This window comes from Aythya fuligula, chromosome 3, assembly GCF_009819795.1.
Source record: "Aythya fuligula isolate bAytFul2 chromosome 3, bAytFul2.pri, whole genome shotgun sequence".
Lineage (NCBI taxonomy): Eukaryota > Metazoa > Chordata > Aves > Anseriformes > Anatidae > Aythya > Aythya fuligula.
The window spans coordinates 118,659,573-118,768,313 of NC_045561.1; the positions used below are offsets into that span (position 1 = coordinate 118,659,573).

Below are 108,741 nucleotides of genomic sequence, written 5' to 3' on the forward strand. Positions count from 1 at the left end.
ACCCTTGTGCAGGTGGCATATGGGCTGTAATATACCCAAAGCATATCCCAGAGCTCTGAGGAGCCTCTCTTGAAGGGGTTTGTGGACATGCCTGGGGCCAGGGCCACTGGAAGGATGGAGGACTTTGTCTCCCCACCACCTTCAATCTGCAGTTCTTGGTGATTCATTCTGTGAAATTCCAGAAAATACAAATCACATACCAAGTGTCAACCCAAGTCCAGAAGCAGCACATGGTTTGAAGCAACGTGGTCCACATAACGTTACATCAGCTTTAATGAGCTTTGCTGAAAACCGTTGAGGAGCGTGGGGAGATTTTTGAGCTGATTCTGCAAAAAGCCTGCCCGGATCCCCCTGGGTAATGCTTTGCCTAACCAGGAAAGTCCTAGCGGACCTGAGCTGGTTCTGTACAACCACAGCTCAGGCATTTGCATTCCTGGCAACACAGCCATCCTGCCGATGGATAACAAGAGTCAAGAAGACAAAACACCACTCTTGTGAAGTGTCCAGGTCATCTTTCTGGTGTTCATTCAAGGTTGCAGTCACTGCTTTGCACAAAGATTTGGGTTCCTGGTTTTTGTATCACTTTCAGAACTTAAAATAACCATTGCAAAGCCCTAGCCACATAACCATCCCCCACGACAAAAAGCCATCTGCTGGGTGTTTTCACTGAGCAGCCTGACATTTGCATGTTCTTTTTCCTGGCTGGAAGGATCTACCTGCAATCAGCTCACTGCCTGCTTTGAATCCGAGTTTAGAAATAGTATTTAAACTGTCTCATCAATTCCGCTTTAATATTAATTCCTGTTTAATACGTACAAATTATTTAAGCTTAAAGCTAAATGATTGCAATAACCTTGTTCCTGATTTTTACGACGTGGGATAGTGCTGGGTCCATGCAGCACCAGGATGGACTTACAATGAACTGTGCCTCACTTCCTCATGTACAGCTTCGAGAGATAAAATTAGACCCGAGGAGAATGACCTCTGAGAGCAGCTGGCCAACCAAGCTACTTGCTCGGAAGCGTCTCTAATAAGCTGTAATTTGTGCTTCAGCTGTGACACGTTCTGCCACACTGAGATAAATAATCAATTAAAAGAAGACAGAGGAATATATATTTTTTTAAAAAACACCAACAGCTCAGTTCTGTGCCTTGTGCAGCTGCTTTTGAAGGACAGACGTGCCGAGAGCACGGGTCCTTGGAGAAGCACCCAGTGCAGTGCAGCTCCTGCTTGGCTTCCAGGGCTTTGCTGCTTTTCCTGACACACCAGGACCACAGAAGAGTCCTTGCCTTGTCAGAGAAGCTTCTTGGGTGGGGGATTCGGCCCTCTGCCATGCAGGGACTTCTCGCTGCAGGGCTCTGCCTGTGCGGGAAGGAAAATACAGGCAGTAACATTGGGAACAGCACAAAAAAACCTGCTTGTCCCTGGTAAGGACCTCGGTGGGTGTCCCAGAGGCTCTCAGCTATGCCTGCTGTGTGCAGAGTTGTGGTGCGGAGCTGACAAAAGTGTTGCCCTGAGCTCCCGACACTGCCCACGAGGCTGCAATGAGCTTGGGTCCAACTCCTGCTGACCAGGAGAACGGGGCTGCAGGACGGGGCTGTCCTTTGCAGGGCATCTTTATTGCCAAACTGATTTTGATTTATTTATTTATTTTTTTCTGCATAGGAAAATAAGCAAAAATCTTCAAGAATATATAGTCTTCTGAACTTTGAGATCACCACCTTGAAATTGCTCAGCAGGCATAATCATGGCAGGGAGAGCAGGGCAGTGTATGTGCCAATCAGGGGCTCTATATGCTCTCTGCTAAGCAGGCTGAAGCAAGGAAAAATTGTGGGTTTTTTTTTGTTTGTTTTGTTTTGTTTTGTTTTGTTTTTTTAAATATATATATTTATTTCTACTGTCCAGTTTTACTAACAGTTGAGAAAAAGAGACTTTACAAAATTAATGTTAACTTGCTAGTCTCACAACTTGATTTTGTCTTAAAACATTCAGCTGTACCTTTAAAGCCCATGGTGATGAAGAATAAAACTGGATAAGAATTTGAGCTTCAATATTTTAATTTTGCACATGTAAATAAGTTCTATATAAAATAACCCCAGAGATCAAGGTTGAAAAATGCCCAAAGTGTGTCCTAAAACTCCACAAAGAATGAACTAGCCACGTTTCATTTTTTGCTGATTTTTTGTTTGGTTCTTTATCTGTAGCTGTTGTTTTTTGTGTGTTTGTTTGTTTTTGCAGATAACCCTGCTGGTAAAACCTTTGTCTCTAAATAGGCAAACCCCTGCGCTGGCGGCATTTTGCACTTAGCTGGGCACAAGTGCAAATCCAGGACAAGTCAAGCTTTCAGCTGAGAGCATCGTGCACAGATACTGATGAACACTGTCAGAAGGCAGGTAGAACTGAAGGCACCACCAAAAAAAACCCAGGATCACTTATACTGGTTCTCTGAAGTGCAGCATCAGGTGAGGCCTCCTGCCAGGCTATAGATGCATGCCTAATGCCACAGTGAGCTGTCAGGGAAATGAGATTCTGATCTTCGGGTAGAAACAAAGAAAAACAAAATTATTTGGAACAGGATTTGTCAAGCTGGCAGATCTGGGGTGTCTGAGCATGTTTTGGGTCAGCACAGAGCACAGGCAGCGTCCAGCTCCAGCTGCAGCTGGGAGGCAGCAGCCCCATCCGAGATACTTCGGGGGGACAGAATTTATCTAATAGGTCCCAAGATGGATCAATGCATCATTTCTTCTGGCTAGTTGTTTTTTCTATAAATCCTTGTCTTAATTTCTCCTGTTTGGGAAAGCGAGAGGGAAGTCTTGCCTGTTAACAAAGCACATGGAGCGCATGATTTTCACAGAATCACAGAATTCTAGAATGGTTTGGGTTGGAAAGGACCTCAGAGATCATCTAATTCCAACCCCCCTGCGATGGGCAGGGACACCTCCCACTTGATCAGGTTGCCCAAAGCCCCAGCCAGCCTGACCTTGAACATTTCCAGGGATGGGGCATCCACAACCTCTCTGGGCAACCTGTGCCAGTGCCTCACCACCCTCTGAGTAAAGAATTTCTTCCTTTCATCTAACTCTACTCTCTTTTAGTTTAAAGTCATTACTCCTGGTCCTATCACTAGGACAAGGGTTTCGCCAGGTTTTGCAGGCAAGGCACAGGTAGTTCAGTGGAAACATTTGCAGAGGCTGGAGATGAGTTTTGCTGCCGTCAGGGCTTGGTGCCAGCCACAAAGCAGTGGCTCTGCTGCGACAGTGGCACCGCCGCTCCCTGGGCAGCAGCTCTCACTGTGGCTGCTGATAACCAGGAGATTTTTATTTATTTTTATTTTTAATTTTTATTTTTATTTTTAAAAGTTTATCTATTGGCTGCAGTTCTAAAATTAGCTTTATGCGCCTTGTCTCTGTGTGCTTTCCATGGTCATCCGGACGAGGAAACCATGCTACAGTAATAATAAGAACAAAATACATGCCGTGGTGACTCACGCCTGTTTATGTTTGTTTTTCCTCTGGAAGATGGGCTTTCAGGCTCCAGAGTGCAAACCAGACCGTGGCTACTGACTTGTACAGGGGCTTCTCCTCCCAGAGGTGCCAAAACCGAGTTTGCTAAAAGCAAGCCAGGTGTAAGGCTGAAGAAACACATCCCGGCCCAGCTTTGCTTCATTTCATATGCATCGCTGGGTGCCAGTGCAGGGGGGATGGTACAGAGAGCAGTATACAAACCTATCTTTGATTTTAGACTTAGAATAGTGTGGGAATGTGGTAGACAACAGCTGTAGGAATCGTGCTTTGGTGACATGAGCAGAAAGAGTCTTCTGAAAGGAATTTTGATGCCTCCTCAGATCAATCCTGGTGTTCCATCCATTTGTTCCATCCCAGAAATTGGCTGGGACGAAGGAAGGACATGAGAATGGCACGGACTTGGGCTGGAGCTGGGAGTGCAGCTGGCTGACTGCAGGGAGATGAATGCCCTGGATATGGCCACTGAGAAACATAACTAAGGGCTGCCTTCCTAACAGCCAGTGTCAAATAACAAGAACTTTCTACTTGTATGGCAGAATTCAAATCTCTTAGCAAAAGAGCAAAATTGCCCTGTGACCTCGGAGATACAGCACATTTGGGGAGCAATTATTATCAAAGCACAAAAGAAGAGACAACAGATAAGTATGGGTGACAAAGGTAACATTTTAAGCCCTAGAAATAAGTTAATGTGAAAAATCAATCAAATGGACAGTGGAGGCTGATCAGTGGAGGCTGATTGTACTGGTTGAGTGCATTTGGGGATATATTTGCTTGTTAGATGATAAGTGTGATAGGATGTGAAAGCTGCTGAAAATGAAGAGTGGGATCTCTTTTTTACATAAGTGCCTATGAGGAGCTACACGGGGAAGATCAATTTTGGATTAGAAAGTGATGGAAAGAGAACGGATGGATATAATCAGGGCATGACTGCATCGTTCACGGCTGCAGAGAGAGATTTTGCAGTACCTGAGGTTGGGTATGTGACAGCCTGGGTGAGATTTATGTTTGACTGAGAGGAAAGCTGCTACATTGGGTATTTCACACAGTCAAAATCTACAGGCTTTAGATGTAGCCTTGCTGTGCAGACCCAAGTAAACAGCCTGATTGAAGACTTCCCTGAATTTATGGTCAAGACACCGGTGATATCCATGGTGACCAAAACAGACGGCGGGAGAGAGGGCCTGAGGGTGGGTTTCAGTTGCATTGGGCCTGGTTGTTGACTTCTTACCCATGAGGAGATGCAAGACCTGGAGCGAGGCCTGAGTTAGGACCAGATTTACATCAGTGTCTGCACGTCTGTGATGCCTAAGGAGCTCGACTTCAGCAAAAGGCAGTCAGCACAGAAATCCAGCCATGGAGAGCAAACTGCCACTGCCACACCGGCAGGCAGCACAGCCACACACCCCACCATCCTCCCCGAGGAAGGTGATAAATTCCTGAAATCTGCTGATCTAAGGTCTCTGCATCAGCAGGTCCTTACATCAAAGGCACAAATTAAACTCTGCTCTAGCAGAAGTCATTTTTGACCTTCTGCATGGTCACCTTTATTTTCTTTTCCCTGAGGAAGTTCAAATGAGGAGAGGGGAACTCAGGCCAAGGCTCCATGCTCCAGTGTGCATATAGATTCATCCCACACAGAGGCTGGCTGTACTGGCTGATGCAACCTATGTGAACAATTTGATAGTGTGGGGGTGTCAGCTCCAGGAAATAGGGAATTCAGTGACACAGTAAGTTCCAAAGGACATCTTGTTGCTAGACTTCTCGTCATCTAGCACCCCCAGGCCCTTCTCCTCAGGGCTGGAAGATCTTTATGACAGCAGGCTGACTTGTAGCAGACGTTGGACCAGACTGCCCTACACTTAAAGATGTTGTCAAAGATGAGGCAATGTGGCAGTGAGACTGGCGCTAACTTATTCTTTAATCTGTTCACTGAATCTGACCTCTTTGTCAGGGTAGAGAAAGCCCTAAGTGGGCCTGTGATTTAGCTCTCAGTTTTTGGGAGACATTTGGTACCTGAACCTCGCTCGTATCTTTAATTGCTGGATGCTTTGCAGTTGCTGTGTGCATGACAAGGGTACCTCTGCTTCTTGCTGGCAGCTCCCAGCTACTGGACTGTGCAAAGAGTATAATGGTCATGGGGTAAAATCTCTTAGATAAAGATTTTTTAATTAAGTTTACATATCTGGGGATAAGTGCTCAACCATCCTCTTAAAAACTTCAGGTTTTGTGTAAATTTTTGCAGAAAACATTTTTGCTGCTGCTCTGTCCTTTCCTGCACGCAGGTGCTGTTAGGGCTGCTTGCTGCCGCTGCTGTCGTTTGTCAGTCAAAAGAGACAGTGATTAATAACTTCTGGGTTGCCTGACTTCCAGTTTGGAAATGAAAAGTCCTTCATCCAGTAAGTTAAGATTCAGAACTCCAGGCTTTATATAAATGCTGAGCAAAATAACATGATGGATCACATCCTAAATTGAAACAATTGATGGATGGTTACGGTACCGCACAAAGACATATGTCCTTAGCTCACTGGATGAACGACCTATTTTTATTTTACCCAAAATTTAAGCTTTTCCTTCTTTAAGACCCTGGAAGCTGTTATTAAATAAGAGAGAGTGAAGAACAGACAGCAGCATGCAGAAAGGTGCTGCATTAGCACGGTCCACCTCCTAACTGCCTCTGGGCCATTGCACAGTTACAGATAACACTGAGCCATGAGAGATGACAAAGGCAGCTCACATAGTTCATGGGGACACGAGGAGCCCAGATAAAAAGGGCAGACGGTTGGGTATGAGCTGACACTGCGATCTCGTTACCGATCAGACAAGTGGCATGCTGCCCATAGTAGGAGAAGCACCACCAGCAGACAGGGAAACGACTGATCTCCCTACGCGTGGCACTGTTGGGACATCATGTGGAATAAAGTTTTAATTTGGTGTCCCCCCAGTTCAAGAGGAATGTGGAGAAACTGGAGAGAGCCATCATGGAGCTACTGAGATGTTGCAGGCCCTGGGGCAGATGGCCTACGAGGAGAGGCTGGGGCAGCAGGGCTGGTTTGGCTGGGGAAAAGGGGCACATGGCAGCAGCCTACACATTCATATGAAATAGAGTATCAATTCAAGAATTCATAGAATATCAATAGTTCATAGAATATCAAGTTCAAGTATCAGGAATATCAAGTTCAAATTCACACGAACATAGTTCATAGAATATCCCGACTTGGAAGGGACCCACAAGGATCATCAAGTCCAAGCCCTGGGTCCCCAGAGGTCAACCAAAAATCAGACCATGTGTCTGAGAGTGTTGTCCAAACACTTCTTGAAGGGGTGTAAAGGGACGGGGTGAAGCTGTTTGTGGTCTTGGGAGGTGTGGAACTGGGCAGTGGCTGGACTGTTTGGAGGTTCAGGCTGGACATCAGGAAAAACTCTTCCAGAAAGTGCAGCTCAGGGAATTTGTAACTCACTGCATAAATCCTGAGGGCCACTATAACGTCACAAGTTGGTACAGAAACCATATTACATTTCAGAAAAATAAATGAGCTGTAATTGTGCAGTCAGCTTTAGATTCTCTTTAGAGGTGGAAAGGCCTGGTTTGGCTCGGCCCTCTCACAGCCTCTGTAAGAGATTTTCTTCAACCAGTTCATAATGTAAACTCGCTCATTTCACTCGAGGCTGGTTGTAGGACCACTGGTGCCTTCACATTTGTGCCCATTGCTGTGTTTTGGCTTCCTTACACAACTGCTGCCTACAAGCTTGTGGCTCACTGAGCGTGAAGGTGTGCGGGCACCATCAGGGGTGCGGGCCTTGACTTTCATGTCTGGCAGTGTTCACTATCACGGTGTCTTTCCCACACGGACACACACCATGGCTTCCCACCTTCCCTCCCCACAGAGACAGGGACACACGGTGCTGCCCGCTGGGCAAAGCCGCTCATTTTCCTGTGAAGCCATGGAGCTGGCCGGGCAGCCATTTTGAGGTGCTGCGCAGATGCGTGTCCTGCGCAGGTGTGTGACAAGGGCTGGCTTTCAAACAGCGTAATTATATAGTTATATAAAGATTTATATAAAGATTTTCCATCCATGTTGCTGAGATTCACATTAAGGTGGAAATAAATGTGGAAGACTGCGTGTGTTGGGAATGCCACGTGGGGTTTCCAAGGGCAGAAATGCTTCGTGTGGGTTGAGAGAAGATGGTGGCCGGCTGCTGCGCTGGAGGAAGGGGTGGGATGGGGGCACTGCGGGCACATGGAGCACGAAGGGAATGGACAAGGGCCATGAGAGACTGCAGGAGGGTGTAGGTGATGGTGGCGGTGAGGGCAGGATGGCTGGGAGGCACCAGCAGAGATCTGGGGAGCCTGGGATGGTGGCGGCCACCCTGGGCAGAGGGAGGTGGGCTGCAGAGACGGGGGCAGCTCTGAGGGCACTGCTGGTGCCAGGGGGAGAACCTGGGTGGTGGGGACGTGGTGGCTGAGGGCCTTGGACACGGGGACATGGGGCTGTGGTGGCCGCTAGAGGCTGGGGAAGGTTGGTGCTCGGTGGGCTTGGGGGGCAGCAGGGGCTGCGTGGGGAAGTTGGCATGGTGAGGGGACACGGGCAGTGGTGGCTGTGGGGACATGGTGGTGGTGGTGGGGACATGGTGGTGCCAGTGGCTGTAGGGACATGGTGGTGGTGGGGGGGACATGGTGGTGGTGGTGGGTACATGGTGGTGCCATTGGCTCTAGGGACATGGTGGTGGCGGTGGCTGTGGGGACATGGTGGTGGCGGTGGGGATGTGGTGGTGGTGGTGGTGGTGGGGACATGGTGGTGCCAGTGGCTGTAGGGACATGGTGGTGGCGGTGGCTGTAGGGAAATGGTGGTGGTGGTGACTGTAGGGACATGGTGGTGGCTGTGGTGACATGGTGGTGCCAGTGGGGACATGGTGGTGGTGGTGGGGACATGGGAGTGGCACTGGGGACATGGTGGTGGCAATGGGGACGTGGTGGTGGTGGTGGTGGGGACATGGTGGTGGCAATGGGGACATGGTGGTGGCCACCAGAAGTGGGGAGCTGGTGGCCAAGGGGGGGATGGGCTGATTGTGGTGGTGGGGGAGGGGAGGTGGTGGCACTTGGTGGCAGTGGGGGAGGGGACCTGGAGGGGGGGGTCAGTGGTGTGGGGGGAGGGGACTTGATGGCACTTTGCAGTGGGGGAGGGGAGCTGGGGGGGGTCAATGGTGGTGGGGGAGGGGAGGTGGTGGCACTGGGTGACAATGGGGGAGGGGAACGGGGGGGTCAATGGTGGGGGGGGAGGGGAGCTGGGGGGGTCAGTGGTGGCGGTGGGGGAGGGGAGCTGATGACAGTTGGTGGCCGGGGGGGGGGGAGGGGAGCCGGAAGCCGTTGGTGGCGGTGGGGGAGGGGACCCGGGGGGGGGCTGTGGGTGGCAGTGGGGGAGGGGCGGGGGGGGCGGGGGGGGCGGTTGGGGCCGCGGCCCTTGGCTGGAGGCGGGGAGGGGCGGGGCGGGGCGGGGCGGGCAGCGCGCATGCGCAGGGCGAGGCCCCGCCCCTCCGCAAGCCCCACCCCTACCCACGGAAGCCACGCCTCCAGGGTGAACACACCCCAGAAGAAGCCACGCCCATCCACGCAGAAGCTCCACCCCTACTTAAAATGTCACCAGAAGCCACGCCCCTTTACCTGTAAGCCACGCCCCCTCACAAAAGCGCCAACCAGCCTTTCTCGGAAGCCACGCCCCCAAAGAAACCCCCGCCCCCTCCACACCCCGCCCCTCCCAGCCCCGCCTCGCCCTCCCCCTCCCTAAGCCCCGCCCCTCTTTAAGCCCCACCCACCTCTCTTAGACCCCGCCCCCCGCCGCGCGGCGGCGCAGAAGGGGGCGGAGCCCCGCGGCGGGCGGGTCACATGACCGCGGCCCCTGGGAGCCGGGCCCAACATGGCAGCGGCGGCGGGCGCAGGGGCCGGCAGCGCTCAGCCCTAGGGCGGCCTCCGCGCCCCGCCGGCCGCCCCCGGCACCGCTCCCGGCACCCGCAGCCCCAGCCACCCCCCGCAGCCCGCCCGCAGCCCGCCGCCGCGTCAGACATGAGGGAGAAGGGCCGCCGCAAGAAGGGCAGGACCTGGGCCGAGGCCGCCCGCACGGTACGGGGGGGGTGGGGGGGGCGTTGGGGCCTGGGTGAGGCGCGGGGACGGGGCCTGGGGGGGGGTTGGGGTTAAATCAGGGGGGTTTGGGGGTGTGTGGGGGGTTGGGGTTAAACCAGGCGCGTCCCCGAGGAGGGGGGGGTTAAAGCTGGGCCTGGGGAGGTGCAGGGGGACGGGCACCTGCGGGTGCGGCCTGCGTGCACAAAATCTGCATAAATAGGGATTTATTTGGCCGTGCAGGGTGCAGGGCACCGAGCTGGGGGCTCTCTGAGCAGGAGGTGCCGTGCAGGGAACGATTTTAGGAGTGTGAGGTGTGGCCCGCAGGTGGGCACCAGCTCCTCTGCACGTTTCTGTTTATATTTACATATATACCCATTAATATGTCTTTACTGTAATATATCTATTTTCCTTTTTTTTCATAAAGAATGGCAGAATCGCCAATGCACACAGCAAATGCAAATGTGGAACTTTTTTCTGTTCTTTTCTACAACTTTTTGGTTGTAACCGAATCTCTTTCCACCACTGTGGCTTGCTGCTCACACTCCATCCACTGCTCTGTTCCGAAAAGCCAATCAAAGGCTAACTTACATACTTTAAAAAGCTGCTCTGAAAGTTATCAGTCTGGAGGTGATGTGTTACCATGGGTCGTGTATCTGGTTTCATGGCAGAGAGTGCTGAAACGAGGAAAAGTTGAGCAAATGCTTGCCCAAGCCTCCCTTTTGGCAAATATTTCTCCTTGTGTCTTCGGCAGGAATGTTAAAATATTCTGGTCCAGCTCCAATTTCAGCCTTTGAAAAGTTTCCCCGTGTCTCCAGCTTGAAATAACACCTTTTGGGTCTTTCTTGTAGTGGTTTGTGCCTCTGTGCTTGTTCAAGGAGCGAAGTTCCTCGCAGCTCCACTCGTGGGGGGTGGAAGGAGCGTGGCAGCTGCCGGGGGAGGGCTGGGGGCTGTGGGGTTTGGTGGCAGCTGTCCTGGCGAGCTGTGTCACCCCGCTCGGGGGTTTGCTGAGCGCTGATGCTCCTCTGGGGCCAGCCCTGCTCTCTCTTGCATCACCGTGGGTTGCTCGGGGAGCTAAACCAGGCGGAAACCACCGCTGCCGTGCTGCTGGAGGGGCCTGCTGCCAGCCTGGGCTCCCCAGGAGCTACCTGGAGACAGGAGCCCCCCCCCGGGCAGGGCGCAGGGGATGGCAGCGTGCTGGGGGGTGCCAAATCTCCTCAATCTGCCCTGATATTTCAGGGTTTGCTTGAAAAATGGTGCTAGGTGACAGACGAGTGGCCTTTCTGTGTGATGGGCGGGCAGTGGGTACGCGTGCGGATAGGATTGGTTCTGTGGGGCTTAATCTCTGCCCATTTTTCTGTCTACATCCATGAATTGGAGCAGGACTGCAGCGGGAGGTAAGGGAAGCGTGCCCCACGAGGGCAGTGCGCTCAGGGAGGAAGTCACTGTTGATAAACAACCTCCTCCTTATTTCCTGGCTCATTCAGCAGACGTGCAGCTGCAGTTGACTGTTCGCTTGCCACTTTTCTTGGGACAGCGGCTGCGTGGCCCTGCACTTAAAGCAGAAAGCTTCGTGGAGGGAAGCAACGGGTGCTGTGAGGTGTCTGAGTTTAAGATAACTGCAGCGGGTGTCTCCGAGCTGGAGCAAACCCTGCAGGTACAGGCAAACGGAGCTGCAGGGACACACCAGTGGCACAGAGCTGATTTACCAAAAATCAGGTGTTTCCTGCGGTGTGCTGCTGGAAGGTGTTAGTACACCAAATGGTTTTAGGGCTGCCCCTCAGAACTGGTGTGTGTCTGTAGGGTTACACCTCAGCCCTTCAGAGCTGGGTGACCATTTGGGGTGTTCTTAAACTGCCCTGGATGTCAGTGCCTGGGCTCAATTTGTCCCTCAGACGGATCTGAGGCAGGAACCCTGCTCCTCACCTCGTGGTGCCTGGGGATGGCTGAGCTCAAACGGGCGGCTGCAGCTGTGGGGCTCAGACAGCCGTAACGGGGGCTGGCTGAGCAGGTGCAGACATCAGAGCAAATCTGCAGCAGCTTTGCTTTGGGCTCGTTTGGATGCATGTTTTTGTGCTGGGGTCGAAGGGGCTGACTGCAGGAGTCACGGCGTTAATGTGGGCAGCTCAGTGCCGCGCTGCCCCATGCCACAAGTCGCTGTTCCTCAGGGCTGGGCTCTGCATGGCTCCTGTGCCACAACTTGCCAGGAGAGCCGAGGAGCTGAGAGCCACGGGGAGCTCCCTGCGTGCTGCATGCATCCTCCTGGGGCTGCTGCTGCTGCTGCTGTGGAGGCGATGGTGTGCGGTCAGCGAGGGCGCGGTGGCGTGCCGGGGGCCCGGCCAAACCCGGGCGAGCGATCCTGCAGCTGGCCGGGAGCCACGAGCGGGCCCTCTCCGCGCTTTGTTTGCGCAGGGGAAGGCGTCACGTGCCAGGCGTGAAGAAATCGGGTGTTTGTTTTTCGTGGGAAGTCCCCGTCGTGGTGGGAGCGGACGGAATGAACGGCTCTGCCGCGCGGAGCTGGGGGCAGCAGGAGCGCCGTGCCCAACGCTGTCTCCTGTAAAAGCTCCCACCCCACTCATCATCTGCCCGTCTAGGAGTGCAAAACGCCACGTTTCGTGCTACCTGTTGGGAGCTTGAGCTGCTGTAACTGTGTTTTTTTGTTGCGTGCTGGCTTCCTGTGCAGCCAGACTGCCTTCTGTTGGCTTCGGAGGGTGAGAACCTGGTGAGAGAAGGCGCTTGGTGAGGCAGGAGGAGCAGAGCCGTGCTGTGGAGGATGCTTCAGGCACAGCCGTGAGCTCTGTCGTGGTGCTGGTGGTTGTGCTGCTGCTCACAGCAGCTCCTGCAGCGTCTGGAGATCCACTCAAAAAGGCAGCAGGGCAAAATCAAGCGGGAAGCTGGGGGGACAAATGGGGGGCTTCAGGGAGACTGGGCCCGTGAGGGTGTGATGCTCCGGGGAGAGGAATTAGGAGGCTCTGAGCACAGGAGCTGGCTGCAAGTCCGTTTGCTCCCTCGTATACAGAAACTTGAAAGTCCACAAAGGTTCAAAGACTGCTGCAGAAATATGCAGCAGTTCAGAGCGGTCTGTGAAACATTAATTGGAGACGGCCTGGAAGGAGCTGGCGGCCTCGCAGACAGCACTGAGGTTTTTTGGGTACAGCTCATGTCAGGGGCCTGCCCCTGCTCCACCTGGGAACAAAATGCAGGTGGTGGCTGAGTGCTCAGGCCCCTGGAGGACTGGTGAAATGAATTAATTAGGGAAGGAAAGCGAGGAGGAGGGCTGGCAGCCCAGCAGGCCCTTCCCGTGGAATCACAGAGCCGGATTCGGAGAGGTGGTGGCTCTGCGGAGAGCTCAATGATTAATCAGAGCCCGTGAGGTGAGCTGATAGCCACGGCTGGCGAGGTTTGCCCTGGTTATTTTGGGTGGAGCTCCCCGTGGCACGGCGGGTGGGCTTTTAATCCCCCAGGTAATGTCACTGCTTGTCTGCCAGCCCTCGACCAATGTCCAGGGGTGAGACCAGCCTCACCAGGGACGAGAAGCCGTGGCTTCGGCTGCTCTGTCCCACAAAAACCCTCTCCTACGGACCATGGCACTCGGATGTGTTCTTCCTGCATCTTGACGGGTTTTTTTAAGACCTTCCCGTGAAGTCAGCTGTTGCCCTGTGGATCAGAGCCGGGTTTTGGCCCAGTTTACCTGTGAAATATCTTCCTGGGGAGGGTGCCGGAGCACTGGGACAGGCTGCCCAGGGAGGTTGTGGGGTCTCCTCTAGAGATATTTAAGGCCCGTCTGGACGCCTCCCTGGGCAGCCTGCTCTGGGGAACTGCTTTGGTAGAGGGGCTGGACCTGGTGGTCTCTGGGGGTCCCATCTTTGTCCCCAAAGCACTGTAATGCCATGAGACCCCGGGGTCCCCCCGGCTGGCAGTGGGGACACGGCTTGTGGTGTGAAAACCCTGGGGAAATCCCCGCTGGTCACAGCTGGGTAGACGCCTGCCTGCTCGGCCTTCTCGTGTCCTCTGCACCAAATGGGTTCAGGCAGTGCTGTGGGAGGACCTCAAACCTTGTCCGGGGAGAAATCAACAGGATTGAAGCTGGCGTAAACTTCTGTGTGCTTGCTTTGTGCCAGCACAAGTCTTTCTGCTGGCTTTGAGAAGAAAAGTGCTTTCTGGGCTCATTGCTGGTGAGGCTTTCTGAGCCTTTTGGGGTATAACTGCATCCAGTTAGCTGTCTTTGCTAACAGAAAAAGGTATCTTCTGAATGGTCCTCAGGTAAAGGACCGTTCAGGGTAATGGTCCTTCAGGTAAATGGCCCTAAGGTAAAGAACCAAGGGATGCTTCAGGGTCTCAAACACGTTTTCTTTGTGTTCTTATTTAAAGCCATAAACGCAGCTGAGATACTGATTTCAACGTGCAGCCTGGATGTACTTTGCTTGGTCTCTCTCCTCTAACTTCATCCAGGCTTACAGCTCTGCAGGCTTCCTTCAGGGAGCTCGTATCTGAGGCTGCCAGAGCACCAGGACCTCTGCAACACCTGGGGGTCTCCAACCAGCTGGGGGTAGGTGTGAGAGCCCGTCCTGTGCACCTCGAGTGTGAGGCTTCTCCACGGGGGTGTTTGGGAACAGAAGGCAGTTTGGTTTCCAGATGTGAGCTGCTGCTCCTGCAGGAGGACAGACCTCCCCCTTGGGTAGCACCCAGCTCGGTGTGGATGTGGTTTCTTTGGAGGAATAAATGCACAGAGCCAGCACACGTGGTCCTATTTTCCTTCTCTCCCTTAAACACCGCTGTTGTGGGATCTTCGCGGAGCCTGATCCGAATTCATCTCCCAAATGGGGCAGCTTGAGTGGGGCGTACTGGAAACGCTGCCCTGGTTATTGGGGCGTGCTGGAAACGCCGTCCTGGTTATTGATAGTCTTCGAATGAAATGTGAGGAGTGAGATAAGGAGCTGTGCCTGCTGCTTCCCTTCTGCTGCTCCTCCAAGGGCGCCGCGCTGCATGGGAGTAGTGAGGTGTGACTGCTGCTCTGGGTGGAGCCCGGTGGAGAAGAAAACTTGGAGGACAACCACGTGAGCTGATGGCTCGACAGCTGTGGCAGTGAGATTACCTGAATTCCTCTAGAGGAGGAGGAAAAAGAGGCTGAGGGGAACCCTCCTGTTCCAGGGCAGGAGTCCAGGGGCGTCAGATGCCACCCACCAGCTCCTCGTTCGGGGCGCGGGAGGAGATGTGAGCTGTGGGACTTGCCTTTGCAGGGAGCTGTGGATGCTGAAGGCGTGCACGGGCTTGTGGAACTCGCAGGGTGATAAATCCCTGGAAATCCCCTCCTGCTCTGGAGGTCCCGAGCTGTGTGTGGAGCAGGGGAGCTGCCTCTGGGTGCTGGGGTGCTGGAGCAGAAGGTGGGCTGTTGCTGAGAAGTGTGACGGGGTGGCTGTCTCTGGGGAAGGCTGGGGCACTGGGTGTTCCTCACCTCGCCTGTAACGAGGATTTTGGTGTGATTTCTCCACATCCCCCCATGGTGTGGTGAAACCAAGCTGGTGAGACGCAGGCAGGCAACAAAGTCGGTGCAAAACTGACTGGAGAGCCAGGCACAAGGGTCTGGGATGGAATTGGGGGCTCAGGCTGCTCTTCTCGTGCAGAAGTCCTGGGGTCCGATGTGGTCAGGTGCTCGTACTGAGTGCCCTCCAGGAGATGTGTAGGAGCTCGGTGTGTTGATGCTGCAATCAATGGGGTGTTTGGCTCTTCCTAAGACAGATATGGTGTGATGATGATAAATGTGCACAATAAAGCTCCTCATTAAAGCTCCTTATCCTTCTCAGATCCGTGTGAAGCTTTTCTTTCTCTGCTCAGAACTGGCTGTATGCCTGTCAACGCTGCAGCTTCAGAAAGCGTGGATGGAGCTATTCCTCCAGCTGGGTTACGTGCCTACCTGGCTTTTGTTGTGTTTAAAACCCAAAGACTTCTGTTTTTTATGTCAAAGTGTAGTTGGAAGGAGATTACGATCTCAGTGCCAGCTCTCAGGTAGGTTCAGCCTGCTTTTATCTTCAGATAAGCTCGACTGGAAGAACCTGGGTGTGAGAGCTGTACCCGCCTCCTGCTTGTGGTGCTCTGAAGCCAGCCCAAACTCTGCCGTGCGTGTGGACAATCCTTGGATATCGTGTGGCTCCGTAGCAGGCCCATGTGCAAACATCCGAGCAGCCCTTGCTCGGTGCCCTCTGGTTTTAGGAGCTGCTGCTTCCAGGCAGGAAGTCCTGTGGACGTCACCTCACTGATGCAGCTCCTGTGGGGTGGGAGCTGAACTTCCAGATCGAAACTTCATTGTCTGGAGCACGAAATAATTCATCGTCACTGCTCTGCTGCAGCTCCTTTCAGTGCCTTTGTACATTAAACGCTGTTTTCCTTCCACACAACTGCGCTGGCCCTGCTAGGGTCTGAGTGCACCGACCTGTTGGATTCTGGATAGAAGTTTGGTAAGATTCACGGGGTTGTGGGGAACCCCTGGAGATCGAGTCCTACCCCTCTGGTAAAAGCAGGTTCCCTACAGCAGGTTGAGTCTGGTGGGTCTCAGCTACCTCCAGAGAAGGAGACCTGCAGAGAAGGAGCCTCCCTGACCCCTGGGCAGCCTGTCCCAGCTCTGTGACCCTCACTGTGAAGAAATTCTTACCCATGTGTCTGTGTGGGACTTGCCGTGCTCCAGTTTTTGGCCGTTGCCCCTTGTGCCGTCGCTGCACAGCACTGAAAAGAGCCTGGCCCTGTCCGTTTGCCTCCAGCACTTCAGATATTTACAAACATTTATCAGATCATCTGTCTTCTCTTCCCCGGGCTGAACAGAGCCAGGTCACCCAGCCTGACCTCCTGTGGGAGATGCTCCAGGCCCTTAATCATCTCTGAGGCCCTTCCCTGGACTCTGTAAAGTCTTTTTTGACCATCTTCTCTGAACTGGGGAGCCTGGGACTGGGCACACTATTCCAGATGCTGCCTCAGCGGGGCAGGATCACCTCCTGGCCATGTTTTTTCCAATGCACCCCAGGATCCTCTTCTCAGGGGTGTTGTGGGAGGCAGGGTCGAAGCCATCACCTTTGTAGGGATGGAGGTGAGGCTGGCCTGCTGATCACCACCCTGCTGCTCAAAAATCACCCTGCTCTTTATCAGACAAGTGATGCAACCCAAGTTCTGCTAGGGCAAATTCTTCTCTCTCCCTTTCCATGTGGGGAAATCCGAACTGGCTCTTAAACCTCTTAGAGGCAGCAATAAACATTCCCTCTTATGGCTTACGGTTTTGCTGTTCAGAACCTTTTTTCTGAGCCCCATCCGTTCCCTGCCCCAATATGTCATCCCCTGAGATCACCAGAGCCCACTTACTCCTTTTTTCCCCTCTTTCCTTCTGGCACGTGACGTACGAACTGAGCACTTTGAGGGATTTGTGGCTGCTGGGGAGCTGCAGCAGGCTGGTGTTCCTGCCACTTGTGGCTTCTGCAATGTGAACAGACCTCAGCAAGTAACTGGAAAGCCATGCTCGCATCTCACTGCCTCTTTTCCATGTTCCTGCTCCCACATGACAGGCAGTGGGCTCCTCAGCAGCCTGCTGAACGATGGCAGTCGCTTCGTTGAGCTCTGCTTCTCCATCTGCGGCTGTAACAAGAAGGGTTGGAGCTGGGGGGTGCCACAGATCTCTCAACACCTCGTGCTTTGGGTGACTTCTGCAGAATTAGCTTGCAGAGCAGGGTGAGGGGCTGGAGGTGGCCTGTCGCTGTCGTGTCAGGAGCCCACAGCAGGTAGGGTGCAGGAAAAGCCCAGCTTTTGGTGCAGGCTGTGGCTGACTGTCCCTGAACAGCCAGGTTTGAAGGTTTCAGCCGAGATTGAAGTCTCACAAGCTGCTTATCTTGGTTTTGAGGTGTTGGTGTGAAGCATCACTTCAAAGCCTCTTTCTCTTCCACGTAAGATCTTGAGAATCCTGGGGAGGTTTGGGTTTGAAGGACCTTAAGGTTCACCTGGTCTACAGCCCGCTGAGTCCCCCTGCTCACCTCCCTGCGGTTGTCTCCAGCTCAGCCTGCAAACCTCTGTTCTTAAAGCTGCTCAACAAAATTCTTATGTCAGAAGTGCAGTTGGAATGGCAGTAACGAGTTTATCCTTAATCAGGAAGACTTCATTCTTGCCCGAACTCAGGTTTCCTTTCACTAAATAAACAAGCATGTCTTAGAAAGCCTCCTGATTGAGCACCTGAACCTCTACTTTTGGGCCTCCTTGCTTGCTTCAGGATGTGTAGGTAACTAACCTGAAAGGCAGGGGCAAGGCACCCACACAACCCCAGTTTATCAGTGTCTCCAGTCCTTGAGTACCCCCTGAAACAGGCTCACAAAATGCCTTTTCCATTCTTTTCCTTAGCTGGGTAGTACCTGACCGTGTGCCTGCTGGAGGGGGCTCTCGGCTCTCTGCTGACAAAGGTTTGGAGCTGTGGGTGAGCTCTTAACCCCATTAATTAATTGGATTGATTTACCTGGTTCTCTGTGCATATTTCCCGTTCCTTAACCAAGCAGCTGATCTTCCTCAGATGCCTTCCATTGGATGTTCCAGGCTGCTGAGGCTTCCTGTCTCCTTGAGCTAACGTCTGCTCTCGAGCTGTGCGCTGCTGAATGTTTTCCAGTCTTAGAAGGAAAGAATGAGTGTTCGGGTTTCCCCTTCGCTGTAGGGGAAGAAATGTGGAAAAACAATATCCTGCAGGAGAGCTGCCTTGGTTCGGGTCACTTACCTGTGTCTTCCCTGGTTATTTGAATGTTGGAAATCCCTGTGCACGGGCTCTCAGGGTCACGTCTCCGTCCTTGCATCTCGTGGGTACCTCAGCAGCTGCAGAGACCTTCCTGTCTTCTGCTGGATCTGTGCAGAGGTGAGAGGGGAGGTGTCCTGTGCACTTTCTGCCCTCCTGAGGGGTTTCTGTGGTCTTAGAGAGAAATCTTGTGAGATGTTGGTGTCCTGCGTGAAGCCTGGTTGTCCTTTCTCTGCAAAAGTCAGATGCTTTCTCTGCATCTGACTCTTTTTGGTCATTTCTTTCCTGCGTAGCTGAAGGGGTATCACAGGGCCCTATAGCCCAAATAATGCCTTGTGAAGCCTTGGTTGCTGTGTTTAAAGCAAAACACACACTGGAACTCAGAAACCTCCAGCTGGAAGGCGCACAGCCATGGTTTGGGGTAGGACGGGCGGGTCTGAGCACTGCGAGCAGCTCGGGGGGTGCTGGCAGGCAGCAGGAGCACGGTGCCAGCACCCAGCCACAGGAGGCTTCTGCAGCCTGAGGTCTGTCCAGCTGGGTTTGAATGGGGCTGTGAGGAGCTGTTGGAGTTTGTTCTGGGATGTTTCTGTTTGGGGTAGCCAGGCACATAGCCTCATGGTCAGCTCTTCACATTCACATGGAGGCTTTTGGTGCTTGCTTGCCTCTCAGGGCAGTGGCACTGAATTTCCCGAGGTCTCTTCTGCAGCTCTCTGACTGGTGGGGAAGAGAACACTCATTTTCCAGCAAGGATAAAAGAACACAAAGACCGTAACTCTACTACAGGAAGATGGTTGGTAATCCTACCCTGGTTCTGGTTACTTGAGGACAAATTTTAGGAGTTAAGCAGTGCTGAGGTTCTTCTGGTTGCTAACAGTTTTAGCTAGGGCAAGGTGGAGTTCTGACATGGTGCTTGAAAAAAGAAGACTTTTTCTCATTGCTGGCAATAAATATTCGGTGTTTCAGGTAAGCTGAACCACCTTAAGCACTGCTCATGCAGTGACCTTGGGGCCTGAAGATGATTTCTCAGTTGGAGGCTCTGCAGGTAGCAGCACTCTGCCTGCTGTCAGAGGTGCTGCTTGAAGGCTGCCAGCCAAGGACACCATCCCAGGTGATGGGTGAAGGGCCTGCGATGGCTCCACATGGCACAAACCCTGCAATGGGGTGGGAGTGGGTATGGGAAGGTGGCTGGCTGCTCCCTGAGGGTCCTCGTGGTGTGTTCAGGGCAGGGGAGGTGCGGGACTGCACGTGCCTTGGTGCTGACCCCTTTCTGTTCTAGCAGGGCCACGTGTGTGTTTGAGGCTGCCTGGCAAACTGAATCCTAAAACGGATCTGGTCCCTTAATAAATAAATAAATAGAAAAGGTATTTTTAGCTTGGATTAGGGCCCCAATCCTGTTTACCACTTTGCCCGCACACGTGTTCGTGCAGCCGGGAGGAAGGGAGATGTCACCTGGGGTGCAGGACTCCAGCATCAGGACCCTCAGCTCGCAGGAGTTTGTGCTAGTGGCTCAGTGGCTTGAGACAAATGCAGTTTCTTGGCAGTAGTTTCAATAAAAACTCCTGAGTTTAGCAGCAGGTCACGTCGGGTTTAGCAGCCCCCTGCTTCCCTGTGTGCCCCCGGTCATCCCGCTGAGCCTCCCGGCTGCCGCAGGAGCTGCCTGCGAGCTGCTCTTTGCCCCCTGTGGCTGTTTGTTTTTGAGACTTCCTCGTTGGGTTGCTTGCACACAGGGTGCCGGGACTCTGACCCGCTTGGTGTTTACTCTCCTCTTGCTTTGTGGTTTGCTTCTTGTTGGGAACCATTGACCTGCGCTGGGAGAGCCTCGCTGGCTGCCCCACGCTCCTTCCACAGCTCACAGGTACAGGGCCTAAGCTCAAATACCTTGCACAAATACTTCCTGGGAGCTTAGGGCCACGTATATTTGAAGTGTGTGTCTGCACAGATCACAGCTTTGTGGTATTCTGCATCCAAACTTGAATTTCTGTGCTGTGACAGAGCCAGAACGCAGCCAGGTGCAGGTAGGTCAGCAAGGGTCTGGTTAACCACTGCGACCTCCTTGTGTCACTGCTGTGCAGCTCCTCGGCCTTCCCGAACCTTGAGAGGTTACACAGGGAACTTCTGAAAGCATTCCTTGTTAGTCCCCTATAACTTCAGTCCCTTCCCCTCCTTTATACACATTGCTGCTGGCAGCAGGTTGCATTCAAGCCCACACCTCAGTGCTATTCCCGTCCCCTGTTTCTAAATTAAGGCATGTAAGTGCTAGGTCCAAAAGCTTTAAGTTTTTTTTTGTTTTTTTTTTTTTTGGTAGAGAGAGTTGTTTCTCATGTTGTCTGTCACAGACCCAGGCTTCTCCCAGCATTTGAGGTCGATATAATCCTGTTGGTGCTCTTTCCTCACGTAGAGCTGAGCTTAGCGGGCATCCAGGCGGAGGTCTGGCAGGATCAGGCTGCAGCCGTCTTGCTGATGGGCGTCTGCTTCTGAATCCAGAAGTGGTTTACTCACAGCAGTTCCTGCTCCGCTGTGTCCTTGAACTGCTCACAGACAACTTTGGAGCCAGGTCCTGTCTCTGTGGAGCAGCACCATGCCATTTCCTGGGTCAGTGCTCACCTTCTGCCTCACCGCCCCACTGGGGACTCCGCAGAAGGAAGGCCTGCACTTCTTGGAGCTGCTTGGCCCTGTGTTCTCTAAACTTGATGCTCTGCATGTGCCTCACCAGGTCCTCGGGGTGAAACACAATGTCTGAATCTTGCCTCTTCTCGCTGCTGTTTCCTCAGACACATTTGGAAGTGGGGTGACACGCTACGGGCCTAAACGCTGTGAAAAACGGCGGTGAACACTGGTTTGTCTAACAGCACCAGGTTTCTGATGGCACAGAATCGCCCATTCCTTCTTGACCTCATTTCTGGTTAAAGCCTTGGATGGTGTTTGGCTAATTGGCTGAGCGGGGAAGGCTCTGCAATGTAGGTCAGGCCCCTCGGCCCGGCCCTGCGCCCCCCTTGTTGCTGCTGGGAGTGCTCTGGAGTGACCATGGCATGGGGGCTTCATGTCATAAGTGCCTGGCTGTCTGTAGCAGACCCATTTCTGTGTGAAACGCTTCATTGTGTGGAGATCCCCCCTTTCTGAAGGGCCGTGTGAGGGCATTTTCCACCTCCCCCCCATGTGGCAGGGAGGTGAGGGGCCCTCTCCTCACCCCAGGCTGAGGCCGAGTCAGCGGCTGTCACCGCAGGGCCCTCAGCGTGGGGTGGGGCAGCTTTCAAGTTGCTGTGGTTTCCACGGCTTTCCCGAGGTTTTAATTCTTAAATTCTGCTTCCAGCAAGTACCAGGAAGGAGCCCAAGTTCAAGTGGTGATGGCGTTTACAGCGTTAGCGGGGGCAGTTCTCTTCCTTCCGTGTAGAAGACAGCCAATAGCAGGAATGCAAACTTGTGTTTTAATCAAAATTTGCTGAAAAAAACTACTGGATTGGGGTGCTTTTTTTCATGTTCTGAGCTTGGAGAGTGTTTAAAAACCAAAATCAAATCCCAGACTCGGTCCCAGAGCCTCCTCTGGTCACACAGAGCTCACTTCCACGGGCAGTTAGGGCCAAATCTCCCTCCTGGCAAAGGGAGAGCCCTAAAAGAAAACCCCGCAGCGTGACCCAGTAAGGCACTGCTGGGCCGGTCTGGGGGAGGGGATGTCTTTTTTTATTCCCTTAATGAGGGTTTTAGCTCCTTTATTCATGAATGATTCACTGCGGCCCTGGAAGGACGCCGCCTGCCCGTGGTGTAAGCGCGTTTCGGTGCGGTGCATGCTAATTCGGCGTGCCGAGGGTACTCGGAGCCATTCCTAGCCTGCTACCTGGCTGTGGATTCGCTTCAGAGCAGCTTCCCTGGACTGATGTCCACCTCTCCTCGTCCTGCAGTCAGCACTCGGTGCTGTTTTAGTTCAACAATTGCTGAATTTCCTGAAGACCTCGAGCTGAAGCCGACTGGAAGGAGCTCGTTCCTGATGTAAGCTGCTGGAAAAGACACAGCAGTGGAAGTGTTCAGAAGCTCCCTTCCCAGGCTGTAGTTTCTAGCAGCACAGCTTAGTCTGCTGCCCTTGCTGTTCGTGTTGGTGCTTAGAAATGCCGAGACAGATAGCTTGGTGGCGTGGCACTTCGAGGTGGGGGGGAGAAATGGATGCGTGCTGTTTCAACAGAGCTCAATGTGGATGCTATTAGTGCTTCTGAAACCTAGTGTTTGTTTTGTCAGTGAGATGCCAGACCATAATGAGAACAGAAGAAATTCCTTGTACGCAGGGCTGAAAGCTGAGCCGGATCAGGAACATCGTATCCTAACTTCCCAGAAGCACAAACAGCCAGGCAAAGCGGTGAGGATATTGAAAGACAAGGGGGAAACTTGCTGATGGATGAAACTGAAATTGCTTTGCCAGAACTTTTCTGCTCTGCTGTCAGTGCCAGCAGATGAGGGTCAGCTGCCCAGCTGATGCATTTTTACTCCCATGGAATTTGGGGGTTGCAGTGTGAAGCAGGTAGCAGGGAGGTAGTTAAGGAGTTGTGGACTGCTTCGGCTTTGGCTTAGCCAAATTGCAATCTGGCTTTAGAGAAGAGTGTGGGCATCAGGAAAGCTTAATCTCCAGCAAGTTCCTTGTGCTTTGGCAACGAAGCAGTGGAGCTATGGCACTTTGCTGCAGTGTTGATGATCTACGTGGATTTGAGTGGAAATGTTTAGGAAGTTTTACTGTTGGAAATACTATTGAAAGAATATCACCATGGCAGTGCAGCTGCACTTGGTACACCACATCGATGTGCCTAAATGCTGGCTGGTGTGCTGTGAGGTGCAAGACCTCCCCCAGGGGCATCCCTAAGGTAACCCCTGATTGCGGTGAGCTTTCCCTGAAGCAGGTAAGAGGGGACGTAAATGTGTGTGGGGTGCACCCCAGAAGCTGTTTTCTGCACCTCATCCCCCATCAGGCCCACCAGAGGGATTAAAACCCAGCAGTGCTGCATTGCCTGTGCCTGCATTCATAGGTGGCTGATGAGCTGGCGTGGTGCAGCACTAGAGCAGCCTGCTGATCAGCTCCTCAGTGCGTGCCCCAAACCAAAGACCTGCACTTCAGCCCCAGGAACAGCGTTGGCCTCTGGTGGGGTTTCACTTGTGAGGCTTCCTATGGCACGTGAGATCTTCCATGAAGTTCTGCGAGTGCGTTATTCCCCTAAGGATGCTTGTTTGTTCTTGAAAGCAGATGTTCACTCGGTTTGTTTTCGCTGTTTGGACAGTCAGACCTAAACATAAATGTTTGTGAAGCATCCAGTAGCAGTTACTGCACTGGGCTGTGTGGTCGAGTGCCCTATTCCAGCATTTCACAGGAAAGAAGTACGTGATTCCCAACAGCCTGGTGCTGCTCGGGTTGCTGGGTGGCGCAGTGAAGTCAGGAGATGAGAGCTGTGGTGGCTGTGTGATGCTCCGGCTCTCCTGGGTTGAAACCTCCGAGGTGAGCAGTCAGAGCTGGAAACGGGTGGAGGAAGATGAGAAGTGGTGTGTTGAGTTAATCCTGTGTCGTGTCAGTGTTTGGGGGGCTTCACTGCAGCCTCTCCAAGCTCTGGAGGAGGGTAACTTTACGTTCTGTAGTAAAAAGCTGCAGGAAAATGAAGAATGTAAGGAAACATGAGTCTAGACTGCGTTTTCCTAGAAAGTTTCTAGGTGAAATTACATCTGTGGAGATGCCTCCAAAGCTAGGACTGGATCTTCAACTTGTAATCTCTCCGAGCTGAGCACCTTTGCTCTTACTGCTCCTGATAACCTTTGGCTAAGCGCAGAGCTGTGGCACTGAGGTTCTTGTTACTTCCCTGCAGAGCTGCTTCCTGCTAAGTCAGTGTGATAACAGCCTCGCCGTGCTCCTGAGCCTCGTTCAAGGATTCCCTTCCTGTGGTTCCCCTCCTCCTCTTCCGTCAAATAACTGAGGAAAGGAATAAAATCTGAAACGGGGAGGTTACCTGCCCTGCCTGGGGATGTGCGGGGAGATGGGTGACTGACCTGTAAGCAGGATTTCTGCTCACTGGGAGACTTGGGAGGCAGCTAAATGCCCTGCAGACCGTGGCACACTGCACTTAGATTTGTGTGCTCATTTCTCTAGCAGTGGCTGGCTTCACAGAATCACAGAAACCCCCAATTTGTAGGGGTTGGCAGGGACCCCCAGAGACCATCGGCTCCAACCCCCTGCCAAAGCAGTTCCCCAGAGCAGGCTGCCCACGGAGGCGTCCAGACGGGCCTTGGATATCTCCAGAGAAGGAGACCCCACAGCCTTCCTGGGCTCCATTTTGTGCCCATTACCCCTTGTCCTGTCCCCACAAACACTGAAAAGAGGTTGGCCAAACCCCTCTGCCTCCCACCCCTCACATATTTATACACATTGATGAGATCCCCTCTCAGTCTTCTCTTCCCCAGGCTGACCAGCCCCAGGTCTCTCAGCCTCTCCTCACAGGGAAGATGCTCCAGGCCCCGGATCATCTTTGTGGCCCTCTGCTGGACTCTTTCCAGGAGATCCCTGTCTTTTTTTGTACTGGGGAGCCCAGTTTGCTTCAGCAATGTTTGGTGTGCCTTCGGGATGCTGCTTTCGAGGCCCTGTTGAGAACAGGCTGCTTTGTGCTGGGTGTGGGGCGAGAAGTCTGATTTCATCTGAAGGTGGAAACGAGATGAAAGCTTTGAGGGGAAGGTGATTGTTCTGCTTGTGGCGTGGCAAATGCGTGCCGTGCTGCTCCCAAAGCAGCAAGCCCTGAACAATTATATTTGGAGTTCTGCTTTGCTTTTCAGCTCTAAAATCCCTCCTGCTTGCCCTGCCTGCTGAGCATCACCCTGCTGCCTGCCAGCTCCTGCTGTGAGCTCTTCCTGAGGGTGCTCTCCAGAGCCCGGTGCGTCCCTGGTGCTTCCAGCCCCGTCCTGCTCGCTGCTCCTTGCTGCTGGGACCCACTTCTGCCAGCCCTGTGGTCCTCGGGACCATCAGATTCAGGCTGCAGATGCTTTCCTGGGAGCTCCAGAGGCTAAGTAGCTATGGCAAGCCCTTGCTGGGGGCAGACAGCTTCCCAGTTTGCCCTCAGAGCTGGGAACACCCACGGGCAGCAGGGCTGGTGCAGGAGCATTGCTCCGGGTCGGACAGCAAGAGCTCGGCATGGGAGGAGAACAGCGTGGACTTCGAGCCTGAGCTGAGCAGGGCTGCAATAAGAGAAGTGCTGAAATAATTTACAGCGACAAATTTGCTTTTCCTTTTATAGCATCTCTGAGAGCATCTCCCGCCGAGGTGCTTCCGTGTTCTTCTCGCTGCCGAGCCAGCCCCATTTCACCCCATTCCACGGGGTGCTGCGATGGCAAGGATCCCACTGCCTGTCCTGCCTCAGGTACCCCCAGCAGCCTGGAGATTTGCTTCCCTTAGCCGAGGAAACGGCGTGGGGTGAGATGGAGTCATCCTGCCAGTGCTCGTAAATCTGGGGAGCTTGGGGACAGTGAGCTGCTCTGATGAGCAGAGACGCTGGGGGTGTTTCTGTGGGAGGTTTTGTGTGCCAGGCTGGTGCTTTAGGGGTGTCTCTCTTTTCCAGGTCTGCCTGGTATAGCTGCTTACCCTCTGAAATTTGCTCCTTTGAATTTAATTGCAGGTAGCACGAAGGCATTTTTCACAAAGCTACTCGAGGAGGAAGAAAGTTGCCTTTCTTCCGAGGTGTAAAATTAAGGAATGGCTTTTGATGGTCCTGTTTGCTTTGAAAACTCTACAGAAACCAGGACGGCTTTGGGGTACAAAGCAGAATATACTGCAATAAGGAACTTTTTTTTAATAGTTTTTGCTAACAATGAGCCAAATGAGCATTTTGGCACCTAAGGCAGCATCATTTGAGCATCAACAACACTCAGGTGTACAGCTTCACCTGTGCTGCACATCGTTTCCAGTATTAATAGCTGGGTTTGCACAGCGAGGTGGCTTCCTGATAACTCGTTGTTGGCATTTGCTGGTTTGTGCTTCAGATTGGCTCAGCTGATGCTGAGCATAGTAGGAAAGGAGCTTGTAAACCCTCCTATAAATCCTGACTCTTAGTTTCAAAATGCCACTGCCTCGGTTCTGTGGCAGATAACTGCAGCTATATTTTTTATTGCACATGGTAATTAAAAAAAAAAAAGGCCTTGAGTGAAAGATCTAACATGGCATTAAATGGGCAGAGGAGAGGAGAAGCTACATGAGGTGCTTCTGTCTTCTGAAGCCTCTTTAATATCCTCGTACCTGGTTCTTCTGGCTCAGCCTGTAGAGCAGCACGCGGCTCTGCCTCTGGAGGTGTGCACTGCTCTGCTTATCAAGCAGAGACTTAAACACGTCTCTTAAAGAGCACAAGATGGCTTCATGGAGCAAAACGTGGGGATTTAAGTGCTCCTTCCTCACCTCTGGGGTACCCGTGGAGGTGGGCGTGCTGCCTAAAGCTGCGTGCCCTGGGGAGCCTCCCGGAGCTGCTCGCTCCTGCCGTGTCCTTGGGCTGGGCAGAGCTCAGAGCTCTGTGCTTGGAGGCTGCTGGGGAACATCTGAGCGCTGTAAACAAGCTCTGGATTGTCCTGTAAACTCTCTGCTGCTGGGCTGGAACGTTGTTTTTCCAGATGAGCTCGTCTAGACCGAGCTTAAGCACTGGGTGTGTTTCCCAAAGCTGGACCCTTCCTGGGACTTTGTTCTCTTTAAACCGTACCTAATTGCGTAGCATTCACGGATAAAGTGTTTTCAGTGATCCAAAAGCCTTTGGACAATGAATTGTGCTCCTGCTCAAGCTTTTGCAACAGGGCAGAGTTTTCTTCCCCCTGTTAGACGATGCCTTTGTGAACTTCAGATGGTGAAAGGCTTTTCACTGCTGGTTCTGTGGCGTAGGAGCAGTGCTTCTGAGGAGCCTCCTCCTGTGTTGTGCCTTGTGTGTTGGTTACAGGTAACTGCTGAGAGAGACTAAAATCCCTCAAACTTCCACTTTGTGCTTCTCTTCTGACTGAAACTTGCTTTATGTTGTCATAGCAGAGGCAACATGAGAGTGCAAAGCTTTTTGAATGCTTCTCTCCTCTGACTTGCTCCTGCATCCTTGTCTTCATCCTCCCTGTGTTTCCATTTATTTTTCCCCACGTAGCTTAAGTGTAAGTCTGAGATCTTCTGATTCTTGCTGTGAAGTTGGTCCATGGGACCCCAACTTCTGTAGGAACTGCCTGCAGAAAGAAGTCATTCAAGACTGGCTTGGCATTAAAAAAAAGGCCTTATAACATTCTTAAACAACAAAAAAAGGCAATTGTGATATTTTTTCCCCCGAAGTATTCTCCCAGCTGCTTCTGAGTGAAGCTCCTGGAAGCATTGACTTGGCACTTCCATCTGTGTGTTTGCCACTCTTTGGCACGTGTTGGTCAGTGCTCGCAACAGCCTCTGGAGAGCGGTTCCTTTCCCTGAGCAGCACCATAATAATTTTTTGGTGTCTCCTCCTTTCCTAATGCATTGAATTCTTCTTTTTCTCCTTAGACATGGTTGTCCAGAAACATTCTGGTTTTTGAAGGCTTTTTCTCAGCAGAGGAGGCCTAGCTTCTGTGGTTTATTTTTTTTAGCAACTAAAAAGGCATCTTGGGACTTACAGCAACTAGCAAGCTAGCTCAATTTCATGCCATTTAATGTCTTCACGGGTGTATGTGGGGAGGGGAGAGACGCAAAGTGAAGATTCTCATCCTTCTGCTGAGCATCCTGCGTCGGGTCAATGAGTGGCCTGGCTTCAAGGCTCCTTGCGTGGTCCTGTGTCGGTGTGGTGAGGCTGGCATTATTTTGAAGTCAACATTAATGCTTAACTGGGGCTTAATGCACTCTTCTCGTGGGTTTGGGCCCAGGCCCTATTGTATTGAGTGATTTTTGCAGTACCCCACCAGTGGCTCCAGCCTGGTGCCCCAGGTGCGTACTCAGCCACCCGCGGCGTGTCCTCAGATGCAGAATGCTCTCGTGCGTCCTCCCGAGTCATTTTCCACTGGAATTTGCACTGTGAGCTGGCAGATAAAACTGTCTTTCAAGTATAATGCCGGATAAGACTTGTGTGGAATCTCTGAGCAGAATCCCAGATGATTTAAGTCAATGAAACCCGTGCAGTTACCCACGCAGAGATATTGAACTGCACGAGATCAGCAGTGTGAGACCCTCACTGCCATGTGTTGGTTCTGCTGCTGTGCTCCTGGCTCTCCTGGGCTTTCTGCTCAGGGTTAGCATGCTGGGGAGGGGAAGGTGGCAGCTCAAATCCTTCTGCTGCTTCTTGGAGGTGGAGAACTAGGGGCAAGAAGGAGACAAAAGTGGCCCTCCTTCCTGCTCAGGCTCTTCTCATTAAAGTTTTACTTCTCATCTGCCTTCCTGAGCTCTCTGCTGTGCTTTGGGGTAATACACAAAAAGCTCACCTTGACACCAGCACCTTTTAGCATCACTGAACCCAAATACCACACGTGGATACTCCCACCTAGCAGGGAGAGCCCAGGCCGTGCCCCCAGGGTGCTGCCAGGCCCAGAGCCCCCGTGCTGTGAGGAGAGGCTGCGAGAGCTGGGGCTGCTGGGCCTGGAGCAGAGGAGGTTTTAGGATCCTATGGGAACTGAAGGAAGTGAGGAGAAGGATAAAAATGCCTGGCCCTGGCTTGTGCAGGGAACTGGTGTGTGGGATCCTACAGGAACCCTCCTGACAGCTGGTTGATGACCAGCAGCTTCTCAAAGTGCAGGTTTTGAGGACATCGTGGTTCACAGGCAGGCATGGCAGGCTCCAGGCTGATCACCCTGCTGAGCTCAACAACAAGAAGCCAAAAGCCCTGTGGATGGAAGATGTGGGGCCAAGCTACCTGCAGTAAATATGTAGAGGCACTGAGGTGGTCAGCAGCTGGACTCGGTGATCTTTGAAGGACCCGTCCAGCAAAGCTGTTGTATTCTGAGCTTTCCATGGACATACGAGGTTATAATTGGGAAAACTTTTTTCATTTTTGTTTTTAGTGTAATTTTCTGGTCAATCATAGCATTAACTTGCATTCATGCTTAGTGAAAAGTGGAAGTAAGGCATCTTTCTTTGGCAGTCTTAAGCATCTGTCTGTCTCCTGGTGTGAATTACACTTGCCTCTTGCTCCTCTTGAAAGTGGAATGAGAGACAGAGGCACTAGGGTGTGCTTAATGAGGGCTGGGGAAGGAGGGGCCAGGTATGCTCATCAGGCGATATTTTCGTAGCCCATACTTCTGAAATTTAAGTGTGAATTGTTTGTGAAGAACCCTAACAATACTGGACATCAAACTTCCTTAAACTTCTTAAAATCAGCCAATCAATAGTATTAAAGCTGTCTCTAATTGATCTTTTTTTTTTTTTGATGTTAACTGATGTAGTGCAGGCTTCTCCTGTCTTACACAGACTTAACTGGTGGAAGTTCTGCAGATGCCCCATTTGTGCCTTCATTCATGCTAAGATGAGAGATTGCCACTGAAAAAAATGCCCAAAGTGAAAAAAACTCATTAAGAATCTGACTCTTGGTAGGGACTTAAGCTGCAATTGATATTATGCAATTATATTTTAAAGAACAGATTTTGTCCTTGGTGCATTTGATAAATCTGTATGGCCATGAGCAAGAGCTGTGACGGTTCAGACCATGATGGTTGATTAAAGCAGTGCTGGGGTGGGTGGCTGTATGCAGTAGCTATCCACTGCCTCAGCTGTGTCTGGCTTTATTTTGGTACCTCAGAAATTTGCAAGGATCTGTTTTTTCGCAAGTTCTGTATCTGCAGTACTTCAGTGGTTGCTGAAGAGCTCCCAGATGAAGGGGGTGGTGATAAAGTTCCTCTGTTACTGTAAAGCATGGCTTTCCTTCTCTTTAGGAAGTGCTATCTAGGGGCTGTGCATTTCAAATAAAATTTGGGAATTGCACTAATGCAAGTCTCCTAGAGTCTCTTTGCTCTCTGTTTTTCAGATGAGAGGGCTGGTTATGAGCTGTGAGATACTCAGGAGTGTCAGTGGTTCTTTGGTTGTATCCTAGGAGATGTTTAGATCATTAAATGCAGCTTTCTGGGCAATAGAACGCTAACAAGAAAATGCAAATGAGTGATGTACTTTCAATTTACTTTGCCAGGTCCTGGAGAAGTATCCTAATACACCTATGAGCCATAAAGAGATTCTTCAAGTTATCCAGAAAGAAGGACTTAAAGAAATCAGGTAAGTTAAGCATCCATAGCAGTAAAACAGGATAACACTTTGATCCCCACTTAGTTTACTGTTAACCCCTAACTCGTATATCTTTGGGACTAAAATGTTAAACGTCTTTAGAATTGGTGTCCAGATCCCAGGTGCCAAAAAAAGATAATCCCCAAAGTCACTGATACTTCTCACTGAGGAAGCTAGATAATGGTCATTCATTTCCAAATAACATGCTGCACGCCTCTGGTCTGCAGCTTTTGTATGAATTGAACAGGGTCTGATCAGGTTCAAATTCCAGTTATATAGGTAATTTTAGCTATTTTTTATTTGATCTTTGAAAAAAAAAACAAACAAGTGAATAGATAGCTAATGGAAATAACCCAAAACAAGACTTAAAACTATTTAGGAAGGGAAAAAAAAAAAAGCAGCCTCAGTTACAATTTATTTGAAAACTCTTATGCTATTTCTAGTATTCATCTGCAGGGTCGTGCTTTTCTGTTTTAGAGATCTTACTGTCCTGCACAAGGAGTGTATTGTGCATTTGAGTGCCCCTTTTTCCCAGTACACAACTCAGGTGTTCCTGATCTGACCTGCTGTAAAAGTAATTCAGATGACAAATCTGGAACTGCTGTTACCAGAGCTTAACTCGTGAGTCCTTGCTCATAGACATCTCCCTGAGCTGGACAGGTTTAGTTGTTGATACACAGAGCTACTATGAAGCAGAAAATACTTATTTTCTGAGAGGGGAAAAAAAAAAGAAAAGAGGATTGGATGCCAGCTCATCTATTTTGGAATGACACAACCATCCTGAATTAGACTTAATTATCTTCCCCATTCCCCTTTGCCAGCTTAATACAGCAATACAGATGCTTTTCAGGAAGTACAGAAGGGCCCTAGTGTAGATAACAAGATCTTCCACACAAGTCATGGACAACATAATAGTATTGTCCCCTCTGGAAATTTGTCAGCTTATTTTAAAGTGAGGAATCCCAATTGTCCTTATTTAGCTCTAAAGGATGTGACAAAAGCAGGGTGTAATTCCTGTCCTGACGGTGCACATCATCATGGGGCAGTACCACGTTTGGTTGTATCAGAGGCTCACCAGCCTTAGGACAGCTTCAATATCAAACAAACCAAATGCTGTTAATCTGTCAAAGGCACCTCCGTGAGCAGGAGGAGCTGCCCAGCATGGCTACCACCCTGCCAGAGACAGGAATGCAGTGGTCTGTATTGGTGGTCACGGAGTCCAGCAAGCAGTAGGCACTTACAACTCATGAACCCTTGGAGCAATTCAGAACTCTGCTTTTGGGGAGAGCCCTAGGCAGGAGCTCTGATGTGGTGCAAAAGATCCAGTCTAGCTCGCAAGATTAGATTCGGGAGTGAAAGGTCCCCCCAAAAAAAAGGAAGGGCAGAAATGCCCTGCCATGCAGTGGCTGTTGATTTGGGGTTTTGCCTGAGCTGACAGTAAGTTCTTTCCCTTTCTAAAAGCTGCTGCTGAGCATCAGGAGACTGCAAACTCCACAGTACCTCAAATACCAAAAGGTGTTGGTGGGAGCTGTCAGATCCCAAACTTGATTTCTCCAGTTCAGCTATTCATCTTCTGATCCATCCACGTTTGGATGCCATGCAGTGATCTTTCCTCTTAAATATTAGAGTGACATAGTAAAGCTTCATTTAGGTTAAGACTTAACAGTTTTTAAGCAGTTCAGCTTCAGTTCCTAACAGTAATGTTTGTCCATTGGTGGCTGCATTGAGCTTCTGATAGGTCAAAGCCTGTGACAGACAGACTTAGCACAAATCAGCATTTTTTTAAAGGAAAAGGCATGTTAGATAAGATGTAAAAGTTGTCAGATGAGCGTGTGTAGCTCACCAGATCTTCAGTCTTTCATGTGGAAGTTCTGGCAGGAAACCATGGCAAAGCCTTCAAGAGCAGATTACAGCAATTTCCCTGTGCTGTTGTCTTGAGATAGCAAGCAGCTGCGAGACTCCCAGGTTGGTGGAAATGGTGTGTGAGTTTGCAGGCAGGACATAAGCTCTCCTGTTCGTGTGTACCAAGGCATCCAATTTTTAAATTTTCTTGGTGCCATTTGCTTTTAATTTAAAGAAAAACAATTTTTTTTAGCAAACTGTGCACACCAGAACCTCTCAAACCATGTCAATTTTGACTGCCATGATTTTTTATTTCACCATCTATTTCTTTTATCTGTAGATACATCTGTCTTTTAATCTTAAATTCCAGATAGGAAACTTAGTTTTAGAAGAGACAAGTTACTTTCCTGTGGGTTTTCTGAAATGAGGCAGAGAATGGGGAGCCCACTAGTGCCCAGCAGTCATTTCTTTGGCCACAGGTCAGGTCTCTCTTGCTTTCATTCCTGTTGTGCTGCTGCTTGGTAGGAAGCTTGAGGGCAGGTTGGCAAAGTTCAGAGGACTGGAAGTGCTGGCCCTCTTGTAGGGGATTTGGAACTGCAGGACGAAGGGTGGGAGTTGAACTGAGTGTGGAGAAACTGGGAAGAGTGACTTCTCTTATTGCAGGATGAGGCTGTTTTTTTGGGAAGAGGTTAGGTATTTTATAAGATGTTTTTCTGGATCAACACAGATACCTTGAGTGATACTTGCTGCTGATCTTGCTTGTATTTGTAATTTTATCCTAGTACTTGAGTAAGCAATTTAAATCATGATTTTAAAGGCCAGCCCAGGACCAGTACTCTGATGTGTCTCTTTTGGAGACCTTAGGCATCCTGAAGCCAGAGACCTATCTATCTTGTGTGATCTGTTATCCTGATTTTCTTTATTTGCCTATTTTGGCAGGCTGTCTTAATCGTTTGAGGTCCTTTCCTACAGGTCATTGCTTGTAAACTGCAAAAATAGAACTCATTAAAAAAAATACTCGATGAATTGGCAGTGTAACCACATCTGGCTTTGGTTTCCAGCATCCTATGTTGCCTTATCTCTGTGCTGGCAACATAGCTTGGACGAGCCTGAGCTTGCAGGGACGTGCTTTCACACAAGGCTTTGAAGATGCACAGGATTGTGGTGCTGACCCAGCAACACCAGCTGTATAAATTCCCTAAACCTGAGTGCGTAGGATAGGAGGGCAGCAAGAGGCAACGACAGAATCATGTTTGTTTGAAGATAAGTAGCTGTTGTTTAAAAATCTGTTAGCTTGTCACTGAGTTTCTTTAATCTCCTTGGGTTTGTTAGTGTGAGTGCCCAAAGACTTGGCATCTTTGGAGGCTATCTTCCTTAAACTTTTAATAGCTGTGAATGTTCTGTTTTTTGGGGAGTTTACAGAGGAGGCTGTGTAAAAAATACCATTGTGAGCATCAGTCCATGCTTTGCCTAAATGCTCATCAGTTGGTGTTTGAACAGGGAAGCACATCTAATCTCAGTGAAATTAAAAGCATGGGGCTCTGGTACTCTGCTGCTTTTGAATATTCTGAGTTTGTTACATGAAGAAACCCAAACAAACTCCTGAATCAATTTTGGAAAAAAGCATAGAAGCCAAATTCCCCTTTTCACTGGTCCTGCTTGGACTAGAGATAAATGTGCTGTAACTGGAGTGGTTTCAAGTTTCTCCTGCCCTCCAAGTGGTGCTCAGTGTGTGCCTCTCATTGACATGGCTCCTTCCAAATGCCCTGCAAGATGCTCTGCACATCCAGCTCGGGGCATCCCTCCATCCTGGCAAGGTGGAAGCTCTGTGAGCAGGGCTCTGAGTGAGCTGCCAGCTCTGTAGCTTCAGACTTCCATAAGGGTTCTGAACTGGTTTCCCTTATTTCTCTCCTATTTTGCCATCTGCAAATCAGAAGCCTGCTGTACTTCTGTGGTTAGTCTGTCCTCTGTGAGCTGGTAATGTGAGCAGTGTTTCTTCCTAACCAGTGAGGAAGACAATATTGATTACCCTCCTCCAAAGCAAACACGGGCTTTTAGTTTATGGGTAGCTCAGAGAGGTGTCAGGCTTGTGTTATTTCTGCAGTAGCTTGTGTACTACAAAGTGAGCATCCCCCTGACTGGGGGAAGATCCTCTGTTTGCTCACTCTCTTGCAAGAGGAGAACTGAAGAGGATAAACTTGAGTGATCAGCTCTCTCATTGACCGGTCTCAGAAACATGCTGGTGGCAGGAGGAGGGAAGCTGTTTGCTGCAGAATATTCTTGTCTCAGTCTCGTCAGCTAAGGAGCAGTGAAGTGACTCTCCTCCTTCTTGGCAAAACACTTTGCCACTAAAATATTTCACAGCTGTTCTCCAGTGCTTTGTTGATGTCCTTATCTTCTGCTGCAGAGCTAGGAGAGAATCCAGGGCTGGGGGAGCTGAGCTCCGTGGTTCTTGGGGCTTGGTTCTGGTAGTCTTCCTCCAGCATAACCCTTCTCCGAGAACTGAACCCAGGTACACAGGCAAATACCCACCCCGGGAGGGGAATTCTGAAGGATGCAGGATTTTTAAAGGCTTTTAAGTTTTGGAAAGGATGAAATTCCTGTTGGATCCCACTGACGCTGGGTGTGAGGACAAATTATCTCAACAGGGAAAGGGGTGTCTGTAAGAGCTGCTTCTGTCCAAACTGCTGGATTTACCTCTCTGTGAAAGCTGCTCTTTTAAGCCATTGTGAGCCTGGAGTAGAAGTCTAGGCAGAAAGTCTCCTATGGAGAAAATGTATTAGGGGAAAAAAAATATTTTTTTTAAAAAAAAAGTAAAACTGAAACTATCCAACAGCGGAAGAGACGTGCATCCTGTGTCTGGCAGATAGCGTGATGGCCTCTTGTTTGAGCTGGTGCCTGACCCTTCTGGAGAGGGAGCTGCACAGGGCTTGGCTGCTCTGCACAGCCACTGTGAGGGTGTAAGTCTTGGATATGATTACATTGATCATTTTACCTCCCAAAAAGCAGATCTTACAACCCATTTCCTCTGTAGGTTCTGAACTCCTCCAGCATTGTCACAAGTCCAGAGGGTGGTCAGTGTAGGCGGAATCCTGCAAAACACTCCGTAATGGCTTTGGACGCTTCTTGCTTTCAAGAAATGAAGCGTTTCCATCAGCTCAGTCTGGTTCTTGTCAGAACTTTAGCTGAGAAACATTTATATGCAATCGCCCACCTTTTAGACATGCCTGGCTCGTGCAGGATTATCTTGGTAGAACTTCTGATAGTCCGTGTGGTGATTTCTTGGAGGAAGCATGCCCAGAGAGAAATCCAGTTGTTATTTCAAGTTAAGCAGTAAGTTAGATTCACAGCCCTAAGCACAGAGTGTGGCCTGCATAGTGCATGATATAACCAACTAATTAAGTTCTCTCGAGAGGTGGGAAGTAGCTTTTGGTTATAAGCATGTGCAAAAGAGACTTTGGGATGAGTGTCTTCATCCTTGATGTCCGGTGCCTCACTGGATGTACGTGTCCATAGTCAAAACACCAAGGAAAGAAATCGCTACGCTGTCTGCTTGCTACCTCTCTTTAATGAAGGTCTGCACACTGACAGCTTAAAGCTGTCAATATTTTGAAGAGCTGTTTGTACTGATGAGCTGTTACAGAGAGCTCAGCTTCTGACAGAGGAAATCTGCATAGGTCAGAACAGCCTTTGCTGTGGTGTTCCTAAAATTGTTGTTCTTAAAATGGCTCCAGGCCATCTGATATGTTGGTGAACTCGTATTAGTTTTGTTTTTTGTCCTCTGATCTGATCAGAGGGCTGAGAAGTACCTGGGAGGCAGTACCTGAGAGGGGAAGCAAGGACCAGGAGGCTTGCATCTTCTGCTCCTGTTTCTTGCCTCAGTTCCTTGTGGCAGCAGGAAGCTGGAAAACTGGAAAGTGACGTGCTGAAGCCAGGAAGCTTATTTAAAGTGTACTTTCCTGCCTCTGCTCTGTCAGGGGCTTGGCTGGAATGGGGTAAATGAGGTGGGAATGGTGTGTGCCTGGGAGGACCTTCCGGACCTGCTCACGGGAGGCAGCAGATGTGGCACACTTGGTTTGTTTGCTGAAGTAATTTATCCAAATAAAGCTTTACACAACTCCATAAAATCAGATTTAGATCTAAATTTGCCTGGTGATTGCTGCAGCATCTCTCAACGTGAGGGCCAGGTAATATAAAGCTTGCAAAAAAAAAAACCCAAACTTTTCTCTGTAGACTGCTCTGAAGTCTTTGAAACCACTTGCTGCTGGTAACCACACCAGAAAGCTTCTGGAGCTCGCTCTGCTTGCACCGCAGCACATTTCAAAGCTATTTTATCCAGAGCTGCTTCTCAGAATCTGGTGGTTTGCATTCTGCTGTGTTCGTTTCTGCTGATAGCTCACATGTGGAGGAGCCAGACTTCGTGGAGAAGCCCAGTGCTAGACAGAGGCGATGAGCACAAACCACAGGGTGGGAGACTCGGACTAGATAGGAAAAAATCTTCACTATGGGGTGGTAAACCACTAGAGCAGGGCCAGGGAAGGCTTCTCCCTGCACGGGAGGTATTCAGAACTGGGCTGGACAAAGCCCTGAGACACTTGGCGTGCTCCTGCTTTGAGCTGGAGGTTGGGCCTGTGACCTCCAGAGGTTCCTCCCAACCTCCAGAGGTTCCTCCCAGTCTGAATTGCTCCAGTTCCTGGTTCCCAGCCTCGAGCTCTGGGGGAGAGATGGCCTTTTGGCCTCAGTGCTTCTTATAAGGCTGAGTCACTGCAATACCTCAAGGCCTTTACGGGCTTCTTTGTGGAAAGAGTGCAGTTAAAAGTGCTGTTTCTCATGGGTGACCAGAGGTATGATACTGCAAATCGGTGGTGCTGGGTTAGTACAAAGCAGTTTTGCTTTTCTTCCCTTTACTTTTCCTCCCTTTCAGTGTGCGAAGTTACAAGTTTTGGGCTGGCGTGGAAGGCCCTGTAGCTAGCTGAAGCTGTCAGCTGACAAACATTTAAGTTACTTTACAAAATCTTTAATCCGCAGTTTCTTTGAATTCAATCTTCAAATGAGCTGGAACAATCGGGGTTCAAGTTGTATAGGTTTAGTAGTATTTAGTAATACTGAGTGTGTGGCAGGGCCTTTCACGCTTCATTCCTGAGAACCACCAGGGTTGGGTCATCTCCACCTCTCTGCTGCTTCTGGTCAGGTTGCTTTCATTCAGCTGGAAGATAACTATTATAAATGTCCATAAAGGTATTGCTGACCTCTCTACATCTGAACTGTGGGAGCCTTTCCCGATGGGAAACAAGCATTTGGAAGCAGGTGCATTAGCCCCAGCCTTACCGGCAGGCTGGCTTTAATTGCAAGCCCCTTCATCAGCGTGCTTTTGTTAATTGCTGTAAGTGCTTGAGAGGAGGGCTGGAGCAGAGGGCAATAATTGCTGGGACAGTAAGGTCTTGCATTTTTTTTTTTTTTTTTAGTCAGTTACAAAGCCGGATTTGGCTTTTTCTGAAGGAAATAACCAACTCTCAGCTCATTTTCAGCTGAAGTTAACCAGAACATCACACTCTTTGAGGTACTTGTGATACCTTTTCTAGTGAAGTGGAATTTGTGCATGAAACCTCTGGTATAAGGTACAGGCTAAAGCTGTTCTGGGTCAAGTGGCTGTCAGCATTCATCGTGTCTGAGGGCCGCAGGTGGTGTTTGGTGGAGGGAGGGTGTTCTGGGCTGTGTTTTCAGGTAGTTTTTCTCTAGGGCTAGCAGCACGTGTGGCAAGGGGCCTTGTGGCCTTCCGTGCCTCCTGTCATTTGGGGTTCTGCTACTGGGGTTCCCCTTGAGGCCCAGCTGAGTGCTCGGCCTCTACCAGCCCCAGGTGACCTCAGGGTGCTTATAAAAAGCTTTCTTAGTGCTAGAAACCCCCGTAGCTCGTTTCTGTTCATCTGCAGGGCAGTGGGAATGGCAGCCTGCAGGCCACCACGTCTTTCAGGTGTGTTTTGTGAATCTTCGCAGGCAGTGCCCGTACTTCACCTGGAGCCTGCCTCGGTGGCTTGTAGGCCGCAGAGTGAAAAGTTGTTGATCCTGAGGGATGCCTTGGGTCCAGCAAACCCCACAGGACTTGGCCTCGTTAGCGTTTAAATGTTGATATCATCAGCTCTGCACCACTCAGTATCTGCAGAAGGATAGAGATGAGTTGGTAGATGACGTAAATAATGCATGTAGGGAAAAACGCTGATTTGAAAAAGAGTAGTTTGAAGACTTACAGAATCATAGAATGGCTTCAGTTAGAAGGGACCTTAGAGATCATCTAAATCCAACCATAAGATTGGAATTCAGGAGGATGGCTATATAGAAAGAAGTTGAAGAGGATGAAGGAAGAAGAATAGGAAGAGGTGAAGAGGATGGTTATATAGAAAGATCATGTTACCATTAGCAGGAAACGCCTTCATTATGTTAGGAGAAAGTCCGGCTAGGTGACTTTCCATAGCAGTCACTTATGTAAAGGTATCAAATCCCTGACCAACCACATCTTCCACTTCTCTTATCCGGAGACTAGAATAGTAGCAGGTTTTGCTGGCTCCTCAGAATAAAATTATACATTCATTCTTATCACATGAGAGCGTAACAGCCATTGCAGGGAGAAATGTGGGGTGTAACACTCCACTGATGAGCGCTACAGGAATCCAACAAGTTGGCGTTCTCTTCTGGAAAACACTGGGGCTGAGATCTCAGCAAGCAGCTAGATGTAGGACTTCCCTTCAGTTTGAACCAGCCCACAGCCCTGTAGCAGACAAAGAGTGGGGGGACACCAAAAACTTTGAAGTCTTAATTCTGTGCCCCAAAAGCCTTAGAGGAAGGTTCCTGTACATGAATTTGTCCTTTAAAACCAGAAAGTGCTAATCATTTCTGCATAGGCCCTCAAGGGGCACACAGATAAGTACCTTACCTATGGACACTGCTAAAGTGAAGCTAATCAAGTGCTGTAAACCTGAAGCTTTTGCTTACACATGTAAACAATATCTAAGGGCTTTTTGACCAGGACTCAGTGTATGATGTCAGAATCTAGTAATGTTCCTGTAGGTCAGATCCAGTTGTCATATCAGTCTTAGCAGACCAGTAATTAAAGCTTATAAAGAAATTCAACTTGAGCATGTGCTGAAGAGCACTGCAGCATTCTTCAGGCTGGTCCTGATCCAAGGGTCTCCAGTGCCCTCTGCTACACCCGGACACAAATGCAGCTCCATCCCAGCTCACTGGCACCACCCAAGTTTTCAGGGCACCATGTTTTGATCTTGCACAAATTCTCAGGAACTTTGAGTGTTGGTGTTTAATAATTGGCTTTATCACATGAAAAATCTTGTAGCCAATTCTACTGCTACCAAAAAAAAAACCACCACCAACAAAAAACAACACCAAAACCAACCCCTCCCTCCTTTCCTCTGCTCTCCTCCATCCCCCATCAGTGGGAATACTGAAATGGAGCGAGCAGTGTGTTAGTCTGCATTATTAATGACTTGGCCAGCCCATGGATTTACCCTTGGGAACGCTGCTGAGATGATGCTGTACATGTGGCACAACCAGTAAATTGCTCACAGACTGTCTTGCTCCTCTGGGTTGTAGGGCTGCTGCTGTACCCACAGCTGTGGGCCTAATTTGGGAAAGAAAAGTGAACTTCTGTCAACTTCTGTAAGGTGCCTGGCCACATATGGGACCTCTAAAGGGTCAGCGTGACTTCTAATAGAAGTTCACTAACTGGGGGGGTTGAAAGTTACCTTGGGTTGGTGCATATATGCCAGTTTCTTAGAAAGTAAGCTTAAAAAAGCCTGACGGGTGCACATCTTCCATACTTATGTGTATGATAGAGCCTAGCTTGTAGTATTGCTGCAGATCTGCCCAAAGCTTTCTTAATTTGGTTCTGGTGGATGGGGAGGAGGGTTCGTATTAATGGTTAGATGATTGTTTTGCTAAAGTTTTTAAAGGGGTGTTTCTCTCCTTTTTTTGGGTTGCACTCCAACTCCAGAAGGTAAGAACCACTGCTGATTGTTCTAAAGCTACTGTTCTGTATTAACGCAAGCTGCAAAAGCCTTAATTAAAGAGCAACTGCTTGTTTCACACAGACTTAGAAACCAAGAAATAGTAGTAAAACTAGTGTTAATGCTTCTCTTACCTTAATCTACCTTTCCTGCATGCAGTTTGCATTAGCATTTGAGTGTAATGCAAACGTGAAATCTTAATCTGCTTGCAAGTCTGTGGAAAATACCAGGCTAATAGCATGTGAATGCTTAATGTCTCATAAATTAACATCGCTGTCCGGAATTTGTGGGGATGGGGTGCTTGATTTGCATGATGTTTTTGTGCATCTTTGTCCCGGGGTCATTTGGCAGAGTATATGGGCTGAAACAATCTAATGCATAGAATAAAACTGCTTTTCTAAATCATAAATGTGTGTTAACACGCTTCAAGTCGGTACTGTGGTATCTGCTTACAACCTCTCTCTCCTGTGACACTTAAGTAGATCTAAACCTATCGTTTTTTAAAAAATCATATTTTAATTTACTAATAAGCCAAAAGCTAATTTGTGTGAATGTCTGATTCAAATGGAACATGGGGAAGAAGGGATGCTCAAAAGAACAAAACAGGGAAAACCCTCACCCTTAAACACAGCCAAGCCCGGGCCTTTTATGGAGTTCCGTGCACTTGCAGTGACAATGTGAAATGGAGATGCTCCCTGTCAGATGCACTTTATATTAAGCTTCCATTTACAGCAGAGGATAATTAACTCTTCTGTGGTGTCTGGGTTGCTGAGTGCTACCACGCTGACCTGGTGTAACAGCACTGACTCCGTGCAGTGTTCCTGCACGAGCCACAGCAGCAAGTGCTGCCTCTGTCTGCAGGATGCTCTGGAGCCAGAGGTGGCCCTGTGGTGGGAGCTGCTGGGTGTGCACACAGAGGAACAGCGTAAACGACACATGAAAGACGGAGCTTTAATATAAAGTAGCCTATTAACAGATAAATACACCTTGCATGACGTTCTGAGTGCAAGTGTGAGGTCAAATACTGCACGGATGAAAATTTGTCAGGGTTTCAATCCAGTGTCCCATCCATAGATGACTGGACAAAATGATTCAGTCACATTTTGTTTTCAAATCAGAACAAATCCCCTTGCTTCCCGAGGTTGCAGGGGTAAGGCTGATTGGAAAGGATTACGTAGTGGAATTGGAAGCAGGGAAAGAAAAACGCTCTCACCTCCTTCTCCCATTGAACAGGCAGCTGCTCGCAGTAGGGATGTCTCGTCTTAACCGTGTGTGCATTTACCATTTTCAACCCCCTTTTTCCCTGCTCAGTCTGAAGAAGCTTTGAATGTAATGTGGAATGTAAAATGCCATGATTTAATGAAGGCTTAAGGTTGGCAATTCTCAGAAGGAGGACCTGGTATGTACGCGGCCGCTGGAAAAGCGAAGTAGCTTAGAGAAATGCTCGGAGGGGTGACAGCTCGGAATGTCTATTTTGGCCTCATAAACTACCTTTTAGCTATAAAGATTGTTATTAACCTGTTTTAGCCCTTTCAGCAGTCCAATCAAGTAAGAGGAGCATGTGCCTGCTCTGCAGGCAGAGCACCTGTCACTTCTGCTGGATGATTAATTGAGGTGAAATTTTGATTCGTTACTGAGATGGAAGTGCACATATGGAAAACGTTAATATTCAAAGTACAATAAATATTTAGAAGTTACCAGAAACCCTTGTTTGTAGCTGTAGTTCATGTAGCAGCCACAGGTTTATAAATATGAACACTTTATAAATAAATTCGTAAGTTCCAATAAATCTGTTAAATTTTATGTTTCTAACAGGGAAGCTAGTGTTAGATGAGAATAATTCCTAAAATATGATTTTCAGTGGAAATTGCTGCTGAGAACAGCAATAGGAGGAGGACGGCTGGGAGCAAGGTAACAGAATAGACACTTTACAGGCACTGATATTTGTCCCAACACAGAGGAATGAAATGGTTCTAGAGAGGCTCATGGAGTACTGCTTCTTGGGCTGACAATAAATGTTGTATGCAGCTGTATAGCTAAAAGATCTGTGCCTGCTCTGATAATAATAAATAACACAGATAATAATAAATTATACAGAGTTTAAGAACATGTATTTGCTCAGCCTGTTCACTGTGCTGGGTGGTCACCTGGTAAGTATCGGTGAGTACTTGCTTTATTGCAGCATCTGTAAGTGCCAGTGTTTTTGGTGCTGTACTTCAGTGCCTATGCGTGTGCTGAAACCGTGTCTCCTGCTTCTCATGAAGGTGTCTTTGCCTGGGTGGACGTGTTACTCCCTAGTTTTTCCCAAGCTGAAATATGCTGCAAGGAAGGATAACACATAGGCTGTGGAAAAGTACAGTGGTTTAAGGCTTCCAGCAGCAAACAAGTCGGTGTTGCTGTTTTATGATAAAGCTCTGAGGTGTAAGAGCTTACAGTCCCTGCTCTGACACCATGAATTTGCTGCCAGTCTGTCTTTGCAGCTGGGTGAGCAGAGAGGCAGGGACTGGCGAACTGAAATCGTGCTCTTCCCCTCCCTTGAATTAAGAAGTAAAGCAAGGACTGAAGGCAGCCACTGCCGTTGCTGAGTGCCAGGAGCAACAGAGGCATGCCCCAGCTCAGGCTGGAGCTGGCTGTAGGCAGAGCCCAGCCGTGATCCTCTACCTGCTCTCCACAAAACCTGCCAGCTGGATCACTGTCGTGCAGCCTCTCAGCTATGTGGAAGCCTAATGTGAAATGTTATGTTTTTTTTCATGCTACCTGAGTAGTACATGTGATGTAAAAATCTTTATGGACTGAAAAACCTGCTGGAACAAATACTGGAAATGCTTATTTAGCTGTAAAAAAAAAAAAAAAAAAAAAAAAGTACATATATGTAGGCTGCTTAATGTTTTAATAAAAACATCCTTTTGTAACTTCTCATATAGTAACTACTTCTTGGGGGAAATTCTACAACTTAGTTTTCCAGTTCAGTAAAATACTAAGTGTGCCCTGTCTACATGAAGTATCTTAATCCATGTTCATGGATTTACATTTAAAAAACCCCAAACACCTCATTTAAAAAAAACAACAACAACAACAGAAACACACAAAAAAAGAACAAAAGCAACCATCTCCCTTCTAGGTCCTTCTAGGTCAATGGCATGAAAGTGAGTTTGGCATTGTACCGACTTGGTTGTTAAACAGCACATATCACACACCAGTTAAGGATGCTGCAGATGGAACGAACAGAGATCGTCACTTGGGTTCATAAACATTCCCGTTTCCAGAAACAAACAAACCCCCAAAAGCCATACCCTACACGTTGGAGCAGCAGAGGGGTTACAGGACCTCATGCTACTTGCACTCACATTCAGAGTGTGTTCTTAAACTGCTAGTGTGCAAAATGCCTCGTGTGAGAGTGGCTGTGTGCTTTTAATAGTTCACTTGCACCAGATTGCAGCATCTGGACAAATACTTCCCCGTTGCATTTAGCTGATGGCAGCATCCCTTTGTTACCAAAAGGCTGGGCTGGGCTGTGCTGCCCACCAGCTCCTTGGGGTGCTGTTCCTGTTAAGTGAATGCAGAGGGGTCTGTGGGTATGGGGAAATACGGGAACTTAACACATGAGAAAAGCAAAAATTAGTCTTAGCTCATTTTGGAAGATTCTTTGTGTAGAAACTTAAAAACCCGGTAAAGAGGGCAGGTAGGAGGGGAGAAGCAAGCTTCTGTGTTTCCTGATCATCAGCTCATCAGCAGGTGGTGGAGGGGAATGCTGTTGGAAGGACAGCATGTAACTGGAACTTCGGTATTCAGTGTGGATGTACCTTATTTTGTCCTTTCCTGGTAACCCTACACATGTCCATGAGGCAATACACTGTGTCAAGCCAATTTTCTGTAGCTAACTGATAGAACAAGAGCCTGCAATGGGCCTGTCCTCAAAGCAGTCATGTAAGTCCTTTGTGAGCAGGGAACATTTGAGCAACAGCACCTCAAAGCCCTGATCTTTATGCCACAACCACAGCTTGAGCTTGGTTAGAGTCCAAAGTGACCGATGGGAGCGACTGCAAAGCTGGAGACTGCTTCAGGTCAGAAGATGCAGAAATTGAGTTAGGGGCTTGCTCTCCAGAAGAGAAAGAACACAGCAGTAGGGACCTAGTCATGTAGTAGAGCTGAGGTCTTCTGAAGGCTGAGTCCTGTTCTGAGACCTCTGAAATGCCTTGCACGTTAACAGCACCTCGTGGGCAGCAGTACCTGACTGACTACGGCTCCATACATGCAGCAGTATGGGGGCAATGGGAGGGACTGAAGTGAAATAGTGGATAGTGATGCCTCTGGAGCAGCATCTTCCCATTGAGATGCTTCTCTAGCCACTGTTTCTGAGATCAAGGGAACCTTCAGAAGTGGTTGATGATCTGGTGTGTGCTCCTGCAAAAGGAAGGGATGGCCTTCATTTAAAAAAAAAGGCAAGCCCCAGAAATAACAGCGTAATATCAGCTGATTCCTAAGGGCTCATCACAGAGGCAGGGAGGATGCAATATGACACGAGGGCCACGTATCTTATACCCATACTGAACCCAAACTTCTGAAAGTTACATGGGATTTGTTGACTGATCTTAAAGTTTTCCCAATAAGGTGCATGAAAGGCTCGAATAATGTTAGCTTTGTGCCAGATCTCTAACGTTTGAGGAAGGCAAGTGCCTGTAGACAGGTGAATGTGAGAAGAAATGAAAGCAGAAGTGATGGGTAAGCTGTTAAACAATGGAATTGAGCAGGAGCAGTATAGATGCCAGACAAGTATAGCTTTTGTAAAGATAGGTCCTGCCAAGACTTCATTCCTTGGTGAGCTTCCAGAGCACAGCTTTGCCTAGACTTTTGTAAAATGCTTGGCTTAGCGTTGATTTTCTGCCTTGATCCAGTTTTTAAGAAGAATGTACTCAGATGAACGAAAGGTCAGGTACGTGGCAGGCCTCTCGTCACCATCTGAGGCCTTTCCTGAGTGCGGGCACACGTCGGCGCGCTCGGTGCTATTCAGTGTGCCATCAGGGATCCAGAAATACGAAACTCTGGTTGTTTTCTAGAGAAAGCTGTTGAGCCGTGGTGGGAGAAGGATGGGAATAGTGTTTGTATTGCCACGTAGAGCTGGGCCAAGCGCGGCTCGCACATGCGTTCGCTCAGCTGTGTCACGCAGGCAGCAGGGCTGCTGTGTGCTGAGGCACTGCTCCGGGGAGCCAGAGAGCAGGGCAGCACTGCCTCTGCCTTAACACCATGGGGGACCTTTTACATGGAGTAATTTAGGTTAGGAGGTGGCCATCTGGTCCCACAAACCACCTGATAACACACGGCTCGTGTCCGTGGCTCTGAATCCTCGCCCCTGCCACCAGCATGCGGTGCCCCCTCCCTGCGTGTCCCACTGGCTGGCTGGAGCTGTGCCCCCCCATCAGGGGCCGAATTCTCAGAGCCCTGCAGTCAGTACGGGTGGGATTGGGTCTAGTAACATAAATATTAGGTGTGCTCCGGGGATGGTGATTGTCCTGTGGTTTGTGAGCTGCTTTATCTCAGCCCTGGGCGCCCAGCACAGAGACCTGGGCCCAGCAGGGAGAGCCCAGGCCGTGTCCCTGGGGTGCTGCCAGGCCCAGAGCCCCCGTGCTGTGAGGAGAGGCTGCGAGAGCTGGGGCTGCTGGGCCTGGAGCAGAGGAGGCTCCGGGGGAGCTCCCCCATGGCCGTCAGTACCCGCAGGGAGGTGCGGAGAGGCCGGAGCCGGGCTCTGCTCAGCGCTGCCCAGGGCCAGGCCCAGAGGCTCCCCCTGCCCCTCAGGCAGCACTGCTGGGCCCAGGGGTGCCCCGAGAGGGGCCGGGGGCTGCTCCTGGGAGAGCTCCCCGAGCCCAGGACAAGGGGCTGGGCACCCTGCTGGGGCAGGGGGGGACAGCAGCACCCAGGGGTGCCCCCATCCAGCCTGGGGTGGTTGATGCAGCATTCCCTGTGTGCCTCCAACTGCAGGTTTATACCCCTGTGCAGAGGAGCCCTGGAATCTGTTCCAGGATATCAGCCTCCGCTCATGTTAGATTTCAGTGACTGAGCTAAGCTTTTTGCTGCTGTTTTGTCTAACCTGGAGTGAGCGTGAGCTGCCTGAGCCGCCAGAGGTCTGGGCTCTGCCTCACTTCCACCTCAATTTCCTCCCAGGGCTCATTTCCCTGCTCTCAATACAGATTCGTTTGAATGTTTATAGCAAACCATACTGCAAATGAGTAGCAATCTCGCTGTAGCTCCCACCCAGGAATTTTGGCCGTCCAGTCACAAATTTAGGATTTTAGTCCATCTGATGGTTCCGGTCTGATCCTTTGTGACAAGTTATTGGGAGGTGAAAACTTTGCACTGAATCTTGCATCTCCTGTGCAGGGGTAGTGCAAGATGCCAGCGCGCTGCACAAGCAGTGGCAGCTCTTCAATAGTCTGTGTGATCTGCCTGACCCAGCAACGGGAACAAAAGTTACCTGTCTTCTGTGCCCACTGATTCTGCTTCTGTCTGCAGTGGGATAGCTTAAAAAACAAGCAAAGAAACCCCCACCATCACAGGGAAAAGGATGGAGCTCCTGTTCGAGCTCTTAGGCTGGGATTGAAGATCTCGGCTCTTTTCAGGGAGTTGCTAAAATTGCCAAATTGGTTTCCATTCTCTATCCCACAACCCCCATTTCACCATGCTGCAGGTTTTTTTTCCAGAAAAGTAAATCCCTCTGCAGCCAGTAGTGAGCTTGCAACAGATCTGCTCAGAGTTTCAGCTGAGCAGCTTTGAGCACTTAGAGCTCTAAGAATTTGTGACCATCTTGATGTTCTGCAAAGAGGTATTGGAGAGCCTGAACTTGGGGGTTTTTTTGGTTGTTTGCCTATTTTCTGGAGCTGGAGCGTGGGTTCGTTGGACTGGTTTCACTGTTGCTTCTTGTGGCAGCTCCAACTTGTATTCTGGGGAATACAGGTTGGATCTGGGCTCTTCTGCTGCATGCTTGGTGGTCAGGTGAGGGACCGTGATCGTCTCCCAGCAGAAGATTAGCACTGACCAGAGAAATACAAAAATTAATCCTGTGTTTTTATTTTCAGTGGGACTTCTCCTCTTGCATGCCTGAATGCTATGTTACATACAAACTCCCGAGGGGAAGAGGGCATTTTCTATAAGGTCCCGGGGCGGATGGGAGTGTACACTCTGAAGGTAAGTGCCTCAGCTGGGCCGTCTTGTTTGAATGCTAAGGTGACTTTCATTTGTTTAAAATATGTTGTATTAGGATAATCCTGAAGAGGGAACTGTTCCTCAGTAGCATGAATTGTAGTGCCAACTGTCCCTCCAAATGCAAGCATGGTCTCTCATGCTTGCCAGCAAGCACCTGTGTGCCGAAAATACAACCAAAGTGCTCCTTTTATTTGCAGTACTGTGAATAAAACTATCAGTTTGCTGATATTAATTATTAACCCATAAATGAAAGAGTAATTAAATTTGTAATACAATTTTAGCCACATAAAGGTAACATTACCTTCACTAACCTCAATTTATATCTAGAAATTCAAAAGTCCTTTATCCTTATTCAGTTAACAGTAGGCAGAAAATACTTCACAGGAAAAAGTGAGGAGTCCTTGATTTAGCTGATTGGGTTTTTAAAAAATAATCTTTATTTGAAACTTTTTTCCCCAATTAAACTCCTAGAATGAAGCCTGCTGACACTGTTCTCAGTTCTCTGTATATTTGAAACTGATGACTGTCAGATAAGTTAGGGTTCCTCTCACTAAACACAGACCCCCTCAGTGTATGTCTCTCTGTTGGAGATGCTTTCCTCATCTCACCCCATGCTCCTTAGACAGCAGCAGTAACTTCTGAGATTCATCTCCTTCTAAAATATTTAAAATGGAATAGAAATGCTTTAGAAGTGCCCATTCAATTACCAAGGGAATGGACTAAGAACCACCCAGAAAAATACGTCCTTGTGATCATCATCAAAAATGTAGCTATGTTGAATCCTGTTCTCACTGTCTTCTGCCTCCACCCTGTGAACTGGAAAGGCACAATTCCATGAGTACTTGCACGTAAGGTGACACCAAAGGTTGTCACCTGGAGCTGTGTGCTGGTGCCCGTGTGCCATCAGAGTAGAAAATCTTCAGAGCTTCCAAAATTTCCTTTGCAAGACAACCCACAAACTTTTTTGAACATTATTGTACCAAACAGAGGCTGGCATTGAAGTGAAAGTATAAAACATCATGTTGATAGGAGGATATATGTTTAAGGTAAGGACTATCAGAGACAGCCAACAATGGAGGGAAGGTAGTTGTCTTTTGGGGTCTCATTCTTACACAATTTGTTTCATTATGAAAACGGGTAAAGTTTTCTGGTTTAGGCATAAGGAATGCCGACCTTAAGTCGAGAGCAGGAAGAAGGTGTTTTGTCAGAACACTATGACTCAGGAAAAGATTCTGATATTGTAGAAGACAAGTGGTTGAGTAATTGTCTGTGAATTCTGTGTCAGGATGTGGCCAAGCCATGCTGAAAAGTTTCAAAGAACAAAGTAATTCTAGATAGGAAAAAAAGATCTCTTTTGAAAGATTGCGAGCGTGTTTTTGATGGGATAAGTCACAGGCAGGTCCAGTGCCAGGAGCTTAAATCTAAGCAAAGTCGGATTGGAAGTGAGCAGGCATTTGAACAACAAAACCCATCAGAGCTGCTGTGGTAGCTCCATTTGTCATCCTCATGAGAACTGTAAGTTAAAACTGGTTATTTTTCTTAATTTTAAGCTTCAGCAAAGCTCCAATGTTACTTAACTCAGCATAGGAATAAGTTCATTAAATGTAATGAACTGCGTTAGGCAGGAGGCTCGACCAGCAGGTTGAGTTACTCCAGAACCCTGTTGTTTCCTGCATGTCTAAGGACACAGCAGCCTTGTTGTTGTTTTTCCCTCTTGGGGGCTCTGTGACCCAGAGGTGGTAATGTCAGTGGAGTGTCAAGAAAGTCGCCGTGACAGCCAGCCACATCGCACCATCCTCGAGTCCCCGTTCTTTGGTCCCAGTGTAATGCCAGGAGGAGGAGTTGTGAAGACGATGGGTTCCAAGAGAAATCCTTTGGGGGATCCATGATCAATGCAAGGTGCTGGCTTATCCATTAGAAAGCTTTGAGGAGCAGGGATGGCCATTCCAGCAGAGAGAAGGAGAGCCAGGTGTCGGGTAAATCGCACTTCTTAAGAGAGAAAGCTTCTGATAAAAGCCCTGGCGAGTAAAGCAAAGTTGCACTTGCATTTTTGCTGGCTCCCTGGACCGGATTACCGTGTCATGGATCCAAGTAGGAAGGAGACTGGTAGGCTGCCAGGATCTCCCTTCAGTTTTGTATTTTTTTTTATATATTTGATTGTAAAGATCTGTAAAACCGATTAGAGAACCATAACAAAGGAGTGTGTCAGTTCTGTGAAATGATGTTTAAAGGATCTGCTGTTTCTGGTGGTGGCTGCCAGGAGGTGCTTCGAAGGAGAATTCCGAAGGGCAGCAAGAAATCAAACCAAATTTTTCATTAATATTTGTTAATAGGATTTTGTTGTTGCTCTTTTTTGTCCCTTTGCTTCTAGTTCTGTTATCAAATACCTAATCTTCTACTTTACCCAAATATTGCATAATTCTAGCAGCCAGCTGCGATCCAAAGCACACCAAGCACTCCATGCCTGGGAGTGCCGAGTCTGTTCACGGTGGTGAACAGGAACCCTTTCAAGACAGAGCCCATCAGACGTGGTTTATAGCTCTCAAAAATGTGGCTACTTTCTTGACTGAGCTGCAGTGGTTTGCCTAAGGCCACGAGGCCAGGTCTTACACAGCAGTGTGGTTTTGCCAGTAACAAGCAGGGTGGATGTGGGAGCAGCTTCAGGCACATCTGTGCTTGACAGGAGAGGGCTGTTCCAGTGTTTTACTGTCCTTTAGACACAACAGCCAAGCTGTGCATGGAGAGGTGGAAGCGCTGATAATGTTTAATCTGATTAGAAATGCTGAGATGCCATGGGGCTGAAGTGGCACAGAACAGCACGGGTCGGCCAGCAGTGCTCCTCTTAAAGCTGCAAGATGCACGTGCTGGTAAGGATACGTTGGGTGTTTCTCCTACAGTCTGAACACTCTGCTTGGTCACCTGGGGAAAATCAACTCCAAGCACTCTTAAATACTAAAGAATAAACCAAGTTACACGACCTTTAAATACTTCTAGCGAAAGTGCTGAATTTCTAGTAACTCCTGGTATTTCAATTCCTTGTAATATTTTCCAGTGTTTGCAAAGGCTGCGTGTGCAGGATGAGCTTTCAGGGGCGGATTTTGTTTCAGGCTGTAGAGGTGTACACCAAGGTTTAGTCTTGCCTGGGAGGATTCACCTTTTAAATAAGCAATTCATATATTGATGTCAATAGAGAAACTGAAGGTCGTGTTGTTAATTAGAAGTCAAAGTTCTTGGGAAAAACAGCTGCCATCCTTGGAAATCCAGACCAAGGCAAACAAGCAGAACCCTCATTTTCCTCCATTTCCCCATCTTATTACTTAAAAAGTTCAAGCTGACCCTCCAGAAGGTTGGAGTGTGTTGATGGTCCTTCAGTTAGCGGCTGGAGCCTTTCAGAGGTCGGCATCGTCCCAGGAACCCTCTGTACAACCTCTGGTTGGTACCCCTTACACTGTTATTTATTGCCTCCCCTGTGCTTATTACCCCATTGCATAGGAAGGGCCCATGACTGGATTTTCTATTCACTGGTAGCCTGGGAGATTCCAGTCTGCAGGAATATTTCTAACGCAATATTTGGAGAAGTCTGGCCAGTTCAGCTTTTACCACATGTGATAAAGACAGAGCACTTCGTCTCACCAGATGCATCCATAGGAGTGGTAGCTAGACGACCAGGTGGAAAACTTTAAAAGAGACATCTTGAAAAAATGAGAAAATGGGTAAATGTCCCAGCTTGCTAAAATCATCTTTCCAAAAGTTACGACATAAAGAAGGTTCGCAGAAAGGAGTGTGAGCATTAGGAGTAGGCAAGCTTAATTTTTATCAGCTTTGGTGACACTTGGTGTAAATAGAAAGGTTTTTCTCTGCTTCTGGTGATGTCTTCTCTAGGACTGTGGTTTATAGGGAATTCTTTATGTCCATTAATTCTGTGCCTGCACGGCCCATTGGCAAGGGGTGCACCGAGGGGCTTCGGGCAGTCGGGAAGGGGTAACAGCCACAACTGAGGTCCCTGTTAGCAAATTTCAAGGTGCTGTCACTAATTAGCCCTAAATAGGTTAAAATTTGAATGGTGCTGATCACTAGAGGGCAGCCTGGGCTCAGGTGTGGCCGGGCGAGCAGCTGCTGGTGCTTTCTGCAGCCTCAAATCCTGTGTGTGAAGTGAGTTAGAGGTGGTGATTGAGGACAGAGAAAACAACTAAAGGGGTGTGCAAGGAAGGGTGTGCCTGTGAGGTGGTGATGAGGGAGGTGGAGAAGCCACGGCAGTGGGTATGGGTTTTATGTGGACTGGCAAAAGGCAGCGTGCTTCAGAGGCCGGCAGCTAAGCAGTTCTGACATAGCTCTCAAGCATAAAAATCAACAATAAGTGCTTGGTAAATAAAGCAAAGTGCTCCTTTTAAGAGTTGTGTTAATTGGAGAGTTTGTCGTGCAGTGGGTAACCTGCCTGCGTGCTTGGTTTGCAGAAGGACGTTCCGGACGGGCTGAAGGAGCTCTCTGATGGCTCAGAGGAGAGCAGCGACGCGCAGTCCGACTCGCAGAGCTCCGAGAACAGCAGCAGCAGCACCAGCAGCAGCAGCAATGGGTGCACTAACAAGGACGGGAAGAAAAGCAGATGGAAAAGGAAAGGTAATTTTCCCTTTCAGGAGCCGTCTCTGGTGAAGGACGTTGAGGTTTTCACCAATCCTTGTCCAGACAGGCCGTTACAGTAGCCTGAGGCCTTTTTTTACTGCTTGTGCTCCTGGTGAAACTCATGTCACAAGAACAGCTTCGCTGTCGAGGGACCCAAAGGCATCTTAAATTAGGTGCCTGTACTTACTGCTTGATGCAGGTCAGCGACCAGCCTGCTGTGCTTCAGACCTAGGAACAGCGGAATCGTTTTCTTTCAGGTTTTCTCTGCCATCCCTCTCCTTTCCTGAGATGACTGCACCTTTTGATTCTGGCCTCTCTTGGTGATGTTTGGATGCAGCACTGGCTAGGAGTGAGCACAGCAGCTCTGAGGTTATGGCCTGTTGTGGGAACCGAGGGGTCCCGTAGGGTCTGGGCTTCAGCCCTCCTGTGCTGTCCTGCTTTGGACTCTCTTCCCTCATAAAATAAAGGATGTTTAGGTATTCAATTCAATTAAATATTAAATCATTTACAACCTTAAATAATACAGTAAATTTCAGCGATGTTTTGAGGCTATCCAGATTCTGGATTTTACGTGAAATGATGTATTTGGTATTGCAGGGGAGTACCAAGTGAAGGTAATGAATGCATTTCTTCTTCATCCTGATATCTTTGCCACTCTGAAGAGGCAATGTATCTTGTTGGATATCAGGACCAGCAGAAACGAACAGCTCTCAGCCAATGCATTACAATAATTATTACATCATGTATTGGTAATAAACTTGAACTTCCCCCTTTTGCCCTCCTCTAGTTCCCATGCCTGTTCATTTAACAAGTATTGTATGAATTTTCATTCTTCCTTCAAAATTCTGCTCATAAATCTGCTTATCTGTTTAGATGTCACGTGCTGAATTAATAATAAAAAAAAAAACAACTCAAAATATGAGGATGCAACTTACATTTATCAGAAATTCTTTGTTCTCTCTTTCCCTGGCTGCACCTCTCCCATCTGGGTGTTCCTGCAGAGCTCTTGGTGCAGCTGCCGATGTTACAGCTTTCCCTTTAATCTGATCCTTTCCTTTTTCCTTTTCTACTCAGTCATGCACAGAATTTCCTGGCTGAAATGAAACAAAATCAAAAATGTATTTCCAATATAGCACGATAGTCTAGTGTAAGTGATTTCCTAAAGCCACTGAAGCCTTACGATAGAGCAGTGGGGTCCACCAAACCCTTCTGTCCATGAGATGTGTGCAAGGCTTTTGGGGACCAGACCTTGCGTGGGGCTTCCCATATAGTCACAGTGCAAGCAACAACAAGAAAGGAAATTATTAGATAGGATTTGAGCATTTAAAACACCAGGAAAGTGTGCATTAAAAAACTTAGAAGTAAAACTTGACTACAAATTCATCCTTTTAAAAGAAAGCTATAGGTAGTCTGGCTGAAATATTTGCATTTCTAACAAAGCCTCTCAAAATATAGTAAGGGCTTTCTTGGGTACATTGTCTACACCTCCAACATTATGATATTATGTAAAAATTTGAAAGAGGAACGTGAACTTGCAAGAGAAAATGTATCTTACAGTGAGATCGCAGTGCTCGTGTAGCTATATTTGTATACATCTGTATAAAAGTTTCATATACCCTGTTACCAAATGGCTGAACAGCCAGGACCCTGTGTGCCTTGGGAACCAGAGGAAGAAGGAAGGGAATTTGTAGCCTGAACTGTGCAGCAAAAGTTACCCACAACTCAAAGCAGAGAATTTGAAAATAACAGTTCCAGGACAAATACAGAAATGCAATTTTGAACTTCTTTGTTGTCTGATACCGATTTTTTTTTTTTAGAAATGGCATTTTGACTTCCAGCAAAAAGATCATGTTTTCATGTGCTGCAGTGCACTGGAGGTCAAGAACTCCAGTATTAGAGGTGTAATTCTGGCCGGTGGTGGTACTGGGTGTTTTCCTTCTGTTCCTCTGAGGACTGCGTTCCTTTGTCTGAGTAACTCTTAATTATTAATCAACTTGCTGCGTAGTGTCACGCAATGACCAGGCTTTGAGGGGAGATGGCTTTATCCTTAAGCTTCCCTTCAAGAGACTTGTGAACAACAACGTGTGTGTTTGCTGAAGCAGGGGTGGCGTTTCTGTGCATGAATTATTAGGGCTGTGCATGTACTGAGCCTCTTCCAGACCCAGGGGAGCTCCGTGGAGCCTGGATTTCACCTGCAGGAGTGAAAACTGAAGCGCAGTCATCCTGTACATACAGCCCAGTTTAAATCCCATAATCTGGCTGGCAGTATCTGTAGCCAAACCTTTCCGAGGCCGTGCATCCTGCCTCCTGCCCACAAGTGCACCCCATATTTTGGCCGTTATGGGTCTGCGATGGATGCAGACGGAGGTGCCCCACCTCGGCTGGCTGCTTCTCTTCCCTCTGGGTTTCAGGTCTTACATGGGGGTGAGCAGCAGTGGTGGAAGCTGCCTGACCTTTGTGGGACACACAGATGCCCTAATGGGGGGCGTTTGTTCCATCTACACTCTGCTCTTCTCTGCAGCTCTCACCTTGGCTGCTGCAGGTGGAGCTGAGCCTGCAGTGAGCTGAGAGCACAGCTCTGAGCAGCCTGGCTGCTCACAAGCAGAGGCATCTCACTGCCTGCTGAGCACCACGTTTTGGCCATCAGGATAAGGCATGAAGGGAAGTCTCCCCTAGGACATGTAGAGCCACTCATATTTGGTTTGAAATACTGAAATGCTGTGCACAAATAGGAGTGAGTTCCCCCAAAAGGTGATGCACCTCTGTGCAGGGGAATGGGTTGGAAAGCAGCGACAGGCGATGTGCCAGAGCACCTTGTCTGGTGGTTTGTGGATCTGGAAGTCAGAATGCACCTCTGACAAATGAACCCAGTGGTTGTGTTGAGGCTTGCTGTGGCGGTGTTACCGGCGGGCAGACGGACATGAAGCTTTGTCTGAGGTCTTGCCCTGGACAGAAGCTCGGCCTCCTCCATCGTCTTCTTGGTTCATAATAAGTTGAAGAAATGGCTACTTAGAATTCTGCATGATGCATTGGGAAAAGAAAGCGATGTTTCTGGAAATACTTAGGTCTCAGAGGCCACTTGCCAAAGATAAATTTCATGCTTCAGGATGTAAATCAGCCGTGAGTCCCTTTGCATCGAGAGATTTCCCCGGCAAAATTAAAATTTCTCTCAACATACTGACTTACAGATTCAGCACATTTCCTCATGACACCAAGCTGAAACCCCTGGGGACTGGCTGTGGGGCTGGAGGGATAGCTCTGGGGGATACCTTCTGCTCTGCTGGAAACAGCTGCAATTGCACGTTCCTTGTGCTGCCTTCTTCTCCAGAAAAGACCCATCTCTGCCGTGTTTTGTGCCGTTTGGAAAGCCCAGGTGTATGACAACTTCTTCTCGACATAACTTGGACGATGCACTGTGCCTTCCTGCTACAAGCAAGGAGCTAAGCTGACCGAAAGGGAAAGAATCCTGGATTTATCTGACTGCTGATGTTAACAAAGCTGACCTGAAACAGCTTTTCTTTGCAGTCAGCTTTGCTCACTTGGCTGTGTTAAAAGGAAGTGCTTTCTTTCAAGTGCTGAATAACAAAAGCCACTGTGAACATGAAGAACATGATGGACAGCAAGACGTGTTTGTTTAGTACCATACACCACGTTAGTTTTCTTTTGAGCATTAAATTGATTTTTATTTTTTTATTTTCTTGGGAGCCACCAGGGACTATGCAGAAGATGACAGGATAAAATAAGTGTTCTGGCTGGTAGGGCTCCTGCAGCAGCTCAGAATTTAAGGGCTCTGACAGGTGCTTTCTGTTACATCTCGCTGCTGTGATACGAGCTGGTACTACTTGATTCTGTGATTCTGGGATTTCTACTTCTCCCTGTTTTCAGCAGAGCAGGATGTGCTGCACATCTTAGAGCAAACCCAACATCATTATAAGCCACTGCATTTCTCTTACTTAACCTGCATGAATTGCTTTTAAAAGCTGCAGTTGTGACTGGGCCAAAAATCTGGATAGTTTTGTAAAGAAAACAACGTGTGGAGGCTTATTCCAGAGCAAGACAACCTTGGTGCATCTGCCAGCAGCACCCGCAGCACCTGGAAGCCAGGCAGGAGAGTGAATGGAAGGCAGAGCCAGGACGCAGTGGTCATCTTCACTAAATTGATGAAGTCCAAATTAAGATTACAGCTCATACAAGTGCGTATTTACTACATTTCGGAAGGACAAGATAAAGGCACAAGCACAAAACTGGAAGGAGCTCTGGCAAGAGTGCTGCAATAGCACAGACCACGACCGAGTCAGTCCGTGGCAGCACTGCAGGAAGGGGGAGGCTGATGTGGGATGGGAATACACGGCCAGGAGAACAGCTTGTAGGGCAGGAACTGCTCTGCTGTGCAGCAAGCACTGACGATGCCTTAGCTGAAACTGTGTCTGGTTTGGGACTTCAGCAATACTGGCAAAATTCAGCTATTAGGAAAAAAAAAAAAAAAAAAAGGGGGAATGGCCCACCAAAGAGTGGATTTCAGCTCTGAGCTGACCCTGTTGAACAGTCTCTGCTTACTCCTCTGAAGGAATATCTATGGAAAATCTGTTTCCTGATTTCAACCTGTGCCTGGCGTGGATGATTTCTGATGGTTAGCTGCAGCCAGGTCTGGGTGTGCCGGACTGCAGGAGGCCGTCCTGCCTGGAGCCTTCGCTCCCTTCAGAGAAGCTGGAGGTTGCTGGATGTTCCATTGACCTGCATCTCATTTTGAGGCGTTTTTCAGGTTATTCCTGAGCATCTCAGCTCCTTAGGACTATCACAGAGTATTTCTGTGTTGAGCAGCACAGCCACTTGCCGAGGCAGCGCCAGCACGCTGGGGTCTTCCAGCAGGTCCCTGTGCATCCCCACAGGCACAGCGAAGTGTGCCATGATCCTTTTGGCCTTTGCCATTCTCTTTTTATTGCTGTTTTTTCACTTACTCCTTGTGCGACCCCTCCAACCATCCTTCTTTCATTTGCTGAATCTTTCTCAGTTTCACTGTATCCTTGCTGAGGTCCGAAACGCACAAACGGTTCAAAACGTTCGCGTTCTGTGAACACACAAAGCGATGTCTTCTCTCCTATTTTCTAACTTAATGTTTTATGCTTATTTCTTTCCATCATATTTTGCAACAGTCTTTGCTTTTTTACCCGGTGATGAGCAGAGCTGGGGTTACATCTGGCGAGTGGGACCCTTTTCCTGAGCACCAGCAGCTGTTTCAGAGTTCATCACGCGGGCTGTACGGCTCCGCTCTTCTTCCCTTTGCTCCCTGTGTTGCCCTCTGAGTTATCCCTGTTGTTTCAGTGCCCCTTCCCCTGGTACCCTCAGGTCCGTTTGCAATTCTTTGCAATCACGTTTACCCTTCTGTCCTGCAGAAGAACTTCCCATGCCATCAAGCTGTGTCTGCCTGCTTGATACCGCGTACGGTGAATGGCATCGGTGGAGCGTGCTTCTGTGGGCACCCTGCTGGCCATCTCCGTTGCTAAACCAGGCAAATTTATTTCTAAATCTTGAGCCATGTTTGATGTCTGATAAACATTTTCTTTAGAAGGCTACAGTGGTTAATTTAAGTGATGTCTTTGCCCCTGGCATGTGTTTTGCCCTTATAGACGGGCTGTTTAATTTCCTTTTAACTTGTTTCTGTGTTTCGGTGCGGTTCTTCTTTTTATGAAGTGCTTAGTATTACCGTGACGTGGCATATGAAATATTTTTAGAGATTTCCCTCTAGATGTAAAAATAAAAAACCTGTACTCACCAGGAAGTCAGAAACTTCTTGCAAGAATAAGATTTCCTGGCCTGTGTTGCACAAGAGAACATTCAAAGTCAGAAATAAGTTCTTTACTCTTTAAAAGGCTTTTAGAAGGGTTTGGGTTTTTTTAGTCGTTCAGAGTAACACTGAAGTTGGAAATACATTTCACTATTACATTATGAGAGGGAATGAACAACCTTTTCGTTTTATGGAGTGATGCAGGAACATGAGGATCTAATGCCCTAAAAGCCGTGCTGGTGGGACCGCAGAGGTTTTGCTCCGTGGCACCAGGGCTTGTGCAGGGTGGAGGCTGGGCTGGCTGAAGAAACGCATGCATTGGTGCTGTTGCTCCCTATAAGCTCCCTCTTTTGGCAAAATGTGAAAGTGAACGTGTGTTGTGTGGCCATGCGTTATCCTCTGCACAGGCTCCAATTCACCCACACTGACAAATTTGCCGTTTTCGGTGACTTTTCATGCTGCTGTGTCAGTGATAAGCAGTAGGAAGTGAGCAACCACACCAGGGGCTTCCCCTGAGTGCTTTTTGCTTTGCTGGTGATTTCTTGAGTTTTTGTTTTGCAGTGCCTGTTTCCTTTCTCTGTTATTCTCCCTTTCCTCCTCCTCGTCTCGCTGCCGTCCACTGCAGCCCCTCGTCGAGGAGCCCCAGGAACCTGCCGGCCCTGCTCACTTGGAGGCTCTGAGCCCCTGTGGGGTCCCTGGGGACCCTGCAGCACTTCTCACCCCTGAGCTTATCCTTTTGGTATCCAGGAAAACTTAGGACAGGCAGCAGGAACATCTGCTTGCTCACTCCTGCTTCCTCTTACCCCCATACCATCGGTTTTCTTTGGAGCACTAATGGAAGCACTAAAGCTGAGAGAGTGAAGCACATGTGGTGCATTTGAATAAATCACTGACATGAAACATTCTCTTAAAATAAATTCTCTTTAAATAAGTTGTATCTGACAGCTCAGCCGTGAGCCCCCTGGTAGACGTTACAGGTCTGTGTCAGCCCGTGTTTCATGAGGGGGTTTGGAAACATTTAAGGAAGGTCAAAAGCAATATTTCTTCAAGCAAAATGTCTTTAAAAGAAAAAACACACAGAAAATGCACTAAGCTTCCAACTCCTGGGCTTCTAGTGGTGTTTTCCGTTCCAAGCTGTGACTCGGGAATGGGAGGCAGGGGCAGAATCGCAGCTCCCTTATCTGCCGCAGTGAGCTGAACATCATGCAGCTCAGCTGGGTGACCGGGGTGCCCAGATTCACCTGGATGCACTTTTGATACTTGTTTTTTGGGGAGCTTGGAAACAAGGCTTGTGCTCATGGGGTTGATCTCTTTTAAGCCCCAGCTGTCAGCTCGTGGGGTTACAAAGATAATCACGTTCCTGTGTTTCCAACCAGTGGCTGGGTGGAGAGAAGAGGCACCACACCTGCTGCAGGGGTGCAAAAAGCTGTAGCAGGACCGTGTGCTCCATCAGGCACGTGAGAGTGCCCGGCAGGGCGATGCGACTGCCCCAGCTGCGGGAGAACCTCGTGAAGCTTGCTTGGTTTCAGACATTCAAATCAATCAGTGCCAGGGCATAAATGTGCAGCACGTGGGACTTTGCTGGGTCTGGGTCTTAATACTTCATTTTGGTGTGATAGCTGTCGGTCTTCTGTCCCTGTGTAAGACACCTGCTTTATCTGCCCAGCTCCGATTCTTGCCCGTAATGTAGCTTTGCACCAAAATGAAATGATCCAAATCTGCGTAATGAGATAGAATAAGGCACTACAGCGGGAAATGGTTCAAAAAAATCTTTGCACAAAATATTTTTAAATTCTGATACTTGTACAGCATCTTTCCTCAGTCACACACTCCAACTCCTCGGTATTGTTCCTTCAGAGGCAGTAACTTGCACCGAGCAGAACCCCTGCTTGTGCCAGTTGCAGTTTCTCAGGGCACAGAGCAGCTGTGCTGCAGGGAGCTGCCACTCCCGGAGACATGCAGAAAGGAGCTGTGCCACGAGCTCCACGGGGAACAACAGTATCTTCAAGTTTTAGCACTTCATTTACTTACTGCATGCCTCTGGAAGGATTCTTTTGGTTTCCTTCAGCAAAACCCACAGTTTCGTTGTACTGTTACCTATAAAAGTAGCTTGCATTTAATATCCCAGAAGTTGCTGTGAAAAGTACAATGAAAGTAGAAAGTGCAAACAGCCTCAGCTTGCTCCCAGCTGTAGTTTTTTGTCTCTGGTGGGTGTTCTGCAGCCAGCACTGTGCGAAAGTGGAAGTGAAGGAGTGTGCAAGTGGCAGTGCCTCCTGGCAGCGACAGGGGTAAGCTGCGGTGGCGCTGGCAGCGGTCCTCGGAGGTGCCTCCATGTGCTTTGCTGCTCTTCTCTTCCACGGGAGTAGAAGGATTTCTGGATGGAACCGAGCTTGCAGTTGCACATTCATTTGCTCTGCCTTAAAATAAGCAGAAAGACATGAAATTCCCGTTAGAAGGATTCCTTTGGTGGTGTGCTCTGCAGCATCAGCTCTGGAACACAGCACTCCTACAGCGCCACTTCCTGCACTGAGCGCGTACACGAGACACTCAGAAGACTCCTTCCTGGTTAAAAAAATGATCACCCTGCTTTAAGGATGGCCCAAATTCAGGCAGAGTTTCTCGTGGCACTGCCCGGGTGCTGGCTCCTTTTTCACCCGTGCAGTATTTGAGGTACAGATGTCAACTCAGGCGAGCCTTTGTGATCCGAACCAGCGTGCAGCTCCGTGGCCAGCTCCCGAGGAGAGCTCTCGGTGGGAGAATGCAGATTGCTGAGGAGAGGCAGCGAAGTGGATGCAAACTGGGGTAGACAGCGACCAGATGAGATGTGCTCCCATTACCGTGTTTTGCTCGGAGGCTTTGGCTTGAGCTCTCCGAAACTGCAGCTTAGCTTAACGTGACATTATTTTTGCTCATATACATATAAAACAGGAAGCACGTTCAGATAACATCAACAGCCACTTCCTTATATGTACAAAAATAAAGTGCTCTGACAGCAGCAAAACTGACACTTTGATTTTAAAAAGGATAGAAACCTTGCATTGTCGACCCACATGGGCATTGCGCTGAGCCAATCAGGAGCACAGAGGAAAAAATTTGAAACAACCCTCATGCATTATTGTCTGTGCATCTGTGCATAAGCGGAAGGCTGGAGGAAGCCAGGAGCATTGATTGCAGATTTCAAGAAGAAGAAATAATGCTCATGGAGCAGCTTTATGCCATTCCACTCGAAGGTAAGATGAAGCTGCTTCAGCAGGCAGCTGCTGCAGATTTGCACTTTAGGGGAAGAAGTGGGTGCTTTTTGGCTCGGATTCCTCGAGCAGCGGTGAGACAGAGATATCTTTTCTTTGGCCTTGAAGCGAAACAGCTCCTCAGCTGCCGTCTTCTGAGTCTGACAATAAAAGCAAAGCCTTTTTGGACACAGTACAGTAATCGTAAAGGCTACTGCCAAGACTCTTTGGTGTCGTGTTCTTTCAAATCATCTTGAAACTTGAAGTGTAAATGCCTCGATTCCAGATGCTTTTATCACCTTTTCACCGAGGGCAACTTGCAAGTACTTTGTTGTAAGGCGCTGCATGAACAAGGAGTACAGTAACGCAGTGTTTGGTCTCTGGGCGCACCTCATTTGTACGTCTGGGGTTGTTAAGCTCAAATTTACTGACATAGTCTGTGCTCACGGTGCCTGGAAATAGATGTGTGTGACTTAGTCTGGTTTCTATGGCTGGCTGCAAAACTTCAGCGGGCTTGAGTGCAACAGGAGCAGTGCACAAACTTGGCTTTGCGAGCTGGTACAAATAAATAAAATCCACTTTGTTCTAGTATAGATCTGCTCAGACTTTCATGTCTTCTGACAACAGAAACAGCTGCCAAAATGGGATTTTCCTGTAATTCCTGACGTGTTGGATGTTCCTGGTGTACGCTTTCTAATCAGAGGCATCCTGGAGAAGGATCTTGTGTGGCTTCTGCAGCTGACACCTCCTGGGGGATCACTGCGATCACAGGGCTCTGCAGCAAAGCACAACCTGTGGTTGCTGTGTTAAAAAGGAAAAAAAGATCAGATGTTAAAATGAATGTTAAGGGAAAAGGAGGGAGCAAATGGCACAATTCCAGATGGCCCCGCTCCGTTAGCCGGTTACCAGCTTGTTGGGTGTTGGTGCGCAACACACACACTCTGGTGGAGCCCTCGTGGCTCCAATTTTTTTTCAACCAGATTACCGTTTAGTACCAAGTTTGTCTAACTTTCATAGAATATTTTAGTGAGGTTAAAATAGGGTTTCACCAGAAGCTCCTTAAATAGGACAGTGACCAAGAATACCTGCCGTAATTAAACCCCTGCACTTGTGGTCACTGCCAGTGGTCTGTACTTGGGGAAATAGAAACACAACTCTGTTCCATACCTGAAATGCAGTGTATGAGCTTTTAGTACAGAGGAAAGTCTCACGTGTCCTGACACACAGAAGGCCAGCTCGCAGTTGGAGGGCGTCACTGGCTTGTGCTGCAGGAGCTGTGCTCTGGCCACGGCTCTCAGCTGCCGTAATTAACACTCGCGGGCTGCTCAGGGCGCTGTTTTCAGAAAGGGCTTTGCTGCCGCAAGCCTTTAGCACTTGCAAAAAAAAAAAAAATGCAAGAAAGATCTTTGTTTGGGTTATGTCATTCTGTTTCTTCCTGTCAAAGATTCGGTTGAAATAGCAGCGTTTGTGAATTCAGCCAGTTCCTGCTGCTGCTCGTGACTCACAAGGAAGCAGTTGCCGAGTGTCACATTATACAGTTTAGCAAGCAGTCTGCAAATGCAAAGCCAAAAAAGTTCCTTTTCCTTTATTTTGGTTGGCGTATCCTCCGTTCGGGCTGTCCCTCAGTACCAGATTTGGGGTGACCCGTGGATTTTCGTAATGGGCTTTGAGCCACCTGAGGCTGATTGCCCCCCACTACACGCTGTGTGAGCAGCCAGGCCGTGGTCGTGGCTCTTCCACCTGCCTGCAGGTTTGGGGGCATTCAGGTGTGCCCGGGGGTGGGTTATGGGTGCAGAATCTGCACCAGCAGCTTCTGTGCTGCCATTTCCTGGGGCAGATGCTGCTGCAGGGAGCGAAGGGGTTGGAGATGCTCGCCCCAACCTTTCAAACCCGGCCCTGCTGGCTTTTCTTTGTACCCTGTGGGCAGAACAATCCAGCCCTTGCTGTACGTGCTTTGAGGCCAGTGTGTAGAAACTCATGTAAAATCGCTGCTGACACCTTTTCTTCCCCGACTGAAAGTCCCAAGGCTTACTGAAGCTTACTGTTTTGGGGTGCCCTTAAATATTCCCATAGGTGTGATATTTCTAAGGTGCTGCATGGCCCCAAGATGTTTCCAGTGAAACGCAGGGAAACGTGATTTGTAAGTCCCTAACCTGTTCTTCAGAAAACTGAGAGTGGGCAGCCACTTACTACAGCAAGCACTTTTTAGGAAAAGAGCCTGTTTGGGCAGGGCGTCCCATGGCTGCAGGGAGGCGAGGTCTGACCCCAAAAGCTGCCGGTTGTGATGAATGGAGGGGTTCAGAGCTGCCGGGGGGAGCGGGGAGGAACTGAAAGCTGCTGCCTGTGGCTGCAGCTGCTCGGGGCCATCAGCAGAGCCCCGAAACCACTTCTGTCTGAGCGCGGAGCGTTGCTGTCCTACTGGGCTCCGACTGCACGCAGCCGGCGTCTCTGGTGCTTCTCTTAGCTAGAGACTAGAGGAAATCTGTCACATGGGTGTTAGTGGAGAGTCACTGAGTGTTGATATATTGATATACTGACCCGTTTCATTCAGACCTTCCAGCTGCACTGCGTTGCAGTAAGGGGCTGGGCAGGGCGGTGTCAGCGCCCCTTGCTCCAGCTGATGAGATGAATGCGGACTATGAGGGGCAGCCTATTCAAACCCCCAGGAGCCAGGCTGCTGTCGGCACTAAAACCAATGGAAGTGCTCTTTCTGATTTCTTTCTGAAATCTCTCCTTTTGGCAGTCTGGCAGCACGTGCTGGGGGTGCTGGTGCGAGCACCCAGGCCGAGCAGGAGGGGTTTTGCCAGCGGTACCTGCAGCAGAGGGGCACAAACGAGCCTGTGCAGCACTGCCTGGGGACAGAGACTGCTTGCACAGCTGCTTTTCGTGCTCCTTGCTGCTTCGACTTCTCTGGCTTGCCTGGGAGATGTTTGCAATCACTTTCTCATTCCGTGTCACAAGAGCACACGGAACACAGGATTTCAAACAAAATCTCGGTGGCTTTAATTTCAGCTCCGTGTCCTGTGTCACGTTAGGTTTTTCCGTGCGGACAGACGTGCCAGGTGCCTTTCCTCTCTGGAGGAGAGGCGTGTTTGAAGCTGCTCTGCAGCCTGCTGTTCCTCCGAGCTCTGCCCTAGGAGGAGGGCAATACAAGCTGGAAAGCAGCCGGGGAGCGAGGCGGCTGCGCACCGGGGGCACGGGACTGCCAGGGCTCCCCAGGGGCTGGGAACAAAGCTCACCCCCAGGAGGTGTCTGAGATCTCCGTGTATGAAGGCATTTCTCCTTCACCTGATTTTCTCCTTCTGTCAGCACGATGGGATCCTCCTTTATTCTCTCTCCATCTATTTTTTCCCTTGTGCCTTTAACCTGAACTGGCTGTTCCGCGGTGAATCAGCACTGGGTTTTTTTGAACGCTGTGTGCTGCGATACCGAGGCTCTGTGTTTTCCACGTCTGCATGCCAGTGAAACCTTGCTCGGGTAGGGTTCCTTCTGCAGGCAGAAACCCTCCGCAGTGGCTGAGCATCAGTGGTGCCCCTAGACAGGAAAACCCCAGCCTGGGCTCAGAGGTGCTCAGGGAAGCCTGGCAGGCTTCAAGGCAGCAGCTGCATCGTGCAGGAGCGTGACAGGCGTGGATTTTGCAGTGCCTGGCAGCCTGAGGCTCAGGGACTCGGAGCAAAGAGGCTGTCCTTGTGCTTGATGCCATCCGTGGCCTGGTCCCATCCCCTGCTGAACCACTGCTCAGTTCTGGCCCTCGCCCTGCCCCACAGTAAGGATTTATTTGCTCAGCTCAGCGTGCCGGTGAAGGAGCATCTCCCTTCGCTTGTTTTGGTTTTAATCCTGGCATCTTCTACGTCCATTTTGTGCTTTCCTCTCTCGCATTTGAGCCTGAGCAGCCGTCCTGTTGGCTCTGCTGTGCCTCTCAGGGTTTTCAGACTGTCCACCCGCAGCTCAGCTCTGCCAGCCCGCATGACCCTCACTGCTCATTCAAGGGCCGCTCTGTCCTTGCTGTGCTTTTCTGGGTTATATTTAGACCTGGGATGGAAACAGCACAGAGTTTTCAAGATCAGGTACAAGGTTTAGTTTCCTGTCATTCTGCTTGCTCTGACCCCTGTTGAACAGAGGCTTTCCGAGGAGCGTTTGTCCCGGTGCCAAGGCAGCGCTGCTCTGACGCTGAGCACCGCGTGCTCAGTCGGGTCTGCAGCTGGCACAGCTCCATGCAAATCACGTCTCTTGTGGGACTTGGCCATGCCGTGGTGGTTGTCATAAGCACACTGAATCTGTTGAATTTCCTGTTCAGCCCTTATTTAAAGTAGGAAAGCTGCGTTTGGGCTATATATGCCTGCACTACTGACCTGTAGGGCTGCGAGGAGTCTTTGTAGGTGTTGGATGCTGTGCAGCGTTTGCCCTGAGTGACTGCCAACATCTTGCTTCACCAACAGAGGATACAAACGTTTCAGCCTTACTAAAATCTAGCTTTTAGGAAACTCTTGGTCATCATCTTCAGCTGTGAAGGTGTCATAGCAATAAATAGTACATTTTTTATTTTTAACTTTCCTTCGCTTCTCCTCCCTGTTCTGTTTGTCCCACGTGCAGTGTGGTTGCAGATGGCTTATTGGTGTCTCTGTAACAATCCGCAGTTTTCATTCTTGTCACTGTGCTTCCCAGCCAGATCTGCTAATGTTTTCATCACTTGTGGGAAGTTAAACCTTTTAAAAGTGAAATACACAATCCAGTGCCTCAGACCGTCTCTGTTCTTAGTGAGAGCGGTACGGTCGCGCTCCCTGCTCTCAGCTGATGACATCTTTTAGCCCAGGAATGAATTCTTTTCCTCTCAACACACACCCCACAGTAATTTCTTGATTTTCAGAGCTGTTAAAGCTTTTACTGGTAGCCACATAGGGCTGCATGAGCCGATGTCTTCAAGACTTCCCAGTTCCTTTCCATACCGTGCAGACAGATGTGTAAGGAGATTCCTGCTTCCGAAGCAGCCGGTGGCTCAGACCACAAACACCTCAACAAGTGCAAAGCGAGTGATTTTCCATGTGGATGTGCTGCGGATGCTGTCCCTGCCTCTCGTGCCCATCCTCTCCTTGCTGTTGTCGTACCGGTGCTTGTAGCAGTGATGGGGCTGGGGACACTTCCCCATCTCTGCCGCGTGCCACAGGTGGGCCATGAAGTGGCAGCAGCAGGAGTTCAGTCTGCCCACCCCTCTTTTCACTTGCCAAACTTCAATTTGGGGGTTGGTTTCTCTATTTTCAGTGTCTGTCTGGGGAAATGGGAATGTTTTTTTTATAGCAGCAAGATATCTTCAGCTGCAGCTGAGAATAAAGCGTAGGAAAATTGATTTTCTGTCCACTTAAAGGCCTCTTTTTGCAAGTGTAATGCATTGCCATGGCAGCGCCTCAGCCCAGGGCTTGAAATTCGACTGTGCAGTTTCTTGCTGTAAAAAAAAGGACAGTTTTTTGTTTCCATGACATTATGCCTGCTTTTCCAAGCCTCCAAGACACTCAGCTTAGCTGATCTGCAGAGTTGGGCAAGGGCACGGGTCACAGCAGTGAGACTGGTTCTTACACACTGTTTGCTCTCCAGGAGAAATTAGTTTGGGTGTGAGCTGGAACTGATGTTCACAATTCTTTCTACATGTGGACCTTTCTGTTCCTGAGCGATTGTTCGCATCTGGAGTGAATCAGGAAGAGGAGTTAATCATGAACAACCGCATGAGGAAGAGCCGAAATAGCTTTATTTTGACGTTTTTGACAGTGGTCTGTAGAAAATGGTCCCTAAATAGCAGAGAAGAAACTAAATTTAATCTTAGCTAAATTTCCTGCTCTCCGGTAGAAAGCCCCAAGCTGGACACGTTGCAAACCCGACTGGATCTGCGCCGTGCTGGAGGCTACAAGTGGGACTCCTGCCCCTTGGGACCTCACATTCAAGTCACTTAGGACAAGTGACAGTAAGTAAAAACAGATAAGAGAATACATGGATACAGGTTACGTTCATCTATACAGCTACACTTTGACCCCTCATTTGGGATTCCAGGCCACAGGTCTGCCAGCCAGCTGTGCTCACCCCATAGCCTGTGCTGGTGTTACCCAAGGCGATCGCAGGGGTCATCACCCTTCTCCAGTTTCCCCACGTAAAAGTTACTTGGAGAATTCCTGAATCGCCCAAGTCAGCCGTGTGGGGTTTCACCGACCAAGAAAAAAGGTACTTCACAGGGTGAAAATGAGGAAGCTTCAGTGCAGCGAGTAATTTATGGTTCTTCAAAGCGTTGGATGCTTGTGGTAGTGCCACCTCAGCAGCGCCACTGTCACAGCCAAGGCATGGCTGCTTGTTGCTCTCGTGTGTCCATGAAACACACAGAAATGAAACGATCCCCTCCTGGCCCTTGCACCATCCTTAGAGGCTCGTTCTCAGGCTCGTGTGTCTTCAGAGCTCCCTGTGGTTCAGCGGGTTAGGCGGTACCTCCCTGAGCAGGGTACGGGATTTTAAAGCAGCTTATTTTCTGCTCTTGGAATGCGTCTTGACAGAGAGAGGCTGCAGTAGAAATGATCAAAGAGACCTGAGAGCTAATGAATTAATTGTGTACGATGTTCCTGAGGAAGAGGGTAGCCGTGCTGGCCCCCCTCTGCACTCACACGGCGGCGATGTGCAGTGCACGAAGCCGGAGGGGAGTTCAAAGAAACGCGACCACATCTTCCCTTCTTCAGACGCCTACATCTGCTTCCTACACGGCTCACGTTTGGCCACCTCTGATCTGCTCTGCGTTTGAGTCAGCAACCTAGAAACGTGCTCTGGTGTCCCATAACACAGCACCTGAAGCTCATGGTCCCGTTACATCGGCCTCCAAGCAGCTGCTGCAGAGATGCTCAGGGCCAGCAGAGCTCTCAGAAGACTTCCTCCCCTGCCTCTGGGCCCTGTGCTCTCTTCCCTGGCCCTGGGTAGGGGTGGGCACTCGTGGGGACCCCACTGGGAGCCAGCACGCCTCGGTAGCCCTCCAGCAACAAAGCAGCAACCAGAAGGCTGGAGCCCTGTGCCTGAGCAGCTCACAGAGGGGCCTGGTGGAGGCATCAGACCTCGTGTGTGTGGGTGTCGGCTTCTTCAGAGACTCCTCGCAGACCTATTGAGCTATGTAGCAAGTGGATTCTCTTAAAAGCAGACTGTTATTAAAAACGTAACCATACCAGTGATGGCAGCCGACACAAGTTCCTTTTTCAGCTCCCCCTGGAAGCCATGCGGGAAAGCTCTGGGTTCTGGAAAGCTGTTCGGGGCCGTGGTACTGCCCCCAAACCTGCCTGGCAGCGAGTGCCGCCAGTGCCCTGTGCGTGCTGCAGTTTCTGCTGTATTTGTTTAAAGCTGCCCATTCCTGGGCATCGGGTGACTGCCATGCACAGGTACGTGGTTTAATACAGGCAAGTGGGTTTCTGTGTTTTCCCGTGATGTTAGTCGGCTGTCACTGAGCCGAACTGGTGAGCTGTGTGGCAAGGTGAATAAATATTTCAGGGCAGGAAGGTGCTGCGTGTGCGCTCCTTCGTGTTTCCCAGCAGGTCTGCCTCAGTTTCTGCTTCCACAGTGCCTTGCCAATGCTGTCCCGCTCCTCTGAATATTCCTCCTAAAGGACTCAGAAGTTGAGGAATAACCTATCCGAATGACGCTTGCTCCTTGATTGCTGCACCTTGACCAAGATCCAGAGAATGAGAATACCTGCAAAGAACAAAAAGGGCCATTTCAGAGGGTCCTCGAGGCAGGCCCTGCGTTCACATTGAGCAACAGCAGGATACTGGGAAAGAGAACAGTTGTTTGGGGTCAGCCACATCACAACTGTCCGCTTTAGGAGTTGAATATCAGTGCTAGAAGCTTTTCTGCTGTGAGAGAGTAACATAATGGCCTTTTTCAAAATAAATCTGCTGACGTGCTTAGGTGACAATTTTCCTGTCTTCCCTCGTTTTAGTTTTATGAGCCTCATGTGTTCGTGTCTCAATGTCCCTACCCGACATTTAGTGAGAACACCAAACCTGCAGGTGAAATTCCCTGCCGGGTGGGTTCCAGGTTGCAGTAGTTCCTGTGCTTACTGAAACCACAAAACCGTGTGACACCGAGAGGAAGGCCATAGCACTGAAGGACCGTGCAGATGTTGGTTTGCCAAGCCCCATTTGCTCTGGGGCTGGTGAAGGTGCAGGGCTGGCTGCCTCGCTGGGCTGTGCTCACGGCCAAGTGGCGTGCCCCTGCCAGCCAGAAATGGGGCCAGCAGCACCAGGGCCTGCCTCAGCAGCGTGCCGTTCCCAAACAGGCTGCCCTGCCTTTCTGCTGCTGTGTGGGATCGAGAAGGGGCCGGCTGGGTTCTGGCAGCCCCGTGCCAGCCCCGTGCCCACTGAGGCCCTGGAACTGGCCTCAGGAGGCGCCATGCCGCGCTAGGCCTCGTGCTTCCTCCTCCCTCTTAGGTTATCACATGAAGTGACAGGATTTCTTCTATGCTCTCTCCTCGCTCTTCGTTTCAAGGCCATCAATAGCCACTGGTGCTGGCTGTGTTCACGTGCAGACATCGCCGCCGTGTGTGGAGTTGGGCCTCACGGCACTGTGAAGGCACCCACCTGCCTTCCTGGTGACTCCTCGTCAGCACTGCTCCTCTTCTCAGGCTCTGCTGGTCTTAATGTGGAGCATTGCAGGTGTCTTTTATAAATTTTGGATGGCTCTTCTCTCCTTGGGGCAACCTGCAGGTGCCTGTGCGCTGTCAGCAGAAAGTACAAAGCTGCAGCACCTGGATTTTCTGCGGCAGGAAGCTTGTGCAGGATGGGCTGCTACAGTCAGGTCTTGGTTTTACACATACTGGCCTTGACCTGAATGGTTCCATTTCTGCTTTCCAGGCTCCAGAAGGAGAGGAGCTAAGGGGTACTGCTGAGTTCTTTGAGCTCTAGAGGTGTTTTTTTAGGAAGAGGGCAGTGCTTGTGGCATGGAAAAGAGAAGTAGAAAACGCTGAAATCTTTCCACTGATGTACCACATGCTCCTTGAAAGTGTAGCGTGTTCAGACTGCAGGAAAAATGCAGCTGGACAGAGCTGTAGTGCTGGCAAAACACAACCCTATCCGCTTGGTGAGATCGGAGAGCAGCAGCAGCCCAGCTCAGCTGCCAAGTGACTCCCAGTGAGCACTGGATATTTGTCAGCCGCGGCAGTGACAGCTCCTGTCGAATACCTGGGCTGCCAAAGTGCATGGCATGAATAACTCCCATTTAGCAGTCACCCTTACAAGTCCTCACTTTTTCCTAAAGGCACACACGTGCTATAATACTAAAAAACCAATTCGGAACAACTTGCTGGTGTTGGCTGGTGTCTGCTGAGTGTCATTTTTTAACATGTATGTAAAACAACTACCTTACACTCCAACAGATGAAAAAATGCTGTTTGGATCAGCAAAGTGTCTCTAAATTCAGAGCATTTTGGTGATCATGATTTTATTCTACAAACACGCAGGGAGTGACATTGTCTGCCTCTTTCATCGCCCTGCATCCTCCAGGAAACGTGGTAACGCTTAACTTTCAGAATTGATAGGAATAGAGATTGCCTTTTTTTTTTTTAACTGTTTCTTTTAATTTAACTTGTTTTATATTGGGGAGGGGGCTTCTCATTCTCTTGTACATGCCGTCTGCAGCAGGGCCCCGGTCTGGGGCTGGTGTTCCTAGATGCGCTGCGTGCTCTGAATAATGAAGGTGGTCCCGTGCCCTCCCTGTGCCCCGAGGCTGAAACCAGAACTACTTCTGTGTCATTTAGGCAAGCCTGGGGTTTGCTTAGCTGGGAGATCTCCGTAGTTGATAAGGCTTTGTGACAGTGATGTTATCTGGCACTTCGATAGTGCTGATGGGTGATGTTCTGTCCTGGAGAGCACCGCTGCCCACCGGGGCCCCGAAGAGCACAGCAGTGACCCATCCCTCTGACCACCAGGCATCACGGACATGAGGCCTCGAGTGTTTGATGTGGGAATAGAAATGTGCAATCCGTGTCACAGCACTCGAAGTTTTAACTTCACGCAGGGCATGGTGCAGGAGCGGGAGTTCCGGAAAGTTGCAGTTGGGTGATATTTTTGGTCATTTCTCCCTCCTTAATTTTAGCAAGGAGCAGTTGTGTGGTGGAGAGCTTTTCTAAAATGTCGTCTCACTTGTAGGTTTGGTCTTGTTTTGTTATGAATTCAAGCTGGAGTTCCCTTTCTTGCTCTGACAAACTGCATACCTGTAAAATAAAGGCGGCGTTGGGCGAACAGGAGACGTTTCTGTGCTTCTCAAAACGTGTTTCAGTGACTTTCACTGGGAGTTTTTCATGTAATACATCTGGATCCCATTAGCTGTTTAAAATTGGGTTATTTTAAGCTTGTGACTGCACATAGTTGAAAGGGGGGGAGTATTGTATTTTTAGTTCAGCCTGACTGTACTTTCTTTCCAAATGAGTAAAGTTCAGCCTTTTCTTTCTGAATGTGTAGCTTTCAAGGCAGAAAACCCCGTGCAAATGCACGCAGCCCCTTGAGCAGGAACTCTGGACCTACTATTTTAATTCTTTTCACGTTATACTCTCCCAAGCCCAAACAAAAGCAGAGACAAAGCCCCAGTAGAGTCCCTACGTCCGAGCTGCAGCCGGGAAGCAGAGGTGAGTCCCTCGTCCGTGCGCCCACGTGGCGCTCCCCGAGTCCTGCAGCAAGGAGAGCAGGCGTAGGGCTGGTGCTGCTGCCTGGGTAGGGCTGCTTCTCCTACTGAGCCTGGACCACGCTGCATTTGGGTCCTGTTAAAGGTAGGGTAAGTGTCTCGTGCCTGCAGACCATCCAGAAGAGTTCCTCTTCTGTGCCAAGCAGTAAACCAAATTTACCCTGGCAGCAGGTTACAGATTTCAGGTTCCTGGTGGGTGGAATGGGGTTGGAGTTGATCTTTAAGGTCCCTTCCAACCCAAGCCATTCTGTGGTGCTCTGAATGGGTTACCGGGCTGTGTGACCCGTTCCTAAGGCATTGGTTTCTGTGGTGCAGGTAGGCAGAACAGTTATCCAGCAGAAGGCTCTCTGTTTTTTATCCAGAGTTTTTATCCAATGCTCTGAGTTTAAATTTAGCAGAATGGTTTCACTGCTCCGAAATAGTTTGATCCCACTTACCAAAGATGAGAGTTTCTTTTACGGCATGGTATATTTGAAATGATAATTAGCTCTGATCTTTAAAAGCTGGAGGATGAGACACCCAGTGAAACCCCCCAGTGATGAGCACGGGTCAGGAGGCTGCACCCCTGCTTTCATCACGGAGCCCGTTGTGGTATCAAGATCCAGGGTCCTTGCACTCATTTTGCACTAGGAATACCTGGCTGGATTTGTTTTCGTTGTCTTCCTAGCTCATGTAAAAAACTCTTGGTCGGGATCAAAGTTTATCAATCTGTTATATCTTTCTTTCTTCTGAGCTGAGAGTATTTTACCTCTCAAACTCTTCCAGCGACTGCAGTTTTTCCTTTATTTCCAGTGCAGTTTCAGTAGTTTTGCTTCCTTTTGTGCTGTTAAATGGTTTGCACTTAAGGTATCCATGTGCCAATATTTGGTAAAGTGAACGCCCGAGGCTGACCTTGAGCTGACTGCTCTAAGAATAATTTTCTTCTGGAGTCACTGAAATAAGACGGCTGTATGATGCAAGGTCATTCTTCAGGCTCGCTTTCTTCAGCAGTTCCCACTGCTCTCTTCTGAGGCAGGCAGCTGGTCATTTCTGCAACATCAGTTTAAGAAAATTTTACTCTTGATCCTGATTTTGGAATTACCCGAGTGCCTGCCAAAAAAGCGTGACTTCTGCCATCACCCCACTGTGACCCTGCAAGCTCTCCCTCTGCATTCCTGGTCCCTGCTCTTCAGCTCGGTGCTCCTCCAGGTGGTTTCCTGCATTGGTTAAGCCGCCGTGCTCTCAACAGCCCAGTTCTGCAGCGACAGGGGAGGGTGAGGCAATAAATCAAACAGTAAATTAGTGGCTGAACGAGCTAAGGTCCGTATAGCTGAGTTCCAGAAATACTGAGCTTTAAGGCACATTGCGGTCAGGCTGTTCATCTTGCTCGCACAGAGTGGGATCAGCCACATCCACGTGTTTTCTCATTGTTTATCTGGTGCTGTTTGTGAAGGACAAACCTTAGCTGCAGTATTACTGCTAAGTGTTCCTTTAAGCTAGTGAGCAGATGCATACTAGGGGCCGGTAGGATTTCCATCCTAAACCATTCCGTGGTTCTGTGATCCTGTTATTTCAAACAGGCAAATATCCCTCTAACTCCACACCCTAGAGTAACCAGACTAAGATGAGATGTCCAAGAAGAAGGAAAAGAAAAAAAAAGGTAAAAGTAATTCAGGCATCTCCACTTTTCCCTATTTTTCAGTCTTACGTGGTAATACCCAGCACCAGATGCGAGTTACGAGTCCGGCTGCGTGGTGTTTGGTGTCAGGTACTGGGCAAAAAGCAGCTTTGGGCAGGGACAGCAGAGCGTGCACAGCGTGGTTGAAGTCCTGGAGGGTCAGAAGGATGGTGCTGCTCCCCATTGCCTTTGTGAATGCTGGAAAATCCCATTTGCTTCATCTGAGCTGTAGTGAGCCAGTGCCTTCCTTTGGCACGGGGGCTCAAGCACAGGGCCTTACAGGTGTCTGAACAGCACTCTACAAAGCAACGACACGAGGCAGCATCTTGATGAAACCATACCTGTCCTGCTGTTTATGTTAGGAGGGACTGGCCTTTCTTTACATCCCGAAATTTGCAGTATTTTACTGCAGTTTTTCCAATACGATTAATTATTTGTTTTCTTCCTCAATAAATTGCTATTAAATAAATCTTACTCTATCTCCCCATTGCTGTTAGCACAGTTTGTAAACGTCCGTAAGAGAACAGACTGACCACTACTTTAGGGTTTGCAAACCTTAAAGGAACCTGATACCTTGTAAAATGTCATCGGATTTTGCCAGAGTGAAAATTTGTCCCTTAACACAATTAAATTTCTATTGCAATGTAGTTTCTCAGAAGAAATACTTTTGTGTCAACTACATTAAGAAGACTGAACTGTAAAGGAGCCTCTGTCCCACGTTTTGCAGCCGTAATTGACTGCAGATGTACCTTCTGCAGCATTTTTTCTAGCAGCTGGGACACGGGACTACACTGGGTCCATTCTTAGTTTATCTAAAATTGGCTTTCGTGAGCTTTGGCTGACACATGTTCCACTTCGTCTCATCTACTTTAATCTACGAGAGCTGTTAAAATTTCACCTGGCACTCCCCTCTCCCAGCCAAACCACCAGCGGGAAGCAATAAACCCTTGTGAATGAAGCAGCTGGCTAAGAACCCGGGGCTGAGCGTGCGGAGCTATTAGTGTTGGAGCTGTCCTGGCTATGCGTGCTTAGGTTTAACTGCTTCTCCAGGCCAGCACTTTCGGATACTTGAGGGTTTTTTGGCACTGCCCTGCAGCCGTGTTTCTGTCCTTGTCTCCTGTTATCTGGGTGACATCTCCACCCCTTCTATCACGCCTCTTTGGGACAAGAAGGTTGTGTTCACTGTTTCTAATGTACAAAATCGACTAAAACTCTTTTCTGCCAGGTGCTGTCCCACAATCTTCCCTAATCTTCAGCTGATGAAGGAAAAGCTGTGCAAAGCAACTCATCGAGTGTTTTAAATGGGTGCCTTGCAGGGTTCAGTGCTTTCCCAGGTGCTGCTTTCCGTTCTGCAATTAGTTCTGCAGCTTCCCCCCCAGAAGTGCTCTTAGGATTTAAGGGCATCAAGAGGCATCAGCTCAGCTCCACATATTTTTCCAATTAAGAAAGCTTGAAGTGAAGAGAGAGCGCACTTCACTTAAGTCCTTTTTAAATCTAAAGGAAACAAGCTCAGCTTGTCGAGCCCTGTCCTTGGGGGGAGTCAGAGCATTTCTCTGTACGTGCACGTCCTTGCGTTACACCTCCACTTGGCTGCATGCTGAGTTCTTAAGAGGCTGTAAACTTTCTGAGAGCTTCGGGCCCAGGGGTGTATTCTGCCGGGTTTATCCCCTCGTCCACCCCCCTTCGCTTTGGGGCCCGCAGCTGAGCTCAGGCAGCTGTGACTCGCTCGGCTTTGCCGAGTTCTCCTCTTTGTTCCCCCGAATCTGCCGTGGTCGCAGCTGTCGGCCGGAGCTCCGTGCCCGGGGTAGCACCCGGGGCGTTCAGAGGATGCGCAGAACCTCAGAGCACAGCTTTTTGGGTCAGCTCCAGGGGTGAGTCCTCCTCCCAGGCGGGGATCGCAGCCCGCACCACCACTGCTGGCTTCGGAAGGTTGCTTTCGTGGTTACAAAGCAGCGTGAAAATTAAAACGTGAACAGGACACGAGACCGGGGAAAAGTAGCCCGCTTGGCTTCATGCGTCTGCTCCGCGCAGAACCTCAGGTTTCTGCAGGGCCAGGCTTCAAAGAGGATGTGGTTTCTGTTCTGTTCACGTGTCTCAGAACCAGCAGCAGCCAGTCTGTTTCGGTGCACGGGGTGCAAATGTTGAGCGGCACTTGGGTTTTCTTCGTGTGTAACAGCAACAAACGCTGGTGGTCTAGGAACTGGGAAATGGGAGCTGGGATTTGGGAACTGGGAGCTGGAAATGGGAACTGGGAGCCAGGAGTTGGGAGCTGGGATTTGGGAGCTGCCCGTGGACGTGAAGCTGCGTCACTTGGTTCTGCATGCTCCAGTCCCGGCCCTTCCTGCAGAGTAACAGCAAATCTCAGTGTTCCTAGATTTTTTCATGTCCTTAACCATTTTCTTTACTTTCCTGAAGCCTGTCAGACTCTGTAATACCTTTTTTTTGATGTTATGTGATTGGTGATACAGCATGCAGGTGAGACAGCCAGCATAAACAGCTGTGAGAACTGCAGACGCTTCATCTCTCCATCCTTACTCGTTGCATCACCTTGCAGGCCATTTTCAAATACCTGTCAGCCATCTCTCCTGAGCTGACAGGGTTCATTTGGATTACTACAGGTTCTTTGTGTAGCTTGTTTGTTTTCCTCCGAAAATGTACTTCCTTGCAGTCTACCCCTAAGCACTGAAACGCGCCCTACTCAGCACGTGACCTTGCAGAACATTTGTTAATTCCTCGCCTGATTAACGTTGGACTCCGTTCTTTCCTTCTATCCAGCATCAGAGTAAGGCCAATTCTGTGTTTTTTAAGCAAGTGCCAAACAATTTTTAGAAACCTTTTTCAGGGGGCGTGTTGAACATCTCTGGAAGTCTGAGAGACTCTCGGCAACAACCTCGCTTTTTTCCCCATTACTCCTTACTGATGCATTAAAAGAATTCCTGCGAGTTTATGTTCTCATGAACTCTCTCCAGGTGTTACCAGGCTGTGGTCTTTCCAACACCTTTTTTTTTTCTTCTTGAACTCTGATTTCAACCAGACTGAGAGACAAATGCGAGTTCACAAAGGCAGTAGAGGCAGCGTGTCTCTGGAACTTTCTTTCTGCTGTTTTAAAGTAGAGATATAACCTTCGCTTTCCAGGGCTTGCTATGACAGCTTTTTTTTTCTTTCCCCTATTTAAGTGGTAATTATGCTTGCTGTTCAGCTGTGTCACCTTTATTATATACACCTATCCACCTGGATATGGCAATCTCATCAGTGACTTAAATCACTGGTTTCTCACTATGTGCAGTAGCCTAGGAGTTATTTTTAATGGCATTTCAGCCTGATACAGCCTCATCTCCATTGCATGTTCCTTCTAGGAAACTTGCTGTTGACATTTCATTTTTATGCCACACATGCGAATTTTGCTTTGTATAATTTGCTGTTACTAATTTTGTGCCTTTTATTGAAATTGCTCTCTGGTGCTTGCTGTCAGTGCACCATTCAGCACCTTCCCTTTCCTGTGGATACTGAACAGAACCACAACACACCTTTCATTAACGAAGAGCTGTTGCTATTATCTCTCACCTCCCTTCTGCTAGGAAAGGATCTTAGTTTAGCCTATGCAGGCTGCATCTAATTGCTTCAGGAAGCAGTAGGTCAAGCAGTTAACGTGGAGCTATTTATTATCCCTTATGATTGGGGTCACGCTTGTCTCTAGGATCAGACATTCTTTTACACTTAGTTTTTTTCCCTTGATCTTCCAGCTGGCATGATGATCTGTACTAATTTATGTGTAGATACATACACAGACCCCGAATTTGCTAACTTATGCTGCTTTTTTAACCTGCTGCTCCCACACCCCATCAGTCTCATGGCTTTTGGGGTTCATTGCAGGTGCAGCCGTTATCTCACTGATATTCTTGCTGACACGGGTGGTGTCTGCTTTGTTACGGCCGTCATGCAATGTGAGGCATTCCAACTCAGGGCATTTTGCTTTTTTGGTCTTTTTTATTGCACTCTTTCAGCCTCAGCAGCGAAATTGTTCACTGGCCATAGCGCGCTGGGTGCCTGCCTTGTTATGTACGCACACGTGGGAGGTTAACCTGGCTGCTGGCCACTACAGCACAAGTTTGCCAAGGCAAGAGAGGGAACACCGTGATTCTGGCCTTGGGCACTGCCAGGGATGGGGCACCCCCAGCTCCTCGGGGCAGCCTGTTCAGGGCCTCGCTGCCCTCAGAGGGAAGGATTTCCTCCTGACACCAAAGGGCTTCCCTGGCTGGCCACATACCCATCAGGGTAGCCGCCAGAGCAGAGCATTTTCAGTATCCTGTGCCAAAGAGGTATAACATAGCCACGTAACCAGCTGTGATCTGATTCCTATCCCTGGTTTCTTGGTTGTAAAGGGATGATATGGAAGCCCAAATCATGGGAAACTCGCAGCCTTGCTTTAGGACTCCACATGGCGAGGAGTAGATTTATTTGCACTCTCTCTAGGCTCGTTCAGTGAGCATATTTGTTCATGTACTGGCATATCCAGTATATTCCCATATTTCTTTCTTAAGAAGGAGCAAGTGATAGTCACGTTCCACTTTGTTTCCATGTCATTTATCTTCCCACTCTTATACGCGGTGCGGAGTTAATCTGGTCAGAAATGCCACCAGGCAGGCAGGTACCTGACCACGGCTCATTCCGGATGAAGATAACCATTATCTGTGTCTGTATTTTTATTTGGACTTCAGGTAGCTAAACCTGTGTGAAGCTGAAGCCTTTTCAGGCTGCAGTGTTGTTCGATAGCAGCTATTTGCATGATTAAAATCATGAAAAAGAAATGGACGAGAGGCGAAAGGTCTGAAGTCAGCCGTAGGAATTGCTGTTGGCTTTCCGAGGAAAACAGCTGCCTTGTGGATACAGGACTAGGAAACAGAAATGATTCTTCTGTTACACAAGGCACACTTGCTAGAGGTGCAATTTTCATGAGCCTCGTGAGATGGTCTGAAATGGTGAGGACTGGCTAATGTGCTGCAGGCAAACGTATAAAGGTTGGGCTGTCCGGTGTGCTCATACGTACTTTTTTCTTGCAGTGTCATCTAGGCTGTCACAGACGTCCTCCCCCCAGTCCAGCTGCCCGTCACCTTCCATCCAAACAGGCAAAGTCATCTCCTCGTCCCAGAAGCACAGCAAGAAGGCACTCAAACAGGTAAGCAGCACGGTCTGGAACCTAGTTTAGGGATTGCTGCAGTAATTTTATTTCTCTGGTAAATCATCTGAGTGGAACTGCGCTCTGCGAGGAAGTAAGTCAGGATTTCCTGCCTGTCTTGTAGTAAACAGGGCTTTGTTAAAACATCCCTCTCTCCTAAAGGAGATTGAAAATACTGTGCTATTTAGTGCTTTGCCTTTTCCCTAAAAAAGCAGCTGGAAATTTTGTCATTGTTATTTTAAATAATGGATAGAAGACGTTGTTTATTTTCACCCAACCTTTTGTTGAGTGTCCTTAGCTTTCGACAGCCTGTTTTAGAAAATGGAACATCTTTTTGAGAAAAGAATTAAGTCCTCTGACTTCATCCCCTAATTAGGGGCGTACTTCCCCTTCCAAGGAATTCTGTGGGCAAAGTGTGTATTCATTGAGGGATGAAGGGGAAGGATTGCACACTGACTTTGCACTGCACTTCTGCTGGGCATTAGGAGAGAAAGAGGAGGACTGGTTATTTTCCACGCTTGGGGAATGACTGTTCTGTAGGTAGTGTTTATTGCAGGCACTCAGGATGGAATGGGTAAGTGTTTGTACCTCAAATGATCTGTTTCTTTTAATGAAAAATGCAAGATGAATTAGTCCCCTGAGTTTCTTATTTGCAGGTGTTTCCCCAGCTGCATGGTTTAGTTTTCCATGAGCCTTAGAAAGGAAATGCTTTAATAGGGTTAGATTTACTCCTTGGTCGAGTAAAATCTGTAAGGAGTTATGAATCAAGTTGCAGAGGAGGTGCTAGTCGAGGGATTACGGAAGCTTGTCACAGCCTGATGAAATCAGGATGTGTTCCGGAGAGGATTTACCTCTACCAGCCCAGCCTGCTTTCTTGAATTTGCCAGCTGGGAAACAACGCTCAGAGTGGTATTCAGCTGTCAGAGATGCCTGCAGTGTTTGGAAAAGGATTTGCAGTGAGAGAGAAGGATCTAATTAGGGCATATTGTTGAGGAGGATATTACATGACAAGATAAGGAAACTGAATAAACTGGAGCTTTGTTTCCAGCGAGTTAGGCTGATGTCAAAATGAGATGCCTGCTTAAGGGAATCTTTTCTCTTTCATTTTCCACTTTGCTCTTTCTCAGCAGAGGCAGCAGTGTTACTATGGCATCGCTTGCTGCTGTTAGGTGAATTAAAGGCGTGAGATTGTGTTGTCACTTCAGGCAGATTTTCTGAAGTTAAGTCAAGCTTCTACATTCATTTGAATCCTCAGAATGTTGCTTCTCACTGATTCAGCATGATATCAGCTATACTCTTGGCCATCCCTTCCTCATCCCTCTTTAAGCCTGGCTGGCTGTCATTTGTCTCCAACATCCACAAAGTCCTTTCTCTTTTAAGAGAGTGATCAAACTCATTTAGGGTTTGTTATAACCAGTCCTTTTTCCACTGTTGTGTTCAGCAGTTCCTCTTCATTTTCCCTGTTCTGTGGGCCCCTATTTCCAAACTCCATCTACTCCATCTACTTTTCTCCTCTCCTCCCAGCCTGTCATTACGTGACTCAGAGTTTTCCATTTTCTGTGTCCGAATTCCTTCTGCCCCTGTTACCACCAGCCTTCCTCACCCTTACATTTGCTCCTCTCTGCCTCTGCTCTCTCCCACCTCCACTCCCCAGCTTTCATATTCCAAGATGTGTACATCCTGAGCATCCTTGTTCCAGCTCTGTCTCTGTATGTAGCAAAATATGTCAGAACCTGTGAGTTCCAATCTTCAGACAGCGTTCTCCGTTTCGCTGTTCAGAATCTCATTGGCCTGGAGAAAAAAAAATCAGAAACCCAGAAAGAGAAATGGGGAAACAAATTGTGTCTGCATAGCATAGCATAGCATACCTGATTGTACTTCACAGTTCTGCAGCTGTCTGTAGGTCCAAAAGCAGTTTCTGATGGTTATCATCTAACATCACAGCAGCTCTTCTCCCTCAACTCTTCTGTCCCAGAGTACAGCATCAAGTTGTAGCATCGTGGTAACTTATCTGCTGGGCACACGGGTAACTTATCTTCAGGGCACAGAGGTGTTGCTGAAGAATGCTGTAACCATTCAGACATTCTAACTTACCTGCCTAAAGTTTGCTCTGGCTTTGGGTCAAATGAAGATCATTGCATGCCCGATCCATTGCTTAATTTTGGTTCCAGTGGAATTCTGCCATTTTGACCAAATATCACACCCTCCACCTCTTCCTAAACTGGATTGCTCCTGTGGGCAGGAAAAGTCCTAAAAAACAACAGAATGAGTAAATGTTGATAGCAGGAAGGAGACAGAAGTGTTATGAGTAGAGTAGTAGGAAAAACATAATTCTTGTTTCACTCAGTATCTTAAGGAAAGCTTTCTCATTTTTAATTACACCCAGCTTATTTGCTAGTGTGCACTGGAGGAGACAGCTGGCTGGATTCAGCGCTCCTGTCTTAAGCACTAAGTAATTATCACTGGAGGGAAGAGAGCAGATTTGCAAGTGAGGACATTTAACCCTTGAGCACCATGCTGCTGCTATGCTGACGATAAGTATCAGGTCCTTTAAGAAAGAAGAAACAGGAATTAGTTCATAAGCAAATCAGAGGTAAAACTGTAAAATACATGTAAATAGCATGGCGTACAGTGGTGTGCCGACACCACGCAGCACAGTAAGTGAGCAGATGGCTGTGTTCAGCACACGCCACGTGTTCCTTCCAGTCTTTGTGAAGAATCCGGAGTTAGAGGTTTGCAGGATCTGAATCCAAAGTGACAGAGGCATGTCAGTGCTCATCCTGCTAGAATGATGAAGCAGGCATGGGGAAAAGCTCCTTTGTTACAGGGATAGTTTGCTGATACAGGAAAAAAGTCACTGAGATTCTGAAATGTAGAGTCTGGATCCAGAAAGACTGGTGATTTCTGACCCTTTGATGGAAAAGGCAGGAACCACCCTAATTCTTTCCTCTGGTCCTCTCCACTGAGAGGACCCCATCTCCTCTCCTTACCTAGCTTGAGCAGCTGTCCCAAAGGCATCAGAATTCAGGTATCATCGGAGTTTTGGAGACTAGGAGTCACAACCTCTGTTCTGATGAGGTTTATACTGTTGGCTGTCGTCTTTATCCATTTTTTTTATCTGTTGTTGCCATGCACCCACAGAAGGAGTAAGGTCAGGGACTGGGGTGGGCTGTACCCTACAAAAGCTCTCGGTAGGTGAAGTCTTTGTTGCCTTTTGCGTGAAGAAGGGAGCAGCACAGCACAGACTTCTTGGGACCACAGCCAGAAGGGCAACTTAAAGGCAAACAAAACAGTAACAAGCCCCTGTGCATGGGCACAGGGGGAGTGTTTGTGTGGTGTGGGTTGGGGCTGGGGAGAGCTGTAGGTTTTATATATCTTGCCTGTATCAAGGCTTCTCTTGGGCTGTCCCACACCATCCATATGTTCAAATTAGATGCTACAGCCTAAATGGCAAGACTGCTACTTGGTTTAAACAGTGTGGGATCTGCAGGCTCAGAGGGTGGTGGTGTATGTTTATACTCAGCTTTGAGGCTGGCTACAAGTGGAACTCATCGTGGTTTTATCCTGGCACCTTTCCTGTTAAATATCTTTTCTCAGTGTCCTGCAGGAGACGGGATGCAGAGGACACTGGTGATGCACTCAGGGGCATGGCTGCTGTTCAGCAGGGCCCGGACAAGCTGGAGGAACGGGCTGAAAGGAACTTCATGAAATTTAGCGAGGACTCAGACTAGTAAGGGGCAGGTTAACTCCTTGCCATAGCACCAAGAGCAGCTCTGCCGAAAAAGAGCTCACGGTCTTGGTAGACACAAGCTGTAGGTGAAGCTTGCAGCGTGCCCTGGCAGCTTTTTGGGCTATTACAAACAGGAGGTGGAGGGGAGTGATGATATCTCTCTGCTGATAATTATTATTAGTATTATTAGTATTATTATCACTCATTGTTCGACCTCTTCTAAAATGCTGTGACCTGTTTTGGGGCCAACAGAAGCCAACATTGAACTGGAGCACGTTTAGGGGAGGCCATGGGATAGTGCTGGAGCACTTGCCCTGTGAGGGAGGCTGTGGCAATGGGGCTCCTTCAGCCCAGAGAAGAGGAGGCTGAGGGGAAAACCAGACAGCAAGCTCCATCTGCCCCCTGCGAGTACTTCTGAGGAGGTTTTTGATGGAGCCAGCCTTGTCACAACAAGCCCTGAATTATTCTGTGATTAGGGCAGGACTCAATATGTAAAGATTTATAAAGAAACAGAGATGATTCTAACAGAACATAAGTGTGAAGTTGATGAGGAGTTTAAAAAGAGATGTCTAATGGATAATTGTTTCCTTCTCTTCCACCACTGGCGTGGGCACCTGAGACACTGCACAAGCGAGAGCTGTGGGGTGACAATGAACAGAAGCAGAATTGTTTTACCTAAGCTAAGGAAAAGGCAGCAGTCAAATAGCGTACAGAATAGGAGGTGAACTGAACATACGAAATCTTAAATATTTGAAGTGATTTGTGTAGTAGAAGTATGGGATTCACACAAACACTGAAGCATACTAGCGGTCTTCATACTCTTAATATTTTCCTGACAGTCACTGTTGCCTGCAGTTCATCTTCAAAAGAGAAAAGAGTTTGTCTCCAAATTGGAGAAGATTTTGTAAAAGCTTTCTTGAACTTGTTTATAGATTTTTGTGTTACTTGTAGGAATACCAGGTCTCTCGAATAGCAGGTCTCTCTCTCTCTTGTTTTCTTTTTTTTTTTGAGATCTTTTAACCTCGGTAACAGGAGATTAATTGTGATAGCAGAGGCTATTTCCTCTTAGCAATTTTCATTTTTTTTCTCTTCAGTTATTATATTATTATTTTCAGTTATTATATTAATATTGTATTAATATTCAGTGAATATTTTTTGCCCACAGTACAAGCAGATAAATAGGAGCTATTTAACAGATAGGAAAACAGAAATCTAACATTTGTAACTTGTATCCTGTTGTTCGTCTTTCTCAAGTTGTGTCTGAAGGTCTGCCTTCTGTTTTCGTCATAGGGCAGCTTCTCCAGACTCCTGCATATTTTTATTCTGACTCCTAGTTCAGACTGTATTTTATTATTATTTGAGTCCCACTCATTTGTATATATAACAGCATATTACTTTCTGTTACTTCCTATTTTGAAATTCAGGTGTATACTTTATCTGTTGTAATTTATTCTGTCAAAATTTATTTGGGTTTTGAGTTCATTTTTGGAAAGCAGACAGTTTGGTTTGGGTGAAAGCTGCAGTTTAACCAAATTGCCTTCTTACTTCCTTGTCTTAGTCATTTGTGTTTTTTAGGCAGAACTATAGTTGCCTTAACAGTCTTTTCTGAAACAAAGGATGTCAGTGTTCTATTCTTTATTACTTTCCTAATTAAAAAAGTCTTTCTTACTAGGTATCGTCTCTGCTGAATGTTTTTAGTAAGTTGCTACTTGCTTCTCCAGGAGATGGAAATGAATTACTTTGTGGAACTTTTACTTTGAAGTTATTTATATAATTACTTCTTGAACCAACTCCAGATTTGGAATACTTTCTCTTTGCCTTCTCTAGAGATCATTTTTTCACGAAACACACAACTTAAGAAGTTCTGCAACCATTAGCTTTTTGCTTTAAATGCAAAGGTAGGAAATGTCTCCACTTGTAGAACTGTATTTAAATAGACATTAGCAGTGTCCCCTGCAAACTGAATGTATTTCAGAAGTCATTTTAAGCTTTTGATGGACTTACAGTTAGAATCCAGCTATTGTTTGCTGTAAAACAAGCTGTTTAAACTGTGTATTAATCATTTCTAATAATATATTTTTAAGATCTATTTGCTCACGTTCTTCTGTCCTCTTCCCCAGGCCTTGAAACAGCAGCAGCAGAAGCAACAGCAGCAGCAATGCAGAGCAGGCATGCCCGTGTCGTCTAACCAGCATGTCCTCCTGAAGGCTGTCAAGGCAGCCAGTGACCCCGCACCTACAAAATCCGGTACGTGGCAGTGACATTCCTGTCTTTTCTTTTACGGTCATTTTCTCTGCAACTTGCTTTTTCTTGTTCTTAGGGGAGGAGAGGAGAAAGTCCCCTTTCCATATGGTATTCTTTTTGTTTCTGAAATATTCCAGCTTCTTGTTTCCTGGCTTTGATTTTATTAGGAATGCATTCTGTTAGGAACAGATCTTGAATAGGTCTGGCTGTGCCATTGTCTAGTTAAAAAGCTTCTTTCTGTGACAAATGTCTTCCCCCGTAGCTGTCTATACACTGTAGTCAGGTCCTTCTCATGGCTAGGCAAATTAGATGGTGTTCCTTTTTTGTATTTATTTCTCTTCAAACTGTCTTTTCATTCTGTAGTGTGGCTTTCGTGTCTTGTTCCAAAGATGTACGTTCTTGTCTGAAAGATCCTCAGGCACCTTCCTGCATTTATGCTACATTAGAAATTACAGAGATCACCGCTTTTCTCTTGCTCGTTCAACAACATATTTGCTTCCTTACCAGCAGAAGGTTTTCACTAGTTACCATAAATTCTTTATAGTTATTTCTAGACAGTTGCCTCCAAACTCTTCTCAGCGTAACTGCTCTTTCCAGGATGAGCTCCTGGTTCTGTAAACATGACTTAAGTTGTTTTCTCTTAGATGCAGCAAATGCTTCTGTGTTTGTATTGACTGATTAATACCAAAACCAAAATGCTGAAGGGCCTGGAGCCCCTGGGACAGCACTGCTGGGCCCAGGGGTGCCCCGAGAGGGGCCGGGGGCTGCTCCTGGGAGAGCTCCCTGAGCCCAGGACAAGGGGGTGGGCACCCTGCTGGGGCAGGGGAGGACAGCAGCACCCAAGGGTGCCCCCATCCAGCCTGGGGGGCTGGGATTCTGTGATTTACATATTGTACAATTAAATTACGTTGTAGACCAAGTCCATAATTATTTTATCAATCCACAGTTTGTTGAGTCATCTGTAAACATTACCAGTAGTGCCTCTGTACCATCTCCCATTGCTAATTTGCTGTTGTTCATACTTAGGGCAGAACCCAGAACAATGTGCATATCAAATCAGAGGCATTTGGCCTCTGTTCAGCACAGAGTACGAACAGGGTAGGCACGTGGCAGTGCCCTTGGAGAACTCCACAGGTTGTGCCTCAGACACCTTCCAAGCAGGAGGAGATGCCTTTGTATTTCTTGGACTCAATGGCATTTTCTTCACAGCATTGCCTAATCTGGAGGATGAGTACATTGACTCTGTAAATGCCTCATGGCAAATATTACAGTGTAAAAAATATATATTTTTTTTTGAGCCAGGCTCCTTAGAACTTTAATTGATTCCATTTAATTTGAAAGAGGCAGTGAACAACTATTGTTTTTCCAGCAACTTCTTGCCAATCACGACTTTAGTAGACATCTCTTTCAATTGGAATAACCCTACAGTTTTTTCTCATTGCTCATAAGGAAAGCTCTATGCTTATGGAGGCCGAGAATGAAAACTACATGGTAATCAGGGTGCAGATGCATTGTGAATTTGTATAGCATTTTGGTATTCTAAATTTTGTTCTTTTTCTAATAATTCCTCGTGTTCCATTTACTTTTTTAGCCTCAACCAAAAGCAGGCGTTTTTCTAGAACTGCTGAAATTCTGAGACTCTTTCCCGAAATGTTATTTTCTATTTTAGGGCCCAACACTGCGTATGTATGGTTAGCAGAGTTGTTCTTTTTGTACATCACTTCGTGTTTCTGTGCAGTGAATCATGTCTGTCCTATTGCTCGTTTATTCACTGGCATGAAGGATTTCTGCAGCTATAACGGGGAGCGATGTGTGTGGGGACCTAAGTCAGGAGCACCATTTTGGTACACAAGGGTTGGTGAATGTCGTGTGGAGCAGGGAGGGGCAGGAGCAGGATCAACAGCGTTGTGTACAAGGGGAAAAGAGGGTTCACTTTTTGAGGCTGGGATCTCTACCAAAAAGCAAGGATCTCCCCCTCTAGTTCCCAGTCCTGCTGATTCTCATCCTACCTCACTGGCCTCTGCAACACATACTGTCCTCATCTGAAGTCCCTGCGCTTTTACACTAATTGTCATGGGTAAAATGCTGTGCTGTGTGTCAGATTCAGACCCTTCTGTGAGATGGCAGTTCCCTCCCCCTCGATGATTACCTCATTTTTTCCATCCTTCACCCTTGATCTTCTTGACTCATCTTGATTCGTCTCAGAAAGAAGATGACCATAAAAATGATTCCACTCAGAAAAATGCAGCAAGAGTGCTCACTGTAAAGGGTTTCTGCCAGGTGTCCCTGCACAGATGACGTGGCTGAGCCTGGCAGCCGTGAAGCTTACCCCAAAATGGGAGAGAAAACGTTACACAAAAGATCACAACAAAATTGTATCTCCAATCTCAAATCCTAAGCTATTTTTAGTCTTCTTAAAAATGTCTTTTTGGCAAAGCCTGATAACCAGGGTAATACCAAACTATTTTCAAAAGAAGGAGGCTGTGCCTTTATTATTATTATAGCATCTGTTATCCTGATTCCAGTTCCAAACAGTCGGTCCTTCAGCCAACAAGCCTGTGCTTAGAACAAGAAGCAACTGCCTGTGGAGAAAGAAACTGCATCTCTGCATCTCTGCTAATCATTTCCAAAGTACTGGGCACAAGAGCTGGATCTCAGTCCCTCCAGTCTGCTACATCCCCTGCCTGGTGCAGCCTTGGCTAGCAGTCAAGACGATCTAGCAGTCTCCTAGTCCCTGCATGGTTTGGTGTTTAGCACAGGCTAAGCATCACTCCCAAAAAGCAATCAGTGCAGCCACCCTGCCTGGGGAGACAGAAAGCTTAAAGCTGCAAACACGGCCAGTGTGTGCCAGAACGTGGCCAGTGTGTGCCAGTCATTCCAAGGGCTGGGGGAATGCCCAGTGACACTATTTAGTTTACTGGCATAGAAGCAGCCAGAGAGGATTACACAGCGATAAGATAATAGCAGCATGAGCAACACTTTGTTGGACCTTCTCGGTGTGATTATATGAATTACACGTTTAGCTGAAATTCACTGGCTAGGTTAAAAACTTTGTAGTCATTGGAAACTAGCCCCTCGAGAGCTCATCTAATCCACATCCTCTCCTCAGAGCAGGATCTCGTGTGCATTCCTGACAGATGTTTTCTTCAGCCTGTTCTCAGAAACCCCACTGATGCAAAGGCCAAAAACTCCCAGCAAGTCTCACCCTTCCTGCTTTGTTAACTTTATCCTTAAATTGTTTTTATCGGCCGCCAATCAGAATCTTTTCTTGTTTTGGTTTAAAACCAAGGTTTCCTGTCCTATCCACCGTGGACATGCAGATTATTTGATTTCTTCTCTCTACAGCCTTTTGCATAATTGGAGATGTTTCCTCATCTCTTCCTGATTTTCTTTAGTATAAAATTCTTTCTGTGTTTTAGTGTGTTTGTTTATTCTCCCTTTCCAAATAGCCCTAAACAAATCCAAACCAAAACTAGACCAATCTGTCCTGGCTTGCTGGTTGTGTACTGCTGGAATGTTTCTTGTAACATCTGTTCAGACATATGAAGGTTGCAGCTATGCTCCATCCATCCATTTGAAAAAAGCAGGCGTGCTTATCGACAGTACTTCATGCATCATTTCAAAGCAGAGTAAGGGAGGTGGGGACTGAGCAGCTGATGCTGTTGCCTGTTGTTCCCAGGCAGCTTTGTAGTTCTGATCCTTTCAGAAAAGCCCAGGGGAAAGCAGTTAATCTCACTGTGCTTGTTTGAAAATCAGTCCTGAGCTGTGCTTGTGCCCCTCACACCTCAGCTGGTGTGGTGTGAAAAGGAAGTCAAAATCAATCTATTAGAAAATGACACATTTCCAGTGACTGTGTGAAGAAAATGTAGTGCCAGGTGTATAAAGCCTTTGGTAGAAAATGATAATTTAAAAGCCTTTTGCAGTTTCTCTGCTTATTAGGATTAAACCTGAATGCTTCATTAGCACAACTCTCAGCGCTGTTCCTGCAGGAGCACACCACCTGAGCTCCCCGCCCCAGGAGGGATTGCATTTTCTCCTAGGGAAGTAGGAACAGGGGAGAAGTAAAAGGGCCCAAAGCAGCTAGGATATTCTCATAACATTGTTAGCTAACATGGAGTAATTATTAAAATAGACAAATAGAGTAAGTAATCTAAATTCATATTACACAGAGTGCTTAAAGTGTTTGCTGTCTTAATTCTTTGTGGTCCTGGGAAGGCTTTTGCCATTCCTGCATATGGCCAGGAGATCCTGCTGCCCTGCACAGGCAGCACACCAGGCCTCTGGGACAGGAGGTCACAGCACATCAATTTCTCTCCTTATTTTGGTTTCACACGTCCCACGATATTGCCACATCCACTTTCATCATGGGTGAACTTAACTATTTTCCTCCAGCATTTCTATTTTTTGTTATTTTCTTTTTCCTTCTCTCTCTGACTTGCCATATTTTGCTGCTACCTTGCAGTTTATAAGGTGTGGTACATTCTGCCTGTCACCTTATGCAGCCTTTCTGGCACTACTCTGAAAACATTAGAACTGTAGAATAGATCAATAACTGTGAATAGTTCATGTGTGTGGGGAGCTCAGGGAGGCCTGTAGCCCAACCTCCTGCTCCAAGCAGGGGCAGCCTGGCCTCCATCAGGTTGCTCAGGCCTCTGTCCAGTCAGGTCTTGAAAACCTCCAAGGATGGAGATAGCACAACCTCTCTGGGCCCTCTCTCCCCTGCTGGACTGTCCTCATGGGGAAAAAGCTTTTCCTTATACCCCTCTTTCTCTCAGCCTCCTGCTCTGCACCCCTGTGACAACCCTGGCTCCATCTTCCTGATGGCCCCCTGTAGGAACAAGGTGGCCACCCTCAGCCCTTTCTTCTCTAGCCTGAGCAAGCCCTGGTCCCTCCGCCTCACCTCACAGGGCAAGTGCTACCTCCCCTGAGCATCTTGGTGGCCCTCGGCAGATCTCATCCCTGTTTCTTCATGTCCTCATTGTACTTGAGAACATGGGCCAGGACGCAGAATGGAGGTGAGGTGTAATGAGTGCTGAGTAGAGGGGATAACCTCCTTGCTGGATCCTGTGGCCCTGCTCATGCAGCCCAGGAGGCCTTGGGTGCCAGGGCACACTGCTGCCTCGAGTTCAGCTGCTGTCCACCAAGATTCCCTGGTTCCTTGCAGCAAAGCTGCCCCAGCCTGCCTGTTGGCCCTTCTTCCCTTTGGGCAGGACTTTGTGCTTGTCCTCATGAGGTTCCTGCTGTCCCCTGCCTCCAGCCTGGCTTGGCCCCAGTGGGTGGCTGCTCTGTCCTTGGGCTCAGGGAGTGCTCCCCACAGTTTAGTGGCACTTGCAGACTTCAGCAAGTCCTGTGTCCCCTGAATAAAAATGTGAAGCAGGCCAGGTGCCCAGAAGCACTCACTTGTTGCCACCCTCCAGGCAGACCATCACCAAGTCTGACCATCCAGCCATTGTCCCGTCCCTTTGTCCAACCACCCAGACCCCAATGTCTGAGTGTGTTCAGTATTGCAGGACACAATGTCACTTGTCTTGCTAAAGTTGAGGTAATTGGCATCCAGCTGTCTTCCCTCATCCACAAATCCAGTCATTTGATCACAGAAGGTAATCAGGCTACTGAGGCCTGATTTACCCTTGGTAAGTCCATGCTGACTGCCTCCAGTCACTATCGTCTCCTTCGTGCACACACTCCATTGTTTTCCCAGGGATGAATGTGACTATCCTGTATTTTCTCAGATCTTCTTTATGCCCTTTTGAAGGTGGGTGCAACATTTGCATTATTGTGGGGAATCTGCCCCAGTCTCCATTTCTTTTCAAAAATGGTAGAGAGGCCTTGTAAGGACATGGGATTCGGTGCTGTTCCATACTTGAGTGGATACCTGCTATTGCCCTTACACCTGAAGAGAGCACAGAAGACCTCATTTTCTTAACTTGTTACCTAGAAAGATGAAAGGAAGGCAGGGAGAATTTAGGGAAGAAGCTCTTCCCACCAGCAGTAAAAAACACTGCTACAGAAAAAAGGATGTGGGTGGCTCTGCTTTGTAAGGAAAAACCGTGGTGGTAAAATCACTGGTACAGATAAGTGGTGACTTGGGATGAGGACATGAAAATATCTGTTTGAAAGAGGAGGAGGAATTACCGAAAAATAATAAAATTTAGAAAAATGGGTAAAAATGTAGAAAGCACATAAGGTAGGAAGTTTTTTGTGACACCAAAGTCTAGTAGGAACTAAAGCTGCTTCTAAAAGGACATTTTAACAAGATCATCACTGGATTGGGTATGGATGGGAAATCAGATGGGACCAAATGGGAAGTAGACTCAAACCAGAGGTGGAATGGGTGTCTCTTTGTTTTGTGACAGTCTGATAGCTACAAAAGGCTTTTCTGCTTTCAGCCTGTTGGGAAGTAAGTGAGTGCTACAAGAATAAAGGCATGTAAGTATCACAGAAGTGCTTGTCCCAGAGCTGCCGGGATTAGGGGACGTGTGTTAAAGAATCTTTATTTCAGTCCAAACAGATGTCTCGTAATATTTCTTTGTACATCCCCGTGTTTAAATGTTTCAATTTCCTGTGCAGCTTGGGAAGGAAAGCAGTCAGATGGACAGTCAAGCAGCCCGCAGAACTCCACCTCCAGTTCCTCTCCCTCTGTTAAGCTCGATAACTCCTTGCCAGGGCTGGGGAAGAAGCCATTCCAGAGATCTGACAGGCTCCATGCAAGTAAGATATTTATTTTTCTGCTTACAGAGATTTAGTTATTCTAATGACAGATCAAAAGCCTAAATAGCAAAATTGACTAAAATGTTCATTTAATTCCATTGCTAAAGTGATTTCTTGACAATCCTGGAAGGCGCTTCTAATACCTTCTGTATGAACTAGGATAAATAATTCAAACTTGCCATATACAAATAAGCCTTGGCTTACTTCTTATCATCAGGGGTTTCTACCTTTGAATTTGCAGCTTACAGTTTGAGAAGCAAAGAAGGATTTGCATTATTTATCAGACTTTTTTCATGTGCTTAAGATACTTTGGAAACATTAAAAAATAAAAATGAAATAAAAAATTCCTTCCCAGATCTTTATAGCTCAGACCCCAATGTTATTCGGCTTCCTTTCAGTTCATTTGAGTTAGATCTTTCTCAGCTTTCGTGACCTTTTGTGGTTTCTTTTGCATATACCAATGGTGAAATTAATGTCAGTGAACATAAGGCCATGCTGAGGTCTCCATCTATGCTAATCATTCAAGATTTCCTTTATCACTGGTGAAAAAGGCATTTTGAGGGCATGTTTCATTTGTCCTCCACACAGCTAGCTGATGTGCCAATGCCTGCATTTTAGACATCTGTATACATTTGGTGGAATAAAATAGGATATTGTTATTTAAATGGCACCTTGCCCTGCCTCTGGAAGTCACAGGAAAAGGAAAAGAGTATGTTCTCAGCCCATAACTCCTCATTGCATACCGTCCCCAAATCCCATCAGTTCAAAAGTTTCACTCAACCGTGAGTCCACTGGGGTTTCTCTAATCCCCCATCCTCTGATTTACTGTTTTGGGCAACTCATTCTTTTACAACAGATAACCATAATTTAATGAAGAGCTACTGATTATTTTTTAGTAATTTTATCAATGAGGAGGATGTGGCCTTGCTTCTAGTTCTGTTGTTTCTGTTACACTTATTAGTATCACATTTGGCTGATTTGTCAAATTTTTTGTCTCCTCAGTTCTGAATTCCTTCTCTCCCTCCACTACCTCAAGGCTCAGACACATTTACAGTGCCATGTGAGATAAGGTTGCTTTTGCAATTCTTATCTTGGCCATAAAAAAATAAAAGGATTGTGACCCATTGAGGTAAAACAATTTCCAGGTTCTATGTTCATACAAATGAAATATTGGGAGAAAAATGTAAGGCAAAGGAATGCTCAGGTGCCACTTAGGGCACTTGTATCAGTGAACTCTCAGTCAGATGGGAACAGTGCAGCTAGCTTGAGGTGCCTGCTTGACAGTCTAGCTTCAGCTCTCACTGCAAATAGGAAATTCTGCCAGTCTTGATAAGTTATAAACCTGCAGAGCCATTTCCTGAACAACTTCTGAGAGAGCAGTCTTCCAAAGGGAACAAGTCCTCATGAATTTATTTTGTTAGGTATGTTACCTTAAAATAATTGCTGTGATCCCTGAGCTCAGGTGGCACAGGGTGCGTCTTAACATTAGCCATTTTTCTATTAATCCACTTTTAATCTAAGCCTCCAAGCATGTGGTATTTTGCCCGTAATAGACAGTAGATGAATCCAAAGGAAATTGTGTACATGGTACAAATGCTTTCTTCAGTAATAGCTTCTGAATTTGCAGTACATACACGAAGCTGGCAGTAGTGTAAGGGTTAAGGCTGGATTTCCTGGCTTTCAAGCACAGAAAAGGAAAGAGGAGAATTATTGCATTTTTACTGCTTTGTCTAGTGTTGTGCTTTCAACACGAGCAGAATGAGCTGATGATTTTTTTCTGAAATGCTCTTGCTGAGAATAAGGTAGTAAAGTCCAAGAAGAAATCCAGAAGAACAAACTGACCTCAACTAGCAGTTCTAGAAACCCCCTTGAAAAAGAATCCTTGATAGTCCCCAGATAGATACCAGGATTCATAGAAAAGCTTGATTAACTGACACAGAGTATGATGTACTAGGTATGGAAATTTTCTGTGCCAGAAAGGACCTCCCACATTTTGTTGTTAGCTATATATAACCTTTTACAAAGGTAAACCATGTAAGATTTCAAGTTAAGGTTTGAAATGCTGCTTTAGAGTGAACTCTAAAGGAGCATTTAATCCCCACTCAGGTAAGATGTTACTCGGGTCTTTTTCATTCTTTGCAGGGCAGCTGAAGAGAACAAAGTGTGCTGAAATTGATGTGGAAACTCCTGACTCCATCCTCGTGAACACAAACCTGCGGGCACTGATCAACAAGCATACGTTCTCTGTTCTGCCTACGGAATGCCAGCAGCGCCTGCTGCTGCTGCTGCCAGAGGTGGACAGGCAGGTAAGTTATGTGTTCTGGTGTGATGAGAAGGGGTCAGGTGGGAGCATCTCCAGAAGTAATTCAGACAAGACATCCAAATACTATGTCAACATCTATTGGGATAGACTTTTTTCTCTGTGTACAGCGCAAAATACTGGAAAATTCTTCAGTGATTTGTTTGCATATTTGTTGCTACCAGATAAAATAATTCAAATTTGATAAACCAGTGGCTTGATTCCATTCAGTCAACTGCATATTTTCAGCTATAGTGAGAAAAATGTTTCTGTTACATTGGATTTGATGAGGGCCTGGAGCAATGGTTTCAGCATCTTCCTCTCCTGTCCTCCCCCAGACTCATCAATACAGGATTAACCCTGCAGCCCTCTGTACAGGTGCCTTCCCACAGGATGCCTGAACGGATGGAGGATTTTAGTTCCATCCTCTTCTGTTTCCCATTATGTTGTGTTACTGCTGTCAAATTCTGGATTTGGTAGAGTGAAAACTGAGTGAGTTCTCTATTGCATTTTAATATTGTCCAGATTGCAGAGTAGACTGCAAGGAGCTTGTGTCCTGATCTGAAACACACTAGAGTAAAGGTCCCAAGCATGACAAGTGAGTCAGCTTTGGAGGCCCTTTATATTTTGTGGATTGTCTGCTTGAAACTTCTTTGTGCAGGAATAGATGGATTTGAAAAAGTAGAAAAGTACTCGGTGGGAAGGAATGGGTGAATATTTTCTGGCAGTGGCACAGAAGAAACAATGAAGGTTTTCACCCAACTCTTCACTAAACAAATTATGTTAACTGGAACAATTACCATTAGTGACAAGGGGGTAAGGACTCATCCTTCAGCATTGAAAGAACTGCTGAGAGAACCTACTGATAAGTTATTTTCATCTCAGATGGATCTGATGATTTTCATCCTAAGGGATAAATAAAATCTGGCTGAAGCAGTCTCGACACCACAGCAGTTTTCTTCAGCAGCTTGTGGAAGACAGGGATGATACCAAGAGAGGAGAAAAGAACAAATGTTGCACTTGCATGTAAAAGGAAGAAAAACCAGTGAGTTCAGGAAGTGAAGTTAAATCTGTTCACGTGGAATACCAGAGAAGTTATAACTAAACCTAGAATACTTCCTTCCTTTCACCTTAATTGTGTGTTATGTTTATCATCATCATTCCTGCCTCAACTGGCCCGGGATCTTTAGAGCAAAATGGGCTTCTGCACTGTGCTTCCACTGCAATCGTAGGGTTGTTAATTCAGATGCATTAAAGTATGTGCCTAGAGCCATTCTGAATGTCCTTTAGATATCAAGGCTGGCTTCAAGATGCCACTCCAGGGGGATGCCTTCTGTATCAGATCTGAGAGTCCCTTGAAGATGTTTTACTGTGCGCTGTTCAAACCAGTACCAGCTGCCTGCGTTTATACACCTTAGTCATGCCCCATGAGTTGACATCTCAGCTCGTTACTGCAGGCTGCTTTTACAGCCCGTGGAGATGCAGTCAGTACAATCAGCTGCATGTGACAGCATCCAGTTGTCTGCTTCGGGGTGAGAGCTCGTTCCTGACCTACATCCACAGACAACGTGGTCACTATGAACTGTGAAGGGATTCCGACCCAGAAGTAGACACTTGGAGCACAGACACGCGTGTTTAGTGAAGTTCTCTCCATGGTTGTGGCTGTGCTGCTCTTTGGGGGCTCACAGGGTGTTACTAATGCATCTGGGTCACGCAGCTGCCGTCTGACCTGCTTTGCGGAGGATGCTCTCCTGAACAGATGCTGTTCAGTTGGAGTTAGGAAGAGTTGTAACATTTTTTGCTGTCTCACAAATTCTTATCTTCAATCAGCATTCATTGGGGACTTGTTAGTCCAATAAATACTTGAAGGAATTGTTTTCTAAGTCCAGTTCCCATTGCAATAATTAGGTATGCGTCAAAATACGACGTGGTGGAGTTTGCAGCTGGAGTTTACTGGCAAGATGCTCACAGCAGATGGCAAGACATTGCTGTCCTGACTTTTAAGTTTAATTATCCTTAAATTCAATTAGAATTTGACTGAGAACAACTTTATAAATAATATGCTTGGCTCCTGAGAGGACAAATTCTACATTTCACTGTGGTAAATGCCTGAGAGCAGCTGACCACATCAAATTGTGATGCGTTCCAAAAAAAGTCAGACTTTGCTGTAGTAAACAGGAGAAGAGGTGAAATGCAAAAGGGCACACAACTTGTGTTCTGCGTGGTAGTGCCTCCCTCCGAGTTATTCCAGTGGGTGCCTCTGTGAAACAGAAAGGGGGCACTTTCTGAGACACAACCCAGTCAGCCCTGCCACAGCTGCCTGTGCTCCAAAATAAGGCACAGGCAGCACCGTGTCTGCTGGAGAGGTTAATCTGGTGAATTCTGTTCCCTGTAGCTGAATAATGAGGGTTTGGATCAGAAAACAAGCTTCTGCTTTTGTACATCTCGATAGTGGTTGGCTGTGCAGCAGCTCCTAACTTAAGTGTCCAACTCAATCTTAACTATGAAACCTCCTGTTATGTCCTGGCTGGCATTTTAATTACAAATGATGCCTCAGTAAAAGCAGGGTTTCTCTTTACCAAATCCTGCACCATTGCAAGTTCTTCCACAGATCTTCCGTTGTAATCAGAAATATCCCAAATCTGGACAGTAAGATTTTGCTTGTTTGCTCTGATTTATTACTTATTACTGTGTGACTTATACAAGAAATGGAATCACATCTGTTTTGCCCACAGCAGGTTTTTGTGACTTCCTGACTGATACGTGTATTTTTGTGTTTCTAACAGAGAAAATTCCACTTTTATTTGTGTGATGATAATGTCCCACTGTGCTATGTTCCAGTCTTAGCCTTATTTCATTTAATATTTATTTATATTCATTTATTATTTATTTCATTCTCATTTATGTCCTATGCTATAGCTTGACTGTCCTATTCGGTTAACCATATTTTTGAAGACTGAATTGGTTTTGAGCTTTTATCCCTGGAAGTCTTCAAAAGACGCTTAGATGTAGAGCTTAGGGATATGGTTTAGTGGAGGGCTGTTAGCGTTAGGTTGGAGGTTGGACTCGATGACCTTGAGGTCTCTTCCAACCTAGAAAATTCTGTGTGATTCTGTGTGATTCATTTGTCTATCTCTTTTTTTTTTCCCTGAAGCATTTAGGGAAATGATTATATACATTTCAGAGTTGCTTTAAGAGGGTACCTTTTATGTCCTTACTTTTCCCAGAAAACAGCAGAGCTGTTGCTCTGGATGGTACTTAAGGCAATCTCCTGCATTGATTTTGCAGGGCAAAGTGGATCTGAAGAAGCTTTTCAGCTTTTCATGCTGCTTTGTTTCCTTGCAATTCTCCTTGCCACCTGTATCGTGTGCTGCTCACGTATGTTTGTGCAGCAGCCAGGTTGGAAACAACTGGGCTGAAGCAAGGAAGAGGAAAATTTATCAGAATCTCCTGGATCCCAAACTTGGCACAGCCTTAAAAAGCCTTTTTATTTTCTTCCAAATGAGATGAAGACCAATTCTAGCAGGATTTGTGGCAAAGTTGCAACTCCTGCTCTGTTTTCAGACGACATAACATGACATTTGCCTTTTCAGTTAATTAATGCTATTTGCTTTGTTCCGTATTCCAGGTTGGGGCAGATGGTTTGATGAAGCTGAGTGGCTCTGCACTGAACAACGAGTTCTTCACGTCAGCTGCCCAAGGCTGGAAGGAGAGGTTGTCAGAAGGTAAAACTTCCCCTGACAAAGAAGTAAAATGCTAGAAGGCTTTCGGCTAACAAATGTTTGGGGGAATTTGTAAAAGATATTTGATGGAGGAGTTGAAACACTGGAGTAACTTACTAGGCAAAGACTGTAGTCAGTATAGCTCATGAGAACAAACGCAAGCCTACATCTTTGTAAACTACAACTCATAGGAGGGGCTGCAGGAGGGAATTACCTTTTGAACTGATGTGGAAAAATAGGCAAGTCTTTGGAAGAAATGACAAAAGAAAAATGCTTTTAAAATGTTGGTCAAATGATAGCATATGATAGTTATTCTTAAGTTGTAGTAGCTAAACATAGCCCACTGCTAAGCTCAGTAGGGAAGGTAAATTATATTCCTGGAGTAATGCACTTCATCATCAATGTAGTCATCTAGTTGGTACAGCCAATCCTTTGAGCCATAATTTTTGTATACCATAAAGACAGCCCTTTACTAATATGTAGGACACCTGCACCTTCAGCCATCATTTGCATCTTGAACTCAGAGGTGCTAATTCCATGATTTGATCAGATCAGATCATCAGAACCGCGCTCATTCGTTGGCAAGGGACCATTTCCTCTACAGAATTCAGCCATGAAGCTGAGTTTTTATAAAGACAGCAGCATCAATCAGGACTCATTTCAAGAAGGGAATGCCATTTACTCATTACAGGCAATTGATTTTTTAGAGGCTTTTCCATAGAAAATGTATCCTCTTCTGGGTCACCCTTTATATTTTGTGGATTCTGGATGTATCTGTGCCAGTAAACAGACCAGGCATAGACCTCAGCTGTCTGTACTGCTTAATTGTTGAAACTGCCCCTGGTTTGGCTCCCATCATTTAGTGGTTTTCCTTTGATGTCTTCTATAAAGAAGACCTTTCGTCCATTCATGAGTACACATCCGGAGGGTACAACAATGTTTACACAAAGATCTTCTCACCAGATTAAAAACAAAACTGCTGTAGAACCTGCTGTGGTGATGAAGCTTGCAGTGATCAGGGTGAGAGCTGGAGATCTCCACTGACGTTCTCACTGAGCAGCACATCACTGCCCAAGTATCAAAGCTCCGTGGCACTGTGGGCAGAGCAGTCCTGTTGGCTTTCTTCAGCTACTCTTCAAGTTGCTGATGATTCATAAGAAGGCTGTTTGGAGTCAGCCACAGTTTAATATAACACATGCACGTGTCCTGGATGACAAACGGGGGTTACTTGCCATGTTTACGTTTGGCACCCATGCTGACACATCTTTTTTTAGAATTCCTCCTTTTTTTCCCCGAGATTGAGGAGACTTAATTGCTGTGCACCACAAACTGTCCATTTACAGTTGCACGCTGAGCAAGAAGCTTTTGATGTTCTCGCATGCACACTGAACCACAGCCACCCATGGCTGTCATTTCACAGTGCCATATTGCTTTGCTGTCTGCCTGGCAATCTCTTCTGAGCCTTCAGAAAGTGGCAGTCATGTAGTGCATGCATACATACAACATATTTTTGTGTATATATTCGTATTTATTTAATATGCACCGCTTCACACAAAGCATCTATTGGCAGCCAGAGCTGACACTGACAGCCAAAGCAGTTGGGACTGTCTGGCAGAAAGCTGTTGCCCACACACTGCAAGGAGGAGGCAGCAAGGAAACACCTTGCAGCTCTGGAGAAATGCTGAGGTGTCACAGGCAGGGATAGTGTCACAAGCTGTGGGACTTCTGTGAGATATCACTCTCATCTGGAAGTGTGAAGGCTTCTGTGGTTATCCTGGTTCATTTTATGCAGATATCCCTTATTGCATTTTGCAGGTGAGTTTACACCAGAAATGCAGCTAAGAATACGTCAAGAGATAGAAAAAGAAAAGAAGGTTGAGCTGTGGAAGGAACATTTTTTTGAGAGCTACTATGGCCAGAGGTAAGACCTTCAGCTGTCTGTTTTATCCTCCTCGTTGCCTGTCCAGACATACCTGCTCCTGTGCTGTTAGTGTGCTGCCCACCAATACACGTTGCTCTTCATCAGTCCTGAAACCTGAACAAGGTTTAGCTTCATCCATCTGTCACAGAACTGAGGAAGTATCTTGAGGTGTGTAGGTCAGAACTGATGTGTTCACCATCATAAGATTTCTAATGGTTTAACTGGTGTAGCATTGTTTTCTTTATGTGAGCTGTCCCTTAGATCCTTACATATTAACCTTTCCCCCTCCTTACTGTGATATTTTGAGATGTTTCCCCTCCTGTGGTTCTTCTAGTGTTAGTATTTTGGAGGATCCACAGGTGTGTGGTGTTTGAGCGTACTGTGAGTCATCTTCTATGTAGAATCTTGTGTTTTCCCCACATCTTCAATCAGACCTACATTTGATTAAATTCCCAGGTCTGTAAATACATGTATTTCATTCTGTTTCTTTTTGCTTCAAGATTTTCCCTTTTTTGAGGCTTTGGAAAGGATCTCAGGTTTCTGTGTGAATAACTGTGCTAAGAAACTTGGAAATTACAAGATGCACATAAATAGCTGATACTGAATTTCTCATCCTGCATCTTTACAGTTAGCTTTTATGCTTCTCCTTGGACTGCCAGCTAGTTTCTCTACCATTTGTCTGTGGTGTTTTAACCCTCTAGAGCATTCAGATTATTGTAAGCCCTACTTTTATCATTCCATGGGTTGATAGTTTGGGGTTCCATGAGTGACAAGGAGCCTGGTGTGTATGCTCGTACCTATGGAGTACTGAGTAAAGGAATGAGTATTTTTAAAACAACCAGGTTGAGAATGCAAGTGATCTGGTGGCATTTCACAAATAAAGATGGATGAGCAGTACAGGGAAATACTCCCAGACTTTTGATGATGGCGAAAGGCAGCAATGTTGGTTCTAACCTCAAGGTACTTCAGCAGTTCTGGCACTAGCCACGTTCTTCTGGAAGAAATGGTGGGACACTTTTCAGGAGCTCCCTTCCAGCAAATGTCACCATATGAGCTTAAGTCAGATGCAAGCTGTGTGGGGTTGTTTGCATGTGGTAGAGATCTGGCTGTGGTGGCTGGTAAAGGAAATGTTTACTGTTGGGCAAATTCTTTTGGTTTTCAGCTTGGAAAATTAGTATCTGGATAGAGGACTAGATCTAATGTATGTTCCATGTATCTCATTTAGTTAGTTCTAAACATTGTTATTAAATTCTGTTTCATTTGGAAGTACTAACAGTAGTGAAGGATTTCAGAGATCATGGCATAAAATTAGGTGTTAAATGTATTTTGGGTATCATAACTAGAGAATCCTCTCTGTTCTCATACTTTTTGCAAGAACGTTTCACAAAACAAAAATTCTGTTTTTCTTGCTAGTTCTGGACTAAGTCCTGAAGAGTCCAAGAGACTGACAGCAAACACCAGCCCTGCCGAGACAGAGGTTGAAAATCCAGCAGCTGAACAGCCAAAATGCATGCCAGCCTCTCTGGCACCACTCAAAGAGGAGATTACTCCTCCAGCAGAGTCTAAAGCACAAGCAGCCCAGGCAACACCTGCAACAAAAAAAGGAGGAGAGGAAAGAAGAGAGGACACGCAGCCAAAACCAGCCAAACCTGCAGAGGCCTCAGTTTCCCCAGATGGCTGTGCAGCAAAGCCTAGCGACCACCCTCTCTCTTTAAAAGAGAAAACACAAGGAGAATCCACTCAAGAGAAACCACAATCTGCTGTCAGTCAAAAGCCAGAGGAAGAGAGGAAGCATGCTGCATCAAAGGAAGTGCCAGTGAAAGAGACTGTGAGTACCTCAGTTTTGGCCCTGAGCAAACCAAAGAGCCCTGAAGCAGGTGAAGTAGTAGCAAACACGGCAAGTCCGGTGATTACTCCACAAACACCAGAAAAGAAGTCCCCTGCAAATGAAGAAATGGAGGTCAGTGTTGAAGGCCATAAGAGGAAGTCGGAGAGCCGTGAGGAAGGTGTAACCACTCCTGAGAAGAAGCCCCGCATCATGGAGAACTGCCAGCACCACCAGTCGTTTCGGACCCAGCCGCAGTCCTTTCCTGCAGCTGGGACCCCGGTGCCACGGGTACCCCCACTCAAGGTAAGGAGAAACAAGGGCAGAGCCACCGAGTGGCTTTGTATCCATCAGCTCAGGTGGGAGCTTCAGTTCTGGCTACGAATGTGAATTGTTACCTCCTTATTACAGTGATAGAAATAATTGGTCCGAACCCACAAAAGCTTGGCTGTTTGATAAAGGGAATCAGCTGGCTGGCTAATCGAGTTCAGCTAAGCCATGCATCTGTTAAAGGGTCTGCTGGACCAGAAGCTCTAGCAATTGCATTCAAGCCCAAGACTGAAAATAATAAAGAGCACTGCAGGTCATGGTGGGAGCTGGGGAGAGCTGCAGAGGAGTTACAGGACTGTAATTACAAAGGAACTTGTAGCCCGAGAGCGCACAACTTTGTAGATGTGTGAGTATCCCCCTCGGTACAATAATAGGTCTAGAGAGAATGCTATCAGCAGCTCGCTAGATTTTATCAAGTCCAAAAAGTAAATTATTTGCCTGTGCTTAGAAAGACCATCTAGAAATGATACGGTTGTCATTTATACCATCTGAATGCAGGGGAGTGTCAGACTAGGAAGCAGGGAAAGGCTATTTTAGGGAACACCTCAATTCCAAAAGTCCTTTAGTGCTGAGTCTTAGCAAGAATGAAATGAAAATGGCAATAAATCACTGAAAAAACAGAGAAAACAGGAAGGAAGCAAGAAAGGTCCCACACTTTGGCCTGGACAATGCAGTTCTCTTGCACTTGAGATCTAGGTCATAGGATGAGACACCTGCTGCTAAACTTCCAGGGAATTTAGGGAGGTGACTGACCCCCTCTGCTCTGCCCTTGTGAGGCCCCACTTGGAGCACTGCGTCCAGGTCTGGAGCCCCCAGCACAAGAAGGATGTGGAGACGTTAGAGTGGGTCCAGAGGAGGGCCACAAAGATGATCAAGGGGCTGGAGAACCTCTCCTGTGAGGCTGAGAGAGCTGGGGATGTTCAGCCTGGAGAAGAGAAGGCTCCGAGGCCATTCAGTACTTAAAGGGGTCTTACAAAAAGGATGGAGAGGGACTCTTTACTTGGGTAGATAATCACAGGACAAGGGGGAATGGTTTTAAACTACAAGAGGGGAGATTTAGATCGGAGGTTAGGAGGAAATTCTTCACTCAGAGGGCAGTGAGGCACTGGCACAGGTTGCCCAGAGAAGCTGTGGGTGCCCCATCCCTGGAGGTGTTCAGGGTCAGGCTGGACGAGGCCCTGAGCAACCAGAGCTGGTGGGTGGCATCCTGCCCATGGCAAGGGGTTGGAACTGGGTGGTCTTTAAGGTCCCTTCCAACCCAAGCTATTCTATGATTCTATGAAATTCCCGCTGGTAAGTAATAAACACTCCAATTTCACACATTTGATACTCTTTCAGAAAAGGATTACAGGATTACACATGTACAGATAACACTAACACTTTCTTCAGTGCTGTTATGCTCAATAGGAAATAGTAAATGGATGAGCCAGCACAGATTTTTTTTTTATAGTTGTATGCAGGAATACAAGTCTAGTTTTTGTAGAACAGGGCCTCATTTGGGGCCTTAGGCAGAAGCTGGAAGTGGAAAACTGCAGAACTGCTGTGTTTCTGCATGTTCTAAGAATTGTAATCTCCTATTAAGATTGTTCTTACTAAGAAATGTACAAACACAAAAACAAAATTTTAAAAGCGGTTCATTGTTCAAACTAAGTTCATTAATAAGTGCATTAATAAGTACGGCACAAAGGTAGGCAAGTATTTATAAAATTTGTTAATAACACAAAATTGGGGAAAAACAAATATACAGGGTGAGCGATTGACCTTCCAGTGCGATGTAATAAACATGGGATTTAATTTAATAATATAGAGTGAATTTATGGATGATTGAAAATAGTTTCCTCTGTAAGGCAAAGACATGTCAGTCCTCAGGAAAGAAGGAAGTAGTGAGCTGGTTAATCAGAAGATGACTGGGAGTCCACAAGGGGTTGCAGATCTGTGAAGAGAAACGTTAACCTTGTAAGATACTAGTTTAAGTCCCTACAATGGAGACAGAAAAACACCAACATTAGTGCCCCGTTCTCATCATTTACACTTTAGAAAGAAGGAACTTACACAAATAAAGTAAACTTTAATGGTATGGGGAGCGGAGAACGTATTTTAGAAGAAAGGACTAAAATTTGGCATTGTATTTGAAGACACGGTAAATAGGGAATATTACCAGTTTACAGAAAGACACAGAGGGGGTAGAAGTGTAATTCAGAATAAAGCAGGACATTGCCGCAGACATTTGAATGGATATAAACTGCGTATGCACAGAGGGTGAAATTTAGAATAAGGGAGGAGCTTCCAGTCTAAGATTGTAATAGACCCAAAGTAAGTGTGCCAGACATCAAAAGATCATCTGTGTCCTTCTATGCCTATCTCTCAAGTGAGAACACCAAAGGGATTTATCTAGGACTACACATGTAAATGCTTCTGTTCTTAAATATGCGGGTCAAACGTTCCCCATATCTCAATTCTACTTTTCTCCTCTCTTTCAGATTCCTGTTTCCAGAATCTCCCCAATGCCATTTCCTGCGGGCCAGGTCTCTCCCGGGGCACGTTTCCCAACCTCAGTTACCAGTCCGGGAAGAACAGGGGCCAGAACTCTGGCAGACATCAAGGCCAAAGCCCAGCAAGTCAGGGCCCAGAGGGCAGCGGCCGCCGCCGCAGCCGCCGCCGCCGCCGCCGCCGCGTCTTCGGGGGGAGCAGTGCCAGGGCCCGGGCCCGGCGGTGGCGGGGGCCCTCCAGGTGGTGGAGGAGAGAAGAGTAACGCAGCACCAAGCGGAACCAACGAAACTGGAACTGGAGGAAATGCACTGGAACTGGCAGGAACTGGAAGCGGGGGAAGTTCGAGAAGGTTTCTTCCCCATTGTCCAGGGCCCCATTCCCAAATGGAGACCCAGGCCACGGACCAGCCACCAGCTCACAATCTCTCTAGAGCACAACTACAGCAAACTTCCACATTGCAACCCAGAACTCCAGGCAGCAATACAGGCACCACCTGCTCCTCATCAGCGGCATCAGCATTAGAGAAAAGCGACAGAATAAAGCAGAGCCCCCCAAACGTGACTGTAACCCAGGTTCCAGGCTCCCCATACGCTGGCAGCAGTGACAAACAAGAGAAAGCACCTTCTGCTCCAGCAGGTCCGAGCCAGGCCAGCGGGGCATCAGCTGTCAGGGATGGAACAGGCGGTGTCACTGCGTCCACAGCGGGTACCAACACAAATGTCACTAAGGTAGCACCTGCGGCCTTAGGAGGGACCAGCTCAGATGTCTCCAAAGGCACAAATCCTTCCCCTCTGATGTCTTCGTCTTCACTGACACCCACAGGCTCAGAAGCCCCGGCTGGAGGCGCGGTAACATCTGCTCCATCTGCCCCTTCCTCCAACGCTTTGTCAGCAGCACCTAGCCTTAAAACTCACCTAAGCTCAAGCGGGGCCCTCCCCAAAACAAGCTCCAGTATCCCTGCTAACAACCCTTTGGTCACCCAACTGCTTCAGGGCAAGAATGTCCCTCTGGAACAAATCCTGCCGAAGCCTCTCACCAAAGCAGAAATGAAAACTGTCCCGTTGGCTTCTAACGAAGAAAAAGGGGCAGCAGCACCCAGTGCCGCGAGTGTAGCAGGGAGCGGGACTGGAGCTGAGGGTGGTGAAAGACAATCGGGTTTACCCACACAGCAGCTTGGGAAGATCTTTTGCCAGAACAGGCCCCTGCCTCACATTCCAAGGACCTTTCCAGTCCCCTCGGGAAAGGACCCCGGCGCTGACCAGCACCCGTGCCCGGAGCCGCTCAGTAAAACAACCCAAGAGCAGATCCTTCAGACTCTCATCAAGAGGGTCCAGAGGCAGAATTTGTTCCCAGTCCTTCAGCCTTCACAACTGAACCTCTCTCACTCAGGTTTCCAGTTAGAAAACAGCTCCACCAGCCAGAGGTTTGTGCTGGGTTTCATGGGCAGAAGGACCTCCAAGCCTGCTATGTCTGGTCATTATCTGCTCAACATTTCCACCTACGGCCGCGGCTCAGAGAGTTTGAGGAGAGGCTTCTCCTTGAACCCGGAAAACCGCTTGTGTCTGAACAGTCCTGCTGAGGCTCCGAAAACAGAATTTGGGGAATGTGAGGAGATGGCCGGCCAGGGCAGCAGCAGCAGCGAGGAAGGAGATGCAGATGACGAGAGTACCGGTGACGAACGCGAACGTGTCAGCGTGAAAGAGGAGCCCCAGGCTTCGCAGGTGTCTGGCCAGTGTGAAAAAGAACAGGGGTCACATAACACAAACCCTTCAGATTACGGCATCCCTGCTAAGAAGGGCGTAAAGACGGAAGCAGCCACGTCTCAGCAAGCAGCAGGGAGCAGGGAGAGCGTTCAGGGGTTTGACGGAACGACGCTAGCGCGAGATTTTATCCAAGCCGCTCAAGAGCAAATGGCACATGCAATGAGGGGAAAGATGCACGGCAGCCCCGAGCTTTTCAGTCCTTCTGTGCCGTCCTCGGACTCTGCGCAGCAGCAGCCTCCCCAGCTCCCTCATCCACACCCTCCGAAGCTGGGCGGAGATGCTGCAGCACAGCTCCTCGGGCCCAGTTACAGCGGCACAATAAACGTCTCCACCTCCCCGGACGTCAACCAAGGGTCTCTCATGACCGGGCTGTCGGAATGCAATCAGCTGTCCAGCAGCATGGGGAACGTCATGTCCTTTTCGGTGACTGTAACCACCATCCCCACCAGCCAAGCTATGAACTCTGGCACCCACAGTCAGACCATCCCGGTTCAAGCCTTCGCTGAAGACCACAGCATGGAGGACTCCCCTTCCAAATGTTACTGCAGGTTGAAAGCCATGATCATGTGCAAGGGCTGCGGCGCCTTCTGCCATGACGATTGCATTGGCCCCTCTAAGCTCTGTGTCTCCTGCCTTGTCGTGCGGTAACCGGGACGTGAAGCGGGGAAGAGGATGGCTGGACGTTGGTTTTGCTTTTGGAAGTACGTTGGGAAGAAACAGGAAATTTACTGCCTTGCACAAGAGACACGTTACTGAATCAGGAATACAGAGTAGAGTTCTTCTTTCATTAAAGAAAGAGCACCTTCTTGTACAGTGAGTCTAAATTGAGCTCAACTACGTGAATTGTGACAAGAGTTTGCACTTAAGGAATTATGTAAATATGTCACATTATTTTGTTTAAAAATATTTTTTCAATCTTTTAGGAGATAGTGTTTGACTTGTACTGCAGTTTCATTAACCCCAGCCTGCTATCCAGCATGTTTGCTGAGCTCTGCTCTAGATGGGGGAATGAACCCCCGGCAAAACATCAGCCTGTTGGGCTTCTCTTGGAAAGAGAAGAGCCGGATAATACGAAACTAAACGCTTGTTCTGACTGATGACAGAGCACTGGAGCAGGAAACCCTGAACGGGCTTCCTGTGTTGCTCTAAATTTTAGTTCAATTTTTCCGAATTGGAAGGCGTTAACATCACGCAGGCCTTTCAAGTCCTTGCCTCTCACTTGTGACACGGCTGTCTCCAGAAGGCATACTGGGTTGTGCAATATTGGCTGGTGTTTTTGATTCGCATATCCTCTCCTCTCCAAGGAGGCAGTTGCAGTAACCTTCTTTTAGGGACGGAGGTATCTTGATTTGCTACTGGCAAATACCGAAAAAGGCAACTGTACTAACCGTAGGATTCAAGGATTTAAATCACTAAAACAACTCAGTAACTGTGATTATTGGTAATTCCAGGAACCATTTAAAGCAGAGATCGCAAATATGTGCTGAACTGCATTTCATTTCTGGACTGTCAGGACTCGGCAGAAACCTGCTTTGTTAGGCATTATTTCAAGGGAGCTGGAGAGTGCGGCCCCCGGAGCTGAGCACCGCCAGTTGTTGCAGCACATTATGCAAGTGAAGTGCACTAAACGTCACCCTCTGTCCTACTGTTTTCTAGGAAGCTTTCTGTGGCTCATTAAAAACTCCAGATAGTCAGACTTCTCCGATTTCTATAGAAGATTTTCTATTTAGCTGAGCGTAGGGAAAGAAAGCAAGGACCTCGCTGGGCCTCGCGTGTCCGTCGGAGGACGCCGAGCCGGTGTGTCGGGGCGAGCTCGGGAGGGGTGCAGCTGGTGGGACACGTTCCTCACCCCCAGGAGCCGGTGCTCACGCCTCCGTGTGCTCCAGGTGGTGGGAATTAACCGATGCAGAACGGTACTTGGTGCTCGACGACACGGATTGACGACAGGCTGGCTAATAAAGCATTCGCCGATCTGCATGGTGACGGATCGCCGCGTGTCCGCGCCACACGGAGGATGTGTGGGTCACTTCTCTTCCAGAACAGCGTCAGGTTCGATAGTCACGTCCAGTCCCATCTTGTCACTGTGCGGGGTGGGAGGGGGGCCATCCTGGAGCTTGGTCAGGTAACAGATCTATGTATCTTTTTGATGGAAAAGCACTGAATTCACTTTGAATCCAAAGGCCTTTTTAAGATGAAGCAATATTAACAAAATAGGTGACAGCTGTTTTACGAGCTGGGGTCCTAAAGCCTTTTTTCCTTCTTCCCATTTGACTATACTACTGCTTTCCCTGCTTCCCTCTCCCTCGCGCTGGCGGTAAGCTCAGAAGCTCTGCCCGGGAGGCGCCGTGTGGTTTTGCGAGGAGCGGGTGTTGGTTTGTTTGTTAATGGTAAAGAGAGTTGCAGACTCAATCGCTTCACAATAAAAGTGTTTCCTTCCCTGTCCAGCAGAGCGTGGTGTCCTCCAAAGCAGGGTTAGTGTGCGTGAGCTAACGAGAGCGGCCGCGTGTGCATCGTGCTCTTAGTTTTGCCCGTAATAAATTCACCGGGGAGCAGTGACTCCTGCTTTCCGATTTTGCATCGCTCCTTGTAGACATCCAGTGGTGGACGGGATTTAAGTATTAGAAATGCAGACTTTACACTTACATCTCAAAAAAAAAAGAAGAGAATGCCAGACGTACTCCCAGTTCTGTCGTACTGTGCAGCCCCGCGCCAGGTCTGCACCGTCCCACGGCTGGCTCCGTGCGTGCCCGGGGAGCCCAGCAGAGGCAGGTTTGCTTCTCCTGCTGCAGCCCCAGCTGCTGTAGCAGGGATGATTTGTTCCCTGGGTCGGTTTGTACGTAAGTGCTCATTTGGACAGCGACCCATCGCTGCCTGCTTCCCTCTTTGCTGCTGCACCAGGAATTTCTGCCATTCTTTTAAATCG

The 108,741-nt window shown here is 48.0% G+C and overlaps 1 protein-coding gene across 1 annotated transcript; it reads left to right on the top strand.

The window, feature by feature from the left end:
- The first annotated feature begins 9,545 nt into the window (after positions 1 to 9,545).
- ASXL2 (ASXL transcriptional regulator 2) lies at positions 9,546 to 108,476 on the top strand. Its single transcript, XM_032184244.1, has 13 exons — positions 9,546 to 9,639; positions 30,484 to 30,566; positions 40,420 to 40,422; positions 47,503 to 47,611; positions 52,084 to 52,246; positions 78,668 to 78,783; positions 84,634 to 84,760; positions 91,328 to 91,468; positions 93,611 to 93,774; positions 97,396 to 97,492; positions 99,305 to 99,410; positions 100,824 to 101,541; positions 104,046 to 108,476. Exons 1-13 carry the CDS (start codon positions 9,583 to 9,585, stop codon positions 106,464 to 106,466), a joined length of 4,305 nt encoding a protein of 1,434 aa, XP_032040135.1. The 5' UTR covers positions 9,546 to 9,582; the 3' UTR covers positions 106,467 to 108,476.
- Positions 108,477 to 108,741: the final 265 nt, after the last annotated feature.

Bases quoted from the DNA above. Each gene is read 5' to 3' on its own strand.
- ASXL2 (XM_032184244.1), top strand. From the start codon at position 9,583: ATGAGGGAGAAGGGCCGCCGCAAGAAGGGCAGGACCTGGGCCGAGGCC. The intron at 91,469-93,610 runs GTAAGATATTTA...CATTCTTTGCAG, and splicing joins ATCTGACAGGCTCCATGCAA to GGCAGCTGAAGAGAACAAAG. The intron at 97,493-99,304 runs GTAAAACTTCCC...TGCATTTTGCAG, and splicing joins GAAGGAGAGGTTGTCAGAAG to GTGAGTTTACACCAGAAATG.